Source organism: Oncorhynchus masou, chromosome 6 (genome assembly GCF_036934945.1).
Source record: "Oncorhynchus masou masou isolate Uvic2021 chromosome 6, UVic_Omas_1.1, whole genome shotgun sequence".
Lineage (NCBI taxonomy): Eukaryota > Metazoa > Chordata > Actinopteri > Salmoniformes > Salmonidae > Oncorhynchus > Oncorhynchus masou.
Window position 1 is genome coordinate 63512113 of NC_088217.1, and position 117154 is coordinate 63629266.

The window sequence follows — 117154 nt, forward strand, 5'->3', positions numbered from 1 at the left end:
ATATATTTAATTGTATATAACGGCCTTAATGTTGCTGGATCCCAGGAAGAGTAGCTGCTGCCTTGGCAGCAACTAATGGGGATCCTTAATAAATACACTGCTCAAAAAAATAAAGGGAACTGTAACAGCGTTCTTTTGTTGTTGAAGGAGAGTCAGACCGAAATGCAGCGTGTAAGTTACTCATGTTTATTTAGTGAAGACAAAACGAACGAACTAACACGAATAACTAATAAATACAAAAAAACAACAAACAGAACGAAACCTAATACAGCCTGACTGGTGCAAACAACACAGAGACAGGAACAATCACCCACGAAATGCAAAGCGAAAATCAGGCTACCTAAATACGGTTCCCAATCAGCGACAACGAGAAGCACCTGACTCTGATTGAGAACCGCCTCAGGCAGCCAACCTAATTAACACACACACACACCCCTAATCAACTACAATCCCAAACACTACAAACCCCAATACAAAAATACAATACATAATAACCCCATGTCACACCCTGGTCTGACTAACTAATAAACTAAAACACAAAATACTAAGACCAAGGCGTGACAGAACCCCCCTAAGTTGCGGACTCCCGAACGCACCTCAAAACCATAGGGAGGGTCCGGGTGGGCGTCTGTCCATGGTGGCGGTTCCGGCTCCAGACGTGGACCCCACTTCATAATTGTCATTGTTCCTCCCCTTCGCGTCCATGGATAATCCACCCTAACCGCCGACCATGGCCGAATAGTCCTCACCCAGAACCCTACATAATAGAGGAGCAGCTCGTGACTGAGGGGCAGCTCGGGACTGAGGGACAGCTCGGGACTGAGGGACAGCTCGGGACAGAGGGGCAGCTCGGGACTGAGGGGCAGCTCGGGACTGAGGGGCAGCTCGGGACTGAGGGGCAGCTCAGCACTGAGTGGCAGCCCAGCACTGAGAGGCAGCCCAGTACTGAGAAAAAGCCCAGTACTGAGATGAAGCCCAGCCAGGAAGTTGAATCCGGCAGATCCTGGCTGACTGGCGGATCCTGGCTGACTGGCGGATCCTGGCCGACTGGCGGATCCTGGCCGACTGGCGGATCCTGGCCGACTGGCGGATCCTGGCCGACTGGCGGATCCTGGCTGACTAGCAGATCTGGCAGATCCTGGCTGACTCGCGGATCCTGGCTGACAGGCAGATCTGGCAGATCCTGGCTGACTGGAGGATCCTGGCTGACTAGCAGATCTGGCAGATCCTGGCTGACTGGCGGATCCTGGCTGACTAGCAGATCTGGAAGAGTCTGGTTGACTGGCAGATCTGGAAGGGTCTGGTTGACTGGCAGATCTGGAAGGGTCTGGTTGACTGGCAGATCTGGAAGAGTCTGGTTGACTGGCAGATCTGGAAGAGTCTGGTCGACTGGCAGATCTGGAAGAGTCTGGCTGACTGGAAGAGTCTGGCTGACTGGAAGAGTCTGGCTGACTGGCAGATCTGGAAGAGTCTGGTTGACTGGCAGATCTGGAAGAGTCTGGCTGACTGGAAGATCTGGAAGAGTCTGGTTGACTGGCAGATCTGGAAGAGTCTGGCTGACTGGAAGAGTCTGGCTGACTGGCAGATCTGGAAGAGTCTGGTTGACTGGCAGATCTGGAAGAGTCTGGCTGACTGGAAGAGTCTGGCTGACTGGAAGAGTCTGGCTGACTGGCAGATCTGGAAGAGTCTGGCTGACTGGAAGAGTCTGGCTGACTGGAAGAGTCTGGCTGACTGGCAGATCTGGAAGAGTCTGGTTGACTGGCAGATCTGGCTGCTCCATGCAGACTAGCTGCTCCATGCAGACTAGCAGCTCAGACTGCTCTATGCAAACTGACAGCTCTGGCTGCTCCATGCAGACTAGCTGCTCCATGCAGACTAGCAGCTCAGGCTGCTGTATACAGACAGGAGGCTCCGGCAGCGCTGTAGAGGAGGAAGGCTCTAGAACCGCTGAACAGACGGGAGACTCCGACGGCGCAGGAGAGGAAGAAAGCGCTGGCTGCGCTGAACAGGCGAGGCGCACTGTAGGCCTGATGCGTGGTGCTGGCACTGGTGGTATTTGGCCGAGGACACGCACAGGAAGCCTAGTGCGGGGAGCTGCTACTGGAGGGCTGGGGTGTGGAGGTGGTTCTGGATAGACCGGACCGTGCAGGCGCACTGGAGCTCTTGAGCACCGAGCCTGCCCAACCTTACCTGGTTGAATACTCTCGGTTGCCCTGCCAGTGCTGTGAGGAGAAATAGCCCGCACTGGGCTATGTAGGCGAACCGGAGACACAGAGCGCAAGGCTGGTGCCATGAAAACCGGCCCAAGGAGACGCACTGGAGACCGGATGCGTAGAGCCGGCTTCATAGCATTAGGCTCGACGCTCAATCTAGCCCGGCCGATACGCGGAGCTGAAATATACCGCACCGGCCTATGCACGCGCACTGGGGACACCGTGCGCACCACTGCATAACACAGTGCCTGCCCGGTCTCTCTAGCCCCCCGGTACGCACAGGGAGATTGCGCAGGTCTCCTACCTGACGCAGCCATACTCCCTGATAGCCCCCCCCAAAAAAAATTTTGGGGCTGCTTTTCGGTTTTTGCTCTGCGCCGCCGTGACTTTCTTTTTAACTCCATTCTTCGATAGCCCTCTTCGCACTGCTCCAGTGAATCCCAGGCGGGCTCTGGCACTCTCTCTGGGTCGGCCGCCCACCTATCTATTTCTTCCCACGTCGTTAAATCCCATGTCCATTCTCTGAATAATTCCTCCTCCCTTTGCTGCTCCAGCTGTCGCTGCCTGTTAACACGCTGCTCCTGTTTACTCTTTGCCTGCTGCGCTTTAGGGCGGCTACACTCTTCTGGTTTAGCCCAGGGTCCTCTTCCGTCCAGGATCTCCTCCCATGTCCAGAAATCCTTAAAACGCGGCTCCTCTTTGCGCTGCACCTGCCTGTTAACACGCTGCTCGGTCCGTGTTTGGTGGGTGATTCTGTAACGGCGTTCTTTTGTTGTTGAAGGAGAGTCGGACCGAAATGCAGCGTGTAAGTTACTCATGTTTATTTAGTGAAGACAAAACGAACGAACTAACACGAATAACTAATAAATACAAAAAAACAACAAACAGAACGAAACCTAATACAGCCTGACTGGTGCAAACAACACAGAGACAGGAACAATCACCCACGAAATGCAAAGCGAAAACCAGGCTACCTAAATACGGTTCCCAATCAGCGACAACGAGAAGCACCTGACTCTGATTGAGAACCGCCTCAGGCAGCCAACCTAATTAACACACACACACACACCCCTAATCAACTACAATCCCAAACACTACAAACCCCAATACAAAAATACAATACATAATAACCCCATGTCACACCCTGGTCTGACTAACTAATAAACTAAAACACAAAATACTAAGACCAAGGCGTGACAGGAACACTAAAATAACATCCTAGATCTGAATGAATGAAATATTCTCATTAAATACTTGTTTCTTTACACATTTGAATGTGCTGACAACAAAATCACACAAAAATGATCAATGGAAATCAAATGTATCAACCCATGGAGGTCTGGATTTGGAGTCACACTCAAAATTAAAGTGGAAAACCAAACTACAGGCTGATCCAACTTTGATGTAAGGTCCTTAAAACATGTCAAAATGAGGTTCAGTAGTGTGTGTGGTCTCCACGTGCCTGTATGACCTCCCTACAACGCCTGGGCATGCTCCTGATGAGGTGGCGGATGGTCTCCTGAGGGATCTCCTCCAAGACCTGGACTAAAGCATCCGCCAACTCCTGGACAGTCTGTGGTGCAACGTGGCGTTGGTGGATGGAGCGAGACATGATGTCCCAGATGTGCTCAATTGGATTCAGGTCTAGGGAACAGGTGGGCCAGTCCATAGCATCAATGCCCTCCTCTTGCAGGAGCTGCTGACACACTCCAGCCACATGAGGTCTAGCATTGTCTTGCAAGGGGTCTGAGGATCTCATCACAGTACCTAATGGCAGTCAGGCTACCTCTGTGGGGGTGCATTGCTACATGAGGGACTGGTGCACTTCACAAAATAGATGGCATCATGAGGACGGAAAATGAGGTGGATATATTGAAGCAACATCTCAAGACATCAGTCAAGAAGTTAAAGGTTGGTCGCAAATAGACAATGACTCCAAGCATACTTCCAAAGTTGTGGCAAAATGGCTTACAAGGAGGCATATAAACCTGACTCAGTTACACCAGCTCTGTCAGGATGAATGGGCCAAAATTCACCCAACTTATTGTGGGAAGCTTGTGGAAAGCTTCCCGAAACGTTTGACCCAAGTGAAACAATTTAAAGGCAATGCTACCAAATATTAATTGAGTGTATGTAAATTTCTGACCCACTGGGAATGTGATGAAAGAAATAAAAGCTGAAATAAATCATTCTCTCTACTATTATTCTGACATGTCACATTATTAAAATTTAGTGGTCCTAACATACCTAAAACAGGGATTTTTGATGAGGATTAAATGTCAGGAATTATGAAAAACTGAGTTTACATGTATTTGGCTAAAGAGTATGTAAACTTATGACTTCAACTGTATATATATATATATATATATATATATATATATATATATATATATATATATATATATATATATGCTATTTTAGAGGAAACAAATTGACAACAAAAGTTCAGCATGCATATAGGGAAGGACACTCAACAAGCACAGCACTTACACAAATGACTGATAATTGGCTGAGAAAAATTGATAATACAATTATTGTGGGGGCTGTCTTGTTTGACTTCAGTGCATCTTTTCACATTATTAATCATAGTCTGCTGCTGGAAAAACGTATGTGTTATAGCTTTACACCCCCTGCTATAATGTGAATAAAGAATTACTTGTCTAACAGAACACGGAGGGTGTTCTTTAATGGAAGCCTATCAAATATAATCCAGTTAGAATCAGGAATTCCCCAGGGTAGCTGTTTAGGCCCTTGCTTTTTTCAATTTTTACTAACGGCATGCCACTGACTTTGAGTAAAGCCACTGACCGAAACATTAAGCTAACCAAGCCCAACACCACAAACAAACGGAAAATACAGATACAGGTGAGTGGAGTTACAAATGGACTATACTAAAGGAGTTAAACGTTTTACAGCAAATTTGGGGTGATAGAGGGCCACTAAAGGAGTTAAACGTTTTACCTATGATGAAATGTTTTTCACACACATAGCTACATGAAGCCTACTTGGACACCGGTTCCCCACAATTTCCCACTCTCCCACACGGAGTAGCCTGAAGCCACAGGGCTGTTTCACGCAGGCTCCATTTTCCTATGTGGGAGCATGGCAAACTGTAGTTTGGGATATTTGACCTGGTTACATTTACTTTGAACACAGCAGCTTTTCGGGATGTTTTGTTATTTCTGTATACCAAAAATCGACAATGAAGTTGGCTCTTTTACACTGGAGTTCAATGGGAAAGAAGGTTGGTTTTCCCCAATTTGCAAAGATAGACATCCTTCCTAACTCAGTTGCCGGAGAGGAAGGAAACCGCTCAGGGAGATCACCATGAGGCCAATGGTGACTTTCAAATAGTTACAGAGTTGAATGGCTGTGATAGAAGAAAACTGAGGATGGATCAACAACCTTGTAGTTACTCCACAATCCCTAACCTAAATTACAGAGTGAAAAGAAGTAAGCCTGTACAGAATAAAACAATTCCAAACATGCATCCTGTTTACAATAAGGCACTAAAGTAAAACTGCAAAAAAGTGTCAAAGAATGGACTTTCTGTCCTGAATACAAAGCGTTATGTTTGGGGCAAATCCAACACTTCACTGAGTACCACTCTTCATATTTTCTATCATGGTGGTGGCTGAATCATGTTATGGGTATGTGTGACACATATAGCTAAGCACAGGAAAAAATCCTAGAGGAAAACCTGGTTCAAATTCAAACTCATCTTTCAGCAGCACAATAACCTAAAATACAAGGTCAAATATACATTGAATGTCAAATACGACATTGAATGTTCCTGAGTGGCATAGTTACAATTTTGACGTAAACCGGCTTGAAAATCAATGGCAATACTTGAAAATGGCTGTTTAGCAATGACCAACAACCAACTTGACAGAGCTTGAAGAATTTAAAAATGAATCAAGTGCAAATATTGTACAATCCAGATGTGCAAAGCTCTTAGAGACTTACCCAGAAAGAGTTACAGCTGTAATTGATGCCAAAAGGTTTGACTCAGGGGTTTAAATACTTATGTAAATTAATTTCTCTGTATTTCATTTTCCATAAGTTTCTAAAAATATGTTTTCACTTTATCAATATGGTGTATTGTGTGTAGATGGGTGAGACTAAAAAAATATTAAACAATATTGAATTCAGGCTGTAACGAGATCAACACAAGCTTTTGATACAGTTAATCATTCTATCTTATTGAGTAAGTTGTCTGTGTTAGGCCTTGGCCTGTTTGTGGTTTCAGATTTATCTTAGTGACAGAACCCAAGCTATTATGATAGAAGGGGTTAAATCCAAATTTATTCAAGTACAGTGGCTTGCAAAAGTATTCTCCTCCCTCGGAATTTTTCCCCTTTTGTTGTCTTACAACCTGGAATTAAAATAGATTTTTTGGGGGGGGGCTTGTATCATTTGATTTACACAACATGCCTACCACTTTGAAGATGCTAAATATTTTTTTTGTGAAACACCCAAGAAACAAGACAAAAAAAAACAGAAGTTCAGCATGCGTAACTATTCAACCCCCAAAGTCAATACATTGTAGAGACAACTTTTGCAGAAATTACAGCTGCAGGTCTCTTGGAGTATGTCTCTATAAGCTTCGCACATCTAACCACTGGGATTTTTGAACATCAAGGCAAACCTGGAAGTTGGATGGATTCTCCTGGTGTACAGCAATCTTTAAATCATACCACAGATTCTCAATTGGATTGAGGTCTGGGCTTTGACTAGGCCATTCCAAGACATGTAAATGTTTCTCCTTGTTGCTTTAGCAGTATGCTTGGGGTCATTGTCCTGCTGGAAGGTGAACCTCCGTCCCAGTCTCAAATCTCTGGAAGACTGAAACAGGTTGCTCTCAAGAATTTCCCTGTATTTAGCGCCATCCATCATTCATGCTTCACTGTGGGGATGGTGTTCTTGGGGTGATGAGAGGTGTTGGGGTTTGCACCAGACACAGTGTTTTCCTTTATGGCCAAAAAGCTCTATTTTAGTCTCATCTGACCAGCGTGCTTTCTTCCATATGTTTGAAAAGTCTCCCACATGCCTTTTGGCGAACACCAAACGTGTTTGCTTATTTTTTATTTTTTCCCCAGCTCCAATACTTCAATCTCCTCTGTGGAGCTTTGCAGCTCCTTCGGGGTTATCTATGGTATCTTTTATTGAATACCCTCCTTGCCTGGTCTGTGAGTTTTGGTGGGCAGCCCTTTCGTGGCAGGTTTGTTGTGGTGCCATATTCTTTCTATTTTTTAATAATGATTTAATGGTGTTCTGTGGGATGTTCAAAGTTTAGGATATTTTTGTATAACCCAACCCTTATCTGTACTTCCTCCACAACTTTGTCCCTGACCTGTTTGGAGAGCTCCTTGTTCTTCATGGTGCCACTTGCTTGATGGTGCCCCTTGCTTAGTGGTGTTGAAGACTCTGGGGCCTTTATAGGTGTATTTATACTGAGATCAGGTGACAGCTCACGTGACACTTAGATTGCACACAGGTGGACTTTATTTAACTAATTATGTGACTTCTGAAGGTAATTGGTTGCACCAGATCTTATAAAGGGGGTGAATACATATGCACCCCACAATACCCCACAATTAAATGCAGACTGTATGATCTCCAAAGAGAATTATCTTCGGTTATTGTCACAGCCATGTATATCTCCCCTCAAACCGATACCAAGACGGCCCTCAAGGAACTTCACTGGGCTTTATGCAAACTGGAAACCATCTATCCACACAGCTATGCTTTATCTTGGCCAGGTCGCAATTGTAAATTAGAACGTGTTCTCAACTAGCCTACCTGGTTAAATAAAGGTGAAATAAAAAATTAAATAAAAAAATATTATAGTATTCAACTTATATGACTTGTTGTAAGTCGCTCTGGATAAGAGCGTCTGCTAAATGACTTAAATGTTAAATGTTAAGCACATTTTTTACTCCTGAACTTATGTAGGTGTGCCATACAAAGGTGCTGAATACTTACTGACTCAAGACATTTCAGCTTTTCATTTTAAATTAATTTGTAAAAATGTCAAAAAACATAATTCCACATTGACATTATGGGTTATTGTAGGCCAGTGACCAAGTGACCAAGAATCTCAGTCTGTAACACAAAATATGGAAAAAGTCAAGAGGTGTGAATACTTTCTGGAAGATATTTACTAAATTAAAATGACTTGGAACTGAATTGCATATGTTTTAACGGTCCAACAATTAAAAAAATATATAAATAATATTAGGTTTTTTTGCTCAGAACTTGGAGAACCAAATAAAATAGGCCTGCAGGCCACCAGTTGGCCGTCTATATATTTTCTATTTATTTTTCACACCCCGTTTTTCTCCCCAATTTCATGGTATCCAATTAGTAGTTACAGTCTTGTCTCATCACTGCAAATCCCGTATGGACTCGGGAGAGGTGAAGGTCAAGAGCCGTGCGTCCTCCGAAACACAACCCAACCAAGCCACACTTCTTCTTGACACAATGCCCACTTAATCAGCTGCACCAATGTGTCGGAGGAAATACTGTGCACCTGGCCACCGCCAATTTAGACTACTTACATACAGGTGCATATGCTAATAATTGTGCATTCTGTAGGTTTAGATAGATTAGAAAACTTTTTTTAAATTACACCGAATGGAAAATTGCATTTGGCGCTCTGGCTTACATTAAAGGGATAAAAACAGACATAAAACATACACATTAAGCACATTGAGCATTTACGCGTCAGATCATCCTTCTTATTTGGGATAAAATACTTTTTAGGCCATTCTTCCAAGCGAGTGGCAGTTTTAGTCTCTCACCAGATGGAAGCATTTGGAATGATGTGTGGGGGAGTTGAGTTGTTGTTGGATACCTGGAGTGCTTTCCTTGTGAGGTGTTGTTTGTACAGTTCATGAAGTGGTGTTGGCCTGATTTACAAAAATCGTGTATTTGTAAAATTGTGTCTTAAACTAGGCCTATTTTGTTGTATTGCCTACGGGTTTATGGGATACGACTAATAGACTATACCCACTAGATGTCACTGAATGAAAAGGAAACATTCTGGGTGTATTTTTATGGCGAGCTCTCAGTGTCCAGACAGCGCCAGGGGCCGTTCCCACCTTGTCAGACAGGCTGCCTCTGCTAGTGGGCAGGGCCGTTCAGCGGTTGGGGTTTCTTTACGCTTTCATTATTTCTAGACCTCATTTTTTATTTCTATACAAGTGAACTATGTTCATATTCAGGACACTGTTCGGTAAGATTTAATTTGATTTGTGTTAGTGTAAGGGACTATAAAGATAATTACGGCTCTGGGTGTTTAAGAGCAAATTCACAAGGGAATATCAGCGCAATGATGGAGGTAGAATTGTCAAGTGCACATCGAAGTCAACAGGTAAGAGAAGGGGCTGAATAACATGCTTCATAGGCGGTCTAACAAATGTGTTTCTAACTCAAGAGAAACGCTTAGACTATAGAAATTGTGTCATAAGTCATTGTTGTTATCCTGTGGTAGGCTACTTAAAATGTTGCAGTATAGGCAACAGTATAGTAGACAGAAGGGGAGGCTAAGAAACTGCATCATAAAGTTGACTAGGCAACCTGGATTAGGCTATTTTGTGTTATATGGAACAAATTAAATGTAGCATAAATAAAGCCTATTAAATAAATGTGGATTGAAATGATTTTAATAGGCATAGAATCTCACTTTTTCCAACATTTGCTTGTTGTGAACCGTTTCTCATAAATCTGTAGAAAAATCTGCAAAGTCATTGGACAGCCTCATACTTGAGTTCTTTACCACAGCTGTAGCCTATAACAGTTTCAACCTGTTTCATAAAGATTCAAATCCACGTTCAAGGTTGAATTTCGAAAGCAGGACATCTTTGAATTGGTCAGAAAAACAAACATTTTGTACATATGATTCTTCCCCCAAAATGCCATCCAGTCTATTGTTTGTCGAGAGCCCCCTCCAGGACTGTGGTGGTACCCTGTAGCGTGTGATCTCTGTATTGATGGCATATCATCAGTGGCCACCTTCGCTCAGTCCACTAGGTCCACAATTGTAGGCAGTCTCATAGAGGAATGTTTGTTTGTAAGAGCTTATGTTTTGAAGTTCTTTGAATGAAATATATTAAAGGAAGAGATTGGCAAAGATAGTTTTATATTGATACAACTACAATATACTCCAAAGATGTATCAAGCAAAAGTATTTTTGCAAAGCATTGTATTCAGATCAACGTTCTCAGTAAATGCAACAGACATTTTACTTGCTATGACTGTGATTTATGGTTGAATGCACTGACTTTAAGTTGCTGCTAAAATGGCCAAAATGAAATGTGCTAAAGAACCTGCAAAGCACAGTGGGTAATGTTATAATAAGGGGTGGAGCTCATAAGACTAGTGGCCAGTTTGCTTTGCATGTGTTCATTTTAACATTTACATGTTGGTAATTTAGCAGACAATCTTAAAACAGCATAGTGCTATTAGATTTCCTATACCAAAGCAGCAAATTTGGGGTGATAGTGGGCCACAAAATTGTGAACCGCTATAAAAAAAAATACAATTTACAGTTCTTGAATGTATCTTGTTACAAAATGCATTGGTTTGTAGTTCAGGCCAGCGAAATACAAATGACAAAATACTCAAAGTAATTTAAATACATGCAACAGAAATACTGCCAATCTCTGATTATAGGCCTACTGCACTTTATCAAGCTGAGTTGTATGATATAGTTGGACCTTGTAGGTGGATGAACAGCTCTCTTGTTATGATGGAATTGGTTGTTGTAAACACATCAATGAAGAGCCACAGTAGTAAATATTACCCTCTTCATTTAAAGGGTGATATAACCTAGGATACTGATGGTGTGAATACAAAGCATATTGTATTATTTTCTATTCTACTTTATTCTATTCTAACAAAGTCTTTGATGACTGCTCATGCCATGGGGTGGGGGTTATTATATCTGCAGCATACTCCCAACCACTGTTTAGGTAAAAAGGTTAAGGATGGAGCTGGAGACATCTAACCACTCTCAAATGTATAGACAGAGCTATAGTTGCAAGGTTACTATACACATCTGGCGTTACTATACACAAAGTAAGACCAGATGTCACTTTACATTTAGATTAAGGCCATCTTCAAGATATTCAAGTTAAAATTAGGTGAAAATTGTAATACACCGAGCAAAAATATAAACGCAACATGCAACAACGTCAAAGATTATACTGAATTACAGCTCATTTAAGGGAATCAGTCAATTGGAATGAATGAATAAAGCCCTAATCTATGGATTTCACATGACTGGGAATCCGTACACTAATGTTCGAAAGTTTGGATTCACTTAGAAATGTCCTTGTTTTGAAATAGAAATGCACATTTTTTGTCTATTAAAATAACATCAAATTGATCAGAAATACAGTGTAGACATTGTTAATTTTGTAAATGACTAGAAAGAGAAAGAGGAGTGGGAGGCCCCAGTGCACAACAGAGCAAGAGTACAAGTACATTAGAGTGTCTATAGTCGTGGCCAAAAGTTTTGAGAATGATACAAATATTAATTTTCACAGTATGCTGCCTCAGTTTGTATAATGGCAATTTGCATATGCTCCAGAATGTTATGAAGAGTGATCAGATGAATTGCAATTAATTGCAAAGTCCCTCTTTGCCATGCAAATTAACTGAATCCCCCAAAAACATTTCCACTGCAATTCAGCCCTGTCACAAAAGGACCAGCTGACATCATGTCAGGGATTCTCTCATTAACACAGGTGTGAGTGTTGATGAGGACAAGGCTGGAGATCACTCTGTCATGCTGATTGAGGTCAAATAACAGACTGGAAGCTTCAAAAGGAGGGTCGTGCTTGGAATCATTGTTCTTCCTCTGTCAACCATGCTTACCTGCAAGGAAACACGTTCCTTCATCGTTGCTATGCAGAAAAAATGGCTTCACAAGCAAGGATACTGCTGCCATTAAGATTGCACCTAAATCAACCATTTATCGGATCATCAAAAACTTCAAGGAGAGCGGTTCAGGTCGCACAGTACTACATAGAGCAATACCTAAATGGAAATCTATTCCACATCAAGTAACTTACGCAAGCAGCAAAATTAGATTTTAACAACACAAATATTGGCACAGACACATGCATACACATACACACACATGATAACATACACGCTATACATACACATGGATTAAGTCATGTAGATACAATGCCTTCAAAAGTATTTATCCCCCTTGGCATTTTTCCTATTTTGCTGCATTTTATTTGGATTTCATGTAATGGACATACAGTGCCTTGCGAAAGTATTCGGCCCCCTTGAACTTTGCGACATTTTGCCACATTTCAAGCTTCAAACATAAAGATATAAAACTGTATTTTTTTGTGAAGAATCAACAACAAGTGGACACAATCATGAAGTGGAACGACATTTATTGGATATTTCAAACTTTTTTAACAAATCAAAAACTGAAAAATTGGGCGTGCAAAATTATTCAGCCCCCTTAAGTTAATACTTTGTAGCGCCACCTTTTGCTGCGATTACAGCTGTAAGTCGCTTGGGGTATGTCTCTATCTGTTTTGCACGCCGAGAGACTGAAATTATTTCCCATTCCTCCTTGCAAAACAGCTCGAGCTCAGTTAGGTTGGATGGAGAGCATTTGTGAACAGCAGTTTTCAGTTCTTTCCACAGATTCTCGATTGGATTCAGGTCTGGACTTTGACTTGGCCATTCTAACACCTGGATATGTTTATTTTTGAACCATTCCATTGTAGATTTTGCTTTATGTTTTGGAAGACAAATCTCCGTCCCAGTCTCAGGTCTTTTGCAGACTCCATCAGGAGTCATTCTTCCAGAATGGTTCTGTATTTGGCTCCATCCATCTTCCCATCAATTTTAACCATCTTCCCTGTCCCTGCTGAAGAAAAGCAGGCCCAAACCATGATGCTGCCACCACCATGTTTGACAGTGGGTATGGTGTGTTCAGGGTGATGAGCTGTGTTGCTTTTACGCCAAACATAACGTTTTGCATTGCTGCCAAAAAGTTCAATTTTTGGGTTCATCTGACCAGAGCACCTTCTTCTACATGTTTGGTGTGTCTCCCAGGTGGCTTGTGGCAAACTTTAAACAACACTTTTTATGGATATCTTTAAGAAATGGCTTTCTTCTTGCCACTCTTCCATAAAGGCCAGATTTGTGCAATATACGACTGATTGTTGTCCTATGGACAGAGTTTCCCACCTCAGCTGTAGATCTCTGCAGTTCATCCAGAGTGATCATGGGCCTCTTGGCTGCATCTCTGATCAGTCTTCTCCTTGTATGAGCTGAAAGTTTAGAGGGACGGCCAGGTCTTGGTAGATTTGCAGTGGTCTGATACTCCTTCCATTTCAATATTATCGCTTGCACAGTGCTCCTTGGGATGTTTAAAGTTTGGGAAATCTTTTTGTATCCAAATCCGGCTTTAAACTTCTTCACAACAGTATCTCGGACCTGCCTGGTGTGTTCCTTGTTCTTCATGATGCTCTCTACGCTTTTAACGGACCTCTGAGACTATCACAGTGCAGGTGCATTTATACGGAGACTTGATTACACACAGGTGGATTGTATTTATCATCATTAGTCATTTAGGTCAACATTGGATCATTCAGAGATCCTCACTGAACTTCTGGAGAGAGTTTGCTGCACTGAAAGTAAAGGGGCTGAACAATTTTGCACTCCCAATTTTTCAGTTTTTGATTTGTTAAAAAAGTTTGAAATATCCAATAAATGTCGTTCCACTTCATGATTGTGTCCCACTTGTTGTTGATTCTTCACAAAAATTACAGTTTTATATCTTTATGTTTGAAGCCTGAAATGTGGCAAAAGGTCGCAAAGTTCAAGAGGGCCGAATACTTTCGCAAGGCACTGTACACAACATAGTCCAAATTGGTGAAGTATGCTTGGGGTCATTGTCCTGCTGGAAGGTAAACCTCCGTCCCAGTCTCAATCTCTGGAAGACTGAATCAGGTTGCCCTCAAGAATTTCCCTGTATTTAGCGCCATCCATCATTCCTTCAATTCTGACCAGTTTTCCAGTCCCTGCCGATGGAAAACATCCCCACAGCATGATGCTCCCACCACCATGCTTTACTGTGGGGATGGTGTTCTCGGTGTGATGAGAGGGTTTGGGTTTAAGCCAGATATAGCATTTTCCTTGATGGCCAAAAAGCTAAATTTTAGTCTCATCTGACCAGAGTACCTTCTTCCATATGTTTGAAAAGTCTCCCACATGCATTTTGGAGAACACCTAGCGTGTTTGCTAATTTTTTCCTTTAAGCAATGGCTTTTTTCTGGCAACTTTTCCGTAAAGCTAAGCTCTTTGGAGTGTATGGCGTAAAGTGGTCCTATTGACAGACACTCAAATCTCCACTGTGGAGCTTTGCAGCTCCTTCAGGGTTATCTTTGGTCTTTTTGTTTCCTCTCTGATTAATGCCCTCCTTGCCTGGTCTGTGAGTTTTGGTGGGCGGCCCTCTCTTGGCAGGTTTGTTGTGGTGTCATATTCTTTACATTTTTGAATAATGGATTTAATGGTGCTCCGTGGGATGGTCAAAGTTTCTGATATTTTTTAAATATAATATAATAACCCAACATTGATCTGTACTTCTCCACAACTTTCTCCCTGAACAGTTTGGAGAGCTCCTTGGTCTTCACGGTGCAGCTTGCTTGGTGGTGCCCCTTGCAGACTCTGGGGCCTTTCAGAACAGGTGTATATTTACTGAGATCATGTGACAGATCATGTGACACTTTGATTTCACACAGGTGGACTTTATTTAACTAATTATGTGACTTCTGAAGGTAATTGGTTGTACCAGATCTTATTTTGGGGATTCATAGCAAAGGGGGTGAATACATACAGTGGGGCAAAAACGTATTTAGTCAGCCACCAATTGTGCAAGTTCTCCCACTTAAAAAGATGAGAGAGGCCTGTAATTTTCATCATAGGTAAACTTCAACTATGAAAGACAAAATGAGAGAAAAAATCCAGATAATCACATTTTAATGAATTTATTTGCAAATTATGGTGGAAAATAAGTATTTGGTCACCTACAGACAAGCAAGATTTCTGGCTCTCACAGACCTGTAACTTCTTCTTTAAGAGGCTCCCCTGTCCTCCACTCGTTACCTGTATTAATGGCATCTGTTTGAACTTGTTATCAGAATAAAAGACACATGTCCCCAACCTCAAACAGTCACACTCCAAACTCCACTATGGCCAAGACCAAAGAGCTGTCAAAGGACACCAGAAACAAAATTGTGGACCTGCACCAGGCTGGGAAGACTGAATCTGCAATAGGTAAGCATCTTGGTTTGAAGAAATCAACTGTGTGAGCAATTATTAGGAAATGGAAGACATACAAGACCAATGATAATCTCCCTCGATCTGGGGCTCCACGCAAGATCTCACCCCGTGGGGTCAAAATGATCACAAGAACGGTGAGCAAAAATCCCAGAACCACATGGGGGGACCTAGTGAATGACCTGCAGAGAGCTGGGACCAAAGTAACAAAGCCTACCATCAGTAACACACTACGCCGCTAAGGACTCAAATCCTGCAGTGCCAGACGTGACCTCCTGCTTAAGCCAGTACATTCCCAGGCCCGTCTGAAGTTTGCTAGAGAGCATTTGGATGATCCAGAAGAAGATTGGAAGAATGTCATATGGTCAGATGAAACCAAAATATTACTTTTTGGTAAAAACTCAACTCGTCGTTTTTGGAGGACAACGAATACTGAGTTGCATTCCAAGAACACCGTACCTACTGTGAAGCATGGGGGTGAAAACATAATGCTTTGGGGTTGTTTTTCTGCAAAGGGACCAGGACGACTGATCCATGTAAAGGAAAGAATGAATGGGGCAATGTATCGTAAGATTTTGAGTGAAAACTCCCTTCCATCAGCAAGGGCATTGAAGATGGGTCTTTCAGCATGACAATGATCCCAAACACACCGCCCAGGCAACGAAGGAGTGGCTTCGTAAGAAGCATTTCAAGGTCCTGGAGTAGCCTAGCCAGTCTCCAGATCTCAACCCCATAGAAAGTCTTTGGAGGGAGTTGAAAGTCTGTGTTGTCCAGCAACAGCCCCAAAACACTGCTCTAGAGGAGATCTGCATGGAGGAATGGGCCAAAATACCAGCAACAGTGTGTGAAAACCTTGTGAAGACTTACAGAAAAGGTTTGACCTCTGTCATTGCCAACAAAGGGTATATAACAAAGTATTGAGATAAACTTTTGTTATTGACCAAATACTTATTCTCCACCATAATTTGCAAATAAATTCATTAAAAATCCTATAATGGGGCCTCCCGGGTGGCGCAGTGGCTAAGGGCGCTGTACTGCAGCGCCAGCTGTGCCATCAGAGACCCTGGGTTCGTGCCCAGGCTCTGTCGTAACCGGCCGAGGCCGGGAGGTCCGTGGGGCGACACACAATTTGTCATCCGAGTTAGGAAGGGCTTGGTCAGTAGGGATGTCCTTGTCTCATCACGCACCAGCAACTCCTGTGGCAGGCCGGGCACAGTGTGTGCTCACCAAGGTTGCCAGGTGCACGGTGTTTCCTCTGACACATTGGTGCTGCTGGCTTCCGGGTTGGATGCACGCTGTGGGTTAGGGTTAGGGGTTGATAGGACATTCACAGCTCAATAGGGACTCATTGGAACACAGCGCTTTCAAAATATGGGGCACCTCCAGATTGGATTTTTCTCAGGCTTTCGCCTGCAACATCAGTTCTGTTATACTCACAGACAATATCTTTACAGTTTTGGAAACGTTGAGTGTTTTCTATCCAAAGCTGTCAATTATATGCATATTCTAGCATCTTGTCCTGACAAAATATCTCGTTTAAAATGGGAACGTTTTTTTCCCCAAAAATGAAAATACTGCCCCTAGAGTCGCGACAGGTTAAGAAGCAGTGCGGCTTGGTTGGGTTGTGTATCGGAGGACCCATGACTTTCAACCTTCGTCTCTCCCAAGCCCGTACGGGAGTTGTAGTGATGAGACAAGATAGTAGCTACTAAAACAATTGAATAGCACGAAATTGGAGAGAAAAAGGGGTACATTTCAAACAAACAAAAAATCCTACAATGTGATTTTCTGGATTTTTTCTTCTCATTTTGTCTGTCAAAGCTGAAGTGTACCTATGATGAACATTACAGGCCTCTCATCTTTTTAAGTGGGAGAACTTGCACAATTGGTGGCTGACTAAATACTTTTTTGCCCCACTGTACCTGTGATGTGAGAAATGTTTTGTTGTCTGAATACAGCTGTGACGGCCCTTTGGGAAGAATTAAACTTGGTTAAGCTTCTCTATTGTCCGTAAGTTATTTACTCTGAAAAATAAGAACCAAACACAAGTTTTAGTTGAGGTTAGGGTTTAGTGAGTGTTTTGTTCCAAATCCAATACTTTTAGTTTTATAAATATTTAAGGCTAACTTATTCCTTGCCATCCACTCTGAAACTACCTGCAGTTATTTGTTGACTGTTGCAGTCATTTCAGTCGCTGTAGTAGATGACATGTAATAGTGTTGAGTCATCCACATACATAGGAACTCTGGCTTAACTCAAAGTCAGTGGCATGTCATTAATAAACATTGAAAAAAGCAAGGGGCCTAATCAGCTACCCTGGGGAATTCCTGATTCTAACTGGATTATATTTGATAGGCTTCCATTAAAGAACACCCTCTGTGTTCTGTTAGACAAGTAACTCTTTATCCACATTATAGCAGGGGGTGTAAAGCCGTAACACATATGTTTTTCCAGCAGTACACTATGCTCAATAATATCAAAAGCTCAAAAGCTGCACTGATGTCTAACAAGATAGCCCCCACAATCATTTCATCATCAGTTTCTCTCAGCCAATCATCAGTCATTTGTGTAAGTGCTGTGCTTGTTGAGTGTCCTTCCCTATAAGCATGCTGAAATTCTGTTATCAATTTGTTTACTGTAAAATAGTATTGTATCTGGTCAAGCACAATTAACCCTCCTTAGGACTTTAAACGGCCCCACAAACCGGGGGCTGAGCTTCTGGAAGGGCAGGCGGAGGGGCCTCGTCTGGCTTTGATGCCAAGGTAATAGGGCCGGCTGATACCACAACACACACTGGAAAGGAATGAGGTTAGTGGAGGAGTGGCGGTGGGAGTTCTGCGCATACTCAGCCCAAGGTGGAAAATCTGCCCACTCCCCATTCCAGTCCTGACAGTAACACCTCAGGAACCTGCACACCTCCTGATTGATCTGCCTGTCCATTAGCTTGAGGACGGTACCCGGAGGTGAGACTGACCGTGACCCTCAGGCGTTCCATGAACGCTTTCCATATGCTTGAGGTGAACTGAGGGCCACGGTCTGACACAATGTCCTCCAGGATCCCGTAGTGCCAGAAGATGTGCATATAAAGAGCCTCCACAGTTTGCATGGCTGATGGGATTCCAGGCAGAGGAAGGAGGCGACAAGCTTTGGAGAACCGGTCCACGACGAAGAGAATGGTGGTTTTCTCTCGGGAGGGGGAAGGTCAGTGACAAAGTCCACCGAGAGGTGAGACCAGGATCATTGTGGAACCGGCAGGGGAAGAATCTTTTATACGGGAGGTGTCTGGGTGTCTTAGACTGGGCACAGATGGATCAGGAAGAGACTTCTCAGTCAGGCAGGCTTGGTACGGCTTATCCCAGGATGACTCGACACAGGCGCCTGGGGCACCCATGTAAGGAGTCGGTCCCCCACACCCGTGGGCACATAGGCGTGGTTTTTCATAGAGGTGAGACAGGGAGTCCGCCTTCACGTTCTTCGAGCCTGGCCTATAAGAAAGCATGAATTGGAACCTGGCGAAGAATAGAGCCCATCTGGCCTGTCTTGGGTTTAGCCTCTTCGCTGCCCTGATGTACTCCAGGTTGCGGTGGTCCATCCACACCAGGAAAGGGTGTTTGGACCCCTCCAGCCAGTGCCTCCACGCCTTCAGAGTCTTCTTCACTGCAAAGAATTCCCGGTCCCGACATCATAGTTCCTCTGAGCGGGGATCAGCTGCTCGGAGTAGAAGGCGCAGGGCCGCAGCTTTGGAGGGTTTCCTGTGCACTGGGACAGCACTGCCCTGACTCCTACTTTGAAGGTATCCACCTCAACAATGAAAGGAAGTGAGGGGTCGGGATGTGCCAGCACGGGAGCAGTGATGAAGCGTGCCTTCAGTGTCTCGAACGCCCTCTCCGCCTCCACCGTCCCACGAAGCCGTTGGGGACCTCTTCTCAGCAGGGAGGTAAGAGGTGCGACCACCGTGCTGAAGCTCCGGGAATCACTGGACTAGGTAGCCCAAAATGAACACGGACCTCTGGAAAAACAAGCACTTCTCTTGTTTAACATATAGATCATGCTCCAACAGTCTTCCCAGCACAGTCCTGACTAACGAGACATGCTGGGCGTGGTCAGCAGAATAGACCAAGATGTCATATATATAAACCATGACGCCCCTTCCCAGTATCTCCCGAAACACCTCGTTGATAAAGGCCTGGAAGACTGAAGGAGTATTAGACAGGCCAAAAGGCATCACAAGTTACTCGTAATTTCTATGGAACGCTGTTTGGGTCTTAGCCTGTCAAACAAGACACACTGTAACACTATTTGACATGTCAAATAAGCTTGTTGACCAATAAGGACATGAATATGACTGCACGTCACAAAAAAATTTAAAGCGTTTGTACATTTTGTTTTACATAGTTACAGTATACACATTGATTATACTCACTCGTATTTCATATGTAACAACGATTCATCGATACGTATGCTATGATGCTGGTAAAGTTGTCTCGCACACCTACAGTGCTGGTCATGAAATAAAACTAGCTAGCTCATGGATGCAAACAATGTTCTTCCCCAAAAACATAGCAAAACAACAATCTGTTTCAGTAGCTATAGTTAGCTAGCTAACTACAGTTGAAAGAGTCATTAAAACTCGGAAGAGTCATTAAAACTCATTTTTCAACCAATCCACAAATTTCTTGTTAATTAACAAATTATTGTTTTGGCAAGTTGGTTAGGACATCTACGTTGTGCATGACACAAGTAATTTTTCCAACAATTGTTTACAGAGATTATTTCACTTATAATTCACTGTATCACAATTCCAGTGGGTCAGAAGTTAATATACACTAAGTTTACGGTGCATTTAAACAGCTTGGGAAATTCCAGAAAATTATGTGTTGGCTTAGAAGCTTCTGATAGGCTAATTGACATAATTTGAGTCAATTGGAGGGTACCTGTGGATGTATTTCAAGGCCTAACCTTCAAACTCAGTGCATCTTTGCTTGACAACATGGGATATCAAAAGAAATCAGCCAAGACCTCAGAAAAAAACATTTGTAGACCTGCACAAGTCTGGTTCATCCTTGGGAGCAATTTCCAAATGCCTGAAGGTACCATGTTCATCTGCACAAACAATAGTATGCAATTATAAACACCATGGGACCACGCAGTCGTCATACCACTCAGGGAGGAGACACATTCTGTCTCCGAGAGATGAACGTACTTTGGTGCAAAAAGTGCAAATCAATCCCAGAACAACAGCAAAGGACCTTGTGAAGATGCTGGAGGAACAGGTACAAAGATATCTATATCCACAGTAAAACAAGTCCTATATCGACATAACCTGAAAGGCCACTCAGCAAGGAAGAAGCCACTGCTCCAAAACTGCCATAAAAAAAAGTAGACCACAGTTTGCAACTGCTCATGGGGACAAAGATCGTACTTTTTGGAAAAATGTCCTCTGGGCTGATGAAACAAAAATAGAACTGTTTGGCCATAAGGACCATCATAATGACCATGCAGTCCCCACTGAACAGTTGATGTTGAGATGTGTCTGATACTTGAACTCTGTGAAGTATTTATTTGGGCTGCAATTTCTGAGGCTGGTAACTCTATTGAACTTATCCTCTGCAGCAGAGGTAACTCTGGGTCTTCCTTTCCTGTGGCGATCCTCATGAAAGCCAGTTTCATCTTTGCGACTATACTTGAAGAAACTTTCAAAGTTCTTGAAATATTCCGCATTGACTGACCTTCATGTCTTAAAGTAATGATGGACTGTTGTTTCTCTTTGCCTATTTGAGCTGTTCTTGCCAGAATATGGACTTGGTCTTTTACCTAATAGGGCTATGCTTTGTATACCACCCCGAGTTTGTCACAACACAATTGATTGGCTTAAACGCATTAAGAAATTCCACAAATTAACTTTTAAGATGGAACACCTGTTAATTGAAATGCATTCCAGGTGACTACCTCATGAAGATGGTTGAGAGAATACAAAGAGTGTGCAAAGCTCACACAAGGAAAAGCGTGGCTACTTTGAAGAATCTCAAATATAAAATATTTATATATATATATATAACACTTTTTTGGTTAATGCATGATTCCATATGTGTTTTTCATTATGTTGATGTCTTCACTATTATTGTAGAAAATAGTAAAAATAAAGAAAAACCCTTGAATGAGTAGGTGTGTCCAAACTTTTTACTGGTACTGTATTTATATTGTATCATAAAGGGTGCTTTTGAAAAAGAAACCTAGGTCTCTGTGTTCTCTGTTAAAATACAATTCTAACCAGCTTCACGCAGCCTGGTCCAGGCCAATTGATGAAAGCCTCTGAATAAGTAATGAGTGAGTGTTGAAGGCTTTAGACAAGTCAATGTATCTAGCTACTTCTGCTCACAGAATGAATAGCAGGATTTGGTTCTGGGTTCCGAAATTAGTGGAAACTAAGCCTGAAACTAGACTGCACGTGCCATGTCTGTTTTTCTCATTTATATTATCTGCTGCTGAAATGAACCCATAGTAATCAATGAGACTTGCTACACTGGCCACAGAAATCAACACATCAGTGAATTTTTATTTGTATTATTTTTTTTTTAACTCTCTGGGATATGTGGGATGGTAGCGTCCCACCTTGCCAACAGCCAGTTTAAGTGGATGGCGCCAAATTCAAAACAAAAAAAATCTCATAATTAAAATTCCTCAAGCATATAAGTATTTTACACCATTTTAAAGATAACATTCTCGTTAATCCAGCCACAGTGTCTGATTTCAAAAATGCTTTACAGTGAAAGCACCACAAACGATTATGTTAGGTCATCACCAACTCACAGAAAAACACAGCCATTTTTCCAGCCAAAGAGAGGAGTCACAAAAAGCACAGAAAGAGATCAAATTAATCACTAACCTTTGATGATCTTCATCAGATGACACTCATAGGACTTCATGTTACACAATACATGTATGTTTTGTTCGATAAAGTGCATATCGATATAAAAAAAATCGAATTTTACATTGGCACATTACATTCAGTAGTTCTAAAACATGCGGTGATTGTGCAGAGAGCCACATCAATTCACAGAAATACTCATCATAAAGGTTGATGAAAATACAAGTGTTATACATGGAATTCGAGATATACTTCTCCTTAATGCAACTGACGTGTCAGATTTCAAAATAACTTCACGGAAGAAGCAAACCATGCAATAATCTGAGTATAGTGTTCAGACAACAAAGCAGCCAAAAATATATCTGCCATATTGTTATAAATATTCACTTACCTTTGATGATCTTCATCAGAATGCACTCCCAGGAATCCCAGTACCACAATAAATGTTTGATTTGTTCGATCATGTCCATCATTTATGTCCAAATAGCTTATTTTGTTAGCGCGTTTGGTAAACAAGTCCAAACTCGCGTTCAGGTCCAGCCGAACGTCGGACGAAAAGTTCAAAAAGTTATATTACAGCCCATAGAAACTTGTCAATCTAAGTATAGAATCAATCTTTAGGATGTTTTTATCATAAATGTTCAACTATGTTCCACCCGGAGAATTCCTATGTCTGTAGAATAGCAATGGAACGAGAGCTAACTCTCTCGTGACCGCACCTCAGAGCCTGTGGCACTCTACCAAACACCTGGCTCAGTCAGTTCTCATTCGCCCCCACTTCACAGTAGAAGTATCAAACAAAGTTCGAAAGACTGTTGACATCTAGTGGATGCCATAGGAAGTGCAATATGACTCCATTTACACTGTATATTGGAATGGCAAAGAGTTGAAATCGACCAACCTCAGATTTCCCACTTCCTGTTTGGATTTCCTCTCAGGTTTTCGCCTGCCATATGAGTTCTGATATACTCACAGACATCATTCGAACCGTTTTAGAAACTTCAGAGTGTTTTCTATCCAATACTAATAATATGCATATATTAGCAACTGGGACTGAGGAGCAGGCAGTTTACTCTGGGCACCTTTCATCCAAGCAACTCAACACTGCCCCTGCAGTTGAATGCAAAGTCAACTTAGTGTATGTCAATTTCTGACCCACTGGAATTGTGATACAGTGAATTATAAGTGAAGTAATCTGTCTGTAAACAATTGTTGGAAAAATTACTTGTATCATGCACAAAGTAGATGTCCTAACCGACTTGCCAAAACGCTGACAAGAAATTGTTAACAAGAAATTTGTTGTTGAAAACAAGTTTTAATGACTCCAACATATGTGCATTTAAACTTTTGACTTCAACTGTATCTACCTAAATTACCCCATCCCCTTGCACAATGACTCGGTACCTGTACAGATTTTAATAAAGCCAAGTAATTGTTACTCATTCTGCATCTATTATTACATGTTTTACTATTCCATTTTTTCTCAAAAAATGTTTCTCTGCATTGTTGGGAAGGACCCATAAGTAAGCGTTTCACTGTTAGTCCACACTTGTTGTTTACGAAGCATGTGACAAATACAAATTGATTTTACAAGAGCATCTGCCAACTGACTAAATGTGAAATGAATGGCCTCTCGTATAGAAAGAGATGTATCTGAGTCTCTGCAATTAACTTGCAAGATCTTGCATGCTCAATGTGTACATTTATGTTTTTAAACTGTAGTACTTTGTGTTTTATGTTGTAAAGATGTTTTTGCATGACATTTTGTGCTGCTATTTTGGACAGGTCAGAGATATTTAATCTCAATGAGACTAACCTGGTAAAATAAAGTTAACATTTTAAACATTAAAATAAAGATCAGCCTGAGATTGGCCTCTAATCAGACTGCTTTATCAAGTTCCAATGCTGGCTGATTGATAGGCCTGCTAATATAACCATGCATGTAGCTGTGTTCACCTCTCACTTTCTTTTGTTGGTTGATAAACGGGTTTACGTGGGCCTAAAGTGAATGCTATATTGTGTAGTAATTTGAGATAAGATTGACAAATGAGCCTTTACCTTACTTTTGTCATGCTCACAGGGCCAGGTGAGTCTCACCCAACTCTCACGTTAGTTTTCCTTTCATACTGTTGACCTAGTCAACTGACACCACAAGACATTTTATTTCAAGGCGTTTAGACACGTGAAAATGCATTCCATTGTGTTGTGGGATGGTCATGCTGCCATGTTATCTGCACAATCCACACGCTATTCCACACACACACAATACTCTAATGTCAAAGTGGGAAAAAATTATATGATTTCCTTTTAATTAATGAAAAATAAAACACCATTATATCTTGATTAGATAAGTATTCACCCCCCTACGTCAAAGCTCTGTCAATAGCTTGCTAGACAGATTTAACTCTGCCACTCAGGAACATTCAATGTCGTCTTGCTAAGCAACTCCAGTGGATATTTGGCCTTGTGTTTTGGGTTATTTTCCTGCAAAAAAGGTGAATTTGTCTCCCAGTTGAAAGCAGACTGAGCCAGATTTACCTCTAGGATTTTGCCTGTACTTAGCTCTATTGAGTTTATATTCATCTTAAATATCTCCCATGTCCTTGCCAATGACAAGCATACCCATAACATGATGGAGCCAACACCATGCTTGAAAATATGGAGAGTGGTACTCAGTGATGTGTTGTGTTAGATTTGCCCCAAACATAACGCTTTGTATTCCGGACAAAAAGTTAATTTCTTTGCCACAGTATTTATCGTATTACTTTAGTGCCTTATTGCAAACAGGTTGCAAGTTTTGGAATATTTTTTATTCTGGACAAGCTTCCTTCTTTGTAATCAATTCGGGTTAGTATTGTGGAGTAACTACAATGTTGTTGATTCATCCTCAGTTTTCTCCTATCACAGCCATTAAACCTGAACTGTTTTAAAATCGCCATTGGCCTCATGGTAAAATCCCTGAGCAGTTTCCTTCCTCTCTGAGAAACGAGTTAGGAAGGACGCTTGCATCTTTGTAGTGACTGAGTGTATTGATACACCATCCAAAGCGTAATTGTTAACTTCAGCATGCTCAAAAGGAAACGCTTTCTTTTATTTTTACCCATCTACCAATAGGTGCCCTTCTTTGCAAGGCATGGGAAAACCTCCCTGGTCTTTGTGGTTGAATCTCTGCTTGAAATTGACTTCTCAACTGAGAGACATAACAGACAATTGTGTGTGTGTGGTGCAGAGATCGGGTAGTCTTTCAAAAATCATGTTAACTCCTATTATTGCACACAGACTGAGTCCATGCAACTTATTATGACACTTATTAAGCACCTTTTTTTACTCCTGAATGTATTTAGGTTTGCCATAACAAAAGGGTTTAAATACTTGACTCAAGACATTACATATTTTCAAATTTGTATTCATTTGCAAAATAATCAAGACAAAAATTCCACTTTGACATTATGGGGTATTGTGTGTAGATCAGTGACACAAAATCGGAATGTAATCTATTTTAAATTCAGGGTGTAACACAACAATATGTGGAAAAAGTAAATTGGTGTGAATACCTTCTGAATGCACTGTAGTATTGTGCCAAAATGTTATTGAAACTCTGTCTCCAGTATAATATGTACTCTGTTGCAGTGACGGTCTGGCTCTCTGAAAACTACTTAGAACCACACCACCTTTCACCACCTGGGAAAATCCACACGCTAAACAGGAAAGTGCACATGCAGTTACATCACCCTCTCTGCTGTAATCTTTTCCCAGGTGGTGAAAGGTGGTGTGGTTCTAAGTAGTTTTCAGAGGGCCAGACCGTCACTGCAACAGAGTACATATTAAACTGGAGACAGAGTTTCAATTTCATTTTGGCACAATACTTTTTATTTATTTTTATTTCACCTTTATTTAACCAGGTAGGCTAGTTGAGAACAAGTTCTCATTTGCAACTGCGACCTGGCTAAGATAAAGCGTAGCAATTCGACACATACAACACAGAGTTACACATGGAATAAACAAAACATACAGTCAATAAAACAGGAGAACAAAAGAAAACAAAAAGCCTATATACAGTGAGTGCATCATACTACAGTGCCTTCAGAATGTATTCACACCAATTTACTTTTTCCACATTTTGTTGTGTTACACCCTGAATTTAAAATAGATTACATTCAGATTTTGTGTCACTGATCTACACACAATACCCCATAATGTCAAAGTGGAATTTTTGTATTTTGATTATTTTGCAAATTAATAAAAATCTGAAAAGATGTAATGTAATGTCTTGAGTCAAGTATTTAAACCCTTTTGTTATTGCAAACTTAAATATGTTCAGGAGTAGAAAAAGGTGCTTAATAAGTTGCATGGATGCACTCTGTGGGCAATAATAGCTGTTAACATGCTTTTTGAATTACTCCCCGATCTCTGCACCACACACAATTATTTATTTTTTATATATTCTTTTTATCTTTATTTAACCAGGCAAGTCAGTTAAGAACAAATTCTTATTTTCAATGACGGCCTAGGAACAGTGGGTTAACTGCCTGTTCAGGAGCAGAATGACAGATTTGTACCTTTTCAGCTCAGGGGTTTGAACTTGCAACCTTCCGGTTACTAGTCCAATGCGCTAACCACTAGGCTACCCTGCCACCCCAATTATGTTACGTCTCTCAGTCTAGTATTGAATTTTAAGCAGAGATTCAACCACAAAGACCAGGGAGGTTTTCCCATGCCTTGCAAAGAAGGGAACCATTTGGTAGATGGGTAAAAATTTAAGAAAGCGTTTCCCTTTGAGCATGCTGAAGTTATCAATTACGCTTTGGATGGTGTATCAATACACTCAGTCGCTACAAAGACGCAGGCGTCCTTCCTAACTCGTTTGCCGGAGAGGAAGAAAACAGCTCAGGGATTTTACCATGAGGCCAATGGTGATTTTGAAACAGTTTGAGTTTTAATGACTGATAGGAGAAAACTGAGGATGAATCAACAACATTGTAATTACTCCACAATACTAACATAAATAGATTACAAAGAAGGAAGCATGTCCAGAATAAAAAATATTCCAAAACGTGCAACCTGTTTGCAATAAGGCACTAAAGTAATACGGAAAATAATGTGGCCAAGAAATGAACTTTTTGTCCGGAATACAAAGCCTTATGTTTGGGGCAAATCTAACACAACACGTCACTGAGTACCGCTCTCCATATTTTCAAGCATGTTGTTGGCTCCATCATGTTATGGGTATGCTTGTCATTGGCAAGGACGTGGGAGTTTAGGATAAATATCAATTTAATAGAGCTAAGCGCAGGCAAAATCCTAGAGGTAAATCTGGTTCAGTCTGCTTTCAAACAGTCACTGGGAGACAAATTCACCTTTTTTTGCAGCAAAATAACCCAAAACACAAGGCCAAATATACACTGGAGTTGCTTACCAAGACGACAGTGAATGTTCCTGAGTGGCAGAGTTACAGTTTTGACCTAAATCGGCTTGAAGATCTATGGCAAGACTTGTAAAAATCTGTCTAGCAAGCTATTGACAGAGCTTTGACTCAGGGGGGTGAATACTTATCTAAACAAGATATAATGGTGTTTTATTTTTCATTAATTAAAAGGAAATTTTTAAAAATCCCACTTTGACATTAGTGTATTGTGTGTGTGTGGATCATTTACAAAACATGACCAATTAAATTAATTTGAATCCAACTTTGTAACATAACAAAATGTGTTAAAGTAAGGAGCTGTGAATACTTTCTGAAGGCACTGTGTATTTCAAGCAATGTGACAGGTTTACACACTCATTGTTATTCTCTCAAACAGCTTCATGAGGAATGATTTTCCAACAGTCTTGAAGGAGTTCCCACATATGCCGAACACTTGGCTACTTTTCCTTCACTCTGCGGTCCAACTCATCCCAAACCATCACACTTGGGTTGAGGTTCGGTGGTTGTGCAGGCCAGGTCATCTGATACAGCACTCCACTTTCCCTCTTGGTCAAATAGCCCTTACACAGCCTTGAGGTGTGTTGGGTCATTGTCCTGTTGAAAAACAAATGATAGTCCCACTAAGCGCAAACCAGATTGAATGGCGTATTGCTGCAGAATGCTGTGGTAGCCATGCTGGTTAAGTATGTTTTGAATTCCAAATGAAACCCTGATTTACCAGCATTAAAATCCTCTAGATTAACTGAAGTTCTACATGGTTTGCTCTGAATTTGTTTAGAGTACCGTATACTGCCATCCACTTGGTATAAATCCATAGTAAATCCCATTACCAAATCATAAAAAATTACCAGAGAGTGCCACTGAACTGGAGAGGCATAAGTTTACAAGGTACAGTCGATAAATTATAGTCATCCATCCTCAACAGTAGGTTAATGCATCTATTATTACGTGTTTTACTTTTCCATTTTTTTCTCAAAAGAAATTCTCTGCATTCTTGGGAAGGACCCATAAGTAAGCATTTCACTGTTAGTTCACACCAGTTGTTTACGAAGCATGTGACAAATGCAAATTGATGTGATAAGAGCATCTGCCTACTGACTAAAACGTGAAATGAATGGCCTTTGGTTTAGAGAGAAAAGTGAATCTGAGTGTCTGCAAGATTTTGCCTGCTCAATGTGTACATTTATGTTTTTAATCATTAGTACTTTATGTTTTATGTTGTAAATGTGTTTTTGCATGACATTTTGTGTGTTGCTATTTTGGCCTGGTCAGAGATTTTTAATCTCAATGAGACTAACCTGGTAAAATAAGGTCAACATTTTAAACATTAAAATAAAGATCAGCCTAAGATTGACCTCTAATCAGGCTGCTTTATCAGGTTCCAATGCTGGCTGATTGTAAAGTCCTGCTAATATAACTCTACCTGTAGCTGTGTTCACCTCTCCCTTTCTTTTGTTAGTTGATAAATGGGTGTGCGTGGGCCTGAAATGAAAGCTGTATTGTGTAGTCGACTGAGATAAGATTGACAAATGAGCCTTTACCTTACTTTTGTCATGCTCACAGGGCCATGTGAGTCTCACCCAACTCTCACATTAGTTTTCCTTTCATACCATTGACCTAGTCAACTGACACCACAAGACATTGTATTTCAAGGCGTTTAGACACATGAAAATGCATTCCATTGTCTTGTGGGATGGTCATGCTGCCATGTTATCTGCACAATCCACACGCTAAACAGGAAAGTGCACATGCAGTTACATCACCCTCTCTGCTGTAATCTTTTCCCAGGTGGTGAAAGGTGGTGTGGTTCTAAGTAGTTTTCAGAGGGCCAGACCGTCACTGCAACAGAGTACATATTAAACTGGAGACAGAGTTTCAATATCATTTTGGCACAATACTTTTTATTTATTTTTATTTCACCTTTATTTAACCAGGTAGGCTAGTTGAGAACAAGTTCTCATTTGCAACTGCGACCTGGCTAAGATAAAGCGTAGCAATTCGACACATACAACACAGAGTTACACATGGAATAAACAAAACATACAGTCAATAAAACAGGAGAACAAAAGAAAACAAAAAGTCTATATACAGTGAGTGCATCATACTACAGTGCCTTCAGAATGTATTCACACCAATTTACTTTTTCCACATTTTGTTGTGTTACACCCTGAATTTAAAATAGATTACATTCAGATTTTGTGTCACTGATCTACACACAATACCCCATAATGTCAAAGTGGAATTTTTGTATTTTGATTATTTTGCAAATTAATAAAAATCTGAAAAGATGTAATGTAATGTCTTGAGTCAAGTATTTAAACCCTTTTGTTATTGCAAACCTAAATATGTTCAGGAGTAGAAAAAGGTGCTTAATAAGTTGCATGGACGCACTCTGTGGGCAATAATAGCTGTTAACATGCTTTTTGAATTACTCCCCGATCTCTGCACCACACACAATTATTATTTTTTTTAATATATTTTTTTTATCTTTATTTAACCAGGCAAGTCAGTTAAGAACAAATTCTTATTGTCAATGACGGCCTAGGAACAGTGGGTTAACTGCCTGTTCAGGAGCAGAATGACAGATGTGTACCTTGTCAGCTCAGGGGTTTGAACTTGCAACCTTCCGGTTACTAGTCCAAAGCGCTAACCACTAGGCTACCCTGCCACCCCAAATATGTTACGTCTCTCAGTCTAGTATTGAATTTTAAGCAGAGATTCAACCACAAAGACCAGGGAGGTTTTCCCATGCCTTGCAAAGAAGGGAACCATTTGGTAGATGGGTAAAAGTTTAAGAAAGCGTTTCCCTTTGAGCATGCTGAAGTTATCAAGTACGCTTTGGATGGTGTATCAATACACTCAGTCGCTACAAAGATGCAGGCATCCTTCCTAACTCGTTTGCCGGAGAGGAAGAAAACCGCTCAGGGATTTTACTATGAGGCCAATGGTGATTTTGAAACAGTTTGAGTTTTAATGACTGATAGGAGAAAACTGAGGATGAATCAACAACATTGTAATTACTCCACAATACTAACATAAATAGATTATAAAGAAGGAAGCATGTCCAGAATAAATAATATTCCAAAACGTGCAACCTGTTTGCAATAAGGCACTAAAGTAATACGGAAAATAATGTGGCCAAGAAATGAACTTTTTATCCGGAATACAAAGCCTTATGTTTGGGGCAAATCTAACACAACACGTCACTGAGTACCGCTCTCCATATTTTCAAGCATGTTGTTGGCTCCATCATGTTATGGGTATGCTTGTCATTGGCAAGGATGTGGGAGTTTAGGATAAATATCAATTTAATAGAGCTAAGCGCAGGCAAAATCCTAGAGGTAAATCTGGTTCAGTCTGCTTTCAAACAGTCACTGGGAGACAAATTCACTTTTTTTTGCAGCAAAAAAACCCAAAACACAAGGCCAAATATACACTGGAGTTGTTTACCAAGACGACATTGAATGTTCCTGAGTGGCAGAGTTACAGTTTTGACCTAAATCGGCTTGAAGATCTATGGCAAGACTTGTAAAAATCTGTCTAGCAAGCTATTGACAGAGCTTTGACTCAGGGGGTTGAATACTTATATAATCAAGATATAATGGTGTTTTATTTTTCATTAATTAAAAGGAAATCAAAAAAAAAATGTCAAATCCCACTTTGACATTACAGAGCATTGTGTGTGTAACGATTTTTGTTGGTGGAAGGAGAGGAGGACCAAAGTGCAGCGTTGTACATATCAATAATACTTTTAATTAAGAATGAATACACGAACAAAAACAACAAAATGACAAACAAACAGTTTTGACAGGTGCCATAAACACTAACCAGAAAATAATCACCCACAACTCAAAATGGGAAAACAGGCTACCTAAATATGGCTCTCAATTAGAGACAACGATAGACAGCTGCCTCTGATTGAGAACCATACCAGGCCAAACACATAGAAAAAGAAAACCTAGACCTACAACATAGAATGCCCACCCACATCACACTTTGACCAAACTAAAAATAGAAACCTACACAGCAATCTACGGTCAGGGCATGACATTTACAAAAAAATGACCAATTAAATTAATTTTGATCCAACTATGTAACATAACAAGTTGTGTAAAATGTAAGAGCTGTGAATACTTTCTGAAGGCACTGTGTATTTCAAGCAATGTGACAGCTTTACACACTCATTGGCATTCTCTCAAACAGCTTCATGAGGAATGCTTTTCCAACAGTCTTGAAGGATTTCCCACATATGCCAAGCGCTTGTTGGCTACTTTTTCTTCACTCTGCGGTCCAACTCTTCTCAAACCATCTCACTTGGGTTGAGGTCGGGTGGTTGTGCAGGCCAGGTCATCTGATGCAGCACTCCATCACTCTCCTTCTTTGTCAAATAGCCCTTACACAGCCTTGAGGTGTGTTGGGTCATTGTCATGTTGAAAACAAATTATAGTCCCACTAAGCTCAAACCAGATGGGATGGCGTATCGCTGCAGAATGCTGTGGTAGCCATGTTGGTTAAGTGTGCTTTGAATTCCAAATAACTCACTGATTTACCAGCAAAATCACCCCCAAACTCTCACACCTTCTCCTCCATGCTTCACGGTGGTAACCACACAACCGTTCACCTACTCTGCATCTCAAAGACAAGGACACAGTGATTGGAACCAAAAATCTCAAATTTGGCCTCATCAGACCACAGGACAGATTTCTACCAGTATAATGTCCATTGCTAGTGTTTCTTGGCCTAAGAAAGTATCTTATTATTATTGGTGTCCTTTAGAAGTGGTTTCTTTGTAGCAATTTGACCATTAAGGCCTGATTCACACAGTCTCTGAACTGTCAATGTTCAGATGTGTCTGTTACTTGAACTTTGTGAAGTGTTTATGTGGGCTGCAATCTGAGGTGCAGCCCACATGAACATATCCTCTGCAACAGATGTAACTCTGGGTCTTCCTTTCCTGAGAGCCAGTTTCATCATAACACTTGATGGTTTTTGAAACTACACTTTAAGAAACTTTCAAAGTTCTTGAAATTTTCCACATTGACTGACCTTCATGTCTTAAAGTAATGATTTACTGTCGTTGCTCTTTGCATATTTGAGCTGTTCTTGCCATAGTATGGACTTTTAGAAAATAACGTACTCTTCTGTATACCACTCCTACCTTGTCACAACACAACTGATTGGCTCAAACACATTTGGAAGGAAAGAATATTCCACAAATTAACTTTTAACAAGGCACACCTGTTAATTGAAATGCATTCCAGGTGACTACCTCATGGAGCTTATTGAGAGAATGCCGACAGTGTGCAAAGCTGTCATCAAGGCAAAGGGTGACTACTTTGAAGAATCTCAAATATAAAATACATTTTGATTTGTTTAATACATTTTTGGTTACTACATGAATATTTCATAGTTTTGATGTTTTCACTATTAATCAACAATGTAGAAAATAGTACAAAAGTAGAAAAACCCTGGAATGAGTAGGTGTGTCCAAAGTTTTGACTGGTACTCTATATATATTTTAAATACAGCGTTGATGTCTTCTGGTTATTTTTGTCAAATAGCTATAATAAAATGTATTTTAACTCTCAGTGTCAGTTATTGCTAATGTCTTCCTTCACATTGTCATACACATGTCGTTTAATTATGCATGTATGGATATTGAAAAATAGTGAGGAATCAAAATGTGACACCTGAAAGATGTGTATTTGTATTTGTATCTATAATGGATCCCCATTAGCTGCTGCCAAAGCAGCAGCTACTCTTCCTGGGGTCTAGCAAATTAAGGCAGTTTATACAATTTTAAAACATTGCAATACATTCACAGATTTCACAACACACTGTGTGCCCTCAGGCCCCTACTCCACCACTACCACATATCTACAGTACTAAATCCATGTGTTGCAATGCCTGATAGTGTCTGATATTCCATTTATGTCTGTAACCCATTCACTCATGTAACTTTAAAGGGGAAAACAGAAGTTGCTACATCCATTTTAATAATATGTACCCATAGATTTTTGAAGAATATAACTTTTTTATAAATGCCTCAAGCTTTGTTTAACTATCGTACCCCACCAGAACCCAAAATATAAGCTTGTTTGACGCCAATGATTTTAAAACAAACACTGTTTTGCCTCAAAACATAGTTACAACTATAATTATTATATCATATATAGATGGTAAGTCCTTGCATCCAAAGCTCTGTCTAAATTTGAGAGTGATTGCATTTCTCCAGCCCCATCCATCAGCCTTTTACCCAAACAGTGGCATGGAGAACGCTTTGTTATTGTTTCAACTGCTGATTGGTCCATTAAAGGAGGTGTGACTCCTGAGAATGGACAGACACATACTCAGTCATTTACTCATGGCCAATTCAAGTTATTACATGCATTTTATTCGGAATTGTCGGTTATTTTATTTAGAAGAGTAGTCCCTGTGACGCTGTATGGGGAAAAACCTCTAAAGCTGCCCTGATTTTACACATTAGTGGAAAGACTATAGTGTGACCGCCTAGTCATAAAGCAGGGAATAATCATTCAAAACCTGCCCCAATACAATACAGTGGCAATAACGCTATCACAACAGCCGTCCAGCCATAAATATGAAGTTAATGTCCGATTTTATGGTTTAATGGGGGGTAAAACAACTGATACGGGAGGAAAATGTGTACTTTACCAGAATAGTTTTCTTGTTAAATTATCTACTGAGCCAAAGGGTTGATGTTGGTTGAGTCAAGGTCACTGTCTGTCCTTTTGATCCTCGCCTTGCGTTCCTTTGAAACTCTTTTGTAATGGATGTTTAGCTTGTTACTGAGTCAACACCACACACTCTTGAAGCTTCATGGGCACATAATGAGCTGAATGTGGTTGTGAAAAGAACCATTGGACCCAGAACCGAGATGAAGCTTTTTAAGCCAGACATAATTGTCAATGGAAAAATTCCTATTTTAGTCCTATGGTTAATCTGGGTCCAGGAAACAGCCCCACGATGTCTGTGGCTCCTACTGTCATCTTGAAAATAAATTAGTTGGGACAAATCTTCAAAAATGTGTGCCTTGCCAGCAGGTGTATTCAACAAATGCATTTTGCATGATGATTGTAGAGGTAAACAGCCTAGAGAGGTTACTGCAACATTCCAGTGGCAGTCCTATGAATGAAACTGCCTCACAGTCCAAACACATGTTTGACAGTCTACCAGCCAAATATTAGGTGTTATGTTCTTTGTCATAATCATGAAAGCGTAATATTCAGTGTAAAAATTGTAGACAATATAATATAATAGAAATCTTATGAAACAACCAATGATATAATAACTGTGAGAGGTTCTTATATGGGTTCATCTTTATCAAACAGAACGAATTTGTCTTGTTTCCTATTGGTCAGATTATATTTGGTCCAGTGGCAGCATTTTTGCAATTGGACTGAAATTCAAGCCTGCTGAATAATAATTATCAATCATAGAGTATCTCGGCCAATGGCTTATTATTGAGTTGAGCAGCGTCTTTCAGCCACACTGTGTGCTGCTCTCGCATATAGAAACAAAGGCTGATCAAGGACATAAAAAAATGCTGGCTTTGTAAACTGTGCAATATGTGTCTACAACATACTTCATGCATGTAATACTCGTATTTTACTCTGCTCTCTTTAGTGGACCTTGATGGTATTTGGTGGTTTAACTAGATGCTGGTGTTGAAGGTTGCTGAAATGTACATGTGGGTGTGGAGCCATCCTGCTTTAAGAATGAGGAGAACAGCATGTATTATTCATACATCCTCGTCACTCATCTGATTGAGTTGTGTTATGGCTAAAGGTGGGGGTAAGGGACAGCTGTCCACAGGGAGGGGAACAGGGGATACAATACGTGGCACAGAGAAGCTTTCTGGGTATTGTTGACACACCTTTTTTGATCCCACTTGTCTGCCTTCTGTTTGTTCGTGATGGGTGAGCATACAATATCCATCTTATGCTTTGTCAAATACGCTTTGTCAAATACGATTACGCTTTGTCAAATACTTCAGGATCCATGCATTAAAAGTGGTTCTTTAAAGAACCCTGCCTTCAAATCAAATCAAATCGCATTTGTCACATGCACCAAATTCAACAGGTGTAGACGTTACAGTGAAATGCTTACTTACAAGCCCTTAACCAACAATGCAGTTTTAAGAAAATACCAACATCAAAAAAGTAAGAAATAAGAATAACAAATAATTAAAGAACAGATAAGAATAGTTGGAGTAGCAGTGGTGTTGGCTGTAGTGTTGTCCTGCTATCCTCCTATCTTAACTCACTATGGTCGTTGTTCTCCTGCCAGGATATGAACTTGATTGACATCCTGTGGAGGCAGGACATTGACCTGGGTGCCGAGCGGGAGGTGTTTGACCTGAGCCTGCGGCAGAAGGAGGATGAGCTGCGCAGGCAGAGGGAACTGGAGGAGGAGAATAGGCTGCACCTGCTGAGGGAGCAGGATAAGGCCTTGCTCGAACAGCTGGAGCTGGACGAGGAGACTGGCGAGTTCATGCCCTGCCTGCTACCCAGTGAACCAGAGCTGCCCAACACAGAGGGAAACCAGGTATCTATCTATCTATCTATCGATCTGTCTGTCTGTCTGTCACACCAGAGAGTGGTCCCCCTCTGGAATAGAAAAGAGTAACGAGATTAGAATTTATGCTAGGGAAATGCACGTGTATGTGTATGTGTTCTGTGTCTTTTTTTAAATATTTATTTTGAGGGTGGTATACAAAAGTATCTATATCCACAGTAAAACGAGTCCTATATCAACAAAACCTGAAAGGGCGCTCAGCAAGGAAGAAGCCACTGCTCCAAAACCACCAAAAAAAGCAAGACTACGGTTTGCAACTGCACATCGGAACGAAGATCGTACTTTTTGGAGAAATATCTTCTGATCTGATGAAACAAAAATAGAACTGTTTGGCCGTAATACCATCGTTATGTTTGGAGGAAAAAGGGGAGGCTTGCAAGCCGAAGAACATCATCTCAACAGTGAAGCACGGGGGTGGAAGCATCATGTTGTGGGGTTGCTTTGCTGCAGGAGGCTTTTGCTCAATCCTATAGAACATTTGTGGGCAGAACTGAAAAAGCATGTGCAAGCAAGGAGGCCTACAAATCTGACTCAGTTTCACCAGTTCTGTCAGGAGGAATAGGCCGAAAATCACCCAACTTATTGTGGGAAGCTTGTGGACGGCTACCCAAAATGTTTGACCCAAGTTAAACAATTTAAAGGCAATGATCCCAAATACTAATTGAGTGTATGTAAACTTCTGACCCACTGGGAATGTGATGAAAGAAATAAAAGCTGAAATAAATCATTCTCTCTACTATTACGTATTTTGACATTTCACATTCTTAAAATAAAGTGGTGATTCTAACTGACCTAAGACAGGGAATGGTAAAGGGACTAAATGTCAGGAATTGTGAAAAACCGAGTTTAAATATATTTGGCTCAGGTGTATGCAAACTTCCGATTTCAACGGTTAATTATGTTCAGAAATAATTCAAATAACTTTCTCGCTCATACAGCCAGTAATTTATATCTGTGTGTCTGTTTTTGTAGAACACCATTTTTTCCAGAGTGGATGGGGATGCACTTTCATTTGATGAGTGCATGCAGCTTCTCGCAGAGACATTCCCTTTCGTAGAAACCATTGAGGTAAGAGAATACACTACCAATACCTACAAACCAGAAAACATAATTCCAATCTGTTTCTCCTCTTATCAATGCATCCCCTCTAATTTCCAGTATGTGTCTGTGTATTCTAGCTCCCCCATCCTCCTCCTGCACATATCATGCCCTCCCCTTCCATTGGCAACAGTAGGCCAGATATGCTGACATCCCAGCAGTCACCTGTGGCCCAGAACCCCATGCTCTCTGCTCTGCTGGCCCCCCACAAGGCTCCCATTGCTGTGCCTGTGTCTCTGGAACCAGCCCCTGTGGATGTGGAGCAGGCCTGGATGGAGCTGCTCTCCCTGCCTGAGCTCCAGGTAGGTGTGGCACAACGGAACAATTCATAAGGCCACAACAAGCCCTGTTCAGCTAGGTAATGGACACCTAACAGCGAGTGGCTGCTGCAGTAGGGTGTGAGAGGACACAGCACAAGCACGCCTTTGTTAGAACATATTTGAGAAGTAGACTTCCTGATAATTCTCTTTTATATATATCCTTTTCTGTTGGCATGATCTTTCTCAAACAGGTATTATTGTGCATCCCACAAAATATACGAACATGCAAGAAAATACATTAGCCAACTGAGTTTCTATGTTCTGAAATAGCACGCACATTAGAACTCATTGAACTCAAGTCCAGGAAAGTTTACAAGCCGAACAAGCCTTATTGGAATGATGAGTTAAGGGACGTATGATCTGTACACCGCAAGGCTGAGCACTTATTTCTACAGTGTAAAGATAGGAATACAAGATAACATTTGAAGAAAAAACAGCATGTGTTTGATTCAAAACTGAGCCTATTCAAACAGAGATATCAGAGAGAGCAGGTATTACACCTTGAGGAGATACAGACAATAAATTCTCAACAGTTCTGGAACCAAATAAGTTAGGACCAAAACGACATAAGAAAATTCCAATGGAAGTCAGTGAAGAGCAGGGCGGCTGAAGTTCGATATTACACAGGTACTTAATGAGTGGGAGAAGGGGTTTGCAAGTTTGTTCTCAGGTAATGAAAACGTGGCATATTATGAGGAGGAATTTTATAAAGACACATGTTCCATGAAAACTAAACTGGGAAATGGCAGGTAGCGGTAGCAGGTAGCCTAGTGGTTAGAGCATTGGACTAGTAACCCGAAAGGTTTTAATATCGAATCCCCGAGCTGACAAGGTAAAAATCTGTCGTTCTGCCCCTGAACAAGGCAGCTAACCCACTGTTCCTAGGCCGTAATTAAAAATACGAATTTGTTCTTAACTGACATGCCTAGTTAAATAAAGGAGGAAAAACACAACAACAAAAAAACACAACGTCAAACTCAGAACCCTCTTATATACTGTATTGAAATGTCAGAATGATAGTAGAGAGAATAATTTACTTCAGCTTTCATTTCTTTCATCACATTCTCCAGTGGGTCAGAAGTTTACAAACACTATATTTGTAATTGGTAGCATTGCCTTTGAATTGTTTAACTTGGGCCAAATGTTCCAGGTAGCCTTCCAGATACTGCCCACAATTAGTTGGGTGTAACTGGTGTAACTGAGTCAGGCTTCTAGGCCTCCTTGCTCGCACATGCTTTTTCAGTTCTGCCCACACATTTTCTATAGAATTGAGGTCAGAGCTTTGTGATGGCCACTCCAATACCTTGACTTTGTTGTCCTTAAGCCATTTTGCTACAACTTTGGAAGTATGCTTGAGGTCATTGTTCATTTGGAAGACCCATTTGTAACCAAGCTTTAACTTCCTGACTGATGTCTTGAGATGTTGTTCAATATATCCACATAATTTTCCGTCCTCTTGATGCCATCTATTATGTGAAGTGCACCAGTCCCTCCTGCAGCAAAGCACCCCCAGAACATGATGCTGCCACCCCCGTGCTTCACGGTTGGGATTGTGTTCCTCAGCTTGCAAGCCTCACTCTTTTACCTCCAAACATGACGATGGTCATTATGGCCAAACAGTTCTATTTTTGTTTCATCAGACCAGAGGACATTTCTCCAAAAAGTACAATCTTTGTCCCCATGTGCAGTTGCAAACTGTAATCTGGCTTTTTTTATGGCGGTTTTGGAGCAGTGGCTTCATTGAGTGACCTTTCAGGTTATAGGACTTGTTTTACTGTGGATATAGATACTTTTGTACCTGTTTCCTCAAGCATCTTCACAGGGTCCTTTGCTGTTCTGGGATTGATTTACACTTTTTGCAGCAAAGTATGTTCATCTCTTGGAGACAGAATGTGTCTCCTCCCTGAGCGGTATGGCGGCTGCGTGGTCCCATGGTGTTTATATTTGCGTACTATTGTTTGTGCAGATGAACGTGGTACCTTCAGGTGTTTGGAAATTGCTCCCAAGGATGAACCAGACTTGTGGAGGACTACAATTTTTTTCTGAGGTCTTGGCTGATTTCTTTTGATTTCCCATGATGTCAAGCAGAGGCACTGAGTTTGAGGGTAGGCCTTGAAATACATCCACAGCTCCACCTCCAATTGACTGAAATGATGTCGTTTAGCCTATCAGAAGCTTCTAAAGCATGACATCATTTCTGGAATTTCCCAAGCTGTTTAAAGGCACAGTCAACTTATTGTACAAAAACTTCTGACCCACTTGAATTGTGATACAGTGAATTATAAGTGAAATAATCTGTTTCTTGGAAAAATTACTTGTGTCATGCACAAATTAGATGTTCAAACCGACTTGCCAAAACGACAGTTTGTTAACAAGAAATTTGTGGAGTGGTTGAAAAACAAGTTTTAATGACTCCAACCTAAGTGTAAACTTAAACTTCCGACTTCAACTGTAACCCGTACCTAAATGAGGAGTTGTCTGTGGCAGAAGTTAAAAAGGCGATTGACACAGCAAAAAATGGGAAAGCATTCGGCATTGATGAACTTCTTAATGAAGTCTTAAAATCCTCTAAATTAACTTAAGTTCTAAATGGTTTGCTTTGAATTTGTTTAGAGTACAGTGTCCCTCCATCCACTTGGAATAAGTCCATAGTAAATCCCATTACCAAATCATTAAAAAATGACCCGAGAGTGCCACTGAACTGGAGAGGCATAAGTTTACTAGGTACGGTCTATAAATTATATTCATCCATCCTCAACCGTAGGTTAATGCATCTATTATTACCTGTTTTACTTTTCTATTTTTTCTCCAAAAACAAATCTCTGCATTGTTGGGAAGGACCCATAAGTTAGCTGTTAGTCCACACCTATTGTTTACGAAGCATGTGACAAATACAGATTGATTTGATAAGAGCATCTGCCAACTGAAAATGTGAAAAAAAAAAAATGTGAAATGAATGGCCTCTAGTTCAGAGAGAGAAGTGGGTCTGAGTGTCTGCAATTAACTTGCTAGATCTTGCATGCTCAATGATGTTCAGTGCCACTGAACTGGAGAGGTATAAGTTTACTAGGTACGATCTCTAAATTATATTCATCCATCCTCAACAGGTTAATGACCTTTTTGGAGGATCAAAACATTCTGGTGGAAAAACAAAATATTTTTCGTAAATCCAGAGACTGTATCGATCATATCTACTCGGTGTGTACAATAGCCAGTATACAAACATGAAGAACACCTTCCTAATTGTGAGTTGCACCCGCCCTTTTGCCCTCAGAACAGCCTCAATGCATCGGGGCATGGATGCTGGCCCATGTTGTGTCAAGTTGGCTGAATGTCAACTGGTGATTTGACACATAGAAAATGTCATTTATTCATTAATTGTATTAATTCACTCTGTGATCAAGTTTCACTGAATAGGGTTTTCATACTTGCTATGGAGCTGTATATAGTTCCACCACGGGATAGCACGTATCCAAATATAAAGCTATTTCAGCCATGACTGTACATAGTCTTGAACTACAATGGCAATGCTATCCAATTTTAGACAGTTATTTTACCCATTGTTTACAAGGGTTGCCCACTAGAGATTACAAGTCTTTTGTTTTTCACTATGATAATGAAGACATGAAATTAACAGTCTCACCTTTCAATAAAATATTTTACAATGTATATAGGTCACTGACTGTTTTCTAATTCTTTGATTTCCTCTATTTTCAACAGCAGAACTTAAAAATGCAAGTGTCAGATATCCTGGATCAGAATGGCTATACCAGCACAAGCATGCCCCTAGAGGTGCAGGTCCCTAACTACAGCTTCTACTTGCCTGAGCTCCCAGGCTTGGTCACAAACATTGATACTACACCACCTGTCCTACTCATCAACAACTTCAAAGGGATGGTTCCCCCTGACAACCTCAACCAAATGACTCCAGAGCTCAACACAGAGCTCAACCAAAAACCCCCAGAGCTCAACACAACCTACACCACAGACAACCTCTGTAAGCTGTTCTACACTGACCACTCAAACACAAAACCAAGCTCCCCCATGTTATCCTATACTTCCAATGAGGCGGAGAAGGAGGTGAGACACAAACCACTGGAACCATCAGAAATACATGTCCCCCAATTTTCCCTGACAGATGGACATAGGACTGCTATAGAGTTCCCCGACTCTGACTCCGGTCTGTCAATGGACAATGTCAGCTCGCCTATGAAATCCCATCAGGACGATAGTTCTATGGGATACAGCGACTCAGACCTGGAGGAGATGGACAGCAACCGGTCCAAGTACAGAGAGATGTTCTCACTGTCTCTCCATGGAGAGGAACAACAGTCCTCCCCTTACAACACTGGTCCAGTATCCCATTTTCCGGCAGACAGCCTACCCTCCCCAAAGAGTGAGCTCATAGAGGGCAACGGCCATAACCAGCGCCCATTCACCAAAGACAAGTCGAGAAGACACTCTGCGGGCTGCCAGTCCCGTCTGTCCAGAGACGAACAGCGGGCCAAGGCCCTGGGGATCCCCTTTGCTGTGGAGCTCATTATCAACCTGCCCGTGGACGACTTCAATGAGCTCATGTCCAAGCACCAGCTTAACGAGGTCCAGCTGGTCCTGATCCGAGACATCCGCCGACGGGGAAAGAACAAGGTGGCAGCCCAGAACTGCCGCAAGCGCAAGATGGAGAGCATCTCAGGCCTGGAGGGGGAGCTTAAAGCACTGTGCAAGAAGAAGGCGCACTTACTCAGGGAGAGTGCCCAGAGGAACGGCAGTTTGAAGGAGCTAAAGGAGCAGCTGGGGAGTCTGTACCTGGAGGTGTTCAGTCGGCTGAGAGATGAGGAGGGGAAGCCCTACTCTCCCAGTGACTACTCTCTCCAGCAGACCTCCGATGGCAGCATGTTCCTTGTGCCTCGTGTTAAAAAGACACTCAAGGGTGAAGACAAATAGTCTCTTCCATTGAACTGTTTTCATTACTTTTGTCCATACCTACTGTACAAGACTACCATGCTCAAAGTTATATGCTAGACTATCAAAATTATATATGTTGCTTAAGGAGTAGTGAAACAGAAGTGTTATTTTACTTAATTCCACTTGGTTAATGCAATAATGTTGTCAATGTTGAAATCTCTCCTTATTTTGTACAGCAATGCTTTTTTTGTTCCTGTAATCATAGCTATGCAAATAGATTTCTACCCTATTTGCAATTGAGACATGATGACATGTGTGTATGTACAGTTGAAGTCGGAAGTTTACATACACTTAGGTTGGAGTCATTAAAACTCGTTTTTCAACCACTCCACAAATTTCTTGTTAACAAACTATCGTTTTGGGAAGTCAGTTAGGACATCTACTTTGTGAATGACGCAGGTCATTTTTCCTAAAATTGTTTACAGACAGATTATTTAAATTATAATTCACTGTATCACTATTCCAGTGGGTTAGAAGTTTACATACTCTAAGTTGACTGTGCCTTTAAAGAACTTGGAAAAGTCCAGAAAATGATGTCATGGCTTTAGAAGCTTCTGATAGGATAATTTACATCATTTGAATCAATTTGAGGTGTACATGTGGATGTATTTCAAGGCCTACCTTCAAACTCGGTGCCTATTTCCTTGACATCAGGGGAAAATCAAAATAAATCAGCCAAGTCTGGTTCATCCTTGGGAGCAATTTCCAAACACCTGAAGGTACCACGTTCATCTGCACAAACAATAGTATGCAAGTATAAACAGTATGGGACCACGCAGCCGTCATACCACTCAGGAAGGAGACGCATATTGTCTCCTAGAGATGAACGTATTTTGGTGTGAAAAGTACAAATCAATCCCAGGACAACAGCAAAGGACCTTTTGAAGATGCTTGAGGAAACAGGTGCTAAAGTATCTATATCCACAGTAAAATGCATCCTATATCGACATAACCTGAAAGGCCACTCAGCAAGGAAGATGCCACTGCTCCAAAAACGCCATTAAAAATACAGACTAAAGTTTGCAACTGCACATGGGGACAAAGATTGTACTTTTTGGAGAAATGTCCTCTGGTCTGAAACAAAAATAGAACTGTTTGGCCATAATTGAGCATCGTCATGTTTGGAGGAAAAAGGGTGAGGCTTGCAAGCCGAGGAACACCATCCCAACCGTGAAGCACGGGGGTGGTAGCATAATGTTGTGGGGGTGCTTTGCTGCAGGAGAGACTGACGCACTTCACAAAATAGATGGAACCGTGAGGATGGAAAATTAGGTGGATATATTGAAGCTACATCTCAAGACATCAATCAGGAAGTTAAAGCTTGGTCGCAAATGCGCCTTCCAAATGAACAATGACCCTAAGCATACTTCCAAAGTTGTGGCAAAATGGCTTAAGGGCAACAAAGTCAAGGTATTGGAGTGGCCATCACAAAGCCCTGACCACAATCCCATGGAAAATGTGTGGACAGAACTGAAAAAGCATGTGCGAGCAAGGAGGCATACACAACCTGACTCAGTTACACCAGCTACTATTTAATGAATCTGCCAGTTGAGACTCTAATGTACTTGTCCTCTTGCTCAGTTGTGCACCGGGGCCTCTCACTACTCTTTCTATTCTGGTTAGAGTCAGTTTGCGCTGTTCTGTGCAGGGGAGTAGTACACCGCTTTGTACAAGATCTTCAGTTTCTTGGCAATTTCTCGCATGGAATAGCCTTCATTTCTTAGAACAAGAATAGACTGACGAGTTTCAGAAGAAAGTCTTTGTTTCTGGCAAATTTTGAGCCTGTAATCAAACCCACAAATGCTGATGCTCCAGATACTCAACTAGTCTAAAGAAGGCCAGTTATATTGCTTCTTTAATCAGGACAACAGTTTTCATAATTGAAAAAGGGTTTTCTAATGATCAGTTAGCCTTTTAAAATTATAAACTTGGATTAGCTAACACAACATGCACAGGAGTGATGGTTGCTGATAATGGGCCTCTGTACGCCTTTGTAGATATTCCATTTAAAAAATCAGCCGTATCCAGCTACAATAGTCATTTACAACATTAACAATGTCTACACTGTATTTCTGATCAATTTTATGTTATTTTAATAGACAAAAAAATAGCTTTTCTTTCAAAAACAAGGACATTTCTAAGTGATCCCAACATTTTGAATGGTATTGTACATAGTATTGGTAACCATCTATACGCAATATAAAAATAAACATTTGAAGTGTAGACTAAATTGCACATTTTAATTAAATCCAAATTCTGCTTCCTGTAAGGCATGTCCAATTCAAATTCGATTCAAATTCAAGAGTTTAATTGAAATTCAAGAGTAATTCGTAACTAAATTCTGAATCGACCCCAACCTTGCTAACTAGGTAACTACCCCATGTTCTTGAAGTATACAACAGATAAAAATGACAGGGGTGTTTTCATGTAAGGCTTTGTTGACATTTGTGCAAATAAAGGTTGAAAGATAATCTCCACCCCATTTCTATTGTTCTCCTCCTTTCATGTCTAAGTGGAGGTTCATTACCCTTACAGAAAAACAGGTTCTGGCAAACAGTTGTGGCAAACCTTTGGCCAATTCACCATAAATGTGTGACAAGCTCATATTTTCACATGCAAATTCGTTTTGTCGCAAACTGTTGTGGTGAATTTGCAGAACTTTCTGTTTGCTGCAAAGTATGAATATACACATTTAGACCAGGTTTTTGGTTACTGTGTGTTAAACATTGAAAAGTTTGTACAATAACCAAATCACACAACTTTAAATGAACTTACTACACAGAGAAATAAATGAAACATCTAAATATAGTAAATATACTAAACGACATGTATTCAATGTCTTTAACAGATAACAAATGTATCCAATACAACTTGAAATCATCAACATGGTAATGAAGAAAAGAGCAAAGACTGGATATTTCATAAATAAATTGTTTAATATTTTTGTCTAGCTACAACATTTACATGAGAAAAATGGGAACACTATGAGGATGTTGACCTTAGGATATTTAAATGGACAACTACAGAAATATTTACATGAGCCAAATGATAACTGAGCAATAGATTAACCAATGGAAGTTTAAATATATTAACAAACATTTCATAATTAAATCAACAAAAACGAAATCAAACCCAGTTCTGAAATATTACCTTTTTGAGTGAATTTTTGTAGATGGTGGCCCGGATCCGGGAGAATTGTCATCAACTACACTGATTAGCATAGCGCAATGGTCAAAATATATTACTAGAAAATATTCATTTTCATGAAATCACAAGTGAAATATAGTGAAACACAGCTTAGCCTTTTGTTAATCACCCTGTCATCTCAGAGTTTGAAATTATGCTTTACAGCCAAAGCAAGACAAGCGTTTGTGTAAGTTTATCGATAGCCTAGCATAGCATTATGTCCAGCTAGCAGCAGGAAGCTTCGTCACAAAAATCAGAAAAGCAATCAAATTATTAGTTTACCTTTGATGAGCTTCTGATGGTTCACTCACGAGACTCCCAGTTAGACAGCAAATGTTCCTTTTGTTCCATAAAGCTTATTTTTATAACCAAAATACCTCTGTTTGTTGGTCACGTTATGTTGAGAAATCCACCGGAAATAGCAGTCACGACAACGCCGAAAAATATTCCAAATTAGCTCCATAATATCGACAAAACATGGCAAACGTTTTTCATAATCAATTCTCAAGGTGTTTTTCAAATATCTTTTCGTTAATATATCCACCGGGACAATTGGCTTTTCAGTAGGACCGATTGGAAAAATGGCTACCTCTGTATTTTACGCAAGAATCACTCTGAGAGCCATCAGGTGACCACTTACACAATGTAGACGCTTACGGGTATTCTTCAACATAAAGGCGTAAAACTATGCACAATGCTGTAGACACCTTGGGGAATACGTAGAAAAGGTAATCTGGTTGATATCCCATTCACTGCTCAATAAGGACGCATTGGAACGCAGAGCTTTCAAAACATGAGTCACTTCCGGATTGGATTTTTCTCAGGCTTTCGCCTGCAATATCAGTTCTGTTATACTCACAGACAATATTTTGGCAGTTTTGTAAACACTTTTGAGTGTTTTCTATCCTAAGCTGTCAATTATATGCATATTCTAGCATCTTGTCCTGACAAAATATCCCGTTTACTTTGGGAACGTTATTTTTCCAAAAGTGAAAATACTGCCCCCTTGTCACGAGGTTAATAGAAAATGAAGTAAAAGTCATCAAGTAAAATACTACTTGAGTAAAAGTTTAAAAGTATTTGGTGAGAACAATACTTAAGTATCAAAGGTAAATGGAATTGCTAAAATGTACTTAAGTATCAAAAGTAAAAGTATAAATAGTTTCAAATTCCTTAAACCATTAGGCCCATTTATTTTATTTTTTTAAATGTATTGACAGATAGGCAGGCGCACACTCCAACACTCAGACATAATTTACAAACAAAGTGTTTGTGTTTAGTGAGTCTGTGTGGTATGTCACAAAATCATGTTACGACCACACATATGCTTAGGCTCTCGAGCAGCGCAGTGGTTTAAGACACTGTATCTCAGTGCAAGACACGTCACTGGAGTACCTGGTTCAAATCCAGACTGCATCACTTAGGAGTCCCGTATGGCAGCACAAAATTAGCCCAGTGTCGTCCGGGGTAGGCCGTCATTGTAAAGAATTTATTCTTAACTGACTTGCCTAGTTAAATAAAGGTTACATCATATATATATACTTTAAAACATATCAATATTCATATTATATATCAATATTCTGCTAAGTTTTGCTAAGTGGATTGAAGGTTTAAACGGTACAGCCAAATGGCTATTTGCATAGTAGCAATATCAGAAATAGATAGTGTCAATATACACTACCGGTCCAACGTTATTGAACACCTATTCATTCAAGGGTTTTTCTTTATTTTTACTATTTTCTCTATTGTAGAATAATAGTGAAGACATCAAAACTAAGAAATAACACATATGGAATCATGTAGTAACCAGAAAAGTGTTAACTTCTTACGGATCATTGGGACGCTAGCGTCCCACCTCAAAAACATCCGGTGAAATTGCAGAGCGCCAAATTCAAATGACAGAAATCATAATATTAAACATTCATGAAAATACAAGTGTCATGCATAATTTAAAAGCTTAACTTCTTGTAATCCAGCCGCTTTGTCAGATTTCAAAAAGGCTTTACAGTGAAAGCACACCATGTGAATATCTGAGAACAGCGTCCCACACACAAAAGCATTACATACATTTTCCAACCAAGCAGAGGAGTCATGAAAGTCAGAAATAGCGATAAAATAAATCACTTACCTTTGAAGATCTTCATCTGGTTGTAATCACAAGGGTCCCAGCAACATAAAAAAAAGTGTCCATTTGTTTGCTAAAGTCCTTCTTTATATCCCAAAAATATAAGATTCATTGGAGCACTTTACTCAGCAAACCACTCGCGTTAAAAATGCATACAAATGAATCCCGTAAGTTACCAATAAACTTCTTCCAAACATATCAAACAACGTTCCTAATCAATCCACAGGTACCCTAATTTGTAAATAAACAATACAATTTAAGATGGAGAATACCAGAGACCATTACCAGAGATAAATAACGAAGTGCACACCTTCATCGGAACTTAGAAAAATCACAAATTCAAAAAACAAGCCTGAAACTCGTTCTAAAGACTGTTGACATCTAGTGGAAACCATAGGAACTGCAATCTGGAAGGACTTCCTTTTAGATTCCCATTCCCAGCCATTGTAATCATTGGTGAGCTGAAGAAAAAAAATCTGGATGGATTGTCCTCGGATTTTAGCCTGCAAAACTTTAGTGTTTTCTATTCAATACTACCAAATATATGCATATCCTAGCATCTGTGCCTGAGTAACAAGCAGTTTACTTTGGGCCTCATTCATCCAAACTTCTGAATACTGTCCCCTAGCCCGAAGAAGTTAAACAAATCAAAATATATTTTATATTTGAGATTCTTCAAATAACCTGCCTTGATGACAGCTTTGCACACTCTTGGCATTCTCTCACCCAGCTTTATGAGGTAGTCACCTTCCTAAAAGTTAATGTGCAGAATTTCTTTCCTTCTTAATACCTTTGAGCCAATCAGTTGTGTTGTAACAAAGTAGGAGTGATATACAGAAGATAGCCCTATTTGGTTAAATGCCAAGTCCATATTATGGCAAGAACAGCTCAAATAAGCAAACAGAAACGAGGAAAGGAAGACCCAGAGTTACCTCTGCTGCAGAGAATAAGTTCATTAGTTACCAGCCTCAGAAATTGCAGCCCAAATAAATTCCTCCCAGAGTTCAAGTAACAGATACATCTCAACATCAACTGTTCAGATGAGACTGTGTGTCAGGCTATCATGGTAGAATTGCTGCAAACAACTACTAAAGGATAACAAGAGACTTGCTTGGACATTAGACCGGTGGAAATCTGTCTTTTGATCTGATGAATCCCAATTTAAGATTTTTGGTTCCAACCACCTTGTCTTTGTGAGACGCAGAGTAGGTGAACGGATGATCTCAGCATGTGTGGTGGAGGACATATGATGGTGTGGGGGTGCTTTGCTGGTTACACTATCAGTGATTTATTTAGAAATCAAGGCACACTTGACCAGCATGGCTACCACAGCAATCTGCAGCGATACGCCATCCCATCTGGTTTGCGCTTAGTAGGACTATCATTTGTTTTTCAACAGGACAATAACCCAACACACCTCCAGGTTGTGTAAGGGCTATTTGACCGAGAAGGAGAGTGATGGAGTGCTACATACGATGACCTGGCTTACACAATCACCCGACCTCAACCCAATTGAGATTTTTTGGGATGAGTTGGAACACAGAGTGAAGGAAAAGCAACCAACAAGTGCTTACAATATGTGGGAACTCCTTCAAGAAGGTTGAAAGAGCATTCCAGATGAAGCTGGTTGAGAGAATGCCAAGAGTTTGCAAAGCTGTCTTCAAGGCAAATGGTGGCTCCTTTGAAGAATCTCAAATATTGTCAGAGTCGTGTGTATAGGTGGCAAGGAAGTCAGGCACAGGAGAGTCAAACGGAGTGTAAATGGAGTATTTTAATAATTGCCCAAGCTCCAAACACTAATATGTACATACATAAATAAACATGGGTACAAGGACCCGTCACGCACCAATACAACCATAAAACATCACTGACATAAAACAATCTCTGACAAAGACATGAGGGGAAACAGAGGGTTAAATACACAACAGGTAATGAATGGGATTGAAACCAGGTGTGTGGGGAAGACAAGACAAAACCAATGGAAAATGAAAAATGGATCAATGATGGCTAGAAGACCGGTGACGTCGACCGCCGAGCACCACCCGAACAAGGAGAGGCAACGACTTCGGCAGAAGTCTTGGCTACTACATGATTCCATATGTGTTTTTTCATCATTTTGATGTATTCACTATTATTCTACAATGTATAAAATATAGAACAACTATTGAATGAGTATGTGTCCAAACTTTTGATTGGTACTATATCAAAACAAGATACATGACATAAAAAACAATGGGAAAATACTTTGGAACACCTTAAATTATATTATGGGCAGAAAATCCAATTAATCTTCCTTAATTGAAGTTGATTGGTCATTTATAACAAAACCTTTTAATATAGCCAATCATTTCAATGACTATTTCACGGGGAAAGTGGACAAACTGAGAAGTGAAATGACAACACTAAAAAGTGAACCATCATAATCAGTTTGCTGTCTGTTCTTACAGTAGAAAACTGACAGAGAGAATTGAAAATACACCTTTGTAAAGAACAAGTTAACTACTGACTTTCAGCATGCATATAGGGAACGCCACTCAACTTGTACTGCAATGACTCAGATGACTGATGATTGGCTAAAATAAAAGGATAATAAGATGATAGTTGGAGCTGTATTGTTAGATTTAAGCCTTTGATGATATGGATCACTATTTGTTATTGAAAAAAACAGCTTGATATGGCTTTACATCACCTGCCATCACATGGTTGAAGAGTTACGTATCCAATAGAACTCAAGAGTATTCTTCAATGGAAGCTTCTTTAACATGAGATACAGTATGCACAGTGCAGTATCCCTGAGGGCAGTTGACATGGCCTGTTACTCTTCTCTATTTTCAAAAATTATTTGGTACTTGTCTTACAAGAAGCTAAAAATGACTATGTATGCTAATGATTTCACACTCTACACATCAGCACCTACAGTCAGTGAGCTCACTGAGACTTACCACGGAATTACAGTCAGTGACAGAATGGGAAATGAATTAACAATAAACTGGTCTTAAATGCATCTAAAACCAAAAGCATATTTGGTTTAAAGCATTCTCTTAGACTGTTACAGGCTTTGTTTTTTTCATTCATAATTTAGAGGTTGGACATTAGCACGTGGGGTGGACCGATTGGTGTCACCTTGTTAGACACTGTGTGTAGCATCTGTGCTGGCTTGTCCATCTCGTTAGTTGGAAGTTGTTTCACCATATTTAAGAGTGGCCGGCCCAGTGCTCCAGTTGTCTTGAGAGATGTGGAGGGTTAACACCCTAAGGAACAATGTGGACTGTGAAGGGACACAGACATGTACATTGTGGATATGTCTGTGGTGTAGCGATGTTATATGATGTACTGTTTTATGTGTAATGTAAGTATCTTGATGTGTTTGGACCACAGGAAGAGTAGCTGCTGCCTTGACCAACTAAAGGAGTCAAGGAAGCCGCTAATGTGTATCTCTAATAAAATACAAACTCCTTCAGTTGGCTATCCCTATTTGATTTCAAGACAGACAATCCTTAATCTGATCATCCCTGTTTTAGTTTTGCTACACTTTTTGGTTTGCTTCCTGTCTTTAAGTTTGGTGTAGGTTTTTCTTTTGTTTGCCTCTTATTGGGTAAATTTAGTGGGTGCTCATGGTGGGTGTCTTAGGTCCCAGTTGTTGTTATGCTACTTTCAGTGGACACACCCATGGTGTCTTTCGAAACCCCTTCTAAAACGCAACCTGTTTTGTTTTAGTTGTCAGTTACTCTTTGTTAGTTTCCCCTTCTGTTTGAGTAACATTATTGGTTTTCTTGCAGGGGAATGTAACAAGACCTTAACTGGAGTTGTGCATAAAGTGTGTGACCTTTGTTGTTGAAAAACTGAACTCCTATGAGTAACATTGGATAGTCAGTCATGGTCAAGTCAATTTGACAAAGTTGTTGTGAAGATGGGGAGAGGTAGGTCTGTTATAAAATATATGTTTTTGACACAAAGATAAACTGTACTAGTTGTCCGGGCTTTGCTCTTATCCCATATTGATTACTGACTGGTAATATGGTCTGGTGCAGCAAAGAAAGACATAGCAAAGTTGCAGCTGGCACAAAACAAAGCAGCACGCCTTGCCCTTAAACTGCACACACTGAAGTAACAACATGCTTGAGTCTTTCATGGTTGAGGAGAAATTGACATCTCATATTTAAGAAACATTTGTGTGTTGAAAATGCATAACCATGTATAATCTATTTGATACACTTCAAACAGATACATAGATCAGCAGACACGCCACTATGGGTTTCTTTATGGTACCCAAACCAAAAACAGGTTTACTTAGTTTCTCACCATAGGTTACTCAGACAAAAAGCAAGTTTAGATAAAACAACTGATAAAGGATCATAGTGCCTCTCCTCTTTCTAAAGATCTACTTTAACTGTACTGCATATATGAATATGAAAATATTATTTGTTTTTTCTTTCCTATTTTTTATTTGAATTTGTTCTCGTCTATTACTGTTCTGTACCATGTCATGTACAGTATATGTTTTGTGGACCTCAGGAAGAGTATCTTCTGCATGTGCGGTAGCTAATGCGGATCCTAATAAATTCAACTTAACCATAACATCCATATGTGAAAATGGCACGTTTCTAGGTTTTGTGGAAAAGATAGGAAGATACGTTTTTCCAATGACATCGGTGTGCATCATGTGCTTTAAACTAATTATGAGAAGGCATTGCATGCTTATTGGTTGATGCATTGTAAACACGTAGAAATGTGCTATTATCACATACACTATACAGTGGGGAGAACAAGTATTTGATACACTGCCGATTTTGCAGGTTTTCCTACTTACAAAGCATGTAGAGGTCTGTAATTTTTATCATAGGTGCACTTCAACTGTGAGAGACGGAATCTAAAACAAAAATCCAGAAAATCACATTGTATGATTTTTAAGTAATTTATTTGCATTTTATTGCATGACATAAGTATTTGATACATCAGAAAAGCAGAACTTAATATTTGGTACAGAAACGTTTGTTTGCAATTACAGAGATCATACGTTTCCTGTAGGTCCTGACCAGGTTTGCACACAATGCAGCAGGGATTTTGGCCCACTCCTCCATACAGACCTTCTCCAGATCCTTCAGGTTTCGGGGCTGTCGCTGGGCAATACGGACTTTCAGCTCCCAGATTTTCTATTGGGTTTAGGTCTGGAGACTGACTAGGCCACTCCAGGACCTTGAGATGCTTCTTACGGAGCCACTCCTTAGTTGCCCTGGCTGTGTGTTTCGGTCGTTGTCATGTCATGTCACCCAGCCACCACCCATCTTCAATGCTCTTACTGAGGGAAGGAGGTTGTTGGCCAGGATCTCGCGATACATGGCCCCATCCATCCTCCCCTCAATACGGTGCAGTCGTCCTGTGCAGTCATCCTTCCTCTTCCTCAAAACACGGTTTGATTTGTCTTATCTTAGCAATTTCTTCTTCTTAGGAGTTTAGTATCAACGACAAATATTATCTATTATTGTCTCATCAGACTACATGACATCCACTCCACTATTCCTCCTCTGGATCATCCAGATGGTCATTGGCAAGATAATTGTGCAGTTTAGAGTGTGTAGACTTAGAGTGATTATCAATTTACGCTAGCCAGCTATTTGTCGTCCTTAACGTAGGAAATGTTGCTACTGCGCTAGCTAGCCAACAGCTAGCCAACCTCTACCTGAGGATTTTAACTCCAACTACCCGGTCAACATTCCGTGTTACAGGTAGTATCACATTTTTCATTTCAGACTTTGTTTGGATCCCAGCTCTAGCTTTTGTATCAAGGTCAGTCTGACCAGGTCCTTCCATGCTAGTTCTGGGCTGATCCCCCGAATAGCACCTTCTATTACAGTACATGATCATTGATGCCCTTTGTATCTAAGACAATTGTGTAGCCTAGGTGAGCTGGCTTTGCATGGAGCCCCCCGAGACACTGTAGTAACTATTACAGTGATTCAGCTACATCATCTTTGTATCTAAGTCAATTTTTCCATTTTCTAATAATTCTGCCACTACCAGCTGTTGCCTTATCATTTCAATCATTTTAGTCTATAAGATTCTTGTCGTATTGAACATTCGAGACGTGTAGTCCACTTGTCATTCCTTCCTTTGCAGGTCTCTTCTGTACCCTGTCAACTATGTTATCCCCTGATGTCCTTACACAGCTCCCTGATCTTGGCCATTCTGGTGGTCCCAGAGGTGGAGTTCCTGGACAGGTGCCTCTGGAACTGCCGATCTGGGCCAACAAGGCAGAGTTCATCTCAGCCTGCCTCCCTCCAGTCCCTAACTTCCTGGCACTGACGGAAACATGGATCACCACAGATAAACTGCTACAGGTCTGTCCGCCAGTGTTCAACCCCGAAGCTTCTTACTGGTTGGTAGGTCCTCATCAAGTGGTCATTCTCTCTCTCTCCCCTTACCCATCTATCTATCGTCAATTCCATGCTGTCACAGTTAAAAGCTTAACATTAATTTATCTTCCAAATTATATAATGCCTGATTTTTCTGAGACGGCTTTTTGGGCGACTTTAGATTCTCATTCCTCTCTGCCTCCTTCTTTCCACAGTTCCTCTTTTGACCTCACCCTCTCACCTTCCCCCTACTGATAAAAATCTTTACTAGATGCTGTTCTTCCACTGCCTTTGCAACTCCCCTCCAAGTCTCCGACCACTACCTTGTATCCTTTTCCCTCTCGCTCTCATCCAACACTTCCCACACTGCCCCTACGGTATCGCGCAACCTTCGCTGTATCAAACCTTTCTCCTGAGTCTGCCTATCCTTTGACTCTCTATGTCCCCTATCCTCCAGGCCGGCTGTTCCCCTCCCGCTCTGTGGCTAGTGTATGTGATAATAGCACATTTCTAAGTGGCATCCTTACAATTTTCCTCCTCTGTCTCTGCTGCTAAAGCCACTCAACTCTAAATTCCAAGCATCTGCAACCCTGCCTAGCTCTTTGCCACCTTCTCCTCCCTCCTGAAATCAAAGATGACTGTATGTAACCAAAAAGAAGGTGTCCGATGTGGAAACACACCGCTTCAAATTAGTGGATTCAGATGAAATTTCACAGCCACAAACAACCTGCCCGCACCCTATCCCCTCCTCTCTTCTCCAGACCATGTCCCCTTACCTCACCTCGAAGAGTTCACCGTGACTTCTTCAAGAGAGCGAGGTGTTGAAAAAACCGTACACTCGATCCCACCGATGTCCAACAAGACCAGTATCCCTTCTTTCTTTTCTCTCCAAAACTCTTGAACGTGCCGTCCTTGGCCAGCTCTCCCACTATCTCTCTCAGAATGACCTTCTTGATCCTAATCAGTCAGGTTTCAAGACTAGTCATTCAACTGAGACTGCTCTTCTCTGTATCACGGAGGCGCTCCGCACTGCTAAAGCTAACTCTCTCTCCTCTGCTCTCATCCTTCTAGACCTATCGGCTGCCTTCGATACTGTGAACCATCAATCCTCCTCTCCACCCTCTCCGAGTGGGCATCTGTTATTGTGAAATGGGTGGCGTGGCGAAATGTCTAGGAGCAACCACTGGTGTCCCCCAGGGCTCTGTTCTAGGCCCTCTCCTATTCTCGCTATACACCAAGTCACTTGGCTCTGTCATAACCTCACATGGTCTCTCCTATCATTGAATGCAGACCAACAAGATGACCAGGTGGCGCAAGTAAAATAGTCTTGTCTTCAGTTTGCAACATATCAGTGTGGATGAAACCACCTCTGAACCTCGGCAAGACGGAGCTGCTCTTCCTCCCGGGGAAGGACTGCCCGTTCCATGATCTCGCCATCACGGTTGTGTCCTCCTCCCAGAGCGCTAAGAACCTTGTTCCTGGACAACACCCTGTCGTTCTCAACCAACATGGGCGGTGGCCCGTTCCTGTAGGTTCATGCTCTACAACATCCGCAGAGTCGACCCTGCCACAAGCCGCAGGTCCTAAATCCAGGCATGCATCTCCCGTATGCCAAGTGTCGGCTGGGCTCCCTGTGGTGTAAACCCCTACAACTCATCCAGAACGCCGCAGCCCGTTGAAACCTTCATTCTCTGGAGTGACCGCTCCACTGGCTTCCACCATCTGGCAGTCCATGGTGCTTGCTAGCCTGCCCGCAATGGCTCTGATCAGTGCCAACTGTATCCACCTCTGGCCTGGCACCATTGAGGAAGTAATTTCTGGGGCTCAGCCCAGTCAAGGTTTGGGCTCGGCCCCCCAATGGTAGTTCCAGTGAAGGGAAATCACCACCTTCCGGAATGCTACATCATACAATGACATTCTAGATGATTCTGTACTTTCCTTTCCCATTTTACTGTGGATATAGATACTTTTGTACCGGTTTCCTCCAGCATCTTCACAAGGTCCTTTGCTGTTGTTCTGGGACTGATTTGCACTTTTCGCACCAAAGTACACTCGACTGCGTGGTCCCATGGTGTTTATACTTGCGTACTATTGTTTGTACAGATGAACGTGGTACCTCCAGGTGTTTGGAAATTGCTCCCAAGGATGAAACAGACTTGTGCAGGTCTACAATTTTTTTTCCTGAGGTCTTGGCTGATTTCCCCATGATATCAAGCAAAGAGGCACTGAGTTTGAAGGTAGGCCTTGAAATACATCCACAGATACACCTCCAATTGACTCAAATTATGTCAATTAGCCTGTCAGAAGCTTCTAAAGCCATGACATAATTTTCTGGAATTTTCCAAGCTGTTTAAAGCACAGACAACTTAGTGTATGTAAACTTCTGACCCACTGGAATTGTGATACAGTGAATTATAAGTGAAATAATCTCTGTAAACAATTATTGGGACAATTACTTGTCATGCAGTCGACATCCTAAGTGACTTGCCAAAACTATAGTTTGTTAACAAGAAATTTGTGGAGTGGTTGAGAAACAAGTTTTAATGACTCTAACCTAAGTGTATGTAAACTTCCGACTTCAACTGTATATACTGAATAGCTCAATTTACAGAATGTGTGACTGCTATTAAGGGGATTTGTTGGGTGTTATAACTGGATACACCAGTTGAAAACCCTAACCCACTTTGGGATTGCTAGTTTAATGAATCTTATCTCCCAGGCCTCGGACCGTCAATGTTAATAAACTAGTATAACCTACAGCATATTACCCAAACAACATTAATGGTACTTTCACTTTTTATTTGTAATTCTTGAAAGTGCTTCAAGGTTTTCCACAAGCATAACATGGTACATCTGTGAATGTCATACTTAACCTGTTTTAATACTAAGCTCACACTTCTAAATAGTCTAAATAGAAACCATAAATTGTGAAGAATAAGAGTTGTGTGGAATTGTAGGCACTTTCCATTCAAATTTCAAACCAGAAATAAAACTGCACAATCTGGAAAAAATAAATCACAATTGCTTTTCATTTAGTTTTTACATCAAAGAATCACCACTACATTTTCAAGAAAGTCATACTTCCAGTTCATGGCATTCACAGGCAAGCAAGTGGAGAAAGGAAGACTGGGAATGGGGTAGGATAGGATGGGATGGAGATGGAATGGGACTGTTGGGCTTCAGGTGATGGGCATCAAAAGAGGGAGGGGCCTTTCGAATAGCCTCTGGACGAGGAGCCAGCTTGGCTGTCCTCGAAATAGCTCTGCTCGATGCGGCGGCAGAAGGCCAGCAGGTTGCTGTAGCTCTTGATCTTCTCGCCCAGCTCGTCGCTGGTGAGTCGTGTGGTCAGGATGGTGAAGAGGTGGCCGAACACCAGCGCATCCAGCTCAGTGGGTCTGAGGACAAAGGGAATCTTTTATAACTCATAAAAGTTTGAGCATGATTCTTGACACAAACATACTTTTTTTTAAAGGAGATCAGATTCACCAATCCAATTTCATATTTGTATTTTTAAGATACGAAAAGTATAGAGGGGGATAGATGGTATATAAGTGCAGAGTGGACGAGACAGGGCTTAAGTCCCGTAGTCATGGCCTAGTTCCAATATTTGTGGCTTGTATGGCTCAGTTTGTAGGCTTGTAGGTTAGTTTTCTGGGACCACACATACGTAAAATGTATGCGCACATGATGACTAAGTCGCTTTGGATAAAAATGTCTGCTAATTGGCATATTATTACAGTGCCTTCTGAAAGTACTGTATTCACACCCCTAGATTTTTTCCACATTTTGGGTTATAGCTCAAATTTAAAATAGATTGAGTTTCTGTTACGGGCCTACACACAATTATTGAAGAAGTATGGCTGTACGCCCAGCCTCTGGGAACGAGCTTGACAGCATAGGCTAACATCTTCATTAACCTGGAGAAGAAGCGTGGAAACAGTTACTATTACAACTATGTGGAAACACTGGCCTGAGAGATGAGAAATCCAGCCACACTTTGCTTTTGTTAAACTAAGCCACTAACAAATCCTAATATCATTTTTGGACCATAACCCCATGTAAGTCAATCTCCCCCATTTAGCATGTTTTGCTCAATTAATTTGTTTAATTCTTTTGAAGATTTGGGCATGACATTTAAAACATGCTAAACATGGGGACATCGATGTTACATGAGGTTTTTACAGAAAATGCTAACATTAACAATAATTGGCACTGACTAGTTCAACAAAACCAAAAAGTGTGGTAGAATTCTGTTTCTCGAAATTTTGGCCAATTAATGAAATGAAAAGCTGAAATATCACGTCAAGGATTCAACCCCTTTGTTATGGCAAGCCTAATAAAATCAACTGTATAAAAATATTCCACAAACATGCATCCTGAAATCCAAAAGGAAAATGGTGTTCAGTCTACTTTACACAGGACACTGGGAGATTTATAAACTTTTCAACAACCAATTCGACAGAGCTTGAAGAATTTTGAAAATAATAAATGGGCAGGTATTGTACAATCCAAGTGTGCAAAGCTCTTAGACTAACCCAGAAAGGCTCACAGCTGTAATCGCTTCCACAGGGGTTTCTAACACGTATTCACTCAAGGTTGTGAATACTTATGTAAATTAGATATTTCTGTATTTCATATTAAATCAAAATCATGTTCACTGTCATTATGGAGTAGTGTGTGTAGATAGATTAGGAAAAAAGTAATCAATTTTGAATTCAGCCTGTAACAAAATATGGAATAAGTCAAGGGGTATGAATACTTTTACAGCTCTAGATCCAAATCATACAGCAAATAAGGCTGTCATTTGTTACCAGGTCCATGTGTGGGAGACATTACCATTTAAAAGGCAACATGCCATACCATTGATGGATTCACAAAGACCTTACATATTTATTCTATGCACAACAATGTATTATGTTGACTACTCTCTTTCTCTGCTCTAGCCAAGGTCAGCACAGGCAGTCAGTCAATTATACAACATCACACTCAGGCAGCTTTGTAATGGCGTTTAAGATTTCACCCATACTGGCAATCTTAATTTTTATTACAGCAAGTTATTGTCCTCTCTTGTAGCATATGACAAGGCCAGGATGTCATTACCAGATTAATTAGAGGTCCCTCCCGCCGCAGGCTCATGGGGGAGAAAGCTCAGACAATGGGAGAAAGGGGAGCGCTGGGTTCACAGATTCAGCAGTGCTATCCTTCAGCACTATGTGTAAACTAATCCAGTGAAAACAAATGGTAGTCAAAGCCCTGGCTATCTAAGAGGTACTGTATAGGCCCAAGTCTGACCCAAAACAGCATTAGTCTGCATCCCAATTCGCAACACATCTCCCAAAGTTCCTGTCATGGATTTAAAAGCATTGGATTGACAAAGGGTGTGCAAGTACAAGGCTCCCCCTAACCTCTTTTTTTCTTTTAGAGTAGCAGGAAAACAACCTGTTTTGAGACGTTAAGAGCAGCACTTTAATGCGACTAATGTAATATAATAGGATTCATTGAATACATTGAAAGGACTGATAAAGTAAAAGGACAAAAATGTTAGCACAACAGGCAAATGCAATGTAATAATAGGTCTAACATGGTATAGACCAGGGGTGTCAAACACATTTTTTCCAAGGGGCCTGCATTCGGTCTTCAACGGGGTCCGGAAGGCAGCACTGAATTTATTTATTTCTAGGCTGTAAAAATTGGCTAAATAGTCTCCATTGTTTTTGGAATTTAATGCTCCCTGACTGTGTAACTTTCATTTAGGTGATTTTTAGCGAGCTGGACACAGCCCCAAAAACTTTGTGTCCATTATCATTTCTACAGCTTTCATCTGGTTTAGTCATTTTAGTCGTGGGCCGGATCCTTATGTTTGACACCCCGGGTATAGACCATTTGTGGCCTCCAACGGGTAATGCCGCCACTTGCAGCACATTCATTATGGCGTTACAGTGAGTATGAATCCCACTGCTCCTTTGTATGTCTCCAATTCAATGTATCACTTCTCTCATTCGTTTTCTTTTCAAGGGTAGGCAGGTAGCATAGCGGTTAGGAGTGTTGGGACAGTAACCAAAAGGTCGCTGGTTCAAATCTCTGAGCCAATCAGGTGAAAAATCTGATATGCCCTTGAGCAAGGCACTTAACCCAAAATGCTCCATGGACCCCCTCAATAATGGCAGATCCCTGGCCATTACTAGACTCTCTGATGGGGTCTCAAGAATGGTATATGCAAAAAATGCATTTAATTTACACGTGTGAAATAGGACAGATGTAAGCATCAACCAATATATTGTTATTCGTCTATCAGAATAAATAAAAAAGTATGCAAAGACAATTATAAATTACAATTATAAACCTACTGCTTATTGAAGAAGTATGGCTGTGTGCCCAGCCTCTGGGAAAGAGCTTGACAGCATTGGCTAACATCTTCATAAACCTGGAGAAGCGTGGAAACAGTTACAATATTACAATTATATTACAACTATGTGGAAACATTGCATTGCAAGTTTGTTTTAAATGTCATGCCTAATGGATTGTGTTGCTCAATTCATTGGTTTACAATTCTTTTGAGAAGATTTTGGCATGACATTTAAAAAACATGCTAAACGTGGGACATTGATATATATACACAAGGTTTTGAACAGAGAATGCTGACGTTAGCATTAATTGGCAGTGACTAGGTTAAACAAAACCTAAGTGTGGATTGCAGTAATTCTTTGTCTATAGACTGCTTTCAAGGAACTGATTGTAGTTCAGGTAATATGGTGTTCTTTTTCAGCTGAGGTTGGCATCTCAGGGCGCTAATCTCTGGTGGACAGACTGTTACAAACTGTATCCTAAGGTCTGTCAAAAGACTGTGGGGTGCAACACTAACAAGCAACAGTTGTGTCACTGATTATTTGAACCAATCGCAATTTAGCGGGTGTTTCTTTTGAAGTTCGCTATACTCAAGTTCAGTGGGTTGAGTCACTGACGGGGATCTTTCTGTCAGGTTTTGCGCCCCCTCGGCTTCGTAAGGTGGGGGAAATCATCATGGACTATACTCAGCCTTGTCTTAAGGTAATAAGTCCCCCACCCCGTCTCAGTCGCTGGTGCAAGATCTCACATTCACATTTAATCCTGAGGTGCTGCACCCTCTGCAAAAAGTGATTATTATTTGACCCTGTTGGTCATTTTATGAACATTTGAACATCTTGAAGAACAATCCGGCCTTAATGGCCAAGAACAATCTGGCCTTAATGGCCAAGTACTGTTAATCTCCACCCGGCACAGCCAGAAGAGGACTGCAGAGCCCGGTTCCTCTCTAGGTTAGTTCCTAGGTTCCTGTGTTTCTCTCGAGTTTATCCTTGCCACCATGCTTCTACATCTGCATTGTTTTCTCTTTGGGTTTTAAGGCTGGGACTGGGATAAGCACTTTGACATCTGTTGATGTAAAAAAAGGGCTTTGTAAATAAATATGATTGAGGGAAAACTTGGCCCATAGACTAGTCCACTACTTGTTCTAATATCTTTTCTCATACATCTCCCCCCAAAACCTTATGGAGTATCTGACGAAATTACACGAGATTTTAGTTCTGGGCTTCCGAGAACACAGGACACTGACCTGCTCCAGGCTCTTCCCTGCCCAGCCAATGGCATTCATCTTACGACGGACCTCCCACTGCTTCTGATAGGCCAGGATTTGGTTGAGGGGCCAGGAGTATGGGCTGCTGTATCTCGGCCTGGATATCTACAGACATGAGGCTGAGGTGAGATTAAAAAAGTTTCCACATTTTGAACATTGTCTGGCTTAAGTTGGGTGGTTCTTGTAAACAAAAGACAAAAACTAAAATATACTTTAAACACAATTACACCACTGCAAAAGATAAATATTTTAATAGCTTTATAGATAGATTGGCCTGGTGGACAGCCCTAAGAAGAGTCTTGGTGGTTCCAAACTTCTTCCATTTAAGAATGATGGAAGCCACTGTGTTCTTGGGGACCTTCAACGCTGCAGATATTTTTTGGTACCCTTCCCCAGATCTGTGCATCAACACAATCCTTTCTCTGAGCTCTACAGACAATTCCTTTGCTCTCATGGCTTAGTGCATGGTCAACTGTGGGACCTTATCTAGACAGGTGTGTGCCTTTCCAAATCATGTCCAGTCAATTGAATTTACCACAGGTGGACCCCAATCAAGTTGTATAAACATCAAGGATGATCAATGGAAACAGGATGAAACTGAGCTCAATTTTGAGTCTCATAGTAAAGGGTCTGCATACTTATGCAAATAAGATTAGATTTGTTATAAATTTGCGAACATTTAAAAAAAAAACTGTTCGCTTTGTCATGATGGGGTATTGTGTGTAGAGAGAGGACATTCAGCTTCTCTTCGGTCATATGTTTCCCGAGAAGGCTAAATAAACCCTTGCTCACCAAAATGTCATACATCTATAGAAAGAGTGGCTCAATCTAGGTGACATTAATAAAGTTCTGTCATCTCAGCTTCTTCTGCGGAGCAAAGACGTTTAGGGACCAGGGAGAAAATGCAACAACAAAAATGTAAAGATTTTCTGTGCAAAATGTCCAAATGGCATCAGTTTGGCCAGTTGTAAGGAAATGAAAAAAACAATTGCTGTGAAAACAACCCAACATGTTTCTGATAAGATTTCAGTTGGATACATGCATATTTTGTGGTTGAAATACTATCAGGTTTTATGATGCTGATAAAGATAGCATCTCTACAGTCGGTACCTAAACAGTGCATTTGCATAAGATGCTGAAAAAAATAAATGTATTTCTCCACTCCTGTTCCCGAGCAAATTTTAACTACAGTTGGTGTAACATTTTACTGCAAGAAATGCTTATTTCTGCTGGAGTTAATATAAGGCTATGTGAGAGGTTATAGACCTACAGTCAGTGTTCAGATTTCAGTTTCCATTTAACACATCTGAACAGTAGGCTACAGTTCTCTTGATGTGCCATATGCTTATTTGATGTCCCCGACTTGTGACCGTGTAATTTGTATAGCACCTCAATCATCACACATAAGATAGCTGGCACTGCCATCATCCTCTTACCACTTCACCAAATATTTCCTCAACTTTACTTTACTGGCCCTTACCTCTATTTTCAACTCTCCATTTTGCAGCATTTCTCTTATTGAATTAAACTCTGATATTTCTTTTTGCCTTCCGTTGACCGTAAACCTAATTTGCCAATTAGCGTGTAGGCTATTTGGTGTACGTACAGTTAGGCCCTAAAGCTTACACACTGACGCACCAGATAGCATAAAATGATGAAAGAAAAACCTCAATGTAGCCTATAGATATAACATTTAGATAGGACATTTTACTTTTAAAGCGCACTTAGCCCTCCAGTCAGCCCTGAAAAAATAGCCTATGCTATTTCACCCATTTCAATGAGCTATTATAGGTGCGCACCTAACAGAGGTGCGCACCTAACACCTAACACAAAACCTTTTCACAGATTAATGCAAAAACACTCACCATAAATAAAAAATAAAAAACAGAATCAGTTCTATCATGGCGAACATCAGACTTCACTTTCACTGTTGTTGTTAGTGTTCTCTGATTTGGCTAACCTAAAAACAACTGAACACTGTCTGCCTCTGTATTTGTCAGTTTGATTAGTCAAGGAATGAAAGAGAAACTTATGACATATTAGAGTAATGAAAACATTTCAAATGCCCATCCCTAACATTGAAGATGAATGAATGTCAACCGGGGGAGAACGTTTCTAAAAATCGTCGTAAATTAACACAAAAGTCACAGCTGAGGGCGGCAATAAAAGGGGTATGCAGAGGGCAATGAGTGGGACTCAGCGGTGTGTGTGAGGGCCTACTAAATGGAAGCTGAGTAAAAAAGCATGGCTCATTTATGGGAGGGGCGCCGAGGCTGCAGCCTAATGAAGATGAATGCCCAGGGAGAGCACTCACCTCAGTCGCCGTGGTATCATCACACCACTGGATATACAACTGCATAGAGGAAAGAGGGATACAAAGGTTGAACACAGAACATAGAGGGGAAGGAAGGAGGGAAAGGATATAAGACAAGAGGCATGAAAATAAGAAAATACGAGAGATATACAGTATACAGAGGGATTTGAGATGGGCAAAATTTGAAAATAAACAAAGGGAGGAAAAGTAGTGGCGAGCAGTGAAGGATAAAGGATCTAGGGGGAAGAACATTTCTCACAGAGTACATGGTGTCATTGCTTGATTTTTACTGAACATTACTTAAGGAGCAAAGGATTTCAATGAATACTAAAATCACATGTAGATAATCAAATATACACAAATCATGAAACAAGATCATATCAAGGATATGCTCATGTCATTTCAAACAACTTCTTGTTGTAACCACACGAGTCCCTTGCCAAGCACTTCCTTTCTCTGACAGGAATATAGAGGGCTTCATCAGCATAAATACCCACACATTCAGTATGTAATGGAGTATTCCTTCCTGTTGAGGGGTTTCTCTACTGTACCTCAGCGGTTAGCAGCATGTTGTTGACCAGCTCCATGTAAGCTTTCATTTCAGCCCTCTGAACGTCATCCAGACCATCACTGAGAGAATGACCCTGGCGAGCAAGAGATAAGCAGTGATGAGTGTGTGAGACATACGTGTGTGTGTGTGCGCATACGAGGTTGTAGTATAGCAGGTTGCTTAGATAAGCAAGCAGTCATAACAGTAAGGCTTTCAGAAATTATTCACACCCCTTGACTTATTCCACATTTTGTTGAAATCAAAATGGATCAAATAATTTCTCACCCATCTACACACAATAACCCCATAGTGACAGTGAAAACGTGTTTAGAAATTTTGGCAAATTTACAAAAAATGAACTACGTCATTATCTTATTTACATAAGTATTCACACCCCTGAATCAATACATGTTAGAATCACCACAAATGGGTTGAATACTTGACTCAAGACATTTGATTACATTTTTTTTTATTAATAAAAAAAAAAAGTCTAATGCCAAAGTGGATTTGTTTTTATAGGGTATTGTGTCTAGGCCAGCGACAAAATGTAAATGTAATCAGGTTGTAGCACAACAAAATGTATGTGAGAGAGTAGTAGGGAGTGATTGATGACTGATCTTAAAGAGGACAGGTGTCCTGCTTCTCATTCATAAGACTCACTTACCTTTGCCTTGGTAAACTGGACTATGGGCCCCAGCTCAGACACGACCTGATTTCCCACATGGACAAAGGGGACTTTACCTGAAGGGAGAGGAATAAACCATATAAAAGTTCATTTCTAGTGACAAAGGGAAAGAAGAGAGATTATGGAATGCATATTTTAAACTCTCCTCTGTAAATAAGAATCTGGTCTCCAATGTCGTTACTCAAAACTGCCCAGCAGGCTGCACTGAGTACAGAGCTAATCAAATTCATAACATTTAGTAAACAAAGTGTTTGAGTGGGTTTGACTGGGCAGAAATCAATGATGAAGCTCGAGTCTCTTATGTGTTGGTTTTGAGTGTTGAGCTTACCTTGAATCCCCTACAAGAAAACATTACACGGAAATTGTGGTAATATTGAATTACATTTGCAAATCACATCCTAAGTCAAACACCAGGCTACATTACACTGTATTGGATTCTCCAAATCCCAGGTAGGCTATGGTGTTATGTTCATCCATTTTGAGCCAACAATTCCTATGAATTGTATGGAAATTAATTTTGTCCTTTAATTGAATGACAGTTTTTTTGCATCATTCTCTGCAATATGGTGAGTTATGAGAGGAGGCTGGAAAAGGAAACTAAGGATTCACACTCCCATAAAATAAATGTAATCTCCAACTGGCATAATTCAATGTAAATGCAGTGATTAAAAACATTGAGGTTTAGAAGTTCTCCAGTATTTTTCAGATGCTAAATTCAGTAATTGAGAGAATAATGTATAGCCTGATTCAGATTTATCTGAGAGCAGCAACCCTAGTCATGGTTTTACAGTCATCCTTTATCGGTCTACCAGCTGCAATGTAATGTGTGATGCTCCGACAAAAGGCCTGTCCACATCCAGGGGATAAAGATTTACACATACCCAACATGCTGACCACACCGCTCGCATTATGTGCACGAGTGTTTCAAAATAAACTTACACATACATATATTTCAATCATTGTGTCAATGAGCGTCTGCGTAGCCAGGCACTAAAATAGAACTTGGTTCTATTTGTCGCGCTTGATGCGCGGCAAATCCTACCTCTCCCATCTCCTCATTGGTTTTTAGGAGCATATGTCCACGTGGGTAATTGAAAGATGAATTGAGATCCACATTCCAGTCGGTGGTGGTAATGGACCTTAAGGTTAGTTGACAACTGCCATTTAAAGTCCAAAGAAGAAGTAGCCGGAAGGAGGCGAGATGACTAGAAACAAACTCGGTTTACCCTTTTATCTGTGGATTAATTGTCAGAGTGCATTTCAGGTAAAATAACAACCCACTGCTTATAATCTCAGCTAGCTAAATTGCCATGAATGTTTAATGCCTTTCGACCTGTCCCCAAATTAATATAGTTGGTTCAGAGTTTGTTTTGATATTTCAAAATTTGGGTCCTGATCACGTTTGGTGTGGATGGACAAAAATCCACATGCGCACGATGGTATACACGCACGCCCGGTCTAGTCAGCATGTAACAGGAAAGGTTCTCTTGGCCATGTACACATATGGGAGGTATAAACAGCTGGTCAAGTTATACAAAAGCACAAGCATAGACCTGAGGGAGGGAGGGAGGGCATACACACTTTTTCAATAGCATGGGGAACTCACCAGATGGGGACATGTACTCTGCGTTTGACCGACAGGACACATGAACAGGCAGATTGCACATCCTCAGATAAGCCTGCGACAAAAAACAGCATTGCATATGAACTACACCAACAACACAGCTAGTTAACAATCTAAATGCAGTAATCAGTAGATCAAATAGCAACACATGTGAACAGAAATCAAACAGAATATGCTTAGTATTCATGACTGTGGTTGTTTTCTTACAACAAATTACATTCAAGGTAAATCAATATTTCAAGAACAAAATAGAATAATTTGGTTTATTCAATTAATTCAGGTGAGACTAATTAATTCAGAAGGTTGTGTTCTAGCATGGACACAGCACCACTATCATTATTTTGGCAAGCACACTGACAATGGTTCCCAGAACAATTATAGCACTGTTGTGCAGAAGAAAAACACTATGGCTCCACTGCTTTTGACTACCTGAGCAGCACTACCAGTCATGCTAGAACCATTCAGCCTGAACACATATAGCCTAGGCTATTCACTGTACCACAAGGGCTCGACATTCCCACCTGCCCGGGGACCCCCTTGAAAGCCTCCAGGCCAAGTTAATCATCCATAGTAGCACACCTGCCTGATAATATAGACCATGTTAATATGGACCTAAAAGATAAAAGTTATCAATATGTTATTGGGATCATTTCTGGAGAGGAATATTACATTTTAATAGTTTCATACAAGACGGTGGATGTTTGTTTTTTTCTTCCTCCAAGCAATCAGTGTAAATATCATATTTTATTGTTGGCTATAAAATAATTTATAAACATGCACCTGTTAAACAGACCGTTAGAACTTAAGGCTCCATGGGTCGAGGAATTGAAAAACGGTATGGTTGAAAGAGATTGTGGGGGGAAAAGAGTGGCTAATAAGTCTGGCTGCACATCTGACTGGCTGACTTACTGCAAATTGATTAATTGTGTGACAAAACTCAACAGAAAGAAGAAGAAACTATGAAGCCAAGATCAATGATGGAGAAAAAAAGTATTTCTGCCCATAATTTAATTCAAAGTACAAATTTAACTCCCCCTTTAATTGAATCAGATGGCTTTACTCATCACAAAACCAATTGATGTTGCCAATTATTTTTATGATTACTTCAATGGCAAAGTTGGCAAACTTAGGCAAGAAATGCCAATAATGAACAGTAGACATAGTATTCATACATAAAACAAATAATGAAAGAAAAACAAAGTTTTAATGTTGTAAAGTAAAGTTAGTGGGAGTGGTGGAAAAATTGTTAGCAATCAATAATGACAAACCTTGCACTGACAACTTTGAAGTTAAGCTACTGAGGATGGTAGCTGACTATGGCCACTCCTATCTGTCATATTTTTAATCTGAGTCTAGAGGAAGGTGTTTGTCCTGGAGGGAAGACAAAGTTATTCTGCTACCCAAGAGTGGTAAAGTGGCCTTTACTGGTTCTAACAGCAGACCTATCAGCTTGCTTCCAGCTCTTAGCAAACTGTAGAAAACAATATTGTTTGACCAAATACAACGCTATTTCTCTGTAAACAAATTGACACTTTCAGCATGCTTATATTGAAGGGCACTAAACGCGTACTTAACTGACGCAAATGACTGATGATTGGTTGAAAGAAATTCATAATAAAATGATTGTGGGAGCCGTCCTGTTAGATCAGTGCAGCCTTTGATATTATTGACCATAACCTGTTGTTGAGAACTTAAGCCATAAAACATTTCAACCTCAACTCTGAATCAATGATATGTCAATCCATCTAATAGAAATGAGAAGGTTTACTTTAATGCAGCTCTTTAGGTCCTTTACTCTTTTCGAATTTGACCAATGACCTGCCACTGGCATTAAAGCCTGTGTGTCCATGTACACTGATGACTCCATATATGTGTCAGTAACCACAGCTGAAACCCTTAACAAGGAGTTGCAGTTCCTTTTGGAATGGGTGGCCACTAATAAACTGGCCCTGAACATCTCTAAAACTAAGAGCATTTTTATTTGATACAAATCATTCCCTAAGCTCTAGATCTCAGCTGAATCTGGTAATGAATGGTGTGGCTGTTGAACAAATTGAGGGGACTAAATTACTTGGTGTTGCCTTAGATTGTAAAATCGGTCATGGTCAAAACATAGAGTCAATGGTTGTAAAGACGAGGAGAGGCATGTTCATAATAAAGAGATGCTGTGCTTTTTTGACAAAACACTCCAAAAAGCAAGTCCTACAGGCTCTAGTTTAGTCTCATTTTGATTATTGTCCTGCCATGTGGTCAAGTGCTGCAAAGAAAGATGGGCTAATCAGAGGGCTAATATACATACCAGTCTCTTGGCTAAGAATTGAGAGACTGACTGCTTCGCTCTTTTTATAAGAAACAAGAATGTGTAAAATTCTAAATAGTTAGCAGAGTCAACTTACACACAGCTCTGACACACACACTTACCACCACCAGCTGTCTTTTCACAGTCCCCAAATCCAGAATAAATTCAAGAAACATATAGTATTAGAGCCATTATTGCAAGGAACTCCTATCTCATATTGCTCAAATGAAGAGCACACGTGGTTTAAAAAAAAACCCAGATAAAGCAACACCGACGCCGACAGATGGCCGCCTCGCTTCGCGTTCTTAGGAAACTATGCAGTATTTTGTTTTTTTAATATATTATTTCTTTCACTGTTGCCCCAGGAAATCTAAAGTCTTATTACACACAGCCGGGAGGAACTATTGGCTATAAGAGCAATGTCAACTTACCAACATTACGACCAGGAATACGAATTTCCCAAAGCGGATCCTCTGTTTGGTCCACCACCCAGGACAATGGATTGGATCCCAGCAGGCGACCCAAAACAATGGTGCCGCAGAGGTCTTCTCGCCAGGCTCCGTAGACGGGCACATCGCCCATCGCTCCCGAGTATACTACTAGCCAATGTCCGGTACCGTGACAACAAGGTAGACAAAATCCGAGAAAGGATTGCCTTCCAGAGAGACAGAGATTGCAAAATTCTCTGTTTCACGGAAACATGGCTCACTCAAGATATGTTATCAGAGCCGGTACAGCCACCTGGTTCCTTCATGCATCACACCGACAGAAACATACAAGGCTAATCTGAAAACAAGACTCCCTAAAATGTATCAGCATATCGATTGCGCCACAAGGGCTGGCAAAACCTTGGATCACTGTTATTCTAACTTCCGCGATGCATATAAGGCCCTGCCCCGCCCCCCTTTCGGAAAAGCTGACCACGACTCCATTTTGCTGATCCCTGAATACAGAAAGAAACTGAAACAAGAAGCTCCCACGCTGAGGTCTGTCCAACGCTGGTCCGACCAAGCTGATTCCACACTCCAAGACTGCTTCCATCACGTGGACTGGGACATGTTTCGTATTGCGTCAGGCAACAACATTGACGAATACGCTGATTCGGTGTGCGAGTTCATTAGAACGTGCGTTGAAGATGTCGTTCCCATAGCAACGATTAAAACATTCCCTAACCAGAAACCATGGATTGATGGCAGCATTCGCGTGAAACTGAAAGCGCGAACCACTGCTTTTAACTCCGTAAGGCTATCAAACAAGCTAAGCGTCAGTATAGAGACAAAGTAGAATCTCAATTCAACGGCTCAGACACAAGAGGTATGTGGCAGGGTCTACAGTCAATCACGGACTATAAGAAGATATCCAGCTCAGTCACGGACCAGGATGTCTTGCTCCCAGGCAGACTAAATAACTTTTTTGCCCGCTTTGAGGACAATACAGTGCCACTGACACGGCCTGCAGCGGAAACATTAGGTCTCTCCTTCACTGCAGCCGAGGTGAGTAAAACATTTAAACGTGTTAACCCTCGCAAGGCTGCAGGCCCAGACGGCATCCCCAGCCGCGCCCTCAGAGCATGCGCAGACCAGCTGGCTGGTGTGTTTACGGACATATTCAATCAATCCCTATACCAGTCTGCTGTTCCCACATGCGTCAAGAGGGCCACCATTGTTCCTGTTCCCAAGAAAGCTAAGGTAACTGAGCTAAACGACTACTGCCCCGTAGCACTCACTTCCGTCATCATGAAGTGCTTTGAGAGACTAGTCAAGGACCATATCACCTCCACCCTACCTGACACCCTAGACACACTCCAATTTGCTTACCGCCCAAATAGGTCCACAGACGACGCAATCTCAGCCACACTGCACACTGCCCTAACCCATCTGGACAAGAGGAATACCTATGTGAGAATGCTGTTCATCGACTACAGCTCAGCATTTAACACCATAGTACCCTCCAAGCTCGTCATCAAGCTCGAGACCCTGGGTCTCGACCCCGCCCTGTGCAACTGGGTACTGGACTTCCTGACGGGCCGCCCCCAGGTGGTGAGGGTAGGCAACAACATCTCCACCCCGCTGATCCTCAACATTGGGGCCCCACAAGGGTGCGTTCTGAGCCCTCTCCTGTACTCCCTGTTCACCCACGACTGCGCTGCAACGCACGACTCCAACTCAATCATCAAGTTTGCGGACGACACAGTGGTAGGCTTGATTACCAACAACGACGAGACGGCCTACAGGGAGGAGGTGAGGGCCCTCGGAGTGTGGTGTCAGGACAATAACCTCACACTCAACGTCAACAAAACTAAGGAGATGATTGTGGACTTCAGGAAACAGCAGAGGGAACACCCCCCTATCCACATCGATGGAACAGTAGTGGAGAGGGTAGTAAGTTTTAAGTTCCTCGGCATACACATCACAGACAAACTGAATTGGTCCACTCACACAGACAGCATCGTGAAGAAGGCGCGGCAGCGCCTCTTCAACCTCAGGAGGCTGAAGAAATTTGGCTTGTCACCAAAAGCACTCACAAACCTCTAAAGATGCACAATCGAGAGCATCCTGGCAGGCTGTATCACCGCCTGGTACGGCAACTGCTCCGCCCACAACCGTAAGGCTCTCCAGAGGGTAGTGAGGTCTGCAGAACGTATCACCGGGGGCAAACTACCTGCCCTCCAGGACACCTACACCACCCGATGTTACAGGAAGGCCATAAAGATCATCAAGGACAACACCCACCCGAGCCACTGCCTGTTCACCCCGCTACCATCCAGAAGGCAAGGTCAGTACAGGTGCATCAAAGCTGGGACCGAGAGACTGAAAAACAGCTTCTATCTCAAGGCCATCAGACTGTTAAACAGCAACCACTAACATTGAGTGGCTGCTGCCAACACACTGACTCAACTCCAGCCACTTCAATAATGGGAATTGATGGGAAAGGATGTAAAATATATCACTAACCACTTTAAACAATGCTACCTAATATAATGTTTACATACCCTACATTATTCATCTCATATGTATACATATATACTGTACTCTTATCATCTACTGCATCCTTATGTAATACATGTATCACTAGCCACTTTAACTATGCCACTTTGTTTACATACTCATCTCATATGTATATACTTTACTCAATACCATCTACTGTATCTTGCCTATGCTGCTCGGCACCATCACTCATTCATATCTTTATGTACATATTCTTTATCCCCTTACACTGTGTATAAGAATTTAGTTTTGAAATTGTTAGATTACTTGTTGGTTATTACTGCATTGTCGGAACTGGAAGCACAAGCATTTCGCTACACTCGCATTAACATCTGCTAACCATGTGTATGTGACAAATAAAAATTTGATTTGATTTGTAAGAAGGAGGGCGGGGGTGTATGCTTTATGATTAACGAGTCATGGTGTGATCATAACATACAGGAAAAAGTCCTGAACAAGTCCAGTTCACCTGACCTAGAATTCCTTACAATCAAATGCCGACCGCATTATCTACCAAGAGAATTCTCTTCATTTATAGTTGTGTACATCCCCCCAAGCAGATACCTCGACTGTCCTGAAAGAACTTCATTGGACTCTATGTAAACTGGAAACCACATATTCTGAGGCTGCATTTATTGTAGCTGGGATTTTTAACAAGGCTAATCTGAAAACAAGGCTCCCTAAATTTGATCAGCATATCGTGTGAGCGACCCGGGCTGGAAATATTCGGGATCATTGTTACTCTAACTTCCGCAACAAACAAAGCTCACCCTCGCCCTCCTTTCGGCGAATCTGACCAGGACTCCATTTTGTTGCTCCCAGCCTATAGACAGAAACTGAAACAGGAAACGCCCGTGCTCAAGTCTGTTCAACGCTGATTCCACGCTTCAAGATTGCTTCGATCATGTGGATTGGGATATGTTCCGGATAGCGGCGAACAACAACATTGATGTATATGCTGAGTCGGTGAGCGAGTTTATTAGCAAGTGCATCGGTGATATTGTACCCACGGCGACAATTAAAACCTTCCCCAACCCAAAACCGTGGATTGAAGGCAGCATTCACACAAAACTAAAAGCGCGAACCACTACTTTTAATCAGGGCAAGGCGACCGGAAACATGACCAAATACAAACAGTGCAGCTATTTCCTCCGCAAGGCAATCTAACAAGCTAAGCGTCAGTATAGAGACAGAGTAGAGACGCAATTCAATGGCTCATACACGAGAGGCCTAATCAATCACGGACAACAAAAAGAAAACCAGCCCTGTTGCAGACCCAGATGTCTTGCTCCCTGACAAACTAAACAACTTCTTTGCTCGCTTTGAGGACAATACAGTACCACCGACACAGCCCGCTACCAAAACCGGCGGACTCTCCTTCACCGCAGCCAATGTGAGTAAAACATTTAAAACAGGTTAACCCTCGCAAGGCTGCCGGCCCAGACAGCATCCCTAGCAGTGTCCTCAGAGCATGCGCAGACCAGCTGGCTGGTGTGTTTACGGACATACTCAATCAATCCCTATCCCAGTCTGCTGTTCCCACATGCTTCAAGAGGGCCACCATTAGCTTTCTTTGGAACAGGAACAAAGTAACCGAACTAAACGACCCCGCCCTGTGCAACTGGGTCCTGGACTTTGACGGGCCGCCCCCAGGTGGTGAGGGTAGGAAACCACATCTCCACCCCGCTGATCCTCAACACTGGGGCCCCACAAGGGTGCTTTCTCAGCCCTCTCCTGTACTCCCTGTTCACCCATGACTGCATGGCCATGCACGCCTCAAACTCAAATCATCAAGTTTGCAGACGACACTACAGTGGTGTGCTTGATTACCAACAACGACGAGACGACCTACAGGGAGGAGGTAAGGGCCCTCGGAGTGTGGTGTCAGGAAAATAACCTCACACTCAACATCAACAAAACAAAGGTGATGATCGTGGACTTCAGGAAACAGCCGAGGGAGCACCCCCCTATCCACATCGACGGGACAGTAGTGGAGAAGGTGGAAAGTTCTTTGGTGTACACATCACAGACAAACAAATGGTCCACCCACACAGACAGCTTGGTGAAGGCGCAACAGCGCCCCTTCAACCTTAGGAGGCTGAGGAACTTTGGCTTGTCACCAAAAACACAAACTTTTACAGATGCTCTATCACCGCCTGCTACGGCAACTTCTCCACCCACAACCGCAAGGCTCTTCACAGGGTAGTGAGGTCTGGGGGCAAACGCATCACCGGGGGCAAACTACCTGCACTCCAGGACACCTACATCACACAATGTCACAGGAAGGCCAAAAAGATCATCAAGAACAACAACCACCCGAGCCACTGCCTGTTCACCCCGCTATCATCCAGAAGGCAAGATTAGTACAGGTGTATCAAAGCTGGGACCAAGAGACTGAAAGACAGCTTCTATCTCAAGGCCATCAAACTGTTAAACAGCCATAACTAACATTGAGTGGCTGCTGCCTACATACTGACTCAAATCTCTAGCCACTTTAATAATAAAAAATTGGATGTAATATAGTATCACTAGTCACTTTAAAGAATGCCACTTTATATAATGTTTACATACCCTACATTACTCATCTAATTGGACAGTGACCATGTTTTTGTTATTTTGGTTCTGTACTCTAGCACTTTGAGTTTGAAAGGATACAATGACAATGAGGGTGAAGTGCAGACTTCCAGCTTTAATTTGAGGGTATTTTCATACACATCGAATGAACTGTTTAGAAATTATAGAAGCTTTTGTACATAGTCCTCCCCAATTTTCGGCCATCAAAAAACATTGGACAGTTTAACATAATGTAGAATAAAGTAACTTCCCCCTCGTTGTCATTGCATCCTTTCAAACTCAAAGTGCTAGAGTACAAAACCAAAATAACAAAAAAATGGTCACTGTCCAATGAATTATGGTGCTCACTTTATATGTACATTGACTTATTCATTCCTTTACACTTGTGTGTATAAGGTAGTTGTTGTGAAATTGTTAGATTACTTGTTAGATATTACTGCATGGTCAGAACTAGAAGCACAAGAATTTCGCTACACTCACATTAACATCTGCTAACCATGTGTATGTGACAAATAAAATTTGATCGCACGACACAACGCCTCTCCCATTTGACCTAAATATTTTGTGTGTAAGTATGTGTCGGCTGTGTGCCATTATTAAATGTATGTCGTTCTGTCCTTGTTTATTAATGCTCTGTATTATGCCATGTAGAGGTCGACCGATTATGATTTTTCAACGCCGAAACCGATTATTGGAGGACCAAAAAAAGCCGATACCGATCAAATCGGACAATTCTTTACATGTATTTGTAATAATGACAATTACAACAATACTGAATGTACACTTATTTTAACACATCAATCAAATCAATTTAGCCTCAAATAAATAATGAAACCTGTTCAATTTGGTTTAAATAATGCAAAAACAAAGTGTTGGAATAGAAAGTACAAGTGCAATATGTACCATGTAAAAAAGCTAACGTTTAAGTTCCTTGCTCAGAACATGAGAACATATGAAAGCTGGTGGTTCCTTTTATCATGAGACTTCAATATTCCAAGGTAAGAGGTTTTAGGTTGTAGTTAATATAGTATTTATAGGACTATTTCTCTCTATACCATTTGTATTCCATATACTTTTGACTATTGGATGTCCTTGTAGGCACTTTAGTATTGCCAGTGTAACAGTATAGCTTCCGTCCCTCTCCTCGCTCCTACCTGGGCTCGAACCAGGAACACATCGACAACAGCCACTCTCGAAGCATCGTTACCCATCGCTCCACAAAATCCGCGGCCCTTGCAGAGTAAGGGGAACAACTGCTCCAAGTCTCAGAGCGAGTGACGTTTGAAACGCTATTAGCGCGCACCCCGCTAACTAGCTAGCCATTTCACATTGGTTACACCAGCCTAATCTCGGGAGTTGATCGGCTTGAAGTCATAAACAGCGCAATGTCATAGACTTAATTATAACATAACACATAGAAATACGAGCCTTTTGTCATTAATATGGTTGAATCTGGAACGTTTATTATTATCGCATATACCCTGACTCTGCGTGCAATGAACGCAAGAGAAGTGACAATTTCACCTGGTTAATATTGCCTGCTAACCTGGATTTCTTTTAGCTAAATATGCAGGTTTAAAAATATATACTTCTGTGTATTGATTTTAAGAAAGGTATTGATGTTTATGGTTAGGTACACGTTGGAGCAACGAGTCCTTTTTCCGCAAATGCGCACTGCATCGGTGATATGCAATACAGGAAATGCTAGATAAACTAGTAATATCAACCATGTGTAGATAACTAGTGATTATTATTGATTGATTGAATGATTGTTTTTTATAAGATAAGTTTAATGCTAGCTAGCAACTTACCTTGGCTTCTTACTGTATTCGCATAACAGGTTTGCTCCTCGAGGAGTGCAATGAGAGGCAGGTGGTTAGAGCGTTGGACTAGTTAACCGTAAGGTTGCAAGATTGGATTCCCCGAGCTAACAATGTAAATATCTGTCGTTCTGCCCCTGAACAAAGCAGTTAACACACCGTTCCTAGGCCGTCATTGAAAATAAGAACGTGTTCTTAACTGACTTGCCTAGTTAAATAAAAGGTGTAAAAAAATGTAATTAAATCAAAATCGGACAAATCTGTGTCCAAAAATACAGATTTCCGATTGTTATGAAATTTGAAATCGGCCCTAATTAATCGGCCATTCCGATTAATCAGTCGACCTCTAATGTCATGTTTATGTTTGATGCGGGACCCAGGAAGAGTAGCTGCTGTTTTCGCAATAGCTAATGGGGATCCTAATAAAATACAAAAATGTGGATCCTTTTTTTCATTGCTGAATCAGTATTCTTCTCTGTCTCAGGTATAGTGCCTTGAAAAAGTATTCACACCCCTTGTTTTCCAAATGTTGTGTTGCAGCCTGAATGGATTCAATTTAACTAAAAATGAAAAGATCAAATGTCTTATGTTCATAAGTATTCAACCCCTTTGTTATGGCAAGCCTGTTCTGTTCAGCAGTAGAAATTTACTTAACAAGTCACCTTATAAGTTGCACGGACTCACTGTGTGCAACAATAGTGTTTAACATGATTTTTGAATGACTACCTCATCTCTGTACCCCACAAATACAATTATCTGTAAAGTCCCTCAGTCGAGCAGTTAATTTCAAACACAGATTCAACCACAAAGACCAGGGCTTATGTTTGGGGGAAATCCAACAACACGTCACTGAGTACCACTTCATATTTTCAAGCATGATAGTGGCTGCATCATGTTATGGGTATGCCTTCATCGGCAAGGCCTAAGCAGTATATTTTTAAGCTAAAAAGAAACTTAGAGCTAAGCACTGGCAAAATCCTAGATGGAAAGCAGACTGAACCAGGTTTTCAACAGACACGGAGACAAATTCACCTTTCCGCAGGATAATAACCTAAAGCTCAAGGCTCAATAGACACTGGAGATGCTTACCAAGATGACATTGAATGTTCCTGAGTGGCCTAGTTACAGTTGACTTAAAATCAGCTTGAAAATCTATGGCAAGACTTGAAAATGGCTGTCTAGCGATGATCAACAACCAACTCGAGACCTTAAAGACATTTTTAAAGAACCATGTTCAAATATTGTACAATCTAGGTGTGCAAAGCTCTTACAGACTTAACCAGAAAGACTCATGTATTGTCTCAAGGGGTTGAATGCATATGTTAAATCTAGTGTTTTCTTTCTCATTATTTTTGCAGTCAAATTACATATGGATATTAGGTGAAGGTAAATAATATCACATTTTATTTTAGGGTCTCTGCATTATATTTTAGAAATAAAAGGCTACATAAAGTACTATCTAGTCATCCCATTTGTGAAAAAAAGTATTTGGACTAAATTCCATTTCAGTAGTCTAAAGGTTAATATTTGGGATGGGAAACAGTTAGCATTTCCCATAGGAAAACATTTCAGACTTAGCCACCATGCTAATGTAACTGTGGCTTCCGTCCCTCTCCTTACTCCATCCTGGACCCTCTGAAAACATCGACAACTGTCAGCCATAAGGCATTATTACCCGTCACTCCACAAAAGCAGTCTCAGAGCAGGTGAAGTCACCGATTGAACGCTACTTGTGTACCGCTAAACAACAACTGACAAATCCCTAATGACATTCTCTATGAAGAATTATCCTCTGGAAAGAGACCATAGATATTTCTGCAAGCAAGATCTCAAGTCCTTTGGCATCAACACCGACACCTGAGAAGATGGCGCCCAGGACTATCTTCACTAACAGCGGGCACTTCGCAGCGGGTTGCTAACCAGCAAATCCACCATGGCGCAACACTAAGTAGTAAAGAGCAAAAATGAAAGAAGATCAGGACACCGCCGCAACATCTACAACAGGCTTGCCCAATAAGCAGCCGGAAGGCATAATCAAGCCCGTGGGTGATTTTATTTGTCCCCCCAAGTCTTCTGAGCAAAAAATGTATTAATAAATATTTAGTTGTATTCATTGTTGGATATAAGACTATAAACTCACCAAGAAATCAGCTCAGTGATTTAAATTCAGGAAATCTGTTTCCCAAGTATTCCCACAGATAAAGAGGCATATGTGATCATATCCCAATGTAATCAAGGTTTGAAATTATTCCATTTTTGTCAAATACTGTATATGTTTGGGATCTTGCAGTGTACAAATTATTTATAACTTTGTTCCAGCCCCCCGACCCTCCGCTCAGGGAAATAAATAAATCGGCCCACGGCTGAATGTAATTGGGGACCCCTGATCTGCAACAGCAGGGCAGTCTACAAATGTGACAACTATGGCCGAGTCAGCCTCAAGAGTGGACTTCACACCCACCGCAGACGCTGTGCTAAGACCTAACTCCCCAAGGCACATGAAATCTATTGTCACCGGAGTCTGCGACGACAAATTGTCAAGATGTTGGTTTCAGACCCCGCTGGTGACAATGGCGCCCAACTGTGGGGCAAGGCTTTTTTGGTGAGGAGGTTAAAGGCGGGTGAATGTAGCAGACATGAGTCCAGCTCATGGTCTTGTGATGTGGGAATTTCCTGTTGGTCTAACATGTTTGTTTCTCCCCTGGAGACCCAAGTTCAGATCCTGTCCATGACACAGGCATGCACAGTTGTATACCAGATAGCTACAATAGAGCCACCAACAACAAACAGCCATCATCTGCACAGGGGTTTCCACCCTCAAATTTTTTCTTCCATATAACAAATGACATCCACAAAGTTGTTGGATTTTAATGAAAACAGGTGTCTTATGAAAAGTTTTATAAAATATGACAAACCCTATCAACACATTTGGCCATGTTTGATCGGAGGACTAGCTTTACGGGCCCCGTGTACTGTATGGTCTTTTAAGGAGGCCTAGCCTATACCACAACATTTGTGTAACGGCTAATGCCAACGAGCCAACTGTCTTAGTTTCACATCCTATTTGGCTATGGCAAAGGCATAAACATTATCTTACCTGTACAGCAAGTGATGATGCACAATCTGATAGTAGTATCTGATCCTCTGAAAAAACAAACAGGCAGACAGACAGACATGCATTTGCACATTATAAAGTGAAAAGATACACTGATAAATATGGCTCAAACAGTTATTAAAATTCTTAAAACCTATATTCCTCTCTGATTCATTAGCATAATCTTCCTCAACATTACATCAAGTAACTTTAATTGGGTATGTTTAGCAGTGCACTAATAGTCCACAACATTGTAGAGTTCAGGGCTTAGGCCTAAACTAAAAACTAAACTAAATTAATAAAGTAAATAACTTTCGCATTATCTAACACATGATTTAACATTGTAAATGCAGAAGAAGGAATTTGAACAGTTTTGTCTCTAAAGTGAGTAAATGACTTACCTCTCAGAGGCTGATACAAGGTGGCATTTTCAGGCCATGGCTCCGCAGCTGTGGGACAAAATATTCAGGAGAGCATTGGCAAAAGGTCACATTGAGGAGTTTGTCAGGTTGCAGAACAGTGACACTGTTGTGACATGATGAATTTTGAGCTTGAGCCAATCTGAGAGGCAGCATCATAAAATGTTCCTGTGAGGATGATTGAATTTCAGAGGCCTAGTATAACATTGCCTGGGGATCAGACCACCAACGTCTGGGACATTACACTGTTTGATTCTGGAAATGGTCCTCTACAACCTAGAATATTGAATAAAAGTACATTACCGATTGTCTGCGTGGTTGGTCCTTATGTGGCAACACATTTTAGACAATATATCCACAGTAAAGTATTATTCAATCAACTTTTCAAAGCGCTGGTAATGCACCTTAAGCATCGGCCCTACCGAGCTAAAGAACCAGCTGACACCTGTTTGATTTTAAACATACTTTATAATAATAAATCTATGCAGTAAAAAATACAAATTCAGCAACTAGTTGCTTGTATGCACCAGTCCAATAATGTCAACTTCACTTTCACGCACATCTCATCTGTGGCAGCTGTGATCAGCCAGCTGCATCCCCTTCCAGCGATTAGCTGGGGGCAGCAGGTAGTCTAGTGGTTAGAGCTTTGGGCCAGTACCAGTTGCTGGATCGAATCCCGAACTGACAAGGTAATAATCTGTCGTTCTGCCCCTGAACAAGGAAGTTAGCCCACTGTTCCCCAGTGGGCCGCCATTGTAAATAAGAATTTGTTCTTGACTGACTTGCCTAGTTAAATAAAAGGTTACGTTTTAAAACACCTGCTTCTCTCCATCCCACTTTTCCTGTGCATCCATCAGTTTTTAAAATATAATTTAGCCGTAATGGCGAGCTGGGATGCAGACCCTGATAAGTCTTTGGTTGTTTGGAGCAGCGCACAGAGCGAGCAAAGTTGATACATTATATAATTGAATCGCCTGGCTAGCTAGCTAGCTACCAGTGTTGCCCCCGACTCCCAGTTAGCACAGTGTCCTTCGTTCCCGCCTGCTGAACATCTGCCCTTGTCGTCATTAATGGAACTGCGGGAAATCAGTGCCCGACATGAGGGCAAAGCTAGATAGCTACCGGTGTCGCCACCGTCTCCTGCCTACCGGAATCGGAGCCAACACCTGCAATCATGTCTTTCACTGAAGTCTGCCCTCGTAGTCGTTAACAGACCTGCGGGAAAGCAGTGCCCAACAGGCGCTAGCTCCATATCCCGCCTGCTATGAATCGGAGTCCTAGCGAGTGTAGTCGATGTGAAATGGCTAGCTAGCGGTGGTGCGCGCTAGTGGCGTTTCAATCGGTGACGTCACTTGCTCCGTGACCTTGAAGTAGTGGTTCCCCTTGCTCTGCAAGGGCCGCGGCTTTTGTGGAACGATGGGTAACGATGCTTCGAGGGTGACTGTTGATGTGTGCAGAGCGTCCCTGGTTCGCGCCCGGGTCGAGGGGACGGACTAAAGTCTATACTGTTACACTAGCACCCAGTGTTCTTCGCTAATACCTTCCATCGCCGTCGTTAAAATAACTGTGGGAAAGCAGTGCCCGACAGGCGGGGGCGAAAGACACTTTCTACCAGTGTTCTCGTTCTACTTCTTCTGTGGGGTTTATTGGTGATTGGCATCTAACATTAACGCCACCTACTGTACTGGAGCAACCCCGCCTCCTCCCTGTGTACCAGAGCATTAAAAATGGAAGATAGAAGTATAAAGGGTTCATGAAGATGCGACAACATCTGTCACGCTGATCCTCAACACAAGGGCGGCAGCGTAGCCTAGTACCCGAAAGGTTGCAAGATCGAATCCCCGAGCTGACAAGGTACAAATCTGTCGTTCTGCCCCTGAACAAGGCAGTTAACCCACTATTCCTAGGCCTTCAATGAAAATAATAATTTGTTCTTTAACTGACTTGCCTAGTTAAATAAAAAGTTTAAACATAAAAATAAATTTTTAAAAAGGGCCCCCAAGGATGCATCTATAGTCTCCTCCTATATTCCCGGGTTCAACCCCCGACTGCGTGGCTCGACACCAACACCATCATTAAGCCTGTCCATACCATAACTCCATCTCCACCATGGGGCACTTGGTTCACAACATTGACATCAGCAAACTGAGTGGTCTGTGGTTGTGAGGCCGGTTGGACGCACTGACAAATTCTCTAAAACAACATTGCAGGTGGCTTATGGTAGAAAAATTAGCAGTCTGTCAACAGCTCTAGTGGACATTCCTGCAGTCAGCATACCAATTGCACTCTCCCTCAACTTGAGACATGTGTGACAAAACTGCACATTTTTGAGTGGCCTTTTATTGTCCCCAGCACAAGTTGCACCGGTGTAATGATGATGCTGTTTAGTCAGCTTCTTGATATGCCACACCTGTCAGGTGGATGGATTATTTTAGCAAAGGAGAAATGCTCTCTAACAAAAATGTAAACAAATTTGTGCACAAAATCAGAGAGAAATATGCTTTTTGTGGGTATGGAAAATTTCTGGGAGATTTCATTCAACTCACTTTACATGTTGCGTTTATATTTTCGTGTAGTGTAACGTAAACTCACCCCATTCCGTACAAATGTGCGCAACCGCAACATTCAAACGAGGCTACAAAGAAAACTCATGGGACTGCAGCGACTGTGTTGACTTCAAAATCGTGGTTGTGAACTACGTTTCTATTCAAGCGTTGATCGACATAGTAATGGCTCTATAGTATTGGAGAAAAGTTGAAAAAAAACGGACCCTCCGTTACATCGTGATGTGTCATGCCGTAACGTCCTGCATGCATAAAGCAACTATTCCTGTCTTATAATCTCTCTCCACCAGGTGTAGCACTTCTCTCATCCTTTCATTTTCTGCATCATCATTGCATGCGATTATCATTCTCAAAGCCGCTGTTTACTTCCAAGATCACTTTAGCACCACCCTAAAAACCCGATTCAAATTCGACACAAACCTTCAAATAGGTATGTAATGACACATTATATAAACTCTTTATAGTGTTTTATTTACATTTTAGAGGTGATAAGGTGGAAAGATCGAGTGAAAAAAAGCAATTTTCCCACACAACATCTCTCCTTCTCACTATCACGCATTAGTTTCGCTTCCCCACGCGCCATTTTTAAAAAGCCGTGACGGGCTCATTGCCTTCTTGAATCATGCAGAAAAGGGCAGCGTGGGGTCATGTAATTGATTCTGTTGGAAAGGGGAGAAATTGTGCTTTACAATGGTATTGACATTACAGTTGATCTGGAAGTATTACGTTTTTGGGACGCTAAAATAAGGTAAATTGTACGGACCAATGCGATGTACAAAAGTGAGTGAGTTTACGTTAGTTTGATATGGAAAGCTAGTTACCTCATTTGTCAGCGAAGCCGCAGACAAAAATGTATATTTGCACGGCTAGCTAGTGGCTAGCATCTGATGCTAACTAACGACAAAACGAATGCTAATGACGTTAGCTTTATGTTGCAGAACACAGACTACACACATTACCTGCAATCTGGGAGACGAATGCCTCTGCAGCAAGAGACATGATGAAATCGGACAGAAATTCAATCCAGAATGGTGTAAAATAAAATGTGGCAAACAAGGTTAAGGGCACGCTTAGCGTATAGTCATAAAGGTGACGTCAGACGCAGTGGTACGTCGCGCCTGTTTTTCCTGCTCCAAATTTAGTTCAATCACAATCGTTCCGCCAACACGTCGCTCGGACCTGAGCCCATAGCCACACTCAGAGTAGGAATGCAGACCAAGTATCGGGGAAAAAGATACGATGAATAGGACAAGATCTCCTCTCTGCCCAGAAAGCTACCATTCACCAGCTCTGCTACCGTTATGTCAAGATACTAACCAAATATGCCTGCAATTATCATTTACCTGCTTACTTCCAAAAATGGTCTAAATAAAATTGTACAAGCTACCACCTTTTTTTATGTATCACGATTTTCAAAAAAACTGTGTTGTGTGATACAAATGCAAAAAGCATGTTAAATATCCTTCCTCCCAATTAATTTCTATGTGAGAATTGCCAGAACAATCAGAGATCATGTAACGTGATCTTTGTTGTCGCATATAATGTGATATGTTACAGGTTTGGTTCGTATTTCCTGTTAAAAAAGAAATAAAAAAGAGGGACAACATCTGAAGAATTAAACAGGATATTTTTGATCTAGACAAAAAAATGTGTTAGCCTATTATGTGTGGGTTCCTCCATCATATAACTGGTTAAGCAGAGATGTCCCTAAAAACCTTTACATATTGCATCTTAGCCCCCCTGTTTTGGGGTTTTCCAACATTTTGACAAGTATCTACTTTTCTCATGCTATTGCTGCATGCTTGAAATCTACACATCTCTGAGTGACTGTCTGCACTGTCAGTGAGAACAAGGTTCAGACGAATATACAAATCAAATTTATTTATAAAGCCCTTCGTACATCAGCTGATATCTCAAAGTGCTGTACAGAAACCCAGCCTAAAACCCCAAACAGCAAGCAATGCAGGTGTTGAAGCACGTTGCCTAGGAAAAACTCCCTAGAAAGGCCAAAACCTAGGAAGAAACTTAGAGAGGAACCAGGCTATGAGGGGTGGCCAGTTCTCTTCTGGCTGTGCCGGGTGGAGATTATAACAGAACATGGCCAAGATGTTCAAATGTTCATAAATGACCAGCATGGTCAAATAATAATAATCACAGGCAGAACAGCTGAAACTGGAGCAGCAGCACGGCCAGGTGGACTGGGGACAGCAAGGAGTCATCATGTCAGGTAGTCCTGAGGCATGGTCCTAGGGCTCAGGTCCTCTGAGAGAGAGAAAGAAAGAGAGAATTAGAAAGAGCACACTTAAATTCACACAGGACACCGGATAGGACAGGAGAAGTACTCCAGATATAACAAACTGACCCTAGCCCCCCGAAACATAAACTACTGCAGCATAAATACTGGAGGCTGAGACAGGAGGGGTCAGGGGACACTGTGGCCCCATCCGATGACACCCCCGGACAGGGCCAAACAGGAAGGATATAACCCCACCTACTTTGCCAAAGCACAGTCCCCACACCACATCAGTGATCATCAACCCACTCAAGTGACGCACCTCTCCAAGGGACGGCATGAAAGAGCACCAGTAAGCCAGTGACTCAGCCCCTGTAATAGGGTTAGGACCATATACCATTGTCGTTGTCTTAAATAGCCTATTGACATGTCAACAAAGTATGTATCAAGTAATGTACTCACCTTTATTTGTTGCTTGTATGCCTCTGTAAAGTCTGCAGTACTACTCACTTTTGCTGATCAACAAAGATGATAAACCTAAAATCGTCAAGATGGCCGTTTCTCGTAAACAGGAAAAGACTCCGAAGACAAAACTCGGTGAGCACAGGCTTGGCCAAATGTACTTTTAGCCCAGAAACAAGATGGCGTTGAGGCCTCAATGCTCTGAGTTAATGCCCATTTTCTGGGATTAAAGGTAAAAAAAATAGTAATACAGCGCTAATTTGACCGCTTCACATTAAAGTACACCAACCTACGGTGTAAGGAAAAATAGAGCCAGCCATTTATCTATCGTAATTTACGAAAAATCGTACAACGTCTGCTTGATGATGGTTAAACAATTGTTTTATTTTTTATTTAAAGTTAGATTCAGTTGCGGATTTGTTAAGGCGAATCCGATTACGTGGGTTTCGGAGCTCTACGTGATTTACTGTGATTTTCTGTACTCACACGCAAACACAGTCAATGTGAAGTGACACAGTGTGGGGCTTACAGACAGAGTTTGCAATAGTTACCTGCGTTCGAACCATCACCATAGAAACACCCACCTGTAGCACGCGCTCCAGCAGGTATATTGCACTGGTCAATCCCCAAAGCCAACACTTCCTTTGGCCGCCTTTCCTTCCAGTTCTCTGTTGCCAATGACTGGAACGAATTGCAAAAATCTCTGAAGCTGGAGTCTTATATCGCCCTCTCTAACTTTAAGCATCAGCTGTCAGAGCAGCTTACCGATCACTGTACCTGTACACAGCCAATCTGTAAATAGCACACCCAACTACCTCATCCCCATATTATTACTTAACCTCTTGCTCCTTTGCACCCCAGTATCTCTACTTGCACATCATCATCTGCACATCTACACTGTGTGGTTGTTTTTGTCACACTACTTTGCTTTATCTTGGCCAGGTCGCAGTTGTAAATGAGAACTTGTTCAACTGGCCTACCTGGTTAAATAAAGGTGAAATAATAATAAAAAATAAAAACAGGGAAGTTAAACATCTTTTTTTCCATTATGCATTAAAAAGTCTAGAATGTATTTTTCACGTTGTAAGTGGAGACTGAGGAAGTAGTAATTGCCCCACAAATATTAGACAACTGCACAAGCCCTAATGTAAATCAAAGGTGGGAGAATAATATGAGTAACTCATAACACCAGGGCTGGATTAATGCAGGGGCTTATCTATCAGGTATGAAGGTAAGACCCAGATGCAGACCGCATCGAATGAACAAGAGTTTAATATTCCAACAGGGGCAGGCAATCGACAGGTCAAGGCAGACAATGGTCAGAAAACCAGAGGTGAGGCAACGGTACCGGGTGGCAGGCAGGCTCAGGGAAGAGCAGAGGTCGGTAATCCAGAGGTGGGCAAAGGTACAGGTCAGCAGGCAGGCTCAGAGTCAGGGTCAGGCAGAGTGGTCAGGCAGATGGGCTCAGAGTCAGGACAGGCAAGGTTCACCACCAGGAGCTGAGACACAAACCACTGGTTGACTTGAACAAACAAGACAAACTGGCAACATACAAACAGAGAATACAAGTATAAATACACAGTGGATAATCGGGAAGATGGGCCACACCTGGAGGGGGGTGGAGACAATCACAAAGACAGGTGAAACAGATCAGGGTGTGACATTACCGGAGTTGAAGCCCCTGAGCCCAAGCCCGTGGGGGGCCCAAGCGCCAGCAAAAAGAAGTGTTAAACAATATATTTTAGATGTTTCAAAGTAGCTATCCTTTTGCTTTATAACAGCTTTGCACGCACTTGGCATTCTCTCAACCAACTTCATGAGGTAGTCACCTGGAATGCATTTCAATTAGGTGTGCCTTGTTAAACGTTAATTTGTGGAATTTATTGACTTCTTAATGCATTTGAGCCAATTCCTCCCCTAACCGAGACGACGCTGGGCCAATTGTGCGCCGCCCTATGGGACTCCAGATCACGGTCTGTTGTGATACAGCCCGGGATTTAACCAGGGTCTGTAGTGACACCTCTAGCACTCTTGCGCTGGGTTACGCGGGAACATAATTTGGTAGGAGGGTTTAGGTGTTTTGTGTTTATTTTCTTTTATACTGATGTAGCCAGAGCTACTACTGTATGTAGTGTAGTAAACCATGATTACCACGCACAGTAGGTGGCGGCATGGACCCTAAACGTTTGTTCGCGGACCGCCATTCTACCATAGAAGGAGAAAAAGACGAGGAAGAACCCGAACCCCCGTATTGTTATTGACTCTTTCTTGCATGACACGGACCTATCTAACGTGAAATAGCTATCAACGACCGTAAGTAGCAGACTTTGATGTATTTATATTAGGCCTAAGAATGATTTACGTTAGGCCTGTCTAACACACTAACGTTAGGCGCTAGTAATATTCTGCCAGCTAGCTAGCCAGTTTATGTCAGCTAGCGAGCTGTCACAAGCATCAATCTACAGTGTTCCGTTAGTCTATACAATTCTGTTGAGTGACTCAGGATTACAAAACCGTGTCAGCCATGCCCAACACTGAGCATTTTCCTTCAGGTGCTTCAATGGAACATGTCAGGGCTGTTTATCGTTAGCTTCGACTTTTTGTCTGTGAATGGGGGGTTTCACTAGTTACCACAGCCACAAAGACATAAATATGGCTAAAGTGTACACGGACTATTTCGAAAATGCTTCTTCTTAAAATCAGAGTTTAAACCTAACCTTAACCACAATGTTATCCGTATGCCTAACCATAACCATAAAGTAAGACCAGAGAGCACATTTTTTTTATTCGTGAATTTTTTACTTCATAGCCAGTAACAACCATCTGAATGGGCTAGCTATCGTTTGCACTTTCCATTCTGTAACCTTACCTAGCTAGCCGTCTGAGCTATTGTTTAGGTAGCAAGCTATGTCTTACCTTTACTTTTCAACACTTTTAGGCAGCTAGCTAACGTAAAGGAAAGAGTGGACGAGGAGCGGGACACACCACACATTCTACAGAGATGGGCGCTGTTGTTTCCCGGTGGAAGGTAACTATATGCATAACAAGTCCTTAACAGTAACGTAAGCTCGTTTAGCTATAATAATCCAAAGTATTCTAGCAACCCTGGTTTATAAACGCAGATAATGACTCTGCCACTTGGGTATGCTATTTGGCATTAGGTTGAAGGTTATAGCTACACTCCCTGCCTGTTTCATTACATTGGTGTCAGAAGCGGGAACCCCAAACCTTCTGGCCTGAAGCCGAGGTCCGTCTACTGTGCCACAAAAGCATGCTTAAGTGGCACAGTCGTTATCCAAGCTTATAAACCAGGGTCCCTATACAACTCCTCTAATATTCATATGTGAAAACATACTGAATTGTAATTGGATGCATTTTACCACCATATCATACTGTGTTATGATTGGTTAAGACCACCCAAATGGTTAGGTCATGGGCAGTTAGATCCTGGTTGGTGACATGTGAACATGCCAGTTATAGCTAGCTAATAAAGAGCTACGTTAAGAAATATCCTGTAGTACTGCATTTTATTATTTTGTACAAAGTGTGCAAAACAAGACAACTCCCTTTCAAAGAGCATGTCCTTGCGTTAGACTTCATAGGACGCCGTCTTACAGGAACGCACTCACTAGTGGATGGGAGCTCCGATCCCACTTCTGACACCAATGTAATGAAACAAGCAGGAAGTGAGTCTCGAGCCATCAACCTTCTTGCCTGAAGCCCAGCACGCCATTGATTGTGCAACAAAAGCATGCTCAAGTGGTAGTCGATCTCTGCGCTTATAAAACAGGGTTAAATAAATCTGGAGAAACCGACTACTCCACTGTCTAACTAGCTAGCTACCAACCCAATGCTCCCTTAGCATTTCAAGGTTTCAGTTTAAATTAACGTAATCAAGTAGCCTACATCACTGACTAGTCAACTGAACTGTACTGTCTGGCTAGTGTCAGAATGGAATTGAGGCAATGTTTTTGGCGTTTGAGGGCATGCATGATGTGTTGAAGTTAATGTTCATAATATCTATTAATTACCTTTTTTATCATTCAGAGAGAAAAAGCGTTCCATTCAGCACACACATCTGGTCGTAGCCATTTGTTTTGAGTGATTCAGAAGTAAATTGTATCTAATCTTCAAACAGGCAAAACCAACGACGGTGGAACTTCTAGAAGGCATTGACAAGGTAAGTATTAGGTTAAATGTTGCTATAAGCCCTGCTTTTCAACATTATATAGGCTACTAGTATTCAAAAAATTGTTCACGGCACCAAGCTTCTCCCACAGTCCTGTCCATGAGCTTCATCTTGTATCTGTCTGTAATTATCAGTCAGGCAGTGATCTGTTTTGATCTTTTAGTGACAGGTGCAGATGTCCACAACTCTGACTTTGGCCAGCACATTGGCTGTCAGATACTAGATACTAGGTTATACTTTTTAGAGAAGAATTAGAACGCTACATTAAACCCTTTTTAATTGTAGCATAAGGCTGGGAAATACTCTGGCATTACCCAAGCATTCCATAATTCTTATAATCCAAGTATTACATGTTATCTGTTATAAAATACTTGTCATGGCATTTTGTTGTCTTTTCAGGATATTAAGGACCTTGAGGAATTTAGAGCGAAGAATCAGAGATTGGAGAAGTTGTGGGTGGGAAGACTGCTTCTGTATTCATCTGTGCTTTATCTTATTACTTGCATAAGTGTTTACTTCTGCTATCTCCCCGAACAATGGACAGGACGCATCGTGATGACTTTGCCCTTATTTCTATTTCCTATTTTGTAAGTATAGCCTACTCTGTCCACTGCCACACATAACCTTAAAGAGGCAATCTGGGATTCAAACAACAATGAAGTGGTGCTCTTTTTTTGTTGTTGTTGGTAAACATGGGACTGGAGGAATGTACTCACTCTCAGATTCATGTTTTATAGCTATACTGTGTTTGTTTGAAATTACATTATTTACAAACATCGGTGTATAGCAAGCTTATATTTTGGTTTCTGATAAGAAAGTTGTATTCTTCAAGAATCAATGGCTATATATCCTTTATTTAAAATTATAAAAAAATGTATGCACCAATCCCTGATTACCCCTTTTAAGTATGTATACTCCTTTGTAAAGATGTTTGTTGGCAGTTCAAAAGTACCCCTGGCACATAAGTCAGCGAAGATGCCGAGCATCTACATTTTTCATTCACATGAAATCTTCCAGGCACAGATATATATATATATATATATTTATATATATTGTTTTGTTTAAATCAATAGTTTTTCTTATTCCACAACTGTACTGGTTTTGTGCATCTAATGCCAAAGTTACTTTTCTATACTATAGCCTATACTACTCTTTCAGGTCATGTCCTGCCATGTAACATTTCCACCACATAATCTTCAAAGTGAAGAATCTTCTGTTTTGTTCCATTGATCACAAAATGCTTTACCACAGAAAGTGATGCTCTCTCTGATCTGCTTTTCTGAGTAACTATTCAATGGAAGACTGTTTCTGCTGCATTCTAATATTCCTGATTGCTTTTCAGAGTGTGGTTTATGAGGAAGCTGCTGTTATTCCTTTTCTCAAAGCGAACGGAAAGAAACAGTAAGGCTTCTCTTAATTTTATTCCATTTTTGTTGGCCCATCAACCACCCCCTTCTTTGGAGGACAAAAGTAACTTTGTTCTATATTTTTGTTTTTACACACGTAGGATTCTCTTCTTTACATTAAGTTTATATTATCTTGTTTTTAATTGCAAGTCTGTCCAATTGTAAATGTCCAATTGTTAAAAAAGAATGATAATACTAAAAATATTTATCAATATAAATGTCTCTTAAAATGCAGATGTTTGAAAATGCATGTGTTTCATGACATATACTCAACGCATTCCTTGTCACTTTTGTTTCAGATGACAAACTAGAAGATTTAAAAGTTGAAAAAAGAAAAATTGTAAGTGTAGGTTTTTATATCTAATTTCTTCCAATCATTTTATATAATTCAGGGCAGAGCTGGTTTCATGGACACAAATGAATCCTAGTCCTGGCCTAAAAAACATGCTCAATGGAGAAACCAGCCCTTTAGTGTTTTGAAGTAAGCGTGTTATTGATCCAGAGCTGAAATCTTAAATGACACAATGCCTCTTTCCCTGATTGCCCTTTTAATACCCTAAATGTTTAATCGTATCATGAGCTCCTTGCACAACTCGCATGCGCTCTAACCTTTGAAACACATTGATGTAATTTGTGCTGATCTATGCAAATTACACCCCTTTTTGTCTCCTACCCGTTTCCCTTAGTAGAGGGAGGCTCTTTGCTACAGCAGGCAGGCATTGAGTACAGGTGCCTCAAGCTTACAATGGAAGTCTCCTGTCTTCTTAGGAAGCCTTTATTGAGCTCTTAGAGCACTTTGCAGTGAGCTAATTGCCAGTGCTAAGAAATAATCTAAAATCAATGCAGGCTAATTGGCAAAGAGACTGTGTTCCATAAAGCGCTCCCTTAACAATTCTCTGTAAATGTATAGCCTTAAGCATGGAGAGGATGTCATTTTCTGTCATGTCTAATAACTTCCAATAATTGTGGCTGATGGATTTTCACACCCATTACTGATTTTGGTGCATGTTATTATTTATCTTCTACTAGCTAACAATGAACGATGTTTGGTGTTTAATTGCAAACCATATTGCTGGCTTGCAAAATCAGAATTTCCTTACATAGCAGTTTTGGTGTTCACACCGACGGGTCCCCTTCCTCACTCAGCCCCAGTTTTTTTCTGCCACTGAGTACACATTTTCGGTTACAACAAATTAAACCACTAGGATAATGTTATAAGCGTAAAATCTTAAAATCCTGTTGTAAGGTATACATAGACACTATGATTTACTATATGTGTTTATCATGTTATTGTATTTGTATTTATTATGGAACCCCATTAGCTGCTGCCAAAGCAGTAGCTACTCTTCCTTGGGTCCAGCAAAATTAAGGCAGTTTATACCGTTTTAAACATTTACAATACATTCACAGATTTCACAACACACTTTGTGCCCTCAGGCCCCTACTCCACCACTACCACATATCTACAGTACTAAATCCATGTGTATGTATAGTGCGTATGTTATTGTGTGTGTACGCGCACATGTGTCTATGCCAATGTTTGTGTTGCTTCACAGTCCACGCTGTTCCACAAGATGTTTTTTAATCTGTTTTTTAAATCTAATTTCACTGCTTGTGTCAGTTACTTGATGTGGAATAGAGTTCCATGTAGTCATGGCTCTATGTAGTACTGTGTGCCTCCCATAGTCTGTTCTGGACTTGGGACTGTGAAGCGACCTCTTGTGGCATGTCTTTTGGGGTATGCGTGGGTGTCTGAGCTGTCTGCCAGTAGTTTAGACAGACAGCTCGGTGCATTAAATATGTTAATACCTCTCATAAATAAAAGTAGTGATGAAGTCAATCTCTCTTCCACTTTCAGCCAGGAGAGATTGACATACATATTATTAATATTAGCTCTCTGTGTACCTCCAAGGACTAGCCGTGCTGCCCTGTTCTGAGCCAATTGCAAAGTCTCTCTTTGTGGCACCTGCCCACACGAGTGAACAGTAGTCCAGATGCGATTAACTAGAGCCTGTAGGACCTGCCTTGTTGTTAGTGCTTTTAACAAGGCTCGTGTTTTTTTTATGGACATACTTTTTCCCATCATAGCTACTGTTGTATCAATATGTTTTGACCATGACAGTTTACAATCCACAGTTACTGGATTGCAGCTTCATCATCTCAACTTGCTCAATTTCCACATTACTTATTACAATATTTAGTTGGGGTTTAGTGAATGATTTGTCCCAAATGTAATGCTTTTAGTTTTTTAAATATTTAGGATTAACTTATTCCTTGCCACCCATGTTAAGTATTGCAGCCATTTCAATCGCTGTAGTAGCTGACATGTATATGTTGAGTCATCCTCATACATAGACACAATGGCTTTACTCAAAACCAGTGGCATGTCGTTAGTAAAGATTTAATAAAGGGGTCTAGACAGCTGCCTTGTGGAATTCCTGATTCTGCCTGGATTATGTTGGAGAGGCATCCATTAAAGAACACCCTCTGTGTTCTGTTAGACAGGTAACTATTAATCCACAATATAGCTGGGATGTAAAACCATAACACATGTTTTTCCAGCAGTAGACTAGGATCAATAATGTCAAAAGTTGCACTGAAGTCTAATAAAATAGCCCCCACAATCTTTTTATAATTTCTTTCAGCCAATCATCAGTAATTTGTGAAAGTGCTGTGCTTGTTGAATGTCCTTGGGGTACGTTTCTTTCTAATATGCTGGTGCAACCAACTTTTTGTAACCAAAGTAGCTCAGGTGTGGCACCTGACTACACGACTGAACAGTAGTCAAAGTGCGACAAAACTAGGGCCTGTAGGACCTGCCTTGTTGATAGTGTTGTTAAGAAGACATAGCATCACTTTATTATAGACAGACTTCTCCCTGTCTTAGCTACTACTGCATCAATATGTTTTGACCATGACCGTTTACAATTTGGTGTTACTCCAAGCAGTTTTGTCAACTCAACTTGCTCAATTTCCACATTATTTATTACAAGATATAGTTTAGGTTTGCCACTCCTACTTAGTGAGGATGATGAGCACGTAGATGAGCTTCCCTTCGAAGGTTTCTGACAATTGTTGCGGAAAATTCTTCGGTTTTGCAAAGCCACAGTTTCATCAGCTGTCCAGGTGGCTGGTCTCAGACAATCCCACAGGTGAAGAAGCCAGATGATGTCCTGGCTGGCATGGTTACATGTGGTCTGTGGTTGTGAGGCCGGTTTGATGTACTACTAAATTCTCTAAAATGACGTTGGAGGTGGCTTATGGTAGAGAAATGAACATTCAATTCTCTGGCAACAGCTGTGGTGGAAATTTCTGCATTCAGCAAGCGAATCGCACACTCCCTCAAACTGCACATTTTAGAGTAGCCTTTTATTGTCCCCAGCACAAGGTGCACTTGTGTAATGATCATGCTGTTTAATCAGCTTCTTGATATGCCACACCTGTCAAGTGGATGGATGATCTTGGCAAAGGAGAAATGATCCCCAACAGGGATGTAAACTAATTTGTGCACAACATTGGAGAGAAAAGCTTTTTTTGTGTATGGAACATTTCTGGGATCTTCTATTTCAGCTCATGAAACATGGGACCAACACTTACCAAAATGTTTGTTGTTTACTGGTAATATCCCCTTCTTTGTATTCTTATGCTGTGCAGATAGTTCCTTAACTGATTTTATTTTTAAAACTTTATTTCTACAGTTGGAAGAGGTGATGGAGACTGAAACATACAAAAATGCCAAGTTAATTCTTGAGAGATTTGATCCTGAAGCAAATAAGAAAGTGGTAAGTACAGTATCTGTTTTTTAAATGAACAAATGACTTAATCTGCTATTTATTTAAATTATGAATTGATCTGAGATTATTTTATTTTGAAAAGGAAATGGAATTCACGCCAATCAGGCCAGGTCAGATGACTCCTGGACCGGGCCAAGGTGAAGGCATCCTCTCTACATTAGTTGTTTTAGTATTCAAGCATAAAGCCAAAGATTGTAAAACTATAAATGCCTTACTTACCTTTTGATTGCTACCACATTTCTGTGGTTGACTAGGTTACATATAATTGATCTGTTCATGTGCTCACGGTGTGAGCCTGAGCTGTCAGTCCTGTATAATTGATTACATTCAGGAGAGCAGTCACACACTTCTTTCTCTACTTTTAGTCAATGAACAAATAGGTTGACCATAATTGAGTGAGCGCTTGTGGGAATTGTTTATTCAATGCCCCTTGAGGACTTCCGTTCAATGAATGGGGGCGGCAGGTAGTCTTTGTTGTGCTGCAAGGTTGGGCAAACTACGAGCCCAACCATGTTTTTTTTCAGGGTGGGGGGGGCATTATTAAGGGTTAAAAATATGTCCAGGCCTCTCTTGAATGTCTAAAACTTAATAGAAAATATGTAGAAATGATAATGGACCGACGTAAAATAAAAGGTTAAATAACTGCACGTTTTCTGGCGCAGAAATAGTTTGACAAACAAATCGGGTCAGCAACAATAACATTTTGTTTCTCTGAATTTCGAAATCCCGATTTGGCCCTCGAGTCAAAAAGTCTGCCCACCCCTGCACTAGTGTATACACCCTTATGTTATACTGGGAAATTGTATTTCCATAGCTAGAGCTGACAGTGAGAATCAACCACCTCTGCATAATAAAAATCTTTGTGAGAAGGTGGAGACGTTTAGTTAGACATTGATATGCAAATGCTGGCTGAAAAGTACCAGTAGCCCCACTTTGGCCCCAAGTGAGAGCAGGTCCGCAGGATCCATAGCCCAGTGAGACACGGGTGCCGGCCTTCGTAGATGGAAACAGAAGAACATGAACTTTCTGGGTTAAACACTGCGGTAAATGTTGCATGGAAATGTGCCATTACAGATGTGGGCCAGCAATCGGAATGTTGCCATTTTGAACCCCTAATCAGACAGGAAAAATCTGGCATGATGTGAGTCGGCAACCAAGGGTTGCTGGTGTCAAATCCTAGATGCCATCTCTTGCCGTTGTGCCCTTGAGCATGGCAAGAAAATGTCCCTGTACTTCAGCCCACATTACCGTAGATATGCAAATTAAACAGAATGCCTTAACTCAGAACCATTTGTGTAGTGTCCCCATTTTGAGAAAGAATACCTTTTCTACATGTCCCTCTTCTTCAGAACTCCGTCAACGCAACATAGCCTTGAGGCCCCCTGTCATGGGTGCTGGAACCACCCCTACGGGTCCCCTTCCTCGCTCAGCCCCGGGTGGGCCCCCAGGAGGACCCCCGGATAGAGGTCTGTCTTCCGCAGTCGCCCAGCAAACCATGATGAGGAGACCCCCTATGACACCCTGCACCCCTATCCAAGGAATGGGTGAGTAAAGATCTAATAGGATAGTTATTTGGCCTGTTTTGAATGAGAAATAATTATTTCATAGTTATCAGAATTGTACAAAAGTTCTATAGCGCTTTCTGGTCCCCCTATATCTGGGTTTACTAAACTCTTGTGGCCCACGACCCTATTTTGATATCAGCAACTTCTAGGTGACACCACCATGTGAAAAAGGCAATGTAATCAAAGCAAGTTCAATCTGACAGTATTTCAATCTAATGGAAACATCAGGCAATAATTGTGTATATTCTTATGTGTAGAAAATAACAATCATTGCTAGAAAAGATTTGTCTATTGTCTAATGAGAGCGGACCAAGTAATTTGGTGTCACTCTAAAGCGGAAAGGTGGAATAAACGAGTCAGGAGTAGGTTTTCTTGATTGAACACAGTTCTCTATTGAGAGATTTCTGACAATACAAACACTCCAACAAAATCAATGAGAATCTCCCAAGGAACAACTTACATCTTCTTTAGATCACACAGGACGACTATCTTTAATTAAACTATAACAACAATCACAGATTTGTCACCGTCTTAATTGATCTTCTTGGATAGCTCCCCTCTCTAGGTAGTCATTCTACAGAGAGAATTTATCTTCCCTCTGTCTGCTGGTTCCATCCTCTCTCTTATAGGGGAAAGAGAATGTCATTAGTACTGTCAGCTGTGCTTAATTGCCTTTGATTACCTTGTGTCACATGCCTTGTTGTGCTAATATCTGTGAGCCCAGCCTGCCCTCTGGTGGTCCTTCCACACTACTTTCCATCTAAAAAGGATTCAACTGATCTACACAACCTACTCAACATTTTCCAAGTGAAACTTCCTCAATGAGCTTTGACACCTTGATGAGCTCATTTCCTGACGATGGCTCACCACTCCTTGTACTCGGTGACTTCAACCTCCCGATGTCTGATTTTGTTTATTTCCAACTGTTTCTTTCCCCTCTTTCCATCTTTTAACCTCACCCTTTCTCAGTCCCCTCCCACTCACAAGGCAGGCAATATGCTTGACCACATCTTTACTAGAGGCTGTTTGTTTCCTTTACTGTCTTGTCTCTCCTCCAACCCTATCCACTCAGCCTTACCCAGATGGTAATGTGCCGTTGCAGTCTTCACTACTCTCCCCCATTCTCATATTCTATCTTATCTCAGTTCTAGGCCCTCTCCTCTTCTCTCTGTACATGAAGTCACTCTGTCATATCCTGCCATGGAATCTCCTGTCATTGCTATGCGGATGACACTAAACTACCCCCCCCCCCCTTTCTGACACCAAGGTGGTGACACCCATCTCTGCATGTCTGGAAGATTTCTCAGCTTAAATGCTGGCCCACCACCTCAAGCTCAACCTCAATAAGACAAAGCTGCTCTTCCTCCTGGGGAAGGCATGCCCGCTCCAAGACCTCTCCATCATGGTTGACAACTCCACTGTGTACCCCTCCCAGAGTGTAAAGAATCTTGACGTGACCCTGGACAACACCTGTTGTTCAAATCAGTGACTCGCTCAAGCAGGTTTATGCTCTACAACATCTGTAGAGTATGACCCTACCTCACACAGGAAGCACAGCAGGTTCTAATCCAGGCGCTTGTTATCTCTCGTCTGAACGACTGCAACTCGCTGTTGGCCGAGCTCCTCGCTTGCGCCATCAAACCCCTGCAACTTATCCAGAACACTGCAGCCCTCCTGGTGTTCAACCGATCTTCCATGTCACCCCACTCCTCCCCATACTCCACTGGCTTCCAATCGAAGCACGCATCCACTACAAAACCATGGTACTTGCCTACGGAGCACAGGGGGGTCTATTCTTAAATCTTACACCCCAATCCGGATACTCCGTCCTGCTGCCTCTGGTCTCTTGGTCCTCCTATCCCTCAGCTAAGTCCACTCTTCTTTGTTCTGGTACCCCATTGGTGGAACCAGCTTCCCCCTGATACTAGGGCACCAGAGATCCTGCCAATCTTCCGAAAACAACAGGATGGCTATCTCTTTGAAGAGCATCTTAAATAATCCCACAGCAGCCCCCCCAAAAAAGGCCTTTTGTGAACAAACACTCGCACTTGCCTTTTTTCATCCCTTACTAGGTCGGACTTTGCTGATGAGGAAAATGTACTTGATATGTGGTATATGATCATCCCAACCACGGCTATGGCGGTCATTATATTTTGTCAGCCAGTGATTGTCTAGCAAATATCTGCCGGTCTCACGATAATTGACTGTTAATTAACATAAATACATTTAGCATCTTCTGGCTTCAACGCATAGCCTACAAGCATCTGATGCAGACCTTTTGGAACATCTATATTTTAAGAAGTGTAATATACCATCACAAATCCATTATTTATTTTAGGCAGGTCTAAAGAAACATTATATGAAGAAAATGTAATCTATTTCATAAGGACAACTGTTCTTCTGTTAGGCCCTGATCTGGCTGTGGGCTGCAGTAGCAGACAAGATTTGCTTAGAATTCTGTGGCATTATTTTATAGTGTGAAGAAGACAATTGAACATACATGCATTAGGAAAGTTTTCAAACCGCTTCACTTTGTCCACATTTTGTTACGTTACAGCCTTATTCTAACATGGATTAAAAATAAAAAAATCATCAATCTACACACAATACCACATAATGACAAAGCAGAAACAGGATATTAGACATTTTAGCAAATTTATTACAAATAAACTAATCACATTTACGTAAGTATTCAGACCTTTTACTCAGTACTTTGTTGAAGCACTTTTGGCAATGATTCCAGCCTCGAGTCTTCTTGAGTATGACGCTATAAGCTTTGAACACCTGTATTTGGGAAGTTTCTCACATTATTCTCTGCAGATCCACTCAAGCTCTGTCATGTTGGATGTGGAGCGTCTCTGCGCAGCTATCTTCACGTCTCCAGAGATTTTCGGACGGGTTCAAGTCCGGGCTCTGGCTTATTTACATAAGAATTCAGACCCTTTGCTATGAGACTTGAAATTGAGCTCATGTGCATCCTGTTTCCATTGACCATCCTTGAGATGTTTCTTCAACTTGATTGGAGTTTACCTGTAGAATATTTAATTGATAGGACATGATTTGGAAAGGCACACACCTTTTCTATATATATAAGGTCCCAAGGTTAACAATGGATGTCAGAGCAAAAACCAAGCCATGGGGTCGAAGGTATTGTCCGTAGAGAGCTCCGAGACAGGATTGTGTCGAGGCACAGATTTGGGGAAGGGTACCAAAACATTTCAGCTGCATTGAAGCTCCCCAAGAACACAAAACATTCCATCATTCTTAAATGGAAGAAGTTTGGAACCACCAATAATCATCCTCGAGCTGGCTGCCCGGCCAAACCAAGCAATTTGGGGCAAAGGGCCTTGGTCGGGGATTTGGAAAAAGTCAAGGGGTCTGAATACTTTCCGAATGCACTGTAGCTGAATAAAATTGAAAGTATATTTTCTCCAAGCGATTTGAGGAAGTGCGCACATGCGGCTATAGAAACAGGTACTCCTATATGCTTAATTTAAAATTATTTATTTAACTTTAGTTGTGATACAAACATATCTTTTTTATTTTAATACATACTACGGTTGCATGATGTGACTACTGATGATTTGAATTAAAATTGCATGGAAGGCATGAGCTCTGCTTTTTTTTTTGCTCAGGCTGCAAACACTTCATCACTCTTAACCACTTGATATTGGCCGTTATGCCCCTTGGCTGAATATACTAGTTATAATTATTTTTATTTATTTATTTCACCTTTATTTAACCAGGTAGGCTAGTTGAGAACAAGTTCTCATTTGCAACTGCGACCTGGCCAATATAAAGCGTAGCAATTTGACACATACAACAACACAGTTACACATGGAATAAACAAAACATACAGTCAATAATACAGTAGAACAAAAGAAAACAAGTCAAACAAAAAGAGTGCAAATGAGGTAAGTTAAGGAAATAAATAGGCCATGGTGGCGAAGTAATTACAATATAGCAAATAAACACTGGAATGATAGATTGCCAGAAGATGAATGTGCAGGTAGAGATACTGGGGTGCAAAGGAGCAAAATAAATAAATACCAGTATGGGGATCCGGTAGGTAGATGGGCTGTTTACAGATGGGCTATGTACAGGTGCAGTGATCTGTAAGCTGCACTGACAGCTGGTGCTTAAAGCTAGGGAGGGAGATGTGAGTCTCCAGCTTCAGAGATTTTTGCAATTCGTTCCAGTCATGGGCAGCAGAGAACTGCAAGGAAAGACGACCAAAGGAGGAATTGGCTTTGGGGGTGACCAGTGAGATATATCTGCTGGAGCGCGTGCTAGATATATCATAAAGAAGTCTTGATTGTGAAGGTCTTTAAACCCCTTGCTGTGGCACATCTAAATATGTTCAGAATGTAATATGTTCATACAAAATCAAAAATGTTGGGGGATGAGGTCCATTTGTTTGCAAAAGTAGTGGTTGTCATTATTTAAGAACAACTTAACCACTAGGTAGCTTAACGGTTAAGAGCGTTGGGCCACTAACTGAAAAGGGTGGTGGTTTGAATTTTGTTATTTTTTTTTAACCTTTATTTAACCAGGCAAGTCAGTTAAGAACAAATTCTTATTTTCAATGACGGCCTGGGAACAGTGGGTTAACTGCCTGTTCAGGGGCAGAACGACAGGTTTGTACCTTGTCAGTTCGGGGGTTTGAACTCGTAACCTTCCGGTTACTAGTCCAACGCTCCAACCACTAGGCTACCCTGCCGCCCCCGAGCCGATTGAGCAAGGTACTTAACCCTAATTGCTCTTGTAAGTCGCTCTGAATAAGAGCGTCTGCTAAATTACATAAAAATAAAAATCCCCTGTCTCTGCAAGTTCACTCCAATTTGATAGTGAGTGTCAAACAATTATTCAACCTCAGAGCTGCTTTTAAAGCATGTCTGGGATACATTTTCAGACCGGCATAGATCAGGGGTTTGCCATGTTGTCTTGCAGAATTACACAAATTAACTTTTTGGCCTATATTAACATCTTCAGGTTTGGGTCAAATCCAGTACAACACATCACTGAGCGAAACCCTTTGTATTTTCCTGTATTGTGGTGGCAGAATCATGCTTAAAAATTATTATATATTTTTTTACATTTAACCTTTAACTAGGCGAGTCGGTTATAAACTATTTTTATTTGCAATGAAGGCCTACACCGGCCAAACCAGGACAATGCTGGGCCAATTGTGCGCCGCCCTATGGGACTCCCAATCACGACCGGTTGTGATACAGCCTGGATGTTATGGGTATGCTTGTCACTGGCAGGGACTTGGTTTGTCAGGATCAAATGAAATATTAAAGTAGCAAAGCCCGGGTAAAAAGTTGGAGGAAAACATGCCTCAGTCCTCTGAATACCTTACCCTGGGATAAAGTTTTATCTTTCAGTGGAACAATTGCAAAAATTGTAATGCCACAGACACACCAGAATGGCTTTCCAAGAGGTGTTGAGAGTTAATGAGTGGTCCAGTCTCAGTCTTGTCTTAAATCTGCTTGATAATCAGAGACAAGGTTTGAATATCGCTGTACATCAATGGTTACCCTAAGAGTTGTGCAAACTTGGTAGAATCTTATTCAAAATGATTTACAGCTGACAAATGTAATCCTTTTTCAAATGTTTTTATTTGAAGACAGCTAAATGTGAAAACTGCAAGCGATATGTAGACTTTCACTTAGCACTGTATGTAGCCCTCTAAGTTGCTTATGGGTTGTTAATGGATTCCAGTGTAGATTATTAAAATACTTGACCTTATTTTCTATGGCCTATACTTTTATGTATCCCAAATCTAAATGCCATATTATGCACTAAACACGGGTGATTTACATTCTTACCTTTCAAGAGAAACCTGTTAATAACTAGCCTGTGTAGTTTTTTTTAAGGCTGTAGTATTAAAATGTGTAGAAACTAAACTAAGCACTAGTTGTCACTGTGTTCCTATGATGTGCTATAATGTTAGGTATGCACCCCCCAGGCCCACCCCTGGCTAGACCCGTCTTACCTCGAGACCGAGGTGCTGTGGACAGAGTCATCGAATACCTTGTGGGAGATGGCCCTCAGAACAGGTCTGTACTTCCGTCCAAAGCATTTCCAATGACCTCATTACTGATGTGCTTCGTAGAGTACTATGCCTACAGTGAGCAGAGGATCGTATTCTCTGTTTGGCATCACTATTTTGTGCTCATCAGTTGTGACAGTCACTGTAACATACAGCTTTAAATGGTAGACCTTTACTGGAGTTCTTCTTTTAACAGTTTTGCATCTAGGCCACTTCAAGGTTGATCTCTTCTCACTTTTATGTATGCTCTTTTATCCCCAGATATGCCCTTATATGCCAGCAGTGCTTCTCCCATAATGGTATGGCATTAAAAGAGGAATTTGAATATATTGGTAAGATTTTGAGAAATACTGCTTCCTGTCACTACCCTTCAAACACTGCATTAACTTTGCCCTTCGGTGCTTGGCTGCCAGCTTTGTATTTTGTATTTATTATGGATCTCCATTAGCTGCAGACAAGGCAGCAGGTACTCTTCCTGGGGTCTGGCAAAATTGAGGCAGTTATACAATTTAAAAAAAACATTACAATACATTCATAACATATTTCACAACACACTTTGTGCCCTCAGGCCCCTACTCCACTACCACATATCTACAACACAAAATCTATGTGTACAGTGCGTATGTTATCATGTGTGTGTATGCCTGTCTTTGTGTTGCTTCACAGTCCCCGCTGTTCCATAAGGTGTAGCTTTATCATTTTTTAAAATCTGATTCTACTGCTTGCATCAGTTACCTGATGTGGAATACAGTTCCATGTAGTCATGCTCTATGTAGTACTGTGTGCCTCCCATAGTCTGTTCTGGACTTGGGACTGTGAAGAGACCTCTGGTGGCATGTCTTGTGGGGTATGCATGGGTGTCTGAGATGTTTGCTACTTTAAACAGACAGCTCGGTGCTTTCAACATATCAATACCTCTCACAAAAACAAGTGCATATCTCCTCCATTTTAAGCCAGGAGAGTTTGAAATGCATATTATTAATTTTAGCTCTCTGTACATCCGTGCTGCTCTGTTGTGAGCCAATTGCAAAGTCCCTCTTTATGGCACCTGACCACACGAGTGAACAGTAGTCAAGGTGCGTTTAACGAGAGCCTGTAGGACCTTCCTTGTTGTTAGTGCTGTTAACAAGGCTAGTGCTTTTTTATGGACAGACTTCTTCCCATCCTAGCTACTGTTGTATCAATATGTTTTGACCATGGCAGTTGACAATCCACAGTTACTGGATTGCAGCATCGTCATCTCAACTTGCTCAATTTGGTTGAGGTTTAGTGAATGATTTGTCCCAAATGTAATGCTTTTAGTTTTTTAAATATTTAGGATTAACTTATTCCTTGCCACCCATGTTAAGTATTGCATCCATTTCAGTTGCTGTAGTAGCTGACATGTATAGTGTTGAGTCATCCGCATGACAATGGCTTTACTCAAAACCAGTGGCATGTCGTTAGAAAAGATTGAATAAAGGGGTCTAGACAGCTGCCCTGTGGAATTCCTGATTCTGCCTGGATTATGTTGGAGAGGCATCCATTAAAGAACACCCTCTGTGTTCTGTTAGACAGGTAACTAATAATCCACAATATAGCTGGGATGTAAAACCATAACACATGTTTTTCCAGCAGTAGACTAGGATCAATAATGTCAAAAGTTGCACTGAAGTCTAATAAAATAGCCCCCACAAGCTTTTCGTAATTTCTCTCAGCCAATCATCAGTAATTTGTGAAAGTGCTTGTTGAATGTCCTTGTGTTACGTTTTTTTCTAATATGCTTGTGCAACCAACCTTTTGTAACCAAAGTAGCTCAAGCTATGACATCGAAATAAGGTTAATCCATTGAGCAGATGCAGTTATGCATCTTCAACATGTCTTAAAAAAAAGTTGTGGGGCAATTGTTGAAGCACATGGCACCTTGCCTTTGAAATAATGTTACTTACATTATGACCGTTTAGCTTTCAGGTGTGCTTACTGTTACGTCCTGAACCATGCAAGGAAGACCCGACCTCAAGCTCCAAGACTCCCAGAATTTAGCTTTGAGCGGAGAATGCGCTCGGAATCACCGACCCCAGAAAAATCTGCAGCGTCAGAGGCCACTGATGAGAGTGCACCCCCCTCTGGAGGTATAGTAACTAGAGTTACCTTTGAAAATGAACTAAGCATATATGTAGCACTTGGCCAAATCCAAGGGTCAAAAGATCAGAGGAGTTAAGTGTACCCAAATGTATCAGTGTTGACATTAAGGTAAAAAAAAAAGTTGTTTATTTTATTCAGGGCTCGAAATGAACAGGTTGTAAATTAACAGCACTGGTGCTCCCAACTTTAAAAATGTTGTTTAAATTTAAGAGGAACCAGAATTATTAAAAAATAATTATTATTGATTGAGATATATCCTACATGAATTCTAGCAACTTCTGAAGCACATGTTGTGCCCCATAAACTCATGTAACCCTGTTGATATAAATACAGTGGGCCAAAAAAGTATTCAGTCAGCCACCAATTGTGCAAATTCTCCCACTTAAAAAGATGAGAGGCCTGTAATTTTCATCATAGGTACACTTCAACTATGACAGACAAAATGAGAAAGAAAATCCAGAAAATCACATTGTAGGATTTTTTATGAATTTATTTGCAAATTATGGTGGAAAACTTTTGTTATTGACCAAATACTTATTTATCTCAATACTTTGTTATATACCCTTTGTTGGCAATGACAAACGTTTTATGTAAGTCTTCACAAGGTTTTCAAACACTGTTGCTGGTATTTTGGCCCATTCCTCCATGCAGATCTCCTCTAGAGCAGTGATGTTTTGGGGCTGTTGCTGGGCAACACGGACTTTCAACTCCCTCCAAAGATTTTCTTTGGGGTTGAGATCTGGAGACTGGCGAGGCCACTCCAGGACCTTGAAATGCTTCTTACGAAGCCACTCCTTTGTTGCCCGGGCGGTGTGTTTGGGATCATTGTCATGCTGAAAGACCCAGCCACATTTCATCTTCAATGCTCTTGCTGATGGAAGGAGGTTTTCACTCAAAATCTCACAATACATGGCCCCATTCATTTTTTTCCTTGACACGGATCAGTCGTCCTGGTCCCTTTGCAGAAAAACAGCCCCAAAGCATGATGTTTCCACCCCCATGCGTCACAGTAGGTATGGTGTTCTTTAGATGCAGCCACCTCTTCAAGGAATACCTAGGATAGGATAAGTAATCCTTCTCACCACCCCCCCCCCCTTAATGATTTAGATGCACTATTGTAAAGTGGCTGTTCCACTGGATGTCAGAAGGTGAATTCACCAATTTGTAAGTCGCTCTGGATAAGAGCGTCTGCTAAATGACTTAAATGTAAATGAAATGTAAATGTAACTCTGCATTCTTTGTCCTCCAAACACGACGAGTTGAGTTTTTACCAAAAAGTTATATTTTGGTTTGATCTGACCATATGACATCCTCCCAATCTTCTTCTGGATCATCCATATGCTCTCTAGCGAACTTCAGACGGGCCTGGAAATGTACTGGCTTAAGCAGGGGGACACGTCTGGCACTACAGGATTTGAGTCCCTGGCGGCGTAGTGTGTTACTGATGGTAGGCTTTGTTACTTTGGTCCCAGCTCTCTACAGGTCATTCACTAGGTCCCCCCGTGTGGTTCTGGGATTTTTGCTCACCGTTCTTGTGATCATTTTGACCCCACGGGGCGAAATCTTGCGTGGAGCCCCAGATCGAGGGAGATTATCAGTGGTCTTGTATGTCTTCCATTTCCTAATAATTGCTCCCACAGTTGATTTCCTCAAACCAAGCTGCTTACCAGTTGCAGATTCAGTCTTCCCAGCCTGGTGCAGGTCTACAATTTTGTTTCTGGTGTCCTTTGACAGCTCTTTGGTCTTGGCCATAGTGGAGTTTGGAGTGTGAGTGTTTGAGGTTGTGGACAGGTGTCTTTTATACTGATAACAAGTTCAAATAGGTGCCGTTAATAAAGGTAACGAGTGGAGGACAGAGGAGCCTCTTAAAGAAGTTACAGGTCTGTGAGAGCCAGAAATATGGCTTGTTTGTTATTGACCAAATACTTATTTTCCACCATAATTTGCAAATAAATTCATAAAAAAATCCTACAATGTGATTTTATGGATTTTTTTTCCCCCTCATTTTGTTTGTCATAGTTGAAGTGTACCTATGATGACAATTACAGGCCTCTCTCATCTTTTTAAGTGGGAGAACTTGCACAATTGGTGGCTGACTAAATACTTTTTTGCCCCACTGTTCCTGTCATTGTAATTAGTCATTTGTGTAATATTAGGTTTTGACATTATGTAATAGCACTATTTTGCTATTTTTACATCTCTGTAAAACATTTTGTAATTTATCAGATGCTCATCCAGAGCCTACATTTTTTCAGGAGTAAAATGTGCTTAATAGACATAATACATTGCATGGACTCACTTTGTATGCAATAATAGTGTTTAACATGATTTTTGAATGACTACCTCATCTCTGTACCCCACACATACAATAAGGTCCCTCTGTCAAGCAGGGAATTTCAAACACAGATTCAACCACAAAGACCAGGGAGCCAAGACTGTTAGATTTGCTTAAATTTGAATCTGGTATCAGGATAAATATGACAATGAGTCACCGATTTTATACTATGTATTTTTTATTAGCTAAATAATAAATGGCAAATGCAACTTTCGTATATACGGGTTCTCTGTAATACCACGCAGGGCAGAACAGAGAACTGACAGGATGTATGTAAACAGTATTCTTTATACTATGATAGACATAGTTCCAACACGTCTGTTGGCCTATCACAGTAGAGACTGGGCGTGGTTTAAACTTGCTCAGCCTATTGCAGGCGCTCAGGCGGGTCCCCGCCTCTTGGCGCTTCTTGGAGTCCTCCCTCCATCGATGTATAGATCCTTGCTGTTCTGGTATTGCAGCCTAGTTAGAACAGTTGCTCAGTTCCTGCTATTGTGTTGTTCAGTATTTTTCCATCTCAGTTAAACCTTGTGATGACCACCCCTCCCTATCACAACTTTGTAAGATACAGCAAGTCGCTCAATATTGTTACATACAAACACAAGGACAAAGCATCTGCTGGGCTGTTATCTACAGTTTTGCAACATGCAGGTCACACCATGTTACTCAGTTCTTGTCACACACAAACAGGCAAGTAGCAAGCAGTTGTTTAATCTCATAATGATGCTCCAGTTCACAAATGCAGACACCTCACACAACCAACATCAGATGATATTTAATCATATATATATACTAATGGCTATAATGTAAAACACAGGATCCAACAAGACCATGTCTCGCAAAGAAGGGCACCTATTGGTAAAAAAAAGCAAGCATTGAATATCCCTTTGAGCATGGTGAAGTTGTTAATTGCATTTTGGATGCTTTATCAATACACCCAGTTACTACAAAGATATAGGCATCCTTCCTAAACTCATTTGCCAGGGAGGAAGGAAACTGCTCAGGGAGTCCAGTGGTGATTTTTAAACGGTTACAAACTTGAATGGCTGTGATGGGAGAAAACAACTGAGGATGGGTCAACAACATTCTAGTTACTCCACAATACTAACCTAAATGACAGTGACCAACTTGGTTAGTCATGAATTCATAATCTTCAGGTCATTAAAACCACATGGTAAATGTAGCATAGTGTTTGTTGCTATAACAAACTCAATGATCAATTTAGCATTGTTGTCGTTTTGTGCATGTTTGTTTTATCCTAATATTTACCATTGCTTTATACTTTGTCTTTGAATAGCTGATCAAAGTGAAGACAGTGGTCCCAGTCATGTGGCTACCAGGGCGCCCACTGTATCTTTAGCAACTGCTTCATGGAGTTCAGTGCACAGTTTCGCCATTGTCCACCATCACCACAAAGGTCCCATCTTACCACAGCCTGGTGCTTTGCAGCCCCTTACAAATAATGATTTTAGTCCCACCAATCACTTACCCTGATTAAAGGCTATTTAAATTGACTTCTTGTGGCATCTGGCCCCATAATCATATCACAATCTTAATATGATCAAGCAACTAACAATCAGATTTGGGGTCAATTTATTTTTAATTCAGGAATTGAACTGAAATTTCCGTTTTACCCATCTGTCTGATATCACAGCTACACAAGCTATTGCATGGCATCACACACAATGATGTTGATGCATTATTTCACGTTGGACCATCATGTCCATTGTACTGATCCCACTCTTTTGACCCTGAAAGTTGTTGATAATTAACTTAATTCTGGAGTAATGTAAAGCTTCAGTGTTCACAGATCAAGTCATTGTATATAATATTAGCAGGCTGGGCATGCTGCAAATTATTATTGTAGTGTAATTACACAAAGTTAGTGATTTAATGGTTTGACTGTTCAAATTATTTAACCCTGTCACTCACTCACCCCCCCCTCTTTCTCTGATATTTTTGTGAATGTTTGATAATAGGCTGCTCTGACAATTTGACAGTAATACTTTACAGTAAATATATTAAAGTGGCTTATGAATGTGTGATTTGTACAAAGGGGCTCAGAGGCAGAGAGAGCGAGTCCTGTTATCTGTTATCAGAAACAAACAAGTGGTAGATCTGTATGGTTAATGTAAGCTTTATAAATGTCTGTCTTCTGGTTGTAGATGAGAAGGAGCTGGAGGCCCCTTCTGATGAAGTGGAGACTGAAGTTGAAAAGGCCCAGTCTACAGAGGAGACCCCAGACGCCAACATAGAGAACCCAGAGGCCGCAGAGACGGTACACACAGAAGAGGAGCCTGCGAGACCAGGAGAAAAGCAAGAAGTCCCCCAATTGGAAACAGAGTAGAAAACATTGAATTCCTACCCTCCCCTCAGCTGACATATATATATATATATATATATATCTATATATCAGCTGACATGGTGCAGTGTTTGTTTAAAAATCATGTGGTACCCAGCTCCTGGATTTACATAAGATGCTTGTAATGCACAATATTCTTTGGAAGTGAAGTAATAATCTAGAATTTACCACTTTTTTTCTCACTTAAACCATAAATTGGCAGGTGTGAAAGAGCATTTCTTACATTGACTTTGATTACATACTTGCCAAATCCACTTTCTTTTGAAAAGATACATTTGCCAAATGCACTGGTCCGGTCTGTCTTTCATGATTTGCTCTGATTGTGTTATTCATTAGGCTACACAATAAATAGTTAAGACATGTTTTACATTTATTTACAGCAGTTCTGGAAATATTTAAACTTATTCAATCGTAAGCCTAGTTGGGCAAAACTTTTGTTTACAGAGTGAAAGTAGAATGAATTGAGATATTATTTATTCTGGCCAAGAAGCAGTTCCATATATCTTCTTTCAAGCCTGTGTTATGTTCAGCCATGAAGTAAATAAAAAAATATATATTTTGTGTTGGAGCTTAATTTGTATGTCAAGTTTTTGGCACATCAAATCTTTGCAAATGGCTGTTTTTATTAGTATGTAGATGGCACGCCAAATGATTTTTTTTTTTAATAAAATAAAAGACGTGTTTTCAATCAATTCATGGTATACTATTGTAACAAGACAAAGGGTGCTTCTATTTCATAATATTCCAGGTTAGACTGCAGTGCTTTGCAAGCAGCGCCATAGTGGGCAATTCCATACAAAATTGGCCCAAATATATTTATTATGTTTTGGTTCTTACTGACATGAAATTCGTGGGAAGGATGTTTGGCATACCTTTGACTTATGCTAAATGTTTATTGAGTACTAATAAGTTGGGGAATTTGTGACATTTAGGCCTTACCCAGGCCTTAAGACACTACAAAGATTAGTAAAATTGTGCTTAAGTCATAAGTTGCATGGACTCTGCAATAGACTGTATTTGCTGTAAAGACTGTTCTCATTGTGTAGAAACCAGGGTCTGGCCCCCAAAACAAAGTTCCTCTCATCATTATCCATACCGGAGCCATCTCCATCCTGGTACCTCCCAGCACACAAACACCAACTCGTGCTATGGAAAGCAGTCATGTTAGGTTTATTACCGAAGGAATCGTAAATCTTCCGTCAGCATTAAGCCTCCAATCTAAGTTCTCACAGACAATAATTCTAAGAACCCCCTATTCTATTGCATAAAACAACCATTTGATGCAATAACAGCATTTATAACATAATATTGTAATTTTGCTCTCATAAACATGATTTTTGAATGACTATCTCAACTCTAGACCACACATACAATTTAATTGCAAGGTCCCTCAGTCGAGCAGTGAATTTCAACCACAAAGACAAGGAAGGTTTTACAATTCCTCACAAAGAAAGGCACCCATTGGTAGATGGGTAAAAATTAAAAAGCTGACTTTGAATATCCCTGTGAGCATGGTGAAGCTATTAATTACACTTTAGATGGTGTGTAAATACACCGTCACTAAAAAAATACAGGCGTCCATCCTAACTCAGTTGCTGGAGAGGCGAATGGTGACTTTAAAAAATGTAGAGTTTAATGGCTGTGTTAGGAGAAAAGTGAGGATAGATCAACAACATTGCAGTTACCTCAAAACACGAACCTGACGGATTGAAAAGAAGGAAGGCTGTACAGAATAAAATATTCCAAAACATGCATCCTGTTTGCAAAAAGTCACTAAAGTAAAACTGACAGAAATGTGGCAAATAAATTTACTTTATGCCCTGAATACAAAGCATTATGTTTGGGCAAATCCAACGCATCACTGAGTACCACTCTTCATATTTTCTATCATGGTGGTGGCTGAATCATGTTATGGGCATACTTGTCATCCGCAAGGACTAGGGAGTTTTTTTTAGGATGAAAAGAAATGGAATAGATCAAAGCACAGGCAAAATCCTAGAGGAAAACCTGGTTCAGTCTGCTTTCCAACAGAAACTGACTAGGGTACCTCACATCTCAAAATAGGGCTACTTAATGTTAGATCTCTTACTTCAAAGGCAATTATAGTCAATGAATTTATCATAATCTTGATGTGATTGGCCTGACTGAAACTTGGCTTAAGCCTGATGAATTTACTGTGTTAAATGAGGCCTCACCTCCTGGCTACACTAGTGACCATATCCCCCATGCATCCCGCAAAGGCGGAGGTGTTGCTAACATTTACGATAGCAAATTTAAATTTTGAGCTTCTAGTCATGAAATCTATGCAGCCTACTCAATCACTTTTTATAGCTACTGTTTACAGGCCTCTTGGGCCATATACAGCGTTCCTCATTGAGTTCCCTGAATTCCTATCGGACCTTGTAGTCATAGCAGATAATATTCACATTTTCGGTGACTTTAATATTCACATGGAAAAGTCCACAGACCCACTCCAAAAGGCTTTCGGAGCCATCATCGACTCAGTGGGTTTTGTCCAACATGTCTCTGGACCTACTCACTGTCACAGTCATATTCTGGACCTAGTTTTGTCCCATGGAATAAATGTTGTGGACCACTATCGGCTCAGACCCCAACCAAGGAACATCACAAGTCATGCTATAAATTCACAGACAACATAAAGATTCCTTGATGTCCTTCCAGACTCCCTCTGTCTACCCAAGGACGTCAGAGGAAAAAAATCAGTTAACCACCTAACTGAGGAACTCAATTTAACCTTGCGCAATACCCTAGATGCAGTTTCACCCCTAAAAACTAAAAACATTTCTAATAAGAAACTAGCTCCCTGGTAAACAGAAAATACCCAAGCTCTGAAGCAAGCTTCCAGAAAATTGGAACGGAAATGGCGCCACACCAAACTGGAAGTCTTCTGACTAGCTTGGAAAGACAGTACCGTGCAGTATCGAAGAGCCCTTACTGTCACGAATCCCGCCGAAGATGGTGCCTCTTCCTGTTCGGACGGCGGACGTCGTCGCCGGCCTATTAGCTGCCATCGATTCCCTTTCCGTTTGTTTCTGTTTATTGGGTACACCTGTTTTGAGTTAGTGTTTGTTTGTAGGCTATTTAAGGGCACTAGGCCCGCTGGGTATTTGTGCGAGCTTGTTCTCTGTTATTTGGTGTATTAGTGTGATCTATATGTTTCCGGACATTTTTAGTCCTTTGTATTTTTGGACGGGTTGTTTCATGCGCCCTTGTGTTTCGCATGTCCGTGTCTCCACTGTCTTTGGAATAAAATATCCACGTACGGAATTACCTGCTCTCTGCGCTTGACTCCTCCACTCACCATTCATAGAAATCGTAACACTTACTGCTGCTCGATCATCCCATTTTTCCAACTTAAATTGGGGAAAATAAGAACAATCCGAAATGTATTTTTGATACTGTCGCAAAGCTAACTAAAAAGCAGCATCCCCAAGAGAGGATGGCTTTCACTTCAGTGGTAATAAATTCATGAACTTCTTTGAGGAAATGATCATGATTATTAGAAAGTAAATTACGGACTCTTTAAATCTGCGTATTCCTTCAAAGCTCAGTTGTCTTGAGTCTGCACAACTTTGCCAGGACCTAGGATCAAGAGAGACACTCAAGTGTTTTAGTACTATATCTCTTGACACAATGATGAAAATAATCATGGCCTCTAAACCTTCAAGCTGCATACTGGACCCTATTCCAACTAAACGCCTGAAAGAGCTGCTTTCTGTGCTTGGCCCTCCTATGTTGAACATAATAAATGGCTCTCTATCCACCAGATGTGTACCAAACTAACTAAAAGTGGCAGTAATAAAGCCTCTCTTGAAAAAGCCAAACCTTGACCCAGAAAATATAAAAAACTATCGGCCTATATCGAATCATCCATTCGTCTCAAAATTTTTAGAAAAGGCTGTTGCGCAGCAACTCACTGTCTTCCTGAAGACAAACAATGTATACGGAATGCTTCAATCTGGTTTTAGACCCCATCATAGCACTGAGACTGCACTTGTAAAGGTGGTACATTACCTTTTAATGGCGTCAGACCGAGGCTCTGCATCTGTCCTTATGCTCCTAGACCTTAGTGCTGCTTCTGATACCATCGATCACCACATTCTTTTGGAGAGATTGGAAACCCATATTGGTCTACACGGACAAGTTCTGGCCTGGTTTAGATCTTATCTGTCGGAAAGATATCAGTTTGTCTCTGTGAATGGTTTGTCCTCTGACAAATCAACTGTAAATTTCGGTGTTCCTCAAGGTTCCATTTTAGGACCACTATTGTTTTCACTCTATATTTTACCTCTTGGGGATGTCATTCGAAAACATAATGTTAACCTTCACTGCTATGTGGATGACACACAGCTGTACATTTCAATGAAACATGGTGAAGCCCCAAAATTGCCCCCGCTAGAAGCCTGTGTTTCAGACATAAGGAAGTGGATGGCTGCAAACTTTCTACTTTTAAACTCGGACAAAACAGAGATGCTTGTTCTAGCTACCAAGAACCAAAGAGATCTTCTGTTGAATCTGACAATTAATCTTAATGGTTGTACTGTCGTCTCAAATAATACTGTGAAGGACCTCGGCGTTACTCTGAACCCTGATCTCTCTTTTGACGAACATATCAAGACTGTTTCAAGGACAGCTTTTTTCCATCTATGTAACATTGCAAAAATCAGAAACTTTCTGTCCAAAATGATGCAGAAAAATTAATCCATGCTTTTGTTACTTCTTGGTTAGACTACTGCAATGCTCTACTTTCCGGCTACCCGGATAAAGCACTAAATAAACTTCAAATAAACTTGCTAGCCTACCTACACTGTCTTCCTGTCAAGGCAAGGGTTGATTTGAAGGTTTTACTGCTAACCTACAAAGCATTACTTGGGCTTGCTCCTACTATCTCTTTGATTTGGTCCTGCCGTACATACCTACACGTACGCTACGGTCACAAGACGCAAGCCTCCTTGTTATCCCTAGAATTTTTAAGCAAACAGCTGGAAGCAGGGCTTTCTCCTATAGAGCTCCATTTTTATGGAATGGTCTGCCTACCCATGTGAGAGACGTAAACTCGGTCTCAACCTTTAAGTCTTAACTGAAGACTCATCTCTTCAGTGGGTCAAATGATTGAGTGTAGTCTGGCCCAAGAGTGTGAAGGTGAACGGAAAGGCTCTGGAGCAACGAACCACCCTTGCTGTCTCTGCCTGGCTGGTTCTCCTCTTTCCACTGGGATTCTCTGCCTCTAACCCTATTACAGGGGCTGAGTCACTGGTTTACTGGTGCTCTTTCATGCCGTCCCTAGGAGGGGTGCGTCACTTGAGTGGGTTGAGTCACTGATGTGATCTTCCTGTCTGGGTTGGCGCCCCCCCTTGGGTTGTGCCGTGGCGGAGACCTTTGTGGGTTATACTCTGCCTTGTCTCAGGATGGTAAGATGGTGGTTGAAGATATCCCTCTAGTGGTGTGGGGGCTGTGCTTTGGCAAAGTGGGTGTGGTTATATCCTTCCTGTTTGGCCCTGTCCATAGGTATCATCGGATGGGGCCACAGTGTCTCCTGACCCCATCTTGTCTCGGCCTCCAGTATTTATGCTGCAGTAGTTTATGTGTCGGGGTGCTAGGATCAGATTGTTATATCTGGAGTACTTCTCCTCTCTTATCCTGTGTCCTGTGTGAATTTAAGTATGCTCTCTCTAATTCTCTCTTTCTCTCTCTCGGAGGACCTGAGCCCCAGGACCATGCCTCAGGACTACCTGGCATGATGACTCCTTGCTGTCCCCAGTCCACCTGTCTGTGCTGCTGCTCCAGTTTCAACAGTTCTGCCTGTGATTATTATTATTTGACCATGCTGCATTTATGCATTTATGAACATTTGAACATCTTGGCCATGTTTTGCTGTAATCTCCACCCAGCACAGCCAGAAGAGGACTGGCCACCCCTCATAGCCTGGTTCCTCTCTAGGTTTCTTCCTAGGTTTTGGCCTTTCTAGGGAGTTTTTCCTAGCCACTGTGCTTCTACACCTGCATTGCTTGCTGTTTGGGGTTTTAGGCTGGGTTTCTGTACAGCACTTTGAGATATCAGCTGATGTACGAAGGGCTATATAAATTGATTTGATTTGATACCGGAGCGCCAAGTCTCGGTTCAAGAGGCTTCTAAACAGCTTCTACCCTCAAGCCATAAGAGTCCTGAAAACCTAATCAAATGGCTACCCAGACCCTCCCCCCTTCTTTTACACCTCTGCTACTATCTGTTGTTATCATCTATTCTTAGTCACTTTAATAACTCTACCTACATGTACATACAGTTGAAGTCAGAAGTTTACATACTGTGGTGGTTAATTTCTGTATTGTCAAATGAGGAGAGACAAACTTGTCACACAAGTCAGAGTTATACTTAAACTGAATCTTAATTAGTGAGAGCTTTGCAATAGCAATGACTGGTCGACAAATTACCGAATTCGCCCCGAGACAAAAGTACAAAGGTCTTTTATAGCCAAGATACACCCCTTTCAACATACATGATGAAGAACATATATATAGAATTGGTCACAAGGTTAAGATTTGTTTGAAATATACCTATAATACATAGCAGACAATATCTGCTGTGTCAACAGTTTTCATTGTATAGATACCAGTTTCTGGCCCTCTGACTCCAAACTGGAACCATCTCTCCCTGGTACGGTCTAGTACAGCATTAACTCATGCACTGGAATGCTCTTTGGGTTTTATCAAACAAAGATATTCCTTTCTCTGCCTGTTGAACGAGTGGATTACTCAAATCGATGGCGCCAACTAAACAGACTTTTTGGGATATAAAGAAGGATTTTATATAAAAAACGGCACTACATGTTATAGCTGGGACCCTTTGGATGGCAAATCAGAGGAAGATTTTCAAAAATTAAGTGAATATTTAATCGCTACTTGTGAATTTATGAAACCTGTGCCGGTGGAAAAATATTTTGATGTTGGGCGCCGTCCTCAAAAAATCGCATTGGCATGCTTTTGCTGTAATGGCTACTGTAAATCAGACAGTGCCGTTAGATTAACAAGAATTTAAGCTTCAACCGATATAAAACACCTCTATGTACCTAAATGTTTTATTAAAATTATTTATTTGATTTACTCGCCCTCCAGTTTCACTGGAAGTTGTCCCGCTAGCGGGATGCCTAGCCCTAAGCAGTTTTAAAAAGTAACAATATTTTGGACATTTTGTTTCCATTTAACTTAGAGTGAGTGAGAAAAAGGCAATTCTTGAACATGGGGTGAGACATTATCACTAATTTGTAAATAAATCCAGTTTGTTATTTAAAACAATTTATTTCTGGAGAAACCTAACTTGATTACAGAATAAAAAACAGTACATCCTGCCAGCACTCCCACAAGTGAGCATCTCAGGCAGAGAATGACACATGGAAGAGAGTGAGGAACGAGATGGGAGGAACAATCCAGGATCATTTGCTCTGAGACTGGCAAAATAATGTAAAGAAACAAGCAAGGAGCAGGTTCTGAACCCTCAACATTTTAGCCCGAAGTCCAGCACGCGAAGTCCGAAGACTGTGCCCAAATGTATTCATTGGGGTTGGGGCTGATTGTGGCTAAAAACACTTTATCATTTGG

The 117154-nt window shown here is 41.2% G+C and overlaps 3 protein-coding genes across 7 annotated transcripts; 2 read left to right on the forward strand and 1 right to left on the reverse strand.

Moving 5' to 3' along the window:
- Window positions 1-9338: 9338 nt before the first annotated feature.
- LOC135542424 (nuclear factor erythroid 2-related factor 2-like) lies at window positions 9339-45284 on the forward strand. Of its 2 annotated transcripts, none has more exons than XM_064969345.1 (5): window positions 9339-9588; window positions 36137-36394; window positions 37397-37492; window positions 37603-37824; window positions 41563-45284. In XM_064969345.1, exons 1-5 carry the CDS (start codon window positions 9547-9549, stop codon window positions 42784-42786), a joined length of 1842 nt encoding a protein of 613 aa, XP_064825417.1. In that variant the 5' UTR covers window positions 9339-9546; the 3' UTR covers window positions 42787-45284. The 2 variants fall into 2 exon arrangements, with proteins under 2 accessions (XP_064825417.1, XP_064825418.1); XM_064969346.1 differs by having other exon boundaries at window positions 41566-45284.
- An 11971-nt stretch (window positions 45285-57255) lies between these two features.
- Window positions 57256-84130, reverse strand: mtx2 (metaxin 2). Its single transcript, XM_064969347.1, has 10 exons — window positions 83973-84130; window positions 80432-80479; window positions 80034-80080; window positions 67239-67311; window positions 65612-65688; window positions 64949-65041; window positions 64398-64436; window positions 62063-62188; window positions 60819-60895; window positions 57256-57866 (listed from the first exon to the last, which is right to left on the reverse strand). The coding sequence occupies exons 1-10, from the start codon at window positions 84010-84012 to the stop codon at window positions 57665-57667; spliced, it is 822 nt and encodes a 273-aa protein (XP_064825419.1). The 5' UTR covers window positions 84013-84130; the 3' UTR covers window positions 57256-57664.
- A 3750-nt stretch (window positions 84131-87880) lies between these two features.
- On the forward strand, window positions 87881-110106 carry lnpk (lunapark, ER junction formation factor). 4 transcript variants are annotated; one of them, XM_064969350.1, is made up of 14 exons: window positions 87881-88021; window positions 88647-88736; window positions 89847-89888; window positions 90297-90484; window positions 91240-91298; window positions 91603-91643; window positions 95002-95085; window positions 95180-95234; window positions 96447-96641; window positions 102619-102724; window positions 102979-103049; window positions 104661-104828; window positions 108474-108593; window positions 109342-110106. In XM_064969350.1, the coding sequence occupies exons 2-14, from the start codon at window positions 88710-88712 to the stop codon at window positions 109521-109523; spliced, it is 1338 nt and encodes a 445-aa protein (XP_064825422.1). In that variant the 5' UTR covers window positions 87881-88021; window positions 88647-88709; the 3' UTR covers window positions 109524-110106. The 4 variants fall into 4 exon arrangements, with proteins under 4 accessions (XP_064825422.1, XP_064825423.1, XP_064825424.1 ...); XM_064969351.1 differs by having other exon boundaries at window positions 87884-88021; window positions 102634-102724; XM_064969352.1 differs by lacking the exon at window positions 108474-108593 and having other exon boundaries at window positions 87885-88021.
- The last annotated feature ends 7048 nt before the right edge of the window (window positions 110107-117154 follow it).

Coding starts and splice junctions, on each gene's coding strand:
- LOC135542424 (XM_064969345.1), top strand. CDS start 9,547: ATGATGGAGGTAGAATTGTCAAGTGCACATCGAAGTCAACAG. Junction 36,395..37,396: donor CCAACACAGAGGGAAACCAG/GTATCTATCTAT, acceptor CTGTTTTTGTAG/AACACCATTTTTTCCAGAGT. Junction 37,825..41,562: donor TCTCCCTGCCTGAGCTCCAG/GTAGGTGTGGCA, acceptor TATTTTCAACAG/CAGAACTTAAAAATGCAAGT.
- mtx2 (XM_064969347.1), bottom strand. CDS start 84,012: ATGTCTCTTGCTGCAGAGGCATTCGTCTCCCAGATTGCAG. Junction 65,042..65,611: donor TCCAGTTTACCAAGGCAAAG/GTAAGTGAGTCT, acceptor CTTGCTCGCCAG/GGTCATTCTCTCAGTGATGG. Junction 60,896..62,062: donor CAGGGAAGAGCCTGGAGCAG/GTCAGTGTCCTG, acceptor ACGCTTCTCCAG/GTTTATGAAGATGTTAGCCA.
- lnpk (XM_064969350.1), top strand. CDS start 88,710: ATGGGCGCTGTTGTTTCCCGGTGGAAG. Junction 91,299..91,602: donor AAAGCGAACGGAAAGAAACA/GTAAGGCTTCTC, acceptor CTTTTGTTTCAG/ATGACAAACTAGAAGATTTA. Junction 91,644..95,001: donor AAGTTGAAAAAAGAAAAATT/GTAAGTGTAGGT, acceptor TTATTTCTACAG/TTGGAAGAGGTGATGGAGAC.